Here is a 109,565-nt window from a genome sequence, read left to right as displayed (position 1 = left end):
CAGCAAGACGAAGGCAGGAACTGCATGTGCGTTGATTATGTATTATGTAAAGTCAAAGGCAGATATCCCAGAAAGCCTGCAAGGGTGAATATGGGCTTGCTTGTTACGCAAACTGGAGTAGGTCACAAATGCTCTGTGTCACTACCAGTGAGCTCCTCCTCCCTGTATGTATCAATCCTTTCATAGCTAATGAGGTAACGCCTCACCTTCATTGGTGATGGAACCTCAGGAACTTTATTCTGTGAGAAAGAGGGCTGGAAAATAAATGTGAAAATGCTGTGTAAGAGCAAAGCACAGTTTTCAAGCAGTCAGGCCCACATCTTTTCCTCACATTTGTCTGTTCAAGAGTTCAAGATCACTAAAGTCATGGAAATCAAATCTCAAGTGAAACCGGTTTAACTCCATTCCCACCATGGATTTGATTTCCTTCCAGGTGGAGCGAGGGTTTATCCTCCACCTTCTTTTTAAACTGCATTTTAGCCAGTTTTATTTCATTTTTCAACTTGTGAATATCTCTTCATTGGTGAATGTCACTCTGGTGGAAAACTAGCTGTTTCTGATTGAGGATATTACTAACCCAGAACTTATTATTTGGTTACAATGTAATTTTTTTGTGGGAATAATCCATTTGCTCTGAGAAAGCAATGTAACTCCTCACAGTGAAAGTCAGTTAATCTAAGTCAGTAGAGTCTTAAGAGTCTTTAGAGGTTTCTTAAGACTGCAAGTGTTAAAAAAAAATAAAGTGCTGTATTTCTGATGGACAATAAAGATTCACCTGTGTGAAGTCTGGGATTGGTGTATCGTCAAAGGGAGGGGTGTTTTGTAACTAGCACGCACTTCTGGCTTTTAAACCTTCCTTGTGTGTTATTGTTATTACAGTTTTGTTATTTTTATTGTTCGTTATTTAAAATGTATTGTAAATTGTTTTGGACTATCTGTTCATGAATTGCTTTTATTTTATTTTTTTTATGTACATTCAGGAGACTTCTATCTCAATGGGATAAGATGCACCTGAATAAATAAGAAGGTAAATAAATGAACAAAATTCATGAATTTTTCCTTTCTTAAGGTGATGTGGCTCCATCAGGTTAAACCACTGTAATACAACCAAGTACGAATGTATTGAAATTATAGAGTTAAATTTTGGCAAAATTGAGTAGGGACTGCTTTTCTGATTTACATGAATTCATAATACAATTTGAATGTGTTATGCTGGAGTGGAAATGTAGCACGAACAGAAAGAAAACACACCCTGAACTCCCATTTCAATCACAATTCCTTCGGCAATTTTAATGAAAATAAACTCTTTTTGTACAATACAAAACAAATAAATATCCATGTAGCCAACAGCTCGCAGACAGACCTCCGGCCCTGTGGGGCATCATACTGTTGTTAGTTGGAATGTGCAGTAAAACACAAGCATCTGATTAGGGCTTGTGTTGTGTTCAGGGTAAGTGGGAAGTGTGAGCTTTTCTGACCTGTGGTTAGGCCAGTGTAGAGGAAGAGGCTGGACTGATTTGTCCTTTCACCTTCTTGTTTTCAAACCTCACAGCTCCCACTTGTCCTGAACACCAACAGTAAGACACGTCCCACTGGCTACGAGGTTTGCCTTTAAAAATCTATGATCCCTCTTTGGGGAAACTTTGACCCATCCAGGCAGCAATGAGGGGGTTTCACAAAGTCAGGCTGTTACTATGGCTTACTGATTACTTTCCACTGAGAGTTAAAGTTGGATTAAAAAAAATTGCATTTAAACATATAAAATCACATTTGTATCTTTTTTTTAGTGTCCAGTTTTGGTTTGAAGGGCATCAAAAACTGATGTTAAAACATGATGATCACACCTGAAAAGAAAAATATGTGGTTCCTCCAGAAATAACCTTATGTGGTTGATATGATCCCATGTTTTGAACCTCAGTGAAAAACCCATTAACAAATGTACATCTTTCTTTTTGTAAAGGATAAAAATTCAGTATAAACTACTTTCACCCAATTTTATGACAAAATATGAAATATTTTATTTGTCAACATTATAATTTACTGCTAACAAGAGTGAATCTGTAGAATCTTGTGCATGTTATTGCTGAAACTAATAGTCAATTAATCAATTAGTTGGTTGACAGAGAATTAATCTGCTGATTTTGATAATTCGGGTGATTTTTCAAGCAAAAATAGGAAAACATTTGCTTTCCTGAAGTGAGGATTTACTGCTTCTCTTTTTATGACAGTAAACTGAATATCTTTGCCCCAGACTGTTGTATGGTGCTTAGTGACCCTGAGAAATGATAATGGCCAGATTTCACTATTTTGTGAAATGTTACTGAATAATTGTTAGTAAATACATTTTTTAATAATTGGCAGTTTGCGAGAATATGAAAATATTTAATTTGCAGCCCTAGTAAATTTACCATGTACAGAATTTCCTGCATCTACCGCCCTCTAGTGGATGCTTCCAGTAAGAAACTTCCAGGCAGAAACAAGGTACAAGCCTTTATGAAACCCCCTAAATCACACCATTAGTAAACAGACAGGTTATGGTTTTTACATGTTTTATCACAAACTCTGTTACACGTATGGGGAGAACAACACGTGAGTTTTTCTCTACATTCTTTCCACACAAGCAGCATTTTCAATTGCCAGAGAAAAATATGGCAAATGCAAAAAAAACGACTTTTTTTTGGTCTCGCAGACTTACCTTCATTATCCCCTGTGCCACAGCTACAGTGCCTATTATAATTCATTTGTCTTATTAAATTTACATGATTTCAATTAGCAATCTGCTATACCTTTAGAGATGTGTGACCCTCCAAAACAGACAGGGTATTTATGATTTAGGGTGGACTACAAAAAAAAAGTTCCCTAATTCACTTCATCGCTGCTGCTAGCAAAAAGACATTTTCCAAAACATTCACATCGGGCATTTACATATTAACATGTAGCTTTCTGTTCGTTTTAATGTGGTAAAGTCAGAACATGAAGAGAAATACCCTCCATCTCCCTGGAGCTAGACATAAACAAGAGCATTCTCCATCACTGTTCTCAATATAAATTATTGTCTCCTAAAGCAGGCCCAAAATGAACACAACTGTACAGTGAGGGGAACTACAACATAAAATGATGATTTAATACAGTTCACTGAAGGTCAGTAAATCTGTCTGAAGCTCTAGCAGTGCTCCTGCCTGCCTCTAAGTAAGAACCATAGTCAGGTTTTGGCCTGGACAGGACCCAGGATCTGTTTCTGACCCTCACTCTGGGACTCTGTTATTAACCCACCACTTATTAAATCCCACAGACTCCTACTATACAAAATCATTACAGCAATATGCCAAAATACACTGCTTTATCAAATGACTTTATGAGTCAGTTTTCCTTCCCAGATCGTAGAACAGAGCGCAGAGCGAGTCTGCTGTACAGACAGGAGACAGTGTGACGTTCAGACTCCTGCACTACCTTTTTCTAAGAAGAGGACAGTTGTAGAAGCGGCAGGACAAGCGGAGGTGCTACTGCGGACAGCCACACTATGTCGTCTGGGTTCAACTTGGATATGTATATAAAGATTTGCAGTACATTATGTTGCTCCTTATTAGCTGTGTGTGTGTCAGAGATGGAACTGTACAAGAGAAGATTACTCATCACTCATCTTGAGAACTTTAGGATTATAACCTTCATTTCCTCAAATAAGAATTATTTGCTTAATCATTTACAGTCACTGTGGACTGGTTCTGTTCTAACATGTCATTTCCATGAGCTTATTTAATTGCTTGTCCAGACAATATTTTCTTTTGACTGGAGTAAATGTGAGTAAGATGCTTTTGTACTGCTTCCACTTGTGTTGTATATATGCTTATGCATGTACAGTATGTATGTTGTCCGCATGTTCATGTCACTGTTCCTTGTATGTCGTTATGTGTCCAGTTGTCCAGCGTGGATGCGAGACACCTGAAAGAGACACCAGAGCAGAAAACACTGTGTTAGCCTCCAACACAGAACCAGCTCTGATAATCCAGCAATTACACTACATGTCATTTATCAGGCAATGCACCAAACTCATCCCTCACACTGAACTCTCACGTGTGACTGAGATTTTTGTTGAGATACTTAGGAGCTGTAGCCTTTTTATTTGCTGACTTAACGCCTGGTCACAACAGAAAATGCAACCTGCGGGGCTTGTTGGTGAGCCACTACTGTATGTACAGTATTGTGAGCTATCTGCTCACTTATACCATGCTTGCCCGTCAAGCTAGTTTGTAGACTGCCAGTTAGCTAGCTTTTTAAATGGTTTCAGTTATATAGACATATAAAAAAAAAGCTAGCAAGCACACTATCTATTTTCATATTCTCAAAGATGTGGATGCTACACAGCAGAATATTCCTCTTGTAACCACGGTGATAAGATGGCGTTCACAGTGAATCCTCGGGAGAAATTAATGCTTTCAAGAGGACAAAACTCTTAAATTTCCTCCTTGGTGAATATCAAGGAAGAGAGAGCTGTACAATTGACACAGTAAACGCCATGTTGGTGAAATTTTATGGATGATACTCTGATGTCCCGTTCCCATGAAGGCAGCATGGAGCTGACAGAAACACTGAAGTAAATAGTCGTTGCTCGGGAAACAATTAACCTAGTGACATTGGTATAAACTGGTTTTTATGTTGCAGACCACAGAGTTTCAACTCTTCAATCATGAATCTTTGGTGTAAAGTCACCTTAAGCCTTTTTTTAGCAGCCAGCAACAGTTTAGTATCAGCTTCTCCAGAAACCAGTAACCCCACTAAAATGAGTTTATATTATCAGGTACTGTATGTCCAAAGAAATACCTTAAACCCGGCAATGTTGCCATAGTAACAATCACACCCTATAGAAAATGTTTTGTACATCATTTCTCCTTCTACACACACAATAAAGATGCTGTATATTGTACCTTGTATCACTGCTGAAGTCCTGCTAGTTTTTCAGAAGTCTCCTCTTCCATTCTCTCCTCATCCGGCTCGACATCTTCCTCCATCCTCTTATCCCCTCCTGTGTCGTCCCTCTCCTCTTCCTCCGCTCTTCTCTCTCCCTCCCTGCCTGATGGAGTGCAGATCTGTCGCCCTCGCTGCCTCTGGCTGCGACGCACTTTGCGGGCGAGGCTTTTCCTCTTCGGGAAAGTCTGAGCCAGGGTCAAAACTGGACTGGAGGATGAGGACAAGGTGGGACATGAGGAGGATGGAGAGGAGGGTTTTGACCTTGACAGAGAGCCCTGGATTGGTGTTGAAGCTAGGGATTGAGAGGCTGCTAGGGACAGGGGGTGGTTGGCAGATGTAGATGTTACAGCTGCAGAGGCCTGTGTGTGTGAAAAGGTGCAGGGTGTCTGGAATGGGCGACAGTTCAGTGTGTCCTCCAGGTCTGGATGTAGGGCAAAGGTGGAGGATGCACAGACTGTGGACGAATCAGGAGCTGTAGAGCAGCCAGCTGCTTCATTGTCCACAGGATCTCTGGGAGGAGAGTCTAAGGAAACATGAGAAAGAACAAACACATGTTGTGTAGTTTGACTGTGACACATGAGCCTCAGTAATAATTATGGGACATTTTCTAGATCCTTGATGGGAAAATACGAGTCTCGCTTTTGCGTTTCCTCCTACCAGGGCCACTGCTGGTCTGGGACTCATCGGTCATTGGTGGCTCTGCCTCTTCCTGAATCGTTGGTACTGATGCCAGTAAACCTGACACACACACACACACACGCACACACACACATACACACACACGCACGCGCGTGCACACACACGCACACAAACACACACAAACACACATAAATTCACTGTGATATAATTCTACCTACCATGGTATCTATACAAAAGTGCTACATTGACTTCAAGTCCTAAAACCACAAATCTGTGAAAAAAAAAATTACAAAAAAATATCTCCCTCTCACCCCCACGGTGGTGGCGGTGTGTGTCTTCGTCAAGTTTAGGTCCTGGGAGTTTGAGGGTTCTGCGCAGTATCTTAGACTACATCCACACTACTACGTTTTCATTTTGAAAAGCATCTCTTTTGCTACGTTTTGGCCTCCCGTCCACACTGCTCCGACGTTTTTGAGAACAGAAAAGTGCGACTTATGGAAACGCTGCTGACCCTGTTTGAGTTTGAAAACTCCGGGGGTTGTTGTTGTTTGGACGGGCGAAAACAGAGACCTGTGGAAACAATGACACTGACACCTATGGTCTCTCCCTGATTGGGTCTGATTAGCCTCGACTACTGGTGGTGAATACAACATGGATAATGAAATACGAGTGTTACTGACCTTGTTGACTTTGCTAGCGGCTGTTGAGGAATTAAATTCTGCATTTTAACGCTACAACTGTCTTTGCTGTTGCTCTTTTGTTGTATTCTTTGCAAATTATCAACTGCAGAGGAGACAATCTGCTTCAACATTTAACATAACTGATCACAGGGAAAGTCAGAGATCACAGAGGACTGTCTTCTTAAGGCCAGGAACACAATGGTTGCATGGCGTGTCCGTGGCGGCTGCGTGGCACGATCTACAGATCCTGTGTTTCACCCAACATATCAGCAACATTACATAACACTGACACCTTCTGGCGTGAGCTGCAGCAGTTCAGCGATGCGTAACAACGCAGGCAGAGTGTTCATGCCGTAACTCCAAGCTGAAGCACCTTCCATGTTTTCAATGGATTACATCCGCCTGTGTTTTCTCCTGCTCAGACAAACTCATCAGCAGAGGATCACAGGCTTCAGACCTCACCACAATTCAGGAGAGAGAACAAAACTTGCCGCACATCAGTAAGATGAGTAGCTAATGTTTGTATAGTAAGGAGAATGGCTCACTGGTCCTTCTGTGGTTGTACTGTCTCTGTTTGACCATTAGAAAGATCAACTATTCTAGCTGATCCAAATCAAACTGTTCATGAAAGTTTGCTGTGTTGACTATGCCCCTTTAAAACAATGGTAGATTTGGTGATAACAGTAACAGAAATGTGTTGTCAGTTGACTTACTGAGTCCTCTGTAATGGGAGAGTTGTTGGTAAACTTGTTTCATCCTTTCAATGTTGAGCCTGCTGCCCTCTGCGTGGTTGATCATGGGTTTGGGATAATCCACTCCCACCACACAGTTGGCTGCCTTCTGGACCGGCTCTGGGGCGTTCCATGGCTCGTAGATGTACCGGTTCGGGTAGTCCTTTAAGATGGGGATGTAACGCCTGCAGGAAATTTCAAAAGAAAATCATTTGAACTTCCTTTCTGCTGACACTTCAAAGCAGATCCAGTTGTTTTATTGCTGAGCATACAGCTTAAAAACATGGAGGGAACAAAAAAAGAGTAATATTAAGTAACGTGGTGGGAGATACTGAAGGAGCACCAGTTTAAAGTCTACCTAATGTAGTCTCCTGATGGGTCAGTTCTCCTTCCAAAGCCGACAGGACAATAGCAGTGGAAGAACTGCTGGAAGAAGGCACTGCAGGACAGCCACATCCAGCTGCCAGCGTTTACACTCCAGTCTGCATCCAGCAGCAGCTCCTCAAACACCTGCAGGGACACACAGATAAAACAATCTACATCATGTAGATCATGTACATCACTGCTGACAGGTGTTCTCCATCGGTCAAGACACCAGGTCCATGTTTGAGACTAAACAAAAAAAACTGGTCCGTCATACCTTCATGCCGCTCTCCCAGCTGATCCACAGGTCTCCCCTAGTGAGGAAACAGGCCACAGCGTGTCGCGCTAAGTGGTGGATCCAGCCCTCCTGTCTCAGCTGGGTCATGATGGCGTCAATCCAGGGAAAACCGGTCCGACCCTCCGCCCACTTGGCCAGTGCTTCTGGATTCTGGTCCCATGGGATCTGGACACAAATACATGACATGGGAGAGTGATATCAACTATATACTCTTCTTTCTCTCCACAGGAGACACATTCTTTTTCTATCTCTACCTCTATCTCATTCTCTATCTCTATCTCTAACTCTCAACAATCAGCCCTTACATGTACATGATGTGGGCACTTGTGCTAGTTGATACACTGCACAGGTTTTCATTCAGCTGTCACCTGAACAATTTCAATAATCAGTGACTGAATTCCACACTTCTGTGAGTTTTCTTTTACCAATGCATGAGTAGCATCATCGTAATCACTAATCACTATTCTTTTCAATAGGTTTGAGGGGGCAGTATGTGTCCTGTTGTCTCAGCTGTCTTCTCAGAATTGAGAAAAGTGTTCATGTCTGCACAGTTTACTCAAAAGATCAACGGTCTGTGTCTGAATGGCACAAGTGTGAATTTAAAAGGGTAGACAAGAGGCCTCGATATTATCATGTAGCAAAGACTAACTGTAGAATAGTGTTGACAGACAGTAGACACACACTTTTGTATGTGTTGTATGTAGAGTATTTACACTTCAAACTCAGTTAACAGATGAACCACATATGTATAAGACAGTTGCTGGCCACAGCACTGACAATGTTATGAGCAGAAATAATGGTCGGTTCATAAGTTTCCTCTTTGTTGAGTGTGAACTTCTTCTTTTGGGCAGAGTAGTGTGAAGACCCACCTGGACACAGATGGGGTTCCCCTCCATGCGGTCAAAGTTTGGGTTGTTGGTGGCAGCTGTGTAGAAAAACTCCCTCCATAACAACTGGCCGAACAGGGACAGAGGAGGACTGCAGCGCTTACGGAGCTGATGGAGAGAGCGAGAGCGAGGACGGTCAAAGAGAGCAGTGAATTATCAAAGCTGTCAGAGAACAGAGGAAACAGCAGTGGGTGTTTGTATGGCTGATATGTCTGATTGTACCTTCATGTACAGCTCTCTGAGGTTGTAGTACAGAACCCTACAGGACAGACAGCCAAAGCGCAGGTAGGGGCTGAGGCCGGTAGGACTGGCATACAGAGAGCATGTGTTGACCCGAGGGTGCTCAAGGTTGGCCACCCACACCTATACACAAAGACACAGTGAGGATGTTCAAGTGATCATCTGAGATATCATGTCATTTTTCCCAATTAGAATGTTGTTGATTATATATCTTTACTCAGGAATATTAAATGACCTTAAATTCTCAAATAGTTGCCTTTGATTTGATTTTTGTTATTTGCACACATAAAATATAAAATATATTTCATATCTTTTTATAAAATGGATGTGCAGGTGAGGTAAGAAACTAGGGCTTATGTTAAACCTCACCTCAACGTAATTTTGATAATTCAAAATGAAAAAAAAGAAAGAAAACTAATTAAATTATAATGATAATATAGTAATAATGATAGTGATAAAAAAAAATTGAAAACAAACAAGTCAAAAGAAACATCAAAGACAACACAATATACACATTAAAAGAGATATAAATATTTAAATTAATCCATCAACCAGAAATACAAAGAAAATGAAATACAAAAACAAACACACAATTAGTTTAGGAATTTTCAGGTACAGAAATATTGTTGGAAAGATTCTGGTTGATTTCTGTTCCGTAAACTCACCCTGTGAATAAAAAATACATTATAGGGCGTTTATATTAAAAATGCAGAAGCAGATGGCTCCTTGGACTTTGAAAAGGTGGCTAACAAATTAATTTACCACAACTGCAGACTGGCCTTCAATTGAAATTTTTATTATAATTTCTTTATAAAATTTTTATTTTTATAATAGAGACAAGCTTTTTCCCCCATTCCCAATTTAAGACCATCTTATATTTTATTAAGAAGCCTCTCTGTTTTAATTTGCTGTTTATGTTGTTTGCTGTTAATGCAAAAGCAACAGTTTACCAATGTTGACCTGATGTCTTGATGAATTCCTGTTGATTTAACTTTTCAACAAGAACTTTGAGTCAGATTCAAATCTATCTTCAAAATAGAGGAGATGTATCATCCTGTGACAGCATGAATGACAACAAGCTTGTGTGCCAACAACTCAAACTGAAACAAAACCAGTGAATAAGGTTGTAACCATAGTAGTGGACCGACCGATTTAGTATTAAACAATGAAAGCAAATTTGAAATATTATGGATTGGACCAGTAACATCAGCTTCTGCTTTACCTTCTTATCCAGGTGTTTGTTGAGTCTGTCCAAGGCCTCTGATTCGCCTCCCCGCCACACAGCTTGAGGTAAACCCTCCGTCCTGAAACCTGGACACACATTTACACACAGAGACGAGGTTAAAAACAAAGCAGCTACAACTTAATGAATCAAAGCCAAGTGCCAACTGTTCTAAGTGAGTAAGTAAAGTTTATTCAAATTGCATTTTTGCTTCACAGAGCCAAAAACTCTTAAGATCAGTCGACATACATACAAACACACAACACAGAGATACAATAACGCATCCAATACAATACATAAGAAAGCTGAGCCATATACTGAGCCATAAACAACTCAAATAATGTGGTATTTTAATGTGACTATTAAAAACTGTATGTCTAATAAGATTTGACTAAGGACAGCTGTGTGCTTCAACAGATAAATACAGTAATTGAATGACTGAAATGTAATCATGAATTTGATCTTCATACAGAAGAGACACTAGAACTTCAGTTAATCTGGTGATATACACAGACAGTGTGTTAGGCCACTAGTACTCAGTTACACACAGTATCACAGAATTAACTGTCAAATCAAATCAAACCAAACCAAGCCTAATAAATCTAATCACATCCTCTCTCTTAACTGACCTCAGTACACCCAGAGAACAACACAATGTAAAGCTACAGTGCTCATCAGCATCAAGAGTGCTACAGCTGTCATGTTCATCCATAGAAATGTAACGGTGTGTACCTAGTTCTTCCAGTGAAGGTATACTGTAGAGCTGGTCGTGGTTGTCGGCTATTTTAGTGTGACATTTTTCCATCTGCTGCTGGGTGATAGGAAGCAGAGGCCTCCTAGGCAACTCCAGTCGGCTCACAATGGTCTGAAACCGCTTAAAGGTCAGCGGAGGACTGTTATTGTTCATCTCTATTATCCTGTGATCAATACACAAAAGACAGAAAGGTTAAGGTTAGAATTACTGTATATACAGCAGAACTTATGTAACAGGTCCTGTCAGTGACGAAGCTCTGTTGAAATATCCTAAGCACATGTACAAAATTTATAAAATATAATTATATAAAAGGTAAAAGTTGGACTTAATTAAGTCTTTTCTAGATTTCTGTCTACATCAGCTTTAAATATAATGAATTTTTGCCCAGCTGTGAGTGCTTCTGACCTGATAGTGGTGCTAAGTTCAGGGTTTATTAGGGGTTAACAGATCATTAGAACCTATACTCTGAGAACTGTGAATATTTACAGCAAAATTCATGATAAACTGGCCGGTAGGTGTTGTGATATTCCTCGACTAACAGGGTGGAATGAAAGGAAAACAGACAGACCGAGAGCCCACATCCAGCTGTACCCTGCTGTGCTGGACTGTAGCACAGTTTAAACAGCTGAAATGCATTTAAGAGTAACCGAAAAACACTTTTACCCAAAACCATCACTGAACTATTCTGTCATCAGTCTTTAGTAAAATAGGCCTCTTTTGTATTTCAGCCTCAATGATTGCTTCTCAGGTTGTTTTGTCTGTGCAGCTGAGAGTGAAGCTTTGTATTTATAGTTTCTGTCTTATACAACTTGTCTATATCTGTGAAGTCGCTGTGGATCTGTGGTTGGTGGATTTGCAGCCGGGGCTGCTTCCTATTGGTTGGTTTACTGTGACTACTAGCACAGTAAGCTGAGCACATGTTTACAACTACACCCTGCAGCTGAGCGTGCACACGCCCAAAGCTTAACTCCCTCCTGCCACTCGACACAGTATTCTTACGCACACGGGCCATTAATGCTCTGTTTCATTACATAATACAGTGCTGTAACACTGTGTTGGTCTGAATGCTCTCCATGTAGAAGGCAAAACCCAACAAGGCTTGAATATGGAGAGACTCCCTCCACTCTGACTCATTCTGCCACCTGGTCCCAGCACAGGCACAGGGGTGTGACATGCAGTAATATGAGAAGACCCCCGGAGGTCTCTGCTGCATGTGATGCAAATAAAATAAAAACACTCTTTAGTGCTTTATTAAATCATTTTGCTTAAAACCTAATTTCAACAGTTCTCGATCTTAAGGGCTTGTGTCATTGTTTTTGCAGGTTTTAGACCATTCACTCCAAATCAGATTATTCATAACTGATTTCAGATGATAGAAATACAATTTGATTAAAAAATACTCACATACTGAGACAGCTAGAACAGCTGAGTAACAGCAGAAGTAAGGGTGTGGCAAAATACCGGTACTGACGATAACCATATTTAAAAAGTGAAATATTGATATTGTGTTAATAACACATGGCAATATTGTGTTGGCATCTTGTTGCCTTTTCACTGTTCATTAAGTGTAATTGTTCTTTTTGTACATTTTTGTACAGTTGTGGTTACAGCCTCTCACCACCTCCCTACAATTGGCTTTGAGTCTAATTAATCTGTGAAAAAGAGACAAAATAGACAATAAACCACAATAAAGTTAAAGATAGAAGAAGATAAACTTGACTGATAGCATTATTATTTCTTTTTTTCCAGATTGTCTACAGATATCGCGATAATATCGTTATTGTGAATTCTTTTGGCCATGGTGAAAATCTGATATTGTGACAGCCCTGAGCAGAAGTTGGGGCTCAGCACCCCAATAAGGGCAACTGCAGGGGGTGGCAGGGAGATATCCCCAACTGCCCACTGCCCGCTCACTGGGAGATGTACTGGTAGGTGGCGAAACATCAGTTAATGGTGGTTCCAGCTGTATAGCACATGATTTCTAGTTAAGGAGCTAAAACCTCCAAACACACTGGTATGGGCCTATACAGTGTAAGATCTGTGTATATGCAGGTGTGACAGATGTCAGTGTCTATGTTGACCAAACACAATGAAAAATAAGAGTGTATGTGCTACTAACCTATCCAGGTTGTAGAGGGTGTGTGAGTTCCTGACAATCGTCTCCACTCCAAACTCTTGGGCCATCTTGATAATGGCCCCATCCCTCTCCTTCCCATAAGGCTCTGGGTCATACTCAAATGTTAACCTGGTCACTTTCCACTCCTGCAGCAAAGCAGAGAAAGAAAAACAGACACAGAGCAAATTAATATTAATGAGAGAAGACAAAGAATTTGACAAGAGCAAGACAAGAGCAGACTGTGCAGCAGGGCTGAGAGCTACAACTATGTTCAAACCAAACATGGAACAACACAGACTGTGTTGGGATTCAACATGGTTCTCAGCACGTGTTTTCTGTAATCCAGTTCATCAAGGTGCACCTTTGGACATTAAAACCAGGCTGCAGTTTGTACAATACATCCATTGAAGGAGCAGTTTTAAATACAGTAACTGTGGAAGGTTTGGGTTGTTTTCTCACCTGTAGTTTGGTTCAGTTGGTCCAAACCAAGTAAAATAAAAAGATATTTTGATGTCTTTTAGTTCTGCACTATGGTAAAATGAATTCAAATAATAGCACATCAGCTTAAAAACTCAATAAAAAGTGTAGCTTCAGTTTCCCCTTTTCTTCTTTTTTTGTTCACTGTTTCACATCTCAACTGTTCATAACCATTTTTACAATAAATGATCTCAACACATCTTAACAATAGAACAGCGTTAACAACTCCTTTTCTCTTTCTTTCCGTCTTATATCCCACTCATTTCTCCAACTGTTGCCTCTCGTGTATATAAAAAGCTCTGGCCTCGTCTCTCCCCTCTGTGTGTATCTCACGCACTGACTCGAGCTGCAGTGATTGGCTGAGTTACCGGTGCTTCTAAGGCTAGAGAGGCTGCGCCGGTTAAAATGGAAACGCTCCGTCAAAATGTAATAATTCTCAATAATTTATAGCTTTTAGGTCTGGTTCCAGTTGAGATGGCGTCTGGGTCCACCTATTAGTGACCTCTAGACTATGACTATGAACTTTGACTGGTCTGCCTCATTTTTTTCAAATCACAAAAAAAACTGCTTCCACTGGGAACAAGACCAAGATATTCCTTTTCAAGCTGCCTTGCCACACCAGCCCAAACAAACAAACCTAGCTGGGCACACACACCAAAGTTTGTTTGCATGAAAACAACCTAAGAGTAAGAACTTCGGTAAAAAGCATTTTCTAAAGGCTCATAATGAAGGCTGGGAGAAAGATGTTGTGACAGTATCCTCATCATCATTATCTGTTCTAATTCATTACCTGCCAAGACAGTATGACTGATATTGTTTTTTCCTGGTGTGTGTTTATGTCATCATGGCAAAATGAGGCCCTGGAGACAGCTACTGTAGTGGGAACTACAACAGAGGTGGTTTTGAGAACTTTGGCAGGTGTTTATATGTCTGTCTGTCTGTCTGTGGACAGATTTTGTCAATATAATAGCATCACAACTGTGCAAGATACAGTTATGAAACCTTATATATGTGTAGTTGATATCAAAGTGAAGACGGCGTTTGAAGATGGGTGTGGTGTAGTTTAGCATGAAAGGACCACAGGCAGTTGAAAGTCAAACACATCCCAAGAAAACACACACAAGATCAGGTCATTCATACTCTGCAGTAGCACAATTAACTGTCTGATATGATGTGTAAAATGGCAGAGCTGTTGTTGTTGACTGTCTGTTTGGTCGAAAGGAAAACCTGCAGGCTCTTGGGTTTCCATAGCATTTGATGTAAAATTAGCCGTGCATTATGTAACGGCTGCGGCTGTATAGAGGTGGAGAGCGCCTGATTTGCTCCTCCCACCCTGGAACTAAATCCTCCCGGGAATCTCCTCATAAATATTAACATAGTCTGCAGCTGCTTTAATATGAATCGGTGCTGTAAGATCATGTAAAGTACGACCATCTGTGGAGTGTTAACTGTATTTGGTGTAACTGGCCTGAAAATCAATGCAACTGATGCTGCTCAGTCATAAAACAAAAATAAAGATGTCTCTTGACTTGACTACAGTGATTATCACTCGCTAATGTCAATTAAAAAAAAAGGACAGTGTTCATTTCATCACTGTTACTGCATGTGTGGATACAGGTACAATAAAGTCCATTTCTGAACACATAAATAATTGTTCTGTGAACCACCTGAACAACAGAAAAAGACAAATCTCTTCTTCATGTACACCTCCACCAACCAGTGAAGTTGCAGGAAATATGATCACAATTTCCTGTTCCTGAGTTACAGCATTGAATAATGACCAGAGGTGTTTTGTAGAACATGTTGATGTCACAGTGAAGTTGACCATTGACTTATTGCATATAAAATGTCATCACTTCATTTTGTCTTTATAGATATGAGTTAAATTGTGTCATAATTAGTGAATGAATGTGTGAGTTATGGCCAAAAAGGTGTTTTGTGAGGTCACAGTGACCTTGAACTTTGACCTTGGACCACCAAATTCTAATCAGTTCATTCTTGAATCCAAATGAATGTTTGTGCCAAATTTGAAGAAGTTCCCTCAAAGCATTACCAAGATATCACATTCGCAACATAATGCCTCTGACCCTGCCTGTGTTACTATCACTATCTGGTCGTGGTCGGACGGACAGCTCTCTCTATGGTCATTTTTTGTGTTTAATAGTCAGGACTGGAGCATTAACTTCAGTTTACCGGTTCACTTATTTTCTTGAACTGTGGTCCATAGTAGATTTACATTGTTTCAGCCTCAAAACTAATGCCAACACAAACAGCTCCAACAACCTCAAACCGCTACATTAAAGATAATTACCTCAAATTACAGGCAACATGCTGCCTACAGGCAGATGTTACATTGCTTCAACATGATTCAAAACAAACACACGAGTGACAAGTTTATATTGTTTCTACTGCCACAAGTCGTGAGGTGAGGGTGAGGTGGAAAGACATAACTTTTCATTTTACTGTTTAGTCGTCATGCATATGGCTGGTCTGAATACTGTGACTGCAAACACCTACCCCACAACATCAAAAGCCCCCCACTGAGTGAGCAGTAGCCTGGGCAGGGGAGACTATTCAAGCAATGCAACAGGCGGTTAGTGAGTTACCCAACATGCAGGGTTACAGACTAACTTTTCAACTGGTGTCATTGGTGCTGCCAACTTTCTCAGCTGGTCGCAGCCTATTTTTGTGACTCTTTCACTATGTTATAAGCAGTGCTGAACTTGAACACCATTTCATTTTCCTCCATTGAGCGATTACTCTCATCTAACCACTAATTTGTTAGAACTAAGTGTTTCGGGTGATGCATTGGTCCCTGCAGGTTTTGTGCTTCTTACTGCTGTTTTGCAACTTCAAAGTTTCAAACTTAAACTGTGTTGACCTAGTAACAAGTTTAGAGTTTCCTGCAATGGATGAACCACATTGCCTACAATGCAAGCACAGCATAGCATTCACTTCATACAGCAACAAGAGGTACTAGACTCAGTCGGTCTCTTGCTGCCTCCACCTCAACTGAGCCTGTGAAGAAGAAAAACTACTACTTTCAACCACAATGGCTAACGCAGCACCAGAACAGCCTATTGATCATCATGCATTTGTACAAAATGTGACCACATGAGATTTTAACTCACTCTCTCAAAGAATTGTCGCAGTCTGGAGCCATGGTAAAAATATGTCCCACTAACTTTACTAACTGCATCATCTTCACACATGGCTAGTGGCTGGTAGGATTTAACGTAGCCATGTAACAAAAGGTAACAAGTGGCCATCTTTCAATACAGGGCTGGCAAATTAATGAAAGCAATTTGGATGCATCTGGTCATCAGGTCACTATTAGCAGTACTGTATCATTGTGATACAATCCCAGATGTGCTACACTAAGAGATGGTTTATGTAACTTAATGTTCCCAATGCTTCCGCTACATAAAACTGAGTCTGATGTTGGTTTACTTTGTAGCAACAGTAAAAGCTTTATATGAGTCACTGAAAACCACAAGTCCACAAGTCATTTTACTGTATATTTCCTTTGCTACAGTGTATTGCACAATTGACTTTCATAAATTTGTGGTATGTTGTTCTATATGAAGTATTTATCATTGTGTTTTGTTTTGTGTTTGACACGGCTACCCTTAGTTTTGAATCAGTTTTATATGTGAAAAAGCAGGCTAGTATTTTTCTGCAGGGTTCATCTCCTTCCAAGCTTTAGCTCCACTGTTACTCATCTGTATCAACTGTCTCCATTTTATGTATTTTGTTGTCAAAGGAACTGAGCCTGATCCCCCACCCCCGACACACACAGCTGATGGTTTTTGTGCTTTATGAAATTCTTAACCAGGTATGGAGACATTTTAACAGTAGTCTATATTGTTAAGTGTGTTTAAAGGTTCATCAGTGAGGTCATAGTTATATTACAGAAAGCCTAATCAGTGTGACAGTTTTGTGATCATATCATATCATATTGTGGTAGTTCAGATAAATTGAACCTGAATCTTATATTGAGACTGTAAATTGCTGTTATGATAAGTGTGGGTCAACTTGCGACCAGGTGCAGTTTATATACTTTGTGATTAGAATTTCAGATTAGAGCAGATAACCTCAGGGAGCAACGCCTGATACCACACACACACACATCTTATGATTTTTGTGATGAAGGACGATAAAGCCTCCTGATTTTTTATTTGCCACACAACAAGGACATCTACTGTGGGAGTGTTACACATCAATTCACCATGGAGGTGGGCGATCTGATGATCTCATATCATGGCCAATCTTACTTTGGCACATCATCTACTTCTCAGATGAATCGTACAGATCGTGTCATTAAAAGTTTCTATATTTAGATATTTAATTGTAAAAGTTCAATCATTGCTAATCAGCCTTTTGTTAACAGTTTAACAGCTAGCTCGCTAACTGTAGCTGGCGATGGCCGTTTTTGTTCTGCTCTGTAGATTCAGTGAGCTTGGTGTAGCGCCAAATGTACCAATTCTTCACCTGAGCAGAACAAGAACCACCTCAACAAAACTCAACTTTCTAATTAAAACACTTAATCTACCTATAGCACCTCATAAATAAATAACAGCGCTGACCAAACAAATACTCCACAAGAACTAAGCAAAAACTGTGATTGGTTGAGACACGGTTTGTAAACAGAAGACAAGCGAGCAGACATACATCCGAAAGAAGCGTCAAAATGGCAGAACGATCCGAATCACAACTTCCAGTCAGGATTGTCACAACAAACGGAAACAGAATGCAGATCATGATAAACCCAATTGATTACAATTCCATCCAAAAAGATCGTCATATAATCTTTTGGCAAGATCGCACCCCCCTATTACACAGTCACCCTCCTAGCACCAAACAGCAGACCTACACAGTTAGCAACGAACTGGTGTAGTGGAGCATTTAGCAGCTAAAGAGCCAGATAATCAAGGGTCAATATTGAACTTTCACAAGATTGCCAAAAACACAATGCAAGTAAACAAAGTAAACAACCAAATCAACTTATTAGATGATGATATGTCACTGTTTGTTCACAACTTTTTTCCGCTGGCCCCAAGTAGCAGGAAAAAAAAGTAGTTACTCCAGATTTTAATAAACCTGTATCAATTTTATTCCAACTCCTAAATTCCCCATAAAGTCCCGCAGAGTTCACCCAATTAAATGTATACATTTCAATACCACATAGAATTCAATGTAATACATGTTTCACTATCATACCAGCTATGGTGAAAACCATGCAGTTATAACTGAGCTGAAAGTGGAAAATAGGAATTTTAGCCAGTTTTTATTCTCTTAACATGATTAATATTCCAGACTGGCTTAACATCAATAATAAAAGCAGGGTAAGATTCCTTAAACTACTCACACATTAGATGCTACTGGCAGGCAGGAGTCTATTTCACACACAGCTGTTTTTTTGAGTGAACACAGTAGTCAATAGTTTTCAGGCTTTGTTTCCAAAAGTCATACATCTGTATTATGTGGATCCTTCGGTCAGGAACCTTTGGTGTTTGTGTGGTTTAAGTTTCGAACTGTGACAGAGAGAAATTAGTACAGACCTTAAAGAGCCTTGGGAAAACATCAGTGGGCTGCCCTCTGATAACAAACAATCTTGAGTTGAGCTTCTTCAGACTGCTGTCCAGGTCCTCCAGAGCCTCCAGCAGAAACCTACACACACACACACACACACACACAAATATAGAAATGTAATTAGTAAGAAAGATTACTTTCCCACAAGGCAGGAGGGCACTCAACAGCAATAACATACAAAACCAATTCAGTACAGGACTAAAATGGTGTGGTGTTTTTATTGAAACTGAGCGACAGTAAAGGAATCCATGTTTTATTTTCCTATTTTAGCAAACAAATACTCTGATGTTCTTAACTACTGAACAGATTAAACTAATATTACTCAGCCATTATCTATGATTTTATGTTTAATTTCATGCAAACCAGTAGTAAGTGGTCTACTGTAAGGATAGGGAGTCGTGTTCATAAGTGTATTTAATAAAGGTCATATTTTTTTAATCGTCACCAAAGTAAACATGACAAGAAATCGTGATATCAATTTTAAGTGATACTGACCAGCCCTTGTATGAGCTAAAATCTTCTTATAACAGTTTATTTAACTTTATTACATCACTATATTAATGGCCTATGGTCTACGGACCTCTAAAGTGGGTTTCCTAAAGATAGATTTTTCATTAGCATGGCTTTAGGGCAGACCCAAGGGGTTTTACAGCAAAGATGCTGCTGAAATAAAACTCAGAAAGACTGACTGACAATTGTTTTTGTAAATATGACTAATGATATACATAGTTTAAATAAAAGACAATTTAAATAATTATAAAGTGTATGATTCAAGTTTTACCCATGGACATATGTTTAAAAACAAGTCAACAAGAATAAATCAAAAATAAATCTTTAAAATAAATAAAGAAGAATAAATCAAAAATATCAAATCACAATACATCTCAATCCAGTCTCAATACATATTGAATCAGCATCCAAGTATCATGATAATATTGAATATCAATATAAGTATACCTTCGGGCCCTAATAAGCAGGGTCCAAACACATTGTTTTGACATGTATGGATTAAACAGCAGTTCACAACAGACAGTGGAGAGAAGCAGGAGAATGAAAACACTGCCTATCTCAAGCCAGATTCAATCCAGTGACCCTACAGTCACAGGGTGTATGTTTTAAAGGACAATCTACATGGAAAGTGTTTAAGGTGTGTTTTTGACATCTATCACTTGGAACAGATGACTTCCTTTCTGTCAAATGTATCAATTCACACTGACTGAAATATGCTTTCTCCCTGTAGACATTGTTGCTGTGTGGTGCTCTTTCTTTTTTTTTTTTTTTTTTTTTTTTTTAAATCTGCTATGATATTTTTTTTTTTTGCAGTAAGAGAACACATCTATTAACATTAGGTCAGCACAATAGACTGTACTGAGCTAACACTGATGCTAGCTTACATCAGATTTTACTGTAGCTGACAGTCTAATGTCGAGTGCTGTGGGTTTTTAAGAGACAGTATCTCCCGTGTAGAGAAAACAAATAAGGATGCTTCACAGTGTTAAATATTAATCAAACAACACAGAGAGCAGTCTGAAAAAGTTCTGGGACTTCTAAGGGCTGTGACTGGGATCAGATGAGAATTGTTAGCTACTTCCTAAACACACAGTGCCTGAAAGGGTGTGCTTTATTTATTGTTCCCGTCCTTACTTAATTTATGGACTGACTCATTATTCAAGATGGTGTTTGCATCAGGCAAGGACGGACAATAACAACAACAACAACAACATTGATGATGGCAGTGCTTCCCCTACCTAATGTCTTACACTGTAAGTGAATGATTGAAATATCTTTTTTTACCGTACATGTTGCAATATAAGGCCCCTATAATTATTGAATTATGGAAAAAAAAAAAAAAGGTTGTCAAAATAATGTGTTAATTTCAAATCATTATTGATAGAAAAATAACATGTAAAAAAAAATTAAAGCTGATTAATCACACTCTATGTTTCCCCTTGACACCATCTGGACAATTCTGTGAGGGATGTCATCTACCACTGTCCGGTCTGTCCGGCTCTCTGGGGATGATGAAATTAACTATTGATTGACTACTGCAATTTCAGTTCAGATGATCGTTTTTGCATTTCATTTTCAAAAAATGTTAAAATGGTAATGATGTAACCTCCCCACAGCGTAACAGACACACTAGAGCTCCTCACTCTTGTCATCGTAATAAAAAAGTCAGAGTCAGCTGGACCTGCTCAGCCTCCTCATACCTGCCACAGAGCATAACCAGATGTTATCTGCAGTGCACCTGTGTGGCGGCATCTGCATTCGTTGTGTTTCTCCACTCATTTATTCAACTTTTTCCTTTAATATGACACCTGTCTGTTTATTATCCGTATTGGTGGATTCATTGTTTTTTTGCACAGTGTACGTTATCTTTACTACATGCACATAAGCTAGCACAGTAACGCGTTTGTTATAAAATTGACTAAGTCAACAATCCGTGTTTACCAATTACAACAATTAACATTGACCCTAATATTGCTACTATATGGACATTTTAAGGTTATGTAGTTTACCTACTGTGACCTACATGCATCAGATTTAACTTGGTCTTTTCAGCTTTGCATGCTACTGTTTAAATGTTTCTGGAGATATGCACCACATCTGACCACAGCGTCGCTTAGCTTGTCGGCGACAAAGGTGAACGAAACACAGCAAAACACTCCACATACTTCATGAATCCCAAATCATATACTACAACTTTACATTTACATAATTCATGTTGTTATTACCATGACCTTCTTTCAGTCTTTTCCACCAAACTGCAGCAGGGTAAGCTGAGCAGTAGTGACCAGAGTGGACCTCTTCTTTCTGTACTTTATGTAGCCTTGCCAGAAACGTTAACGTTAGCTTTACAGTTTGTGTGTAACAAACCAGTGGACAGTACCGACTCCATGAAATAAGCTCCTCTTCTAAGTGAGAACACTTTACAAACGACGATAACATTAAACCTTTTGTGCCATCCATGGCTGTTGGTATGTCATCCTCTCCATTTTAAGCTAGTGCTAGCTAACTGACGTGGAGAGGAGGCCCGGGCCTGAACTCACAGCGCAGCACAAGCGCTTTATGAGGTAATGAATCATACAAATGGCGACGTGATAAACTGTGTTCACATAACACGTAATGTTCAACCAACGTTTAGTGTAACTTAAACGTGCTACAAATGGAGTTAGCGTTAACTTACCTCCATCGGTTGATTCCCACGTTAGCGGCGCCAGCAAACCACGGGTCTAGGATATAAACACAGCGCACTGTATCTGCTCCATTGAGGGCCTCCTGCAACGCCGGATTATCGTGCAACCGCAGACATTTACGAAACCAGTGCACTGAATTCACCACCATTGTTACTTCTTATTCCATCGTTAGACAAAATTACAGGAGGACCAGTTGAAATGAAGCCAAAAATGCTGTAACAGTCCCGGGGACGGAGATTCCCAAGAAACTTTACTAGCTGTCAAAGGAAAGCCAACACCAAGGGGGCGTGGCCAATACAGAGTGGGAGTGGCTCAACTGGTCAGCTGTGGGATGGACCAAGATTGTTAGAAACTCAGTTATTGCACCGCCATGATCATAATACCTACAGGATGGAAAATATTCATAGTCATAGAAAGGTTCGCTACCAGAAGTGCATAAATGACTTTTTTAATTATATTTCCTTAAGTGGAAATTTAGAGTTATGAATTACAATCCTGAGTCAATGATTGCTGCATCCTGCATTATGTAGGTCAACACTGCACTCTTGAACAAAAGTCTCATGTATGTAAACTTTGTTGAAAATCTATGAATGAGCAGCCCATACTGCTACTACTTCAGACCAGCCCTTTAGTCTTCCAGTTCTGTAACTACACTTTTCCAAAAAGATACTAGAACTGTAAGTTGTTCAACTACACACGCCTGTTCAATGTTAATGCAACATAATTGCAATGTATCATTGTTGACATCCCCAAGATATTTTACCAAGGTCGAGAAAATACAAATTGTTATGGTGGAAAACTGGCTGTTTAACCAGAAAAAAATATTGCAAAACGTTTTTCACCTTGAACACACCCCAGGTTTCATTGTTATCAGCTGTGCCCACTTAGCCATCAATTAACACAGCTTTGAGAATCCTTTAAAAGAAGCTCAGGAGGCTCATGAAGACATTGTGCTTGTGGAAGACTGTTGTGCCAGTAGTAGGTAAGCCACAGTTTTTGGCTGGGTTGCTTATTTTTTTTAATTGTTCATGTTACTTCAATGTTAAGAGGACCAATGTTGTCTGTGCTTTACCTCTATAGTTTCTTGGGGAAAAATTGCTGGACAGACATCCTGAGTTTATCCACCTACTGAACCAAAATGATGTAAGTAGATGACTGATGTTTCTTAAAATTAGTGTAATTAAACTTTATCCTAAAGCAAATGTGTCTGCAGGATGTTCTGGATTTCATGTCTACTGATTGGAAGCATCAGCTGTAGTCCCTTACCAAAAGGTAAGATGATTCCTACCCAACTCAAGACTATTGGTGTTGCTATTAAATTACTCATTTCTAATGTTCTTCCAGAGTATGGATCAGAAGCTGCTCCTGCAGCAGCCTCAGAACCTTTAGAGGTGCCACTCCCTTACCGCCCTGGTAGCTGGAACAGATGGGTGAGTTCTATCGGCAGCAGCTCCCCTAAACCAAGTCTACCCAACCCAACCTCTGAAACTGGTGCTTCTGCCAGTGCTGTCCCTGGAAGTTCCAGCAGCCGCTACACTGGGGGCAGTGACTTCAACAGTGGGTACCTTAGTGTCAGGGATGAGGCCTATAAAATCCCTGAGGTCAGTTACTATGGGGCTTATGCAGCCTCTGACCCTAGTGGATATGGCACTGCAAGTGGCATTTATACTGGTGGTTATGCTAGCTCAGCTAGTGGATATGGTGGCAGTGCTCCAAGTGGCAGTTATGCTAGCCCACCTAGTGGATATGATGGCAGTGCAGCAAGTGGCACTTATACTGGTGGCTATGCTAGCTCAGCTAGTGGATATGATGGCAGTGCCCCAAGTGGAAGTTATACTGGTGGCTATGCTAGCCCACCTAGTGGATATGATGGCAGTGCTCCAAGTGGAAGTTATACTGGTGGCTATGCTAGCCCACCTAGTGGATATTATGGCAGTGCTCCAAGTGGCAGTTATACTGGTGGCTATGCTAGCCCACCTAGTGGATATGATGGCAGTGCTCCAAGTGGAAGTTATACTGGTGGCTATGCTAGCTCAGACAGTGGATATGCAGGGAGCAGCTCTTATGGGTATGTTGGCCCTCAAGATGAGGCCAGCTCTGGATCTGCCACCAACACTGGTGCTGGTCTTGAGACCCCTGAGCCAGTCTTCAGTGACGTGTCTGACCTGGAGCCAGTCTACTCCTTCAGCTCTCGTTCAGGCTACCAGCGAGGAAGAGAGGTGTTTTCTCAAACCCGATACACCCCAGGAGAGCCTGCTCCCCGTGTCATGCCAGTATCCAGACGCATCAGCAAAACACCCACTCAAAGCGACTCTGCTGGAGCTCCAGCTAAAGGTGGCTTCTAGAGACTTTCTGGTAAGGCACAGTTCACTGCATATCTGTTATAATTGCAGCACTTGCTTTCTCTTGACTGACTCATGCCTTTTGTCTTTCAGGTCTCCATGATGTCTCGCTGCTTAGTTATAACCTGATACCAATAAACTGGTTTTCATCAAATTGTCTTGTGCATGGTGTTGACTTTACTGTCTTAAACTTGGCTGTAGTTCGGTTAAAGGGCTGAAGTTTAACTGACTTGATGTAGAAGCTGATGGGATGACACAGTATATTAAGGCATGCAACAAAGTTTGTTGCCTTAAATCCAAGGCTGGTTAATATGGCTAGGTACTAATGGGATGAAGGCAACACAGGCTCTCAAACTGGCTTGTGGCATATTTCCATGGGTTATTCTGTCTTCTCTCCAGGTCCCAGTGCTATAATTGCAGGGTATTCGATTGCAAACGGCTGTAATATTAGGATTATAAAATACATGACCCTGCTCCATGTCACTTAAACACAGCTGTAAATTACTGGATGGCATTTTGCCCCATGTAATGTCAAGACTCTGGTTCAGGAACCTGGGAAGGTGAAAACACCCTGGAACCTGTTATCATGCAGCAGTTTGTCTAAACCTTCTGCATGGAAAGAACTTCCATTAGGGGCTTTTCCACTCCATGCAGTGCTTTTAAAAACAAGTATCTAAACGGGTAACCAATGAGAGGCCAGTACAGGGGAGATGAGGTCTCGCTGCAATTGAGATGGGGCTGAATGATGCCTACACAGAAAATTGCAGTAGTCAAGGCAAGAATAACCTGTCTTACTTGGTCTGAGGTAGATGGGCTACAATAGAGGCTGCTTGGAGCCCCCAGGGTAAAAGTACATAAAGAGGGAATGCTTTTGTGCTGCCAGAGTGGTGGCCCTAAACCCATGAGCCTGCATGGTGTTCAGGGTCACCAGCACAAACAGTTTCTTTAAAATGTTGCAGTTTTGTTTCTCCATCTGAAATGGAATTGTCAGTGTCTGAATATTTTACTCTATCTGACTTAACTTTTTTTTTTTTTTTGCTTATTGTGGTTTGCATTCATTAAATGAGGCATATACAGTAACCTTTAAAGTTTACTTGCCATTATATTCACCAGTTTTATTTTCTTAATGGCTTTTAATTCATATTTATGTATTTTAATTTGTCTCATGTTTTATCTTTACACTATCCATAGTTTTTGTGGTTGCAACTTCTGTGATAACATTAACAGACTGGAGAAGTGGGTAGGAATCAGGTATGGCTTTAAACTGGTTCAAGTCCCATCTATTTAATAGATGTTTTTCTGTGTCGCTGGCTGTCTCAGTCTCATCCTCCAATAACTCACCCTACGGTATCCCCCAAGGCTCTATTGTGGGTCCGATTTTATTTTCCATTTATATGCTCCCGCTCGGCGACATCCGTAAATTCAATGTTAATTTTCACTGCTACGCCCATGACACACAACTTTACCTACCAGTCAGAATCAGTAATAAGTCCAACATAGCAACCCTCCACAATTGTCTCACAGAAATGAAATACTGGATGTCAGACAACTTCTTACAATTAAATCAGACAAAATCGGAGGTCATCGTACTTGGTCCACCTGCAAAAAGAATCCAAATCAGAGAAAACTTAGGTCAATTAACAAACCACACTAAACCTTCAGCCAAAAATCTTGGAGCCATTTTTGATCAGTATCTGTGTTTTACACCCCAGGTGAAAAAAGTTGTTCAATCATGTTTTTATCATTTGAGTAACATAGCCAAGGTCAAGTCTCTAGTTTCTGGCACAGACTTATACATGCTTTTATTTCCTCCCACTTTGACTACTGCAGCTCTCTCTACATCTGTCTCAATCAAAAATCAATCCAGCACCTACAGTTAGTTCAGAACGCTCTAGCTCATCTACTAACCCAGTCCACCAAATGTGCCTATATCACTCCAGCCCTTGCATCCCTTCACTGGCTGCCTGTTTATTTTAGGATTGATTTTAAAGTTCTTTTAATTACAGACTTGGGATGGCTGCTCCTTATATTTCTTTTTTTTGTCATTAAAGTTTTTTATTTATTCATACACACATCACAGTCTGAGATCCTCTGGTAGCTCGCTGCTGGCCATTCCAAAGTCTAGGTTAAAAACCAGAGGAGACAGGGCCTTTGCCGTCAGGGCCCCTAAACTTCAGCTACCAGAAGAGATTAGACTTGCAGTGTCAGTTCCCCGTTTTATCTCACTTCTTAAGACACACTTTTATAAAAATGCTTTTATTTTGTGATGTCTTTTAATTTCATTTGCATTTCACTTTGATTTTTTTATGTTTGTATTTGATTCATGTGAAGAACTGTTATTTGTATTGAAAATTGCATTACAAATAAACTATTATTATTATTATTATTATTATTATCATCATTATTATTATTATTATTATTAAAACTCATGCTTTGTGCAGCACATTGTGCTTCCACCTAGAATGAAATGTACTATATAAATAAAACTTTGCTTGCCAGCTTCTCCTCAGTGAGTGGCCAGGTCAGGTCCACTGAAGGCTCACGCTGATGGCTCTAGGTTCAAAAATGTTCTTCACAATACATTAACTTTACACATGGTTCCACTGTGTTCCTGCTATGTTTGGTTGTCATGTTCACATTACTATTGATTCTCTCCAATCAGACACGACCTGACCCACCCCTGGTTTAAATACAGTATTAAAGCACCAATAATCTGAGTCATATTATTCATTATATCTCTGAAATCTACATGAAGGTTTAGAGTCACTACTATGAGATCATGTAAGTATGGCCCAGATAAACACCTACTGGCTGTGTAGTCACTCTGCTCAGTCTGTCATCAGTGGTTCTGACCAGTCTTGATTATTCTTTATTGTTTTTTGGCAACAGTGTGTTGTGGCTTTCATGCAAAATAAACACACTGAAGTGATCTGGATTGATATTATTATGGTTCCCAGCTGTTTCAGAGCCACTGTGAGGATCTGATAGCCAACTTATGAAATTTACTTGTTTGTCTGACTCGAGATCAGAAAGCAGAGCAAATAAAAATTTAGATTAAATCATCAGTGTATCATTAATACACTTCATTGTGTAAATAGTTCAATTCATGACAATCAACTACACACACCTGTTCAATGTTAATGTAGTAATTATCGTAAATGTATGTAAGATATTTTACCAAGCAGGAGAAAACATGTTAAGTGTTGTTGGTGGAAAACTGGCTGTTTTACCAGAAAAAAATATTCTCAAAACGTTTTTCACCTTGAACACACCTCAGGTTTCATTGTTATCAGCTGTGCCCACTTAGCCATCAATTAACACAGCTTTGAGAATCCTTTAAAAGAAGCTCAGGAGGCTCATAAAGACATTGTGCTTGTGGAAGACTGTTGTGCCAGTAGTAGGTAAGCCACAGTTTTTGGCTGGGTTGCTTATTTTTTTGTTGTTCATGTTACTTCAATGTTAAGAGGACCAATGTTGTCTGTGCTTTACCTCTATAGTTTCTTGGGAAAAATTGCAGGGCAGACATCCTGAGTTTATCCACCTACTGAGACAAAATGATGTAAGTAGATGAATGATGTTTCTTAAAATTAGTGTACTTAAACTTTATCCTAAAGCAAATGTGTCTGCAGGATGTTTTGGATTTCATGTCTACTGATTGGAAGCATCAGCTGTAGTCCCTTACCAAAAGGTAAGATGATTCCTACCCAACTCAAGACTATTGGTGTTGCTATTAAATTACTCATTTCTAATGTTCTTCCAGAGTATGGATCAGAAGCTGCTCCTGCAGCAGCCTCAGAACCTTTAGAGGTGCCACTCCCTTACCGCCCTGGTAGCTGGAACAGATGGGTGAGTTCTATCGGCAGCAGCTCCCCTAAACCAAGTCTACCCAACCCAACCTCTGAAACTGGTGCTTCTGCCAGTGCTGTCCCTGGAAGTTCCAGCAGCCGCTACACTGGGGGCAGTGACTTCAACAGTGGGTACCTTAGTGTCAGGGATGAGGCCTATAAAATCCCTGAGGTCAGTTACTATGGGGCTTATGCAGCCTCTGACCCTAGTGGATATGGCACTGCAAGTGGCATTTATACTGGTGGTTATGGTAGTTCAGCTAGTGGATATGGTGGCAGTGCTCCAAGTGGCAGTTATGCTAGCCCATCTAGTGGATATGACAGCAGTGCTGCAAGTGGCACTTATACTGGTGGCTATGCTAGCTCAGCTAGTGGGTATGGTGGCAGTGCCCCAAGTGGAAGTTATACTGGTGGCTATGCTAGCCCACCTAGTGGATATTATGGCAGTGCTCCAAGTGGCAGTTATACTGGTGGCTATGCTAGCCCACCTAGTGGATATGATGGCAGTGCTCCAAGTGGCAGTTATACTGGTGGCTATGCTAGCCCACCTAGTGGATATGATGGCAGTGCTCCAAGTGGAAGTTATACTGGTGGCTATGCTAGCTCAGACAGTGGCTATGCAGGGAGCAGCTCTTATGGGTATGTTAGCCCTCAAGATGAGGCCAGCTCTGGATCTGCCACCAACACTGGTGCTGGTCTTGAGACCCCTGAGCCAGTCTTCAGTGACGTGTCTGACCTGGAGCCAGTCTACTCCTTCAGTTCTCGTTCAAGCTACCAGCGAGGAAGAGAGCTGTTTGCTCAAACCCGATACACCCCAGGAGAGCCTGCTCCCCATGTCATGCCAGTATCCAGACGCATCAGCAAAACACCCACTCAAAGCGACTCTGCTGGAGCTCCAGCTAAAGGTGGCTTCTAGAGACTTTCTGGTAAGGCACAGTTCACTGCATATCTGCTATAATTGCAGCATTTGCTCTCTTGACTGACTAATGCCTTTGTCTTTCAGGTCTCCATGATGTCTCACTGCTGCTTGGTTATGATCTGATACCAATAAACTGGTTTTCATCAAATCTTGTCTATGATCTCAATGTCTTACACGTGACTACTGGGTTTAAGGGTGAACATTTAATGCTTCTGACTTGAAGTAGAAACTGCTGACACATGAGTCTGGTAGCTTTTGGCATGCAACACCAAAGTTTATAATCTGTCCACTTTAACATTTGTTCTTCTGTTAGTTTGCTAATGGCAGGTTGACTTTCATTTTAAGAGACATGTCTGCATGAAAGAGGGTTATCTGATTCTGCTGAGTTATAGAGCATTACATGAGTTGTGCATTTACTGTGCAGGCAGTCTAACAAAAGGTGCTACTGTTAATGGAGGAACCAGTGTCAAGAGCTTGACTTGTATAAGGACTAATGGTTCATTATGTAAACCTCTTCTGCCTGATGGGTGAAGGCAACTGACATGATGTCCAGCAGAGGGTGCTCCACTACAACCAGAAAATGGTCCTCCAATAAACTCTCGGGAGGTGCTGTAGGCCATGGCTCAGTCTACATGTTCTGTGTGCTCATGTGTAAATCAAATGTCAGGTTTGTTTTCCAAAATATCTTGGTGCAGACCTATCTTCTCTCCATGGCAATTTAATACAACTTCCACTACCCTCCTACAGCACATACCAAGACATGGTCACATGCATTTGGTTTTGTTCAGAGGACTTGGAGTTTTCTGACTGTTATAGCTTTGACAGACTGGATGTGATTGAGACCTAGCTACTGGCAGCACAATCTGCAGATGTGTAGTTTGTAGGGTGGGTTCAGCTGAAGATGGCCACTTTGGTAAATGCCCTGGGGAACCACTGACATTTTCTGATTTAGTCAGTTTTTTTTTTTTTTTTTAAGTGAGCTATTGTATTGTAAACTAAAGCAGAGACAGCACTTTAAGAATTCAGTAACTACTAAATGTTTTTACCATGACAATTTTGTTTTATTTCTTTTTTTTCCCCCCCTCTTCCTGGCAGAAATGGGCTCTCAGTTTCAGCACTTTACTACAAAGCACTCTGTTCTTTTGTTGATCATGTAAGTCTCATAGAACTGAGAAATCATGTGATTGTTTTGTCAGTATTAGTCATTCATACATACAAAGCATTAGAGCCATGGGGAACTATCTAAATATAGAAATTAAAGAACCCAAATCCACGTTTTTTTGCAGCTTTCTCATCTTATGACTTATAATTTTAATGTACTGTTTGGTTTCTTTTCCAAATACTATAAAAGGTTTAGACTCGCTAAATTACTATTATGTTTGCAAGTGAAGGCTGTGTGCATTCTACTGCAGTGCTGTGGATGTAGCGTTAGCCAATCCCACAATCCCAGTATGATGCGTGATGACGTATAATTTCAGCGCCATTTTGAGTTTTAGCCGACGGCGTAACGTGGGCATAACAACACAACATATTCACGGCTTGGCTAAGCTAATGTAGTTCGTATGAAAAACAAGTGCTGTAAATCATATGCAGTAAAGTCGGTTGTTTGTGTGATGGCGACATGACTGCAGCTATTCTCTCAGCGATAAATACCCTCACGAAACCTCTTGGCGGTAAGTGGATAATATAAATATAACTAACTCAGATAAAAGGTAAGAGTAAATTTCCCGTTAGGTATGGCATGGTATAGGTGGTGATTGTAAAATTTAATCCTGGCTGCTGTAAACCAACCTTTAATGATAAAAAAAAAAAAAGTTAAAGTAAGCACTTCATATTCACCCTTTTTTCCAGGTGCATACGTGTGTTTTCTGTATCAGTCACTGTGTTTAGACAGAGATACCAATTCCTCACAAATTCTGAAGTGTTTTGTCAGAACAATGACAGGTAGCAACCTAGTAAACCTCTGCTGATCTCTTCTCATTCCTAGACACATTCATGTTCTTTATTATTTTCATCTGCCGAGGTTAACTAGGTTATCCATCTAATTGCTTGATAAGTTATTAAAGGTCCCATATATTATAAAGGTAGATTTCCATGTGTTGTTTGATTATAAAGCAGGTCTAGGTTCTATAATAATACTGTAAAAGTATCAAAGCCTCAGTCCACAGAGAAATGCACACAGCCTGTATTCAGAAACTGAGCCTTGAAACGAGCTGTCAGGACTTCTGTAACTTTGTGATGTCACGACGAAGCAGTCACTGACTGCTCTCAGCCATGCCTCAAACCCTGCCCACCTTGAGCCACCATCTAACCTTGCACCATCTAACCTTGCAAGATTCTCTGTGTTTACCGGAAATCTGCTATATTTTTATTCAATCACAACAACAGTTAGCCAATCAGAAGACAGGCTCAGAGCCTCCTCTCTTCTGATTGGCTCACTGTCCTGTTGTTACTAGAGCTCCAGAGAGAAGCATGAGAGAGGAGATGTAAAACTATATTATAACTATATTATACAACTTCACTTCAAATAAAACACTGGAAAAGTGTAAAATGTTGATCTTTAAGTCACATTTACAATCTACAAACAATTTCTCAGCAGAAATAAAAGATAGGCTACATACAATCAAAAATCCTGTGCAGAATTACTTGTACACAACCCTCTATGTTATATTCTTTGTGTCGTTGTCTGCAGAGGCGTCTGTGCGTGATGATCAGTCCTCACAACAAGAGGCTCTGTTGGCCGTGCTGCGGACCAACAGGGCCCTCCTCCTCCAGCAGCTTCAGAGTGAGAGCAGCTTTGAGGAGGTGAGGAGGCTGAGGGAGGAGGTGGTGGTGGAGGCAGAATGGTTCTCCAGCGATACAGAAGATGCCACATGGGGCTTTGTGCAGGAGTGTCTCCTCCTGCTTCTCACCTTAGCACGACGCCTTTCTAATGACCTCGAACTTTTCAAGCAGACCTACGCTCCCTCTGCAGCTAAACAACACACCCCTGAGATGGCTCCACCATTACCTCCTGATGTTCTCAGTGTCACCCAGCTGAAGACGCTCGGAGCAGCTCTTCAGTTTGTGGTCTCTCTGGGGCTCTGTCCCTACTTGGCCCCTGGAGTGGGTGTGCCACTGGGTTGCAGGTCAGCTTTTGGAGCCATGGTGGAAAAACTTGTCCGTGGTGGAGAAGTGTCAGCAGAGGGACGCCGCCTTCTTGTCACCACAAATGTCCTGTTGAAGTTGGCAGAGCTGTCGTCTCTCGCCACGTTGGTGTTCACACAGCATCTGGGGGACGTGATGGCAGCACTGTGCCAGCTCGGCTACCAGCCACACCGGACAGAGAGAGGAGGCTCAGAGGAGGAGAAGGTAACTCATCTGGATATGGATTTTTTGTTCCTTTTTTGCAAGGATAAGTCAAGAGAAATAAAACACATCTGTTTTCTTTTTTCTTGAAAACCTTTTAGATGCAGAAACTCAGTGCTGAGGAATGTCGAACTTGCAAGGAGGCCCTCAGAAGTCTTCTAGGAAAAGTCTACCAGCCAATCGTCATCAAGGAGCTGCTGATCCTCCAAGGTGCACCCAGACAGGTATGCATGTCCCTTTCTGGGCAGGGGGTTATACCAGGGACAGCTGGAATAAGGGGTGATAAGAGTGCATTGTTTTATTTGATATGTATTTGAAATTATAATATCATGTTGTTGTTGCCCCTTAGTTAGATGTGATTTCAGATTAACTGATCTCACCTAAATACCAACTGCAACATAAGGAGTTTTATTTATTTATTTTCTTAAGTTCCATCTGGCTGTTGAAATGAAATTATTTTTTTGGCAGCTCTGGGACATTGCAAAAAGCTGTGAGCACATTACTGACCTTATTATCACCTTTGTAAAGTTGATCTGGAGAACATGTTAGCAGCACAGATATGTTATAGCAATATTTATAGCATTCATTTAGACAGGAGTTTCTGACCATCACATATATGCAGTCTTATATTTACTCTCATTTTAGCTCTGTTTTAGTTTCCATCATTCAGAGAAAATATATCTTAGCCGTCTCTTTAGCTGCTAAATGCTGAATTATGCCAACTTTGCTACCTGCTGTGTGGTGCTTGACAGGTTGTGTACACTTAGATTATCAGAGCTTTTTTGGTGACAGCAGCTGCTGGAAACAACATTAATGATGAGAGCAATGAGACTGAACCAAAACAATAAAGTTACAGGTCGGAAAAATCTAAACGAGCTGAAAGATGCTGAAACACAGAGTAGAGAGGAACTGCATAATTCTTTTTTATCTTCTTTGTTTGTGACTGAATATAAACCTATTGATTTGAAGAGATTTCAAGAATGGCAGCGTTCTCTGTTATTAAAGGTGCGTTTTCTTGTAAACTGGATTTCCCAGTTTAGTTTATTTGTACTGTCCGTCCTTCCAGTCTGGTGGCTCGAGCAGCAGGGCAGCTCTGGGATCAGCTCCGGCCTGGCTGAGGCGTCTGTGTGGTCAGCTGCTGTCTGAGCGCCTGATGCAGCCAAACGGTGTCCGGGCTGTAGTCAGAGCCATCCTGGAGGGTGGAACAGGTGAGTAGGAGGGGAGGTAGAGACGGCACAGTGGAGGAAGTAGTGAATAGCAGAGTCTGACTGAAACAAGTAGAGATTCAAATATTGACTCACACTTAATGCATTCAATCATAACAGCACAAAGCAACCAAATAATACTTGATAAGTTGTACTGATTTATTTGTGTCCTCCACACTGTGTTTGCCTCTATTGTATCATTTGCTTAATATCTTGTATTTTACATTTTGAATCTTTTTATATAATAGAACTTTTGTGTGACGTGTGCACTGAGACACTGTCTCTGTCCTGTAGGGGGCGAGTCAGACTGGAGGAAATGTGATGTTGTGGCCAGGATCCTGGTTGCCTGCCCTAAACAGTCTGCCTCAGCAAACAGCTACTATAGACAAATCTGTCCTCAGGTCAGCTCAACACACACACACACACACACACACACACACACACACACTGGAATATGTACTAACCTCAGTCATTTTACATGCCTTTAAGAACATCCTGTCATTTTGAGAGATCATGTTACACAGGTGCAGTTAATTCGTCAGATTACTGTAAATCTATATATAAATGCAGCCGGTCAGTTATCATATTTCTCCTCTACCTCCGACCTTATTCTGTCTTAACTTACCTTAACTGTATTAATGGGGGAATATGCTGCTTCTTTCTTTTGATTGGTGTGTGTGTGTGTGTGTGTGTGTGTGTGTGTGTGTGTGTGTGTATCCTCTCACTGTCTGCGATAACACCCACACACACACACACAAATGAAAAGGAAACAGCTTTTCCTCACAGTGTGAATGTGCCCTAAATACAAATAGTAATAAATAGAACTATTCTGAATACAAGGATCATTACTGTGTGCAGAGATCCTTCCTTTCATCCACTGGCTGTGCTGTCACAGCAGCAGTTCCCCTGTCTTTGCACGACTCACGCGCAGTAAATGCATATAAAAGCAGATTAGATATGGTATTTATAACCAAACACACAACACATCTCCAGGAGAAATCTAGCTGGTGAAATGAAGTTTCTTTTATCCTCCACCCAAGTTTATCGTTTGATGTTTAAGAAGTCAGCTAAGTGAATAAATTCACCTGTAACCTGGTAACTTAATTGTGTGTGAACAGCCTTTTTCTCAGTCACTCCTTTAATGGTGTAGTTTGTGTGGATCAAACTACACTACACCAAACAACAACACTACTGTGTGTAATTCTGGTTTATTACAACCTGGATGTTATTGTTTCCATTCCACTAAAAGGAAGAGGTCAGAAATGGCAGTCAGGTGATCGGACAGTTTGTAAAACAAAAACCTACATCCATCACAGTTTACAGACCCTCCTTCTGATTCAGCTTCAACCTATTGTACTTAAGTAGTTGTGTGCACAGTTTTCCTGTGCAGTGACTCTACATTTTAGATGTGCTCACTTTCAGTTTGACCTCTAGATGAATTGGTTTAGGTCATTCGGATAAACTGTTGGCATGTGTGATTTGTCTAATCAGCTGACTGCTCATGTTTGTCGCTGTGTTCCCAAATCTCAGCAGTTAGTTTGCTCAGTATGACGTTACTACAGAGAAAGTGAAAAAATGAAAGTGAAAATGATCTCTCCAAATAAAATTGTGACTCAAACGCAATATCTGCCACAATGATCGATTTTGTTTTTTGCGTATCGTTCAGCTGTAATTTTTACGCGTTTGTTATTCTTTGTTGTATTTGTTGTTATTCTGTAGATCCTCGACCTCCTGCACTTCAAAGACAAGCTGACAGCCCAGCAGTTCCAGCGTGTGGCCACCAGGACGGCGCTCTCCATGGCGCAGGAGAAGCCCAGCTTTGCTCATCAGTACCTGCTCATTCCCCTGCTCGCACCTCTGCAACGCTGCACCACTGCCTCCAGTCAGTAAAGTGGCATCATATCCACATGTGTTGTGTCCTGTGGATCCTGAGATGTGCTGTGGGATGATCATAATTTAATTAAATCTTTAATGTACTTTAATATACACAGGGAAATGCCCCAATTTGCTGTAATCAGCATATTTTGAGATGCATTTTACTCAGGTGTATCGTCTAAACTCCATGCTGGTTTTCATTTGTTTAAATCACTCTGCAGAAATGTATTATATATGCAATTATTTATTTATTACAAAAAATAATGCACATATTCATATATTTCCATCAGAAAGGCTGTTGAGCTTCCACGTTATGTACAAGGTGTGTTCATATAAATTTCTGTCCAGAGAACAGGCGGTAACGGTTGTGCTGTTTGTTCTGCCAGCGATCATCACCTCGTCACAGAAACAGCAGATAGTTGATAAGTCAGATCTCAGCAGGGATGAACACTGTGGCGCTTGTGTGTGTTTTCCAGACGACGGCCATTCCCAAGCTGCAGTGGAGGAGTGGGAGCTGACACGCTGTGTGGAGGATGTGTACAAGGTGAGGACACGCCCAGGCATCCACTAAACACTGCAGTGATGCGCATCAGATACGCAGTAATGATCACAGCTCATGTCCTCGGTTAGGTCTCAAGGTGGGTTGGTGCACACCTTGAAGAGAATAGGAGAGAATGAAGCCACAATGACAGGACCATATGTCTGGTTGAAGACGGTAATAACCATGAAAATCTAAAGACACTGTTTTTGTAGTGATATAGGACTTGGGCTAATATTTAATATTATCACAATATTTCCCACCATATGCAAAATTTTGCATAATATCTGGACTTATTTATTTTTTGCAGTTTTGCACTCTGCTCTGCTGCCAAGTCTGACCCTCAATCCACTGCTTTGCCTACAGTACATTGAACCTTGGCATGTGACAAATAAAACATGAACTGCTGTTTAGTGGCAGCATCACTTATACTTGAAACAGAAAATACAATAATATGATTATATATCATAAAAAACCTCTCCCCGCCTGCAAAAAACAAAAACAACACAACCCCCGTTATGAAATTCTGGATATTGCTCTGCATGGGACCAAAACAATAATAAAACTTTAGCTTAATGATATACATTGGATTTTAAATAAATGCTGTATTGATGCAGATGTTAGTGGTTATTAGGTTTTGGTGTAATATCTGCAGTAACGCTGATGTTCCCTGCTGACACTGTATTTGTCTTATTATCTCTCATCCATATCATTCCTCTCCTCTCAGTGTCTTTTATCTTGTGTCTCTTGTTGCTGTCAGATCTGGGTGGTTGGAAACAGTCCATCAGCTGCTCTACTCAAAGCTCTAGAAGAAGTTCTCCCTGTTATTTTCACACTCTTCTGTTTCACCAAGCAGAATGTCTCCCACCTACGGTAACGTCTTCTCTGTTATTAACTGGGGCTCTCAGACATAATCACCGCAGTACCCTCACTTCCACAAAGTAAATGTAGTGCACCAGTGCTTTAGTCCATTAACTGCAAACCATGTCTTTAATGGTTATTTTTAACTAATCTGTTCACAGTGATTTTCCACATATCAGACAGTCACAAGTGTTCCAGCAGTGTGACACTTCAAACCTGGTTGAGATGTAACTCATCAGTGTGAAGGTTTCCCTGATCTTTATTTATTTGGACAAAGTGAAACAAAGTTTTCAGACAGTAAATTGGTGGTTATTAAAAAACCTGGTTCTCTTACGCTGATGGTGTTATGTTGGTGGATAGTGTGCGTACAACACCTATCTACACCTATAGATATTATACATCACAATGCTCTAGGCCCATTTTCATGAGAATGATGCAAGAATATAATTAGAAAATAATAGTTCATATCTATTAATATCTATTTCCAAAAAAGTTACAACCAGTAAATGAGCACTTCAGCTCAGTTTTTTACTGATTCACGCAAATTCCAAATGTAACATTGGGGGAAGAAAAAAATAATTTTGAAAGTATTGTGTTGTGAAAATGATTGATAACTGATAATGCAGATGTATGGAGGGACTTGGTTGCTGAGAATCATCATAGCCACAGGCAATACTCTGAGAAAATAAAGCCAGAAGGCAAAGATGAGCAAACACTGACATTAAGAAAAATTATATGAGGACTAAGTTACATTTCTTGTATTTTAAGGATAAATCTGTTGATATTCTATATTTTTTTTTACTGTCCCTAAATCCCATAAAAACACAAAAACCAACACTGACATTGATTCTGTGAACAAGAATCGTGTTTATCCAAAGCCTGATACATCTTACTCCTCTGTCTCATAGAGCTCCACTGTTATCAAAAACTATTAAAGGAGCTATTTGTAAGTTTTGTTATTGCTCGTAGCCAACGTTAGCATTAACAACTTACCAGTCCTGTCAAGAGCTTGAGCTGTCATTGCATTTACAGGACAAGAGGTTATGATGCTTCCTCTGAGCAGCGCTACTTCTTCAGGGACGGGACACTACATTGACATGGTCAACAGTCCTAGCTTGAAACTGCATTATCATATGTCACGATACTGATGGAAAATTGAGTGACAATATATAAATAGATAAGAAAACGGTCACAATTTCTACCATGGTTGAAGTCTCTACCTGTTGATTTTTGTTGTGGAGTAAAAACTGAAATTGAAACCAAAGGCAGGAAATCATTTTAAAAATGTGTAGTCACCAGAAATGTGAATTATACATGATTCATGGTTAATTCGATTTTAAGTAGGATACTGAAGATGAGCCTTGTTTGTGTGTGTGTGTGTCCTGTGTGTCCCGCAGCGCTCCCTGCCAGGACATTTTACTGTGGTACCTGAGCCACACTGAGACACCTACAGCCCTGTCAGCGCTGAGGCGACTCTCAGGCCTGCGGGGGCAGAGGGACGAGGCGGCAGAGTTCCACTTCACCCCAGGCGGTGATGGAGGAGCCAGGTTCAGCTCCAGAGAGAGCCTGAGGTGACAGACAAAGAAAAAAACATATTCTCACTAGCGATCTTTTCGTTGTGAAGGATGCTCACAACAGAAACATAACGAATAATGCAGAATTAGGGCAGCTCCTCTGAGATGTCTCGGGCCAATCAGCAACAGTAAAATAACTTAATGTGTCTCATTTCACCTCCATCCCTTTTTATGTTTTGAGCAACGATGACTGTCAGTGTAATTTATCATTTCTTCTTTGCTCTTGTCTCTCAGTGATGAGAGCGATGCTCTGTATGAGAAGCTGTCAGGGGAGCAGTGGAGGCTCCAGTGTCTGATGCAGTTACTGGCTGAACTCAAAGACTCCGACTTGCCAGGAGACTTCTTCCTGGACCTGCTGCAGGTAAGCAGTACATACACACGCACACACCCACACACGCACACACACACCTGTAAAACATCATTAAAGCCAGTGCATTTAATTTTCCCAGTCTGTTCAGTTTTTCTGAGGCTGTTGCAGCGACATTTGTTTAACTCTGTGATAACTTTGAGGTTGTATTGTGTGTGTGGATTCTTTTGTTCAGTGTGTCTGTTTGTTCTGACCCACCCAGTGGAGACAGTAACTTCAGTCGACGCTCCATCATGTTCCTTGTTTCTCCTGCAGGAGCTGACCAGCTGGACAGCTGCGGCAGATGAGGTGAAGGATGATGAAGAGGAGCTGGACGTGTCAGCCATGACACTCCTGGAGGTGGAGCAGCGAGTGCTGGGTCGAGCTGCGAGGCAAAGCCAGAGACTGGTTTTACTTCAGCTGCTGGCTGTGATGGTGGAGTCTCTGCAGCATACGGTGCTGCTGAGGAAGACCACACAGGTGAGCAGGGAGATAAGCTCCCCACAGAAGGAGCAGAAATGCTGAAGTGCAAAACGCATAGTCATGATGCCACAATCAAAATAATAAAAAAAACAAACAGACAGACAGACAAAGCAGCCATCTTTATGTCTGCTTTGTCTGTCTGTCTGTTTGTTTTTTTTTTCACAACTCTTAACTGGCCACAGTTGGTCTTTGGTATTTGAGCAGCTCACAGTTTCGAAGGATGTTAAGAGTTTGCCACGTTTAAATCACAAAATCAACAATTGTTGAGGCAATGTAGCTCATCTCATGTGTCAGGCTATCCACATTATCTTTACAGCCAGTTGCTCTTTTCTTATCTACAAACATAAACAGATCTTTTGTTGCACCTTGGTTTTGCTGAACGAGACAAACATCGATCAGGAAAAAGTGCTGCTGACTTCAGTTTGCAGGTTAATGAGCTGCTTAGCTGTAGCACAGTGCTAACAAAGCACTGTCCTTTGCTAGTAAATTACAGTTACCTGTTTATGGCACAGTTCCCCTCAGCTGACCAGCAGTCAGTCACATAGCTACACCAACCCACTTAGAGGTTGGGAGGTAAAATTTCTGATGTATTTCAAAATCATTTGATTTAATAGTAAAAAACGTACAATTTGGCGAGTGTGATTGATATTGTACTTAAAGATCATACTCTATCTTAGCGTAGTGATTGTTCAGTTCAGGCCTGGTATTAACATGCGTCTTCAGTGATCAGATCACAAGTGGACGGCTCTAAGTACCTCAGAATACACCGGGATTTAACATCGAGCGACCACTTGTGATCAGATCTCACCTCCCTGCTAAACAGGTATGTGTTGTTGTTTTTAGCCAAGAGAGGCAAGGAGGGACTGAGCCAATCAATGCGCTGCTCTGAGCTCTACAATAAAATAAGGTTTTAGCCAGCCAGAGTAGCTGGTCCTTCAATGTGGCTTTGCATTCACACTGCTAAAAGAATGTGTCCACATGTGGCCCAGAGTCCAGACCCCCTGCGAGTGTGGTCTGAGTGATCGGATATCTAACCCTGTCCTCAATGAGTCTCGGGTGGTTCACACCTGAACTTAGAGCTGACCACTAGTGATTAGATCACCTGAGACAGATGTTAATACCAGGTCTGAACAGGGCCTTACTGGACAGACTGGCTGCTGTGGGGATCAAACTCATTAGTAACAGATACTGTGAACAACAAATTCAACATTTATAGATACAGCAGATTTAACTGCAAATGACTTAATGCTTTGTGTCAGTGGTCAAAAACCACTGGTAACCGCTTGTACTGGCAGTAAAACGTCAGCAAGCCCGCACAGGTGACACAAAACCTAAGCACATATCATAGAGCACTCTGCTTGCTTGTGTAGAACTGTATCACGTGCACTATATCTGTTCTCGTTGTGACTGTCTGTGTCCCAAATTCATGTATTTTTAAGGATTACATTTATCTGGGCAGATGCTGCAGGGTAAACTGCACTTTGTTGCACTTTTATGTTGTGAACTTACTCAGAGGAAAATCCCCGAAGTGCCACCTCCACCCTGTGTGAGGTGTTCGCTTATCCTCCTGAGACTGCAACTATCTTTCTCTGGCATATTTTTAAATTAGTCCGTGTTCCTGTGGGAGCTCTTGTAATGAAAACAAGCCACACTGACTCATGCTGCCACACTAAAATAGCCTATTATTTTTTTTGGGAGGGGTGTTGGCTGACTGGCTAGCTGGCATTTTAGGGCCAACAAACATTCCCTCACGGATTAAGAAACATCTCTGATAAAGTGGATAATGTCTTATTTTTAGATGTGTTACCACTGGATTTCTTTATAAGGACTGAAAAGCTTAGAAAAAGTGTCTGGGTTCCTTTTTCCTGTTACATTTTATTTGGTCAATCCTAGTCCTTGTACCATTTCCATCATGTTTTTTTTTTTTTTCATAGTGAACACATCAGAAAACTCTGTCAGGGTTTTTAATTTGTGTCCGTGATGCTGTTTGTCCTTTCTCCAGGTGGTGGACTTCATAGTGACACTGATTCGGAGAGCCTGCGTGGGTCTGGATCAGGTCACTGACCCAAGTCTTGAGAACCCAGTGGAGAGCCAGACGCTGAGCATGGGGATGGGCCTGGTGGCCACTCTGCTGTCTGGACCTCAGGTACTCGCAGCTGAAAACTCCACACACCAACATGTTGCTCAGTAAACTGCGACCACATTTATACTTTTAGTTTCTGTGGAACGGGAAACTGTTTGAATATTTATGATCGTGAGTGAACTTCATGGAGCCTCATGAATATGTTTTTGAGGTGAATCTAAGTTAAATTCATGCTCACTGGACAACCGTCTCATTATTACACCTATACGCTCAGTTGGCAGTTTATTAGGTACACCTGGCTAAAACTACTTTAGTCCAATACAGGAGTCTTTTTCATGACAGTTATATTCAGTTTGTAATGAAAATCAATGAGGAAAGGCTAAATAACAGAAACACCTGTCTGAATGATGCAGTAAGAGTCCAACAAAATCACAAACTGCATCATCCAAGATTCAACAGTTCTCTGAAACAAACACTGAACATTATATCCCCGATGAAGGAGGATATTAGACTGCATTAGTTTTAGCTAGGTGTTTCTAATAAACTGCTAACTGAGTGTACTCCACTGCAGCAAAGTGAGGAGCTCAACTACTGTCAGGTCAGAACGAGATTTCTGTTTGCTGTTTAAGGCACCATGAGCAGCAAACAGATAAACTGATATTCACCGCAACCCACTGTCTGTGTCTGCGTGTGTGTGTGAGTCCTAATAAACGTGTTCACTGCATTTCCTTCCCAATGAAACATTTGCAGAGTGACTTTTGGAAGCATTTGAACTTAATCCTTGCTTACATCTGTGTTTGTTTGCTAGTGGCGTTTTCTTCTTCCCTGCCTTAGTCGGCTTGTCGCTGCGTTTCTTGGCACCAAATGTTGGACCATTAGCCAAATGTAGACCTAATCCTAGACTACACCTGCTCAAAACTCCACAGGGCTCCTTTTCAAAATACAGTTTCAATCTTGGAGGAATCTGCCTCTACCTTTTAACTCTTTCCAGCCACGTGGATACCTCTTGCTCTTTAATTGTTCTCTCTTGAGTTCACCAACACAACCAGACTATAGAGAACAGTCAGACTGAACTCAAAGATAATATGAGACAAATCGAAAATTAAGAAATTAAGATTACATTATGAAGATAAGATAATCCTGTGATTAGTCTATTAGACGTTACTTCCAAAACACACCCATGAATAATTAAGAGACCAAGTGCATCCCTTTTGAACTATGCGCCTGGTGCAGCGACCATTTTTCCCGCTGTTAGAATAGAAAAAATGATATAGACACGCCCTAAATGCACTTACGACACGCACTTCAGACCATTAAAATATAGCTCATTATGTTTTGCACAGTGTCAATAGTCACATGTAAAGCAATTAGCGATTTTTTTTTTTCTTAAATCTGTGAAAGCTGTTATATCAATACTTACTACTATGATATTTAAATGGACCATGAGGAGTCTCAGAAATCAGTTCAGTGAGAAATGAAGAACTTATCCATAAATGTCAGACAGTAGTTACCACTGCAGTCTGAACTGTGACTGGTGGAACCAAGTTCCACAGAGAAAGGTTACAGGAGCTTTTATTACTGGTATCTGAGCTCCCTGGATTATACACCTCCACCAGCTCCGCTGCTGCCCGTTGCTGCTGAACACACATGTCAAAGGTGGCAGGTGCAGTGGTAACTGTTGGCTATCTGAAAGCATCTGAAGTGTAAACCATGTAAGGTGATCAGCACACCCTGCTCTCTCCAACTGTCCTCTCCTCTTTTTAATCTTGCAGCTTAGCGCAGAGGACTACACTTCTATGTCGCGGTTGCTCCCTCCTCTGGAGACTCTGTCTCAGAAGCACAGTGACGTGGTCGTCCAGGAGCTGGCATCCAACCTCAGAACTGTCATCGCCACTCATGGTGCCTACTCGCCCGAAAATCTCACTGCTGCCCCTCAAGCCTCCAGAAAGCCTGAAACAACAGCGAGGAACAACAGCGAGTCCTCTAGGAAAAAGCAAATGATGCAAACTGAGGCAGATGCTGCACAGACTTGTCCACATCCATCTCCCACGGACACTAAGACACCCAGCAACACCCACAGCAGACAGCCAGTGTCCTCTGGAGGGTCTGCAGCAGGAAGAACTCCACAGGCCGGAGGGAGGACCTCTGGCACAAGTGTCCCTCGCCCCTCTACTGAGTCCTTTTCTGAGTGGCTGCTGCAGGCATGTGACCCGGACGTGCCAACCAGAGCGTGCGCCCTGAGAGTCCTGACACAGATGGTTCAAAATGAAAACCCAGAGGCTGTCCAGGCCCAGGAGAAAGTGCTCACGGTGGGTGGCTTAGTTATTTACTTGTGTAACTTTTTTTGTTCTTGTTTCAGCATTTAGTCAATTATGATTCCCTGAAAAATACTGATGCAGAAGTATAGAAACCATTCCTCCACAGTATGTAAAAAAAAATATGACATTCAGATACGCTGGGTTTTTTTCTTCACATTTCAGCTCTAACTGGATCGTAAATCCTAGGAAACATGTTAGTTAAAACCAGGGCTGGACTGGGACAAAAAATCAGCCAAGGCATTTTTGGCCCAGACTGTCCCCCTCTCAATCGGTTAAACACCATCCACCACACCTCCTTTGCAGTCCCCTTAAATATGCGTACTAGACTACAGCTGTGTTTTTTGTGCCATGGACAAGTGTACCAGTATACTCACTTGCTGTTGACTGCCTACTTGCTGATCATGTGGCTGTGTTAATGTTATGATATGATATATGCTCTAACAATGCCAAGTAGCTTATGTTACACTATGTGGCATTGATTGACTGAGCATCAGCAGTAACGTTAGCTGATGGTGGTCTCGCTTTATGATACCGTCATCTTAATATTATCATCCACTTTAATGGAATTAACGTTACTCAGTCACAATCATGCCTCTCTTCCTGCTCCTCTGTCTGCTCTCCTCCTTCCACCTGTTGCTGCACGATGGCACGTAAAGACGCCGTAGAAGTTGAGGCTGTTGCGGCCCCTGAAGCAAACATATGATATGTGGGATTTTGGCACACTTGGCGGCCTCCGTATGCAAATTCTTTATTTTGTGGGTTCGCAACTTCTCCGCACCTCCCTTCCATTTTTGCTGTTGCTGTCTGTCCAGAGGTGTGTCGCTCTGAGCGGCGTTTGACACAGGACACAGAGAGGACAGAGAGGGAGGGGTGGGGCCAGCACAGGAGGACATGTGAATAGGCCAGTCTGGCGTCATAAGGCCGCTACCCCAGTAAAATGGGCCGGTCGTTGATGTTTGTGTACGTGTGTGTTTGTGTTGAGGGGTGTTTTCTTTTTTTTAAATAAATTATAAAAATTAAAATCATATCGGCCCACTGGGTAAAAAACCCCGGTATGAGAGATTAGCAGTCCCGCCCTGGTTAAAACACATATTGGCGCCATTAGCAGGGTAAGATAGCTGCTGCGGGGGCTGCAGCGCCGCCTGCTGGCCAGAGAGAAACACAGTTTACCTATTTTAATAATTTTTTTAAAAAGTAACTACGTTTCTGTTCAAATTTGTGTGGATGTATTAATCCATTGTTAGTTAAATATAAAACAATATGGTAAATTTGAAGGATAAACATACACTCACTGAGCTTTTTACTGGGAACACCTGTACACTTGCTTATTCATGCAATTATCCAATCAGTGCGATGCAAAACATCCTGCAGATACAGGTGAGGAGCTTCAGTTCATGTTCACATCAAACATCTAGATGAGGAAAAATGTGACTCAGTGACTTTTGACTGCGACATGATTGTTGGTGTCAGATGCTGGTTTGAGTTTTTCTGGAGCTGCTGATCTCCACGACAGTCTCTAGAGTTTTTACTTTGAATGGAGCCAAAAACAAAAAGCTTCCAGTGAGCAGCAGCTCTGTGGAGGAAACACCTTGTTGGTGAGAGAGGTCAGAGGTCAGAGGAGAATGGACAGACCGGTTGGAGCTGACAGAAAGACTACGGTCACTCAGATAACCACTCTTTACAACTGTGGTGAACAGAAAAGCTTCAGAAGGAACAACACCTCCAACCTACAACAGCAGAAGGTTCCACTTCCTGCCACCAAGAACAGAAACCTGAGGCTGCAGTGGACACACACGCACCAACGCTGGACATAATGGAGAAATGTAGTCTGCTCTGATGGATCTGGATCACAATTTGTCAACGGCATGACTCCATGGACCCAACCTGCCTTGTGTCAACAGTCCAGGCTGCTGGTGGTGTGATGGCTTTGGGAATGTTCTTATCACACTTGGGGCCTTTAATACAAATCAGTCTTGGTCTGAGTGTCACAGTCTCTCTGAGTATTGTTGCTGACCATGTTCATCCCTTCATGGCCACAGTACCATCTGCTAATGTCTACTTCCAGCAGGATAATGCTCCATGTCACAAAGCTGAAGTCTCAAACATGGAGCAGAGTCTGAGGAAAGTTTCAACATCTTGAGGAATCTATGACATGAAGACCTGAGGCTGTTTGAGAGCAAAGAGAGGGACTACCCAGTGTTAGTGTGGTGTTCCTAATAAAGTGCTCAATGAGTGAACATCTGTTTCTGTGCCATCACCACAGCTAAAAGTTTAGTGGAGCTGCTAAGCTGAACTAAAAAATGAGTCCAAAACCAACAAAGAAATAGGCTTAATGGGAAAAAGGGACACAGCGTCCAGTAGTGGCACTGAGGCTACATGTGTTATCTGTTATCACCAGAGGTGCTGGCCTTTACTGTACTCCCTCATTACCATTGTGGTGGGTTATTCATCTTCAGTAGGTATTGCCAGCCGCTGCCGGCCAGATGGACGCTCCCTCTGTGAGAATCCTTTTATCTCTTCTGTGCACCGGCACACTGAAGGACCGTGCCAGCAGAACTCTGGGTCTTTTACACAGGCTGTACAGGCTGTAGTCTTTGTTTCACTCTCAGGATCATGTACCACAGCTACATGTATTACAAGATGCGATGAGCTGTAACAAGCCAAAGAAATGTAGGGAAGGTAGATTCAAGAATCTGATTTTAGAGAGTTTTTACAAACACTGTACAGACATGAATTTAGGAGAAAGCATTTTCAGCCATTGCTAGTGTGTCTTCTTTTGATCAATGTAGCCATCAGTGCTATACAGACATCTTGAACATTAATTAGAAATACACATTTTAAAATAAAGGTCCCATACATGACACTTTTCTGGTGATTAATTTGTGGGTTTTAAGATACAAAAACTCTCTCAATGTAGTTTTACATCTCCTCTCTCAGGCTTCTCTCTGGAGCTCTAGTAACAATAGGTCAGTGAGCCAATCAGAAGAGAGGAGGCTCTGAGTCTTTTTTTTTTTCTGAGTGATCCAATAAAAATATAGCAGATTTCAAGTAAACACTCAGAGAAACCAAAACCTGCAAGGTTGGATGGTGGGTCCATGTGGGCGGGGCTTGGGGCATGGCTGAGAGCAGTGATTGTTTTGTTGTGACATCACAAAGTTACAGAAGTTTTTAAGAATTTTTTAAGGCTCAGTGTCTGAATACAGGCTGTGTGCATTTCTCTGTGGACTGAGGCTTTGATACTTTCACATTATTAATATAGAACCTAGTAGGGTTGCACGGTATACCGGTACCAGTATAGTACCGCGATACTAGAGTTTTGAAAACGGTACTATACCGGCATTTAAAAACAAACGGTACTTTTATTTCATTTTATTGAATGCAAATGAATTGGTAAATTGGAGCCTGTCTCTTTAAGCACAGCGAGGTCAGCGAGTGTGACGTAGTTGCCCGAGAGGATGTAAGCCGCGTCACACGCGCACTCGCATGCTTAGACTGAGGAGGAGAGAGAAACGACAAGTTGCGTCTTAGACAGACGGAGCGGGTTGAAGAAAATACCGTAGATAGAGATGGCAGCTGCAGAAAAGCCCGTACTTGTGGTCAAAATGGGGGCCCGAAGTTCGGTGTGGAAATATTTCGGGTTCAAACCGAACGATAAAGGCGAGCCACTGAACCCAGAGGCACCGCAGTGCAAGCGGTGCTACAAAGTGTGTCTCGCAGAAGGAGCCAACACTTCAAACCTGTCGAAACATTTAAAGGACAACCATGCGGACTTGTTCCGAGACTTCAGTCAAGAACGACAGGTGATAATGTTGTTCACCTGTTCACTGCACTGTAATGTCAATGAAAGAAATACAAAGCCCCTCCCAGCCCGGTAGTAAACCTACAGTAGCCTGCAAACAGAGAGCTAAAACATGTCCATGGTTAATAAATACATTAAAAAATATATTTTTAAAAATTAAATTACATTCTTTAAATATTTAAATAACCCATTAAGGCAATACATAATATAATGAAATATTTTTTACAAAAAGTATCGAAAAGTATCGAAATACATATTGGTATCGGTATCGAAACAGAAATTTGGTATCGTGACAACCCTAGAACCTAGACCTGCTTTATAATCAAACAACAACATGGACATCTACCTTTAGACTATATGGACCTTTAATAATGAATTTGAAGGCTGTTAATTGCAAGTAACAAACACTACATAGACATCAAGGTAAATTCCATGATATATCCATGGTGAATTTTGCTGGGTTGAATTAGGAGCTGAGTTGCCGTAGTGACCTATCAGGCATTGTGCTGGTGTTGCATGTCCTGTATGTGTCCGTCAGGACAGTGGAGGTGGTGGTTTTCTCTGGGCCTCCTGGGGCACTCTGAGCAAGCATGTATAATAAATAAGGCGATTGAACCCTCTTCCCCAGGGGAGTCAGGGGGAACAATGGTGTGCTCTGGGGGCTTGTTAAGGTGGAATGGGAGAGAAAGAATAACAACTCATCTGGTATTCTCTGTAATCAGAAGCCCCCCACTGTGCACACCTCAGATAACCTTCAACCCACTTCGGTTACAGCAGCACCCTCATTGATTTTTCTCACTTTTGTTTTTTCACGGTTGGTTTGACATCTCCAATATTGTACAGGCCACCTTTCATATGTTCAATCTTCCCGTCTCATACTTCTCCCAAAATTCCAGCCCAACCCCTTGTTTTTACATTCCCCCCATTTTCCCCTCACCCACTCAAACCTATATCTTCAAGGGCCCTTAAAGCACATGGGGGTAATGTTTGGATTATTCCCTTTGATCTTATCACTTTGGTCTTATTGTTTTTAATATATTCTATGTGCCAGTATTGATCCTTTTTTCTTGTATTGGCAAGATCCATATTTTTATTTGATGTTTTTCTCACAGAACTGGCAGAATATTCCCAGTGAGTAGAGACAGAGACTAATGTTGCTGCATATCTGTTCTCTCCAGCTCTTTTTAGAAAACCTGGAGCATGAAGACTCGTTCATCTACCTGTCAGCCATTCAAGGTAATGTAACGGTACCGTTTGGCCCAATAAGATAGATTTTTGCTATCCTCAATCTCCAGAGGTAGTCTGTTTCATACACTGATCATATTACCTGCCCAGCTGAAACAGTCGAGTACTCTTGAAGGCAGATAGACTGAGTGTAAACTGTCTGCAGGTCTCGCTGCATTGGCTGATTCCTACCCTGAGAGGATCTTGGAAAGGCTCCTGAAAGACTTTCAGCACGGTCCCTCCCTGCCCAAATCCGACAAGGAGCACTCCCTGGAAACCCGCCTCAAACTGGGAGAGGTCCTGATGAGGGCGAGCAGAGCAATGGGTGAGCATCATTTTCTGTTTGTTGACATTCACGTTCGTAAGACCAGACTGGTGAGGACATTGACTTGACTTGACACCCATTTCCTGACCTCTGATCAGGAGAGCTACTGCAGTTGTAGGTAAAACATAAAGGAGGTGGTTTCTTAAGCAAAGTAACTTAATGTTATTCTCTGTAAAGTCACCTGAGAAGACTTCTATCGACGTGTACATCCGGTCCACCTCACGCACTTTTTCCATCATTTCTCCTGCAAGTCAATCTTCCTCGACATATCAGGGATGTCCAACCAAAGTCATTAGCTTGTCACTCAGTCGACTGGCCAATACAAGCACATTATGGCACACCCACACACCTGATTGTGATTGAACCACAAAGTTTATGAACAACCAAGGACTTGAGCTCTGGCAAATAAAAAAAAATAAAATAAAAAATGTGCACCAAGATTAAAGCTTGTGGGAGTGTGACCAAAAATTGACAAACTGCAAGCAAAGAGAAATGTGATGTTGGCAATATAACTCTCAACTATATTATAAAAATAGCTGCTGAAGAACAGATGCAGCTGAAAGTGGTGCTGCCTGGTGCTGTTTACATTTGGCATAAAAACTTCAAATAGTGATTTCAGAGGGATTTTATGTGCTGGCATTATTTCTTGGTAAACATCAGCCAGGTACAAGGATGTAGTTGGATTTGGTGCCATCGTGACTGTACTGAGAACAAAACAAACACAGACTATCTGGCAACCTGCACTGTAGCTGTAGATGCTGCACACAAGCGCTGGGTGAATGGATGAATTGTTAAAGCACGTAAATCCAACCATATCCATGAGAATTATCACCAACTCTGCAGTCACACTGTACACAGCTTTTAGTGTCTTTCAGCTCTTTGTTGTGGGTTTCCAGCCTCCAGTTTTACTGTTTTGGTTCAGTCTCACTGAACATCGACTTTATTTACTTTAAAAGCAGGCAGCTGTTTTTAGTAAAAAATCTCTGTACACTACCTGTCCTGTACCAAACATGAGACAGACAAACATGGCGACAAGCTGGTGAACATGTTGGAGCAATTAGCAACCAGATATACAGAGCTGTGCAAAGGTTTTAGGCACTTCATAATTTTAGATTCTTGTCCGTGGTACAACACCATCAGTCATCCTGCAGCATGACAACCACAAGAGTTCCTGCAATAGATGATCTGACCTTCACAGAACCCTGATCTCAACATCAAGTTGTTATGAGATTACATGAAGAGACAGAAGACAATGACACAACCTAAATCCACAGAAGAACTCTGGCAAATTCTCCCAAGATGCTTGAAACAACTCCCCTGCCAAGTCCCATGAAAGACTGTGCGAGTGTAGGAAATTGGTTCTGCTTTAAAGGAGCTATTTGTGCGTTTTCTCTACCACCCAACGTGGTTTCTTCCCGGGAGCAGGCTTTAGTGATTTTTGCTTCACAAGAGCTTCAGCCATCGATGTGTTTACAAGACAAGAGGTTATAATACTCCCTCTGAGCAACACTACGTCTTCAGGGTAGATTGAAGGCTACAGTGAGCCGCTATTGAAAGTGAGGAAATGGGCCGAGGCTAGCTGGTTAGTGTGCTAACTTCAGTAGAAGAAAAATACGTGACAGAGACAAGCGCTAACATTGGTTTTTCTCTCCACCTCTGGAGACAGCTGTTGGTGAGTAAAGGATTGAAGTTTGATGCTAAACTCACAACATTTCTTCTATACTGGTAATTAAACAGCTGTTAATGCTAACCATAGCTATGTAACAATAGTAAAACATACAAATAGCTCCTCTTATAAGCAAAGGGATGTCCCACCAAATATTGATTAGATTCAGGTTTAATCTGTTTGCTGCACTTTGTATGAAGTCGGTTGATCAATGAAATGGCACTATTTTTGAAAGCATGTCTAAAACGTGCACAGTGCATGTAGTACGTTCATGCCAGGAACACACTGCCTGCGTTGTGTGAGCGTGGCGGCTGACGTCTGCTGCAGAGAATCACGTGTGATCTGTGTCTCTGCTGCTGTCTACATAGAGTTTGCAGGTTATTGGAATGTTGGACTTTTTTTCCTTATAAATGAATTTTTTATTTATTTTTGATAGAAATGTCACTAAAATGTGACACTCTCCACATGCAGCTGCTGAAATGGTAAAAAACTATATTTATATTTTTTCCATGTCTGTCTTATTCATATTCAAACTATAGTGGAAGGAGTCAGTTTTATGTAATGTTGCTGTATGATCAATCTGACATCAACAGGTCTTTTCTCAGTCTATTATTACTGGGACACACGCGGCACGTGTAAAAAAAAAAATAGGCGAGAGGCAGAATCTCTAGATCACGCCACGCAGCTGCGACGCGTCATGCAGCCAGTGTGTCCGCTCTAATCCGTTAACATGTGCACCGAAATGAAAATCAACACGTTCTGCAGCCGCCACGCGCCCTGTGTGTTCCTGGCCTCAAATAAACAAGAACTCAATAAGGTGACAAATCAATTACTGCATGCACTTAAAACATACACCATGTTCAACCCAGCATGCAGTTATTTAATGATGTTTGTGAGAGCAACGAAATCTTGTAGGACGTCTAGAGAGAAATATTAATCTCATTAAGCAGCTCCAAATTTGTAATAACTCTAAAAGGACCTGTAGCTATTTATCCATATAATAATATATATCTTATATAACATATGCCTGGGTTGGAGGATTCAGCAGTGTGATCCTGAAACTATCTGTGGCTAAACCTGACCTTTCACCTGTTGATGCAGTGTGGCCTTATTTGGCCAAAAGAACATAATAACAGTTTCTGTGAGTGGTATACGTTATAAGAATGATAATATATGCTTGTTTATTTATGTGGCCATACTTGCTGACATATATCTGTCTGTGGAGCACAGTTATCAGCATGCAGCAACCACACACACAAAGGCCACAGTGCAGGCTTGTTTTCCATGCAGAGCTCTGTTCAGAAGGGACCCTGTGTATTAGAACTTATCCCTGATAGAAAACCCTATTTTGGTTTTTTTTCCCCCAGTCTCGTTTTATCTGCCAGATTGCCATCGTACCACTTCCCCGGAACAATCGAGGGGTTTATATCCTTGCTGAGAGATTGGATAGAACTTCAGTTTGCTGCGCAGACATCCAGAGAGCCTCTGTGTTTGTGTTGAGCCCCCCGAGTGGCAAAGATTTGCCTTTTGCCAGGCTGTCATTTGTAAATAAGAGGGTTTTCTTAATTGACTCGCCTGGTCGAGTAAATGTTGAATAAATTAATGTTTGTCTCGGCTTTGCTTTGCTCCCAGTTGCCTTATTGCACTTGCAGAGAAGCACTTACAGACTCCCTTACTGTGCAACAATGGGCAGAAGATTTACTTAAAGAGAAGAATTGTGCACTGAATGACATTTCCCAGACATAAAGTTTATTTTCATATACAGGAAGGGGCTGTATAGACTAAACACATTAAATTTGGACATCTGTGGAAGTGTTGCATCAGTTTTCCCATGTGTATTTTGTGTGTGTGTGTGTGTGTGTGTGTGTGTGTGTATGCAGGCTGGTATTCCTGCTGACTCACACTCACTCACAGTGATTCTCTTTCATTAGGTCTATTAGAGCCATGACATGTCTATTGAGACATGAAAATGAATGTTAAGTGTGTATATGTGTGCGTCTTGAGTGTCTGGCTCTATGCGTTTTGTGGGTTTGAATCTTGTGATTGTGAGGAAGTGTTTGGCACTCTAAAAGGTAATCTAGAAAGTGATTTACAGACACACACGGGGGTCACGCAGGTCTTACTACTACTAGTCAGTCAGCTGGTTGTCTCCTCTCCATGGAGGCGTCTGGCTCTCCTCCCTGCTGCTTGGCAGGAGCAGCTGTAGTTAGCAGTTGGCTCTGTTCTTTGTGTGACTGCCTATGTAACAGTGTCGCCCACAAACACAGCTTGTTAAACTGAATATGACTACACTGTAAACAACAATATCAGTCTTGTGTCAAGATGTGGATTTAAATGGCTGGATTTAACTGAAAGCTTGTTCTTCTGGTATCTGTGCTACTTTCAGAAAAATCTCTTCTTGGCAAATCTCAGAGTGCTACACTGCCCACCTGCCTTCTGCAGGAATCACCTTGTGTGTCTTGTTTTTTGTCTTTGAGTATTTTGTCTCTGGGCTGATCTGAGCTGTGGTCTCCCTTTTGAATTTGTCTGTAAAGGATTATTTCTCTTTCTGCAGTTAAAAAGGGTTGAACAGGGTTCAACATCTGAAGATGATGGCATCAACGATTGATTGATCATATTGTTTGTCTCAGTGTCAGGACAAAAATAAAACCCTTACAGGCGCGAACAGCCCAGTCAGTGACATACAGATGTGTGAGACACCAGATTATTAAAGTCTATAGACACTGTAGGGCTGTACTTAGGCACAGCAGTGTGTGAGCTAAATGTAATTGTTAACATGCTGATGTCAAGCGGGTAGAGGCTACATCTACACTAATGTGTTTTAGTTTTAAAACGTTTTTGCTATTTTCCCTTCTTGCTCCGAAGGTTTCGAGCCCCTAAAAGAGAAACTTTTGGAAACGCTGTTGGCCCTGTTTTAGTTTTGACAAGTCTGGATGGACAGAAACTTTGACATTTGGAAACAATGACACAGGCAGCCATGTCCACTTTCTGATTGGGTCTTATCGGTCACAATATATCTTTCCCTGATTCGTCATTCGTCTTGTAACCGTTTTCTGGAAGAAAAGAAACGGCAGCAGCCTCAGTGGTGAAAGCAAGATGGAAAACAAATTACAAGTGTTGCTAACCTTGTTGTCTTTGCTAGCAGCTGTTGTGCTGTCAAATTCTGCATTTTATAAAGTTACAACTGTCATTGCTGTTCCTTGTTTGTAGTATTTTCTGCAACTAAACAACCAACCACAGAGTATCTACTTCCTGTTTACAGCGGCATGTGCATGCCCAGTATACGTGATTTTGTGATTTGATATCTGTTTTCAGGTGTTAGTGCTGATGGAGATTATTTCTGATATGGAGCTAAAACACCCATCTGGTATGAGATTGCTTTTGTTCTAAAACGCTGTTTTAAAATGAACATGGTTGTGGACATAGCCATAATGGTTACCATGCTCACCATATTTGGTTTAGTGTGTTAGCATTCACTACACACAAAGTAAGGTAGAAATGATAGAAATAAAACCAGAATTAGTTTTGCAGGTATTTAGTCATAAACCAGTTCATCCTGGGGGGAACATGAATGTGTCTACAACAGATTTCGTTGCAGTCCATCCAATAGTTGTTGAGACATTTCACTCAGTACTACAAATGTCAACCTGCTGCTGGTTCCGAGAGAAAAAGTCAGGGGTATCACCAAAGTCATCAGGATTCATCATCTGGGAACCATGAATGTCTGAACCAAACTGCATAACAATCCATTCAGAAGTTGTTAAGACATTTCATTAAAAACCAAACCTGAACTTGTGTTAGAGGAAAAGTTAGGTGTTCATCAAAGTCAGAATTCATCCTCTGAGGACCATGAACATTTTTACAAATATGTGTTGGATTATTGTTGGATTAAATTTGCTTCAGAAGTCATTCAATGAACATTGATCATTGATTAGTATTTGATGTTAACGCCTGACAACACACACTATTACATCTGATAATAATGGCATATTTTTAAAGACATTCTTGCATTTTTGTATCTTCTGTAACATGGTACAACCTTATTTTGCTGATGATACTCTGTTTTACATAGATGACGGCTGCTGTCAGCCATATTACCCGTATTTAACCTGATAAATAATTAGCTCTGTGCGCATCTTAGTTGCAGAACCTGAGAACTCACCAGGTCTCCCTCCCCTCTCTTCCTCTTCCAGGGGAACTAGCGCCCCACCTCGGCTGTCCTTTGGTGGGCGTCTTCCTGCAAGCAACCAGGGATCCAGACCAAAGCGTCAGGGCCAGCAGTCTGTCCAACCTGGGCGAGCTCTGTCAGAGACTGGACTATGCCCTCGGACCTCTGGCTCAAGAGGTGAGAAGCTGCACACTCAATGAAACATGTATGACCTTCCTGCAGCAGCACATAGAAAAACGGCACATATTGGCTAAAGAAACTTGTCCATCATAATCATTTACCAGGACACCTCAAGTATAGTTCCAGTCAGTTGTTGTTCCGAATACGTGCTAATGGAAGCTCATCTTTTTAATTTCCTCTTTGGGGGATCAATAAAGGTACATTTTATCTTATCTGGTTTAATCTGCAAGTAACCATAAGCCCATAAACATCTGTGTGGTGTATATGAAAAATCCAGAGCTTTCAGACTTTTATTGTTGACTGTGCAATTGTCATAATGCTGCCAGTGGTGTTTTCTGAAGTAGCTCCTCTGATAAGGACGTTCCACTGTGCCTTTTTTTGCTAATATTTTTGAGTTCACTGAAGGTGACTCTCTCTCTGCTCCGGCAGACACAACCTCTCAGCTGAGCACACACACACACACACACACACACACACACATACATACACACATTCATATAGAGCATGTTGAGGCAAGATTTCTCTGTCATGATGCTTGTATTGTTTCAAAGTGGAAGCTGGTGGTTGTAAAATGTACACACACACAGCGAATAGCAACTTCTTAATCAAAACTATTTCATTAGAATCAAAAATGAAGTAGCTGCTGGACTTCAGTGAGTAGTCCACTGCTGGTGTAAAATACAGCACAGCTCCAGATCCTCATGCGTGTCTTACACTGAGATGATTTCTTCACCTGTGTGTGCGTGTGTGTGTGTGTGTGTGTGTGCAGCTGAGCTCCTGTCTCATCGCTCTGATAAAGACAGAGAAGCAGGCAGAGGTGAGGAGAGCTGCTGTCCATGTAATTGCCCTGCTGCTTCGAGGCCTCAGCACCAAAACCACCCAGGTATATACACACCCACACACTCACACTGAGTATGCATTAACCCCCACCTATCCCTTTGACCTTCAGGTTAAACTGAATCCATCACTAAGTTTTCTCAGAGTGTTTGTTTTCCCTGTCAGATCTACAAAGCACCTGCTCCCCCCTCTGTGGTGTCTCACAGCTGGTCCTCCATCAGGACACATCAGGAGGTCTCAGAGACTCAGGGGTGGAGCATGAAACACAAAGTACAGCTGAGGATGTTGGGAATGTCATTAACCAAAGTAGAGTACAAAATAAAATTGGTATAGAAGCCACATATACTGTTAACTCATATAACTCATATATTCAAACAGGTGATCTACTAAGGCCTCTGCTAATTGCTTAGTGAACCTCCAGTGTATTTAGGTCAGTGATCACAGTGTGTCTGATGGAGAGGTCAGAGCAGTGTGTGGATACATGTTGGTCAGCTTTATACCTGATCATGTTTGTGTTCACTGTCGGTGTATCAACAAAGAGACGGGGCCAAAAGGTCAGAGTGGTTAGTGAGGCCCTTCTCTGTCCCTGTGGTTTAAGAGCATTTCCTCTGTCAGAGCGAATAACTGAATGCAGCTGATTATAACTTAGAGGAGATTTCTGGTACAAACTTCCGGAGGCAGTAGGACTCTGTTCTGTCCTGTTCTTCTTCAGGCTCTAAGCTTCCTGAATAATGTGACCTGCTCAGGTCCTGTAATCTAGTCCCAGTTCACCTGTGGTCATCACTGCGATTATAGATTCATTGTTAGCTTCTCTCCAAGAACAGGAAGGACACTCAGTCACACTGAGGATCATGAAACAGAGAGAGAACTGAGTCGTTACTGCTGACTTCTTTGCTGTAGTGTTGTTGGGGTCCAGACTGATCACACCACACTTCTTTGGCCTCCTAAAATGGACTGCCCCCATTCCTTAATTCACTGATGTGGTTTTGTGTACGTTTGAGGGCTAGTTCATGTATTCCTAACATTGTTAGACACTACTAATGAAGGAATGATGTGCATTGTACTTGAATTATGAGACTTGTTTGTGAAGGTCCTCAGGGAATTTGATAAATGAATCCTACGAAATCTGCTCTGCACTCATGAGGTCTAACGGTTTGAGCCAGAATAAGTCTTGTTTTCTGTCAGGGCTGCACAGTTAGTCGAAATATTATCAAAATCGCAGTATGGCCAAGTGCAATATCCAAATCGCAGGAGCTGCATTTATTTGATAAAGGTAAAATGTGTCACAACACGCCATAAATGAAGCATGGTGGTGCTACAGAGACGCCCCAGGAATAATCATATTCTCCAGATCTAAGGGAACATGTTTGGTTGGTACAAGCCCAACAAAAAATCACATCATCATAGATTTTATATATTTTTTCAGTGAAAGTGACAGCTCCGACTAAAATCATGACTCATATCACAATCGCAGTATCTGCCAAAATAATATCCTCGTTCTTTCTTTTTTTTCTTTTTTATATTGCTCAGCCCTATTTTCTGTGGTGCATTTTGAAAAATAACAATAGTTTTTTATGATCTGGAGGTGGATGCATGTGGGAGATTTTGCTCTGGTTCAGTTGACCCATGTCCATCTCTACATGTTCATAATGATGTTTAAAAAAAAAAAAGTGTTTAAGAGCAAGGATGTAATTTTAACTAGTTAAGCCAAATAAAACTGAATAATTCAAAGCTTTGCTCACTGTCAGGTAGCTCTCAGCAGGAACAGCCCCTCACTTGGACACATTTCAGTCCTCTCACAGTGGCACTAAATTCATTCAAATCTAAGATGCAGACAGGGAGTACTTAGAGTCTTCTCAGTGAATGTAATGATGAGAAAAGATGAATTAACAGCCTAGCGACAGGTTAAATAAAACTAATGAATACAGTCTCTCATCTTTAGATCTGGTCTCATATAAAACCAGTAGCAGTGAAAACATTAAATACATTCACTGTTGCTCCTGTGGTAGCCCAGATGAAACACACCTACATGTGAGCTGCTGGCTCCAGTGTGATGTGGCACTTGACCCACTGCCACGACTGCAGTCAGCTGTCCAGCTGCTGGTCCCAGGCCAGGTCCTGTCATTACTGTAACAGCTGGAGCAGGGCAGAACCAGCTGTACAGGGCTAATGACACCCAGAGTGAATGAGAGCAGATGAGAGGGACCGAGCCAGGCAGACCGGAGCACAATGCTGAGGTCAAAGACAAGAGGAGCGGTGTGATGGTGAAGGTGGTGGAGGAAGTGGAGGAGGTAAATAGATGCAGGAGTCAGGGAGTTCATCGATTTCTTTTTTTGTGGTTCGATGCAGAACTTTTCCTATTGTGGTTATAAGAAGAATTGAATTGGCAACACCTGTGGTTACTGTGGTAACAGCAAGTGTGGTTTAATACCACAGCAAACACTCATTGAGCTGCTTTGTCAGAAATTCAACAAAACAGCAGCTGATGTGTCTGTTGACAGCACAGCCAAACAAACTCCTCACAGTGTTCTGTTACAGAAGGCAGTCAGTGATCACAAAGATAATCTGGTTTCATGAGTGGTTCTTCACACAACAGCAGGACACAGTGACAGGAGCTGTTACCTGGCTGAGGTGTTGGAGGTGTTGGAGGTGTTGGAGGTGTTGGAGGTGTGCAGCCTGTCACCTGCTGCTCTTTATCTAACAGCTTCCTCCATGACTCCTTGTGATATTTCAAACTGATCCTCTGTCAGAAAATGAGCAGAACAACATTATGTTGTTTTGTAGATGTATTTTTTATGAAGAGTTACACTCAGCGCTAACTTCCGTGTTAAATACATTGTATTTCCTGTCACTGCTTTACAATAAAAGCCCCTCTGGGGTTTTATACGTCATCAAAATCTGAAGGATTATAACTTTTAAAATAATTGATAGGAATTGAAATGTTCACTTGTTAAGCGGTTAGTTTTTTGCCAAATTCTATTGTGAAGTGCCCATCACATTTTCCAGAGCTTGAACCTGGGTTAAATCTTTGAGTGGCAGTTCAGGACCCATTGAGCATCGTGACGTAGGCAGGCGGCATGTTTTCCCTGACTGATTAAAAGAATGAAACAAATTAACAGTAGTATAGTATATATATATATATATATTATAGCATAGATAGTATCAGATGTTTTTTAACTAACTGATGTACCAACAGCCTTATCTGTCATGGGGGCCCTGTAAGAGTCACCAGATTTCTTTACAAAAACACAATTAAATAAATAATTTATTTCCTTTTTGTTTCCTTCCCCATCTGTACAGAACCAATCTTTGAACCAAACTCAAGTTACATACAGCTTGGCTCTCTTATATTAGAAGTTTTGCCCATCACTTCTATCAGTAATTACCAAGTTAGTTGAGTTGGATGAGAAAACATTGTAAGCATCATCACCTCTGCAGGCCAGTCTGAAGCATTGTAACCTCTGTCCCTCCTGTGACGTTTCCAGGTTCTCAGTGATGTTCTGTTGGACCTGTACCGGGCTCTGAAATGGGTGGTGCGCTCAGACCCGGATGACGTTGCAGTGCTGCATGCCCAGCTGGCTCTGGAGGAGCTCGATGATGTAATGAGGAGGTTCATCTTCCCGGAGCAGAAGCTGGAGAAGAAGATTGTCGTGTTGCCGTAGAACTCGAACTTTATGTCTGCGGCGCTTTGAACTTACAGAAGACTTTATTTTTATATGATCTGCACATACAGTCCTGGCTCTGCCTCCATGTGATGTGGGCTTTGTGGTCAGACAGTCACCAAACAGCAGCGGTTCAGTCGTGCGTGCTGCAGACAGACAGACCAAGTCTTTCCTTAATGAAATATGTCTCATACTGTAACAGTCAACTTCCAAAATAAAAGTTTTAAACATATGTTCTTCTTTTTATACATCATATATAATGAATGTGAATTACTGTTGTGAAATTCCTGCAACTGTCTTACCCAGGATGCACTGCCCAATTCAAACAGCTTATTACTGATCACATATCAGCCAAGCAAGAAAACAGTTAAAGCTCCATATTTGACACTTCTTCTGTGTTTTATTTGACATGTTGATCCATAAGAAGAAAATCCAAGTCCTGCAAGGTTGGATGGTGGGTCCAGGTGGGCGGGGCTTGGGCTACAGGTGAGAGCGGTGACTGCTTTTTTAGTGACATCACAAAGTTCCAGAAGTCCTGACGGCTGGTTTTAAGGCTCAGTTTCTGAATACAGGCTGTGTGCATTTCTCTGTGGACTGAGGCTTTGATACTTTCACAGTACTTTCACTTTCACAGTATTAATATAGAACCTAGACCTGATCTATAATCACACAGCACATGGACATCTACCTTTAGACTATATGGGACCTTTAAGACAACAGTGTTGTCTTAACTATATAAAAGTGGCTCAATTCCAGTTCCAAAGAAACATCTTATTTTGGTGTATTTCAGGCTTAAAGGAGCACTCCACAGATTTGAAATTTTAAAGTCACCTTGCTAGTCACTGCAAGTGCTATTTAGCCTGGAGACACAGTTGTACCAAGTCCTCTGTCACTCTGGAGGAGCTTTGCCAAGTGTAAGAAAAAAAACCTGCCTTATGGGCACGTTACAGAAATGTTATCCAAGAGACTGTGGAGGTTGACGTCCTGCTGTGAGAAATCAGACAATAAAAACACATATTCAGCAGTGTCTGTGTTTGTGTGAGGGGACATGAGAAAACGCTTCAGCTGAGCAGTGCTGCAATGTGACGGAAACAAAGAGAAGGTAGTTTGATGTGAAGCTGGATGACAAAAAATGTCTTTCTAATGACTGAGAGGAGACAGGCGAGAGGTAATAACAGTTACTGAGATCCACCTTCCACTGTAGGTCAAGTTACACTGTGTGTCAGGACCAGCTGAGGACGCTCCCCTGGACAGTGTCCTGCATTAAGACTCAAACTGCTCCCGGATTGATAGAATTTTCCAAACTGCGACCGAACTGTAGAAGTTATGTCGAAATACTGCCTTTTAAAAAATAAGTAAAATTTTTCAGTCCCAAGCCGTATGATGATTCATGAATTTTTATAATAATATTTAATAATTAACCTTATTAATTATTATAATTATAATTATAATTAACCTAGCACTTTTCTAGATCCACGTTACAAAGTGCTTTACACAAAGCAGCAAAATTACACATGCAGGTCGTATAAGGCAACAAGCAAATCAGAAATACAGTTAAAATGTATTAGTATTATATTAGAGTCCATTGTAGGAATTGATAAATGTGACAAATTCTCTTAACTTACTGTTGTGCATGTTTAAGAATAACTTTACATATGTAAAATGTAAGTCACTGCAAGAGTTAAATGTTAATGCAGAATTTCTTGAACCCCTTGAGTCAACCCATACACAAATTAAATATCTGTGTAATGAGAAAAACTGTTTTCCCCCATTTTGTGTAATGTTTTCTTTTAATCGGACTGGATGTTCTGAGTAACAAATCGTATGAACTAATCTCCGCAAATAAATATACACTTAATGATTAAGCAAGATAAACATACTTTGTACCCTGGATGAAATTTGAACTGTGTGCTTAAACATGTGTATTTGATAGTCACTGTATAAAAGAGCTAAGTTAGAGATTGAAGGGTGTCCAGACTCTTGATACCTATTTGGCCAAATAGTAATGTGTTGATCTTTGCCTCTGTTTATGATCATTGTGTTGATTGCTGGTTGTTCATTTTAATTTGACATATTGTTCAGTAATAAATCCTTGATTCTCGACAGACTCATTGTTGTCTGCTTTCCTCACCTTAGAGCAAAATTGCCTCTACAAACTTGGCGACGAGGATGGGATCAGACACGTGATCTGGACTCCGCCGGACGGACAGCCAAAGACTGGACCATCCACTGAGACCTCCATCCCGCGGAGCCTGGATCGCCGATCTGATCCAACGGACAACCACGTGCGGTGAGGATATTCAGTGATCTAACTTAGCTAAAAGTAGTTTAGGAATCATCTCACAACTAAGAGAAAGTTGTTGGCAGACGTGCCATGGTTATAGCTGTAGTATTTCCTGGGTTTGTATGCGTCTGGTGACTTAGATTCATTGATGCACACCTTTGGTTATACAAAGAAGACAGATAACTAGAGATTGGCAGCGGTCAGAGTAAAGGCGAGACAGGTGCAGCCATGGAGAACCTACCATCACTGTGTAAATTCATGAATGAACGGTATCCTGGTAGTTTAACCCAGTTCCAGAAGTGGTCTGAGCTAGGATTTCCCTCTAAAGGCAGTTTTAGTGAAAATCAATTGGAACAGTTAAAGACACAATTGCGAAAGTTGGAGTTTATGAGTCCAGCCCAGCACTCCGCCTTGATTGGAAGGCTTTTGGAATGTGGAAAGATGAGGCGAAGAGAAGGGAAAGACAGAGAACTGAAAGGTTCAATGCGCTAAAATCTGGAAAGCTTATGGAAATCCCTGATATTAACAATACTCTCTATCCTCCTCTTTCTGAGACTCTGAGGAACCCAACGTGCCTGGATCTGGACTCCGCTCCACCAATTCCTCCTCCCTATTTACAACCGGCACCAGCGTATTCGCCTGTCAGTACCCGCCGCCGAGCCCAGCTGAGACTCAAAGCAAAGGATACATCTTCCCTTCCAGTCACCCCCATATCCCCTGCCATCACTATGCCAATGGTCGAGGTGTCTGGAGTGAAGGGTCCGATCCTGGTGTTCAGACCCTGGTCAGATGCAGAAGTGGCAGAGGCCATGTCATACATCTGCAGCCACGAAGATAATCTCACTAAGTGGGAGACTGACTTTGTACAGTTTATCAAAGAATACAGGCCCACCATGTTGGAATTACGACGCCTGATGAGCAAATCTCTAGGTAATGATTACAACAAGGTTCAAAGTGTGTTTACACCAGCGAGAATGGCCTGCCGTCTGATGAATCCAGACTTTGAAGGGAAAGAAAATGCTGACTTTATCGACTCTGTGAAGAAGCTCATTGAAATGGTCCAAGAGAAATTCCTTCAGAGACTGAATCTGTCTGCTATCACCTCCATGACGCAAGGGCCGCAAGAGACATGCAGTTCGTTCTTAGCACGTCTAACGTCAGCCTTTGATGGTCACAGTGGCCTTACCAGACCTGACTTCATGGGTATTGAACCGCCCGACCCCCTATGAAGTTCATTTGAAAGAACACTTTTTGAGTCGAATGAGACCAGAGATAGTGCAGATGGTGAGGAAGTCTTGTGTCACCTGGAAAACCTGTCCACTTCCGTCCATCCTGCAGCATGCAGAGCATGCGGAGGAACAGCTTCAGCGAAATCAAATGAAACAAAGCAGACAGAAGAAACTGGAATATGTGCAACTGGCCATGTTCAATGCGTGTAAACCACCCGCCCAGAACCTTTCCAACACCGACCGAGGGGAATCAGAGGCAGGGGGAGAGGGAGAGGGAGAAGACGGGAGGGAGAGCGCATGTCGCTGCTGCGGGAGTCGCGGGCACTGGCAGGCGGAATGTCCTGAGAGGCCGAGACCGACCTTTTCCAGGGTCTCATTGAGGAGAAGTGGGGGCTCTGGAGGGGCGGACTCCGGAGACAGGGCACCATTCTTCAGAACCGCAAGTAAACCACCCTACACCCGCTCAGTTAAAATTCACTATGTATTTTAATAGTAAAGATTATGAGAAATTTCCAGAGCTAACCCTTACGGTTTCAAATTACCCGGTAAAATTCTTGGTAGACTCAGGCGCTACGTACTCAGTGTCACGAACAGATGCCAAAAAAGAGTGGAAGGTCATGTGTAACCGTAGGGTCTAGTGGTGTCCCTATTTTCGGGAGATGGCTCTGTCCCGTTGCGATGTGAATTGGATGATCAGATGATTGTGTTGATTGCCGGTTGTTCATTTTAATTTGACATATTGTTCAGTAATAAATCTTTGACTCATTGTTGTCTGCTTTCCTCACCTTAGAGCAAAATTGGCTCTACAATGTGCAGATGTTGAATTTCCTTATGTGAAATATATTTACCTATAAAATAAAAACATGTAAAATTATACATAAAACCTGTTAGAAATAGGAACAGTTTCATGCATTGACATACATGTCTAGCCCATATGAATATGTATGTTTATGTTTGTATTTACATATGTTACATGAATATATATCCATCAAAATATATTGATACATTGATATTATGTACAGCAGGGTCCAAAAGTGGAGACCACTTTCCCAGAATAGGAAGATAGACATTAAAATGAATAAGAAATCAGTAAGAAAAGCGTAGAGAATTTTTGTTATTTTAATAAACTTGCAAATATAAATTAAATATATATTGTTAACAGATATGCTTGCAATATGTTATACCATATAAAAAGTCATATATATTAAAATACAGTATGTTACAAACTTTTATAGAGAGGATGCATATATGTGATAATAATATATCCCCCTATAGTTAACATATATGGCAACATCACTCTTGTATCACTCATATATATATGTTACATTTCTGTATGGGTAAGTGCAGGTTTCTACTTTAGATCTCACAGGTTCACCTGAGTTATTTTGGTTTTCTACACAAACCTTTTTCAGAGCTGCAGTTGCATTTTCACGTCTTTGAAAACACTGTGGCAGCAGTGGATTTATCTTTGGCATATATGAACTCTAACATGCAGCAGAAAGTGGGCAATAGCTGGGCTGCTCTGTGTAAACAAGGCCAAATGGTTTCCAGCAAAAGGTTTGAACAGAGTCAGGCTTAAGGCTGGCAGACATTCCTTCCTTTGTCTCATCCATTGGGCAATCGGCGAACAGTGTATGAAGCATGACCTTCTCCGGCTCTGCCTCTGTGTGAACGTACAGCGGGCAAACACATGGAGCTTCAGCCTTCGCAGTCCATGGATATTTTCTCCCACAGGGAGTCACGGTATCACCATGGCGGGCGGGGCCCAGATGCAGGCTCTTTCATCACGGTGGCAGATTTAGGCCTCTGCTCATGCAGCACCGTTGGCTCTCGAGTCACACCTGTGTTTACACTGAAGGTTGTGTTGTGTGTCAGTAAAGCTCCGGCCTGCTGATTTCTAAAGAATAGATTTATTATTTTTCAAGTCATAAAGTTCCTTCTTTGTGTTTCCCCCAAACAGTGTTTCTTATTGAGCTGCAGTGGAGGGGCAGTAATAAAAAAAAGGGGGGGGGATTTTATATTAAAAAGACTATAACTCTCAAACAACTGAAGCCTCATATGAGCTTCAGGGAAACTTAAGAACACACTTTGAACAGAATGACGGCTACAGACAACTGTGAACCTGTCCTTTACAGATTTGTAACATAAGTGGTTGCAGTTTATTTCCACAGAAAGTGTGTTTCTTGTTACTGGATTGAACCTGTTTTCAGGTGAGTAAAATCTAAATCACAAAGGCCTGAACTGGAGTGAAGTAAAAGAGAGCTGGGAGTTGACTGCAGCACTTAAAGCGCATACCTTCAGGGGATGCTTACAGTTTATGGTGGAAAGCTTTTAAATTGACTGGACTGTATTTGAGATTGAGGCTTTGTGCAGTTACTTTGGATACAGCGAATGACAGTGATGCTCTGGTGAACCTGTACTGTTGTTACGATATATGAAGATACTACAAATGGAGAACTAAATCAGTTTTACACAAACACTTTGCAGCTTTGTGGTTGTAGTTTTTTGAATGAGAAGAAACACCAGAACGAGAGGCTTTAAACACAGAGTCACTGATTTTGGTTTAGTGTTTTTAGTGCCACAGATTCTCCAGATCTTCCTTAAATGAAGCTCAGTGTAAGCTCAATCAGGAAGAGTTTCACATTCACACTTCTCTCTCGCTCTCTCCCTTCCTCACCCCAATTCTTGTAATCAGCTGACTTAGTTGTTTTCCGTAACCAAGCCGATCTGGCCACGATCTCTACCAGCCAATCGCGTTGTCGCTTTGTCAAACTCTCTTCTCCAACATTACCATAGTGATGGTCCATCGTGATCTGTGAAGCCTTTTAGCATCGTTTATCTCATTGTTTCAGTTTTATCATTTAGTTCAGTCTCATCAGTGTCTCTTACATCAGCTGTCATTAAACCACTGCGCACCACCTCCCCAACACCGAGCAGCAACTAGCAGGTGAACACGTGGAAGCAGGTGGTTATACACCTGAATAAGGTGATAGTTTGTCAGTGTTGTGTTCAGCTTGTTGCGACCGAATGGCCAAAATCATTGAAGTTACAGCAATTAAATGAAGGGTTTTGTAGCCAAAAACACCACCTACTACTACACACCTGAGCTCACTTTGGATGCACAGTACAGATGTGTTTTTTTTATACAATTATTTTCTGTGAAAAGAGGCAGTAGAAGACTGCAGCTCAACTTGACACTACTCCTGCCTGCACAGCTCTCATTATAGTGAAGGTGAAGAGAGCGACTGTGCCTCTGACATTGTCTGTTAAGAGGATATTGAAGCGTTCTCTGTGTCATACAGGGTTTTACCATCAGCTTTGTCATCTACAATAGTAACAATAAAGAGTTAAAAAACGCTAAATGAAATGCTAATACATACAGTGGATCAGAGATTTTAATGAACTCAGCATTTTGACCAAGGTCATCCCTGCTTTGACACAGCTGGGCGTACTGACATCCACAGCGAGAGTGAACTCTGCAGTAAATTATGATGAAGAAAGACAAATTCTTTTACATTCCTACGTTTTGAATGAAATCAAACATGAGATAAATTGTGTTACTGTTGGATTTCAGCAACAAACCACTTGAGTAATGTAGCAAACATCAACCATCTGCAATCTCAGGACCCAAAAGCTTTGTGCACATTCACATCCTCAGCCTTAGTCTCAAAATATATTTTAACAGCGCAGATTTGAAAGGACTTTTATTGGTTCATAACGGGAAAAAAAAACACATTTCTCACATAACTCTTGTGACATTGAACCGTGCAGGGGAAGTCGTTGTTAGGATATCCATCACAGATTTCTGCCTCCACCCCAACAGGATGGAGGTGAATGAGTTTTGTTTCCATACATTGACAAAATGAGAAAAATCAGGTTATGATATAGGTTGGTACAGAGTCTGAGGAGTCTTTGTATAGAATGATGCTGAATGATTTAACTCTGGAAGTCGTCAACAAACCAGATTTTACACATTAAGCTCATTTTAAATGTCATGAGAACTACTAACCTGTGAAAACAAAAAAACACCCTCATAATTCAGTTTAGGGTTGAAGACTACAGACTTTTAACAGAAAGCAGTGACGTCCGTGTTTCCCGTTGTCGACCCGTTGACTGGAAATAAATTGACCTCAAAAGAGAAACACACGAGCACATGAGGCGATTCTTTTGTTTTTGGTCTCTGGAGTGGACAGAAAGTGTCAGTGTCACAAACTAAGGCTGACAGTTTCAGAGAATTTGGAAATTACCATCAGAGAGGGTCTAAACGTAGAACTACACCTCTCTGGGCTGCATGCAGGTAAACATACACAGGTGTCATTCAAGACGTGTTTGGTTTCTTTTACAGTGCGACTGGGGGCACGGTGTGTGTGTGTGTGTCCACCGGGAAGCATGCAGTGTCAAGAAAATCCAGTGACAATGTAAACAAGCCACTACATCCGTGGATTAATCAGTGCAAATGTAAGTGCAGTTTTCAAATGTAACATTCCCCACTGGCGAACACTTCCTGTTTTACTCCTTTAAGATACCAGTTTTCCCGTGTTTCAGCCATGGTTAGCTTTCAGTGAGTGTTTGAGAAAATCCTCCTGCAGTTAACTCTGGTGGTCTGTCTCAAAGCCTTTAATATGGTCAGTTTACCCTTTGTGAGGGGGTGGGGGTGGGGGGGAGTGAGCTGAAGCCATGAGAGGTTAGTTACAGTAATTACTATATCTCACCATGTGTCACAGTCAGGGAGCCCGAGGGGCAGCTGTTAGGCGTCTGTGAGTCACTTCAATGTTATTTTCTTACGGGAGTTTGTTTTAAATCCAATGCTTTCTATTACCTGACTTGAATGAAATGTGTTTGAGTGGTTTTGGCAGCTGTATATCGATTCTCAGGCACACTGCAATTTGTCTCCGGCTGCCAGCCCAGCGTGGTCATGGAACCTGCAGGATGTCAGCAGCTCAGCCGTGGAGCAGGAGAGGAGAGGGAGGGAGGGTAGGTAAATAAGCCCATAAAGGATGCTTTGAGTCAGGCGGAGAGAGAGGAGGAGAGGGGGCTCCGGTCAAACAGTCCCCAGGCTTGTTGGAGACTGCTGGCTGCATTGCAGAGAGATAGGGAGCTAGCCGGGGTGTTCAGGGAGGGGAGGGAGGAGGGGGGGCAGGCAAGGAGAAGGAAGGGGGGGTTAAAGGAGACAGACAGAGGAGCTGTGGAGGAGAAGCTCAGCAGTGTTGGTCTGCCAGCCAGCCAGCCAAGCAGGACAGCGTGACAGAGGAGAGAGGGAGAGGAGGATTCGGGCTCTGCTGCAAACGGGATGCAGAGAGGAGCTGATACTGCAGAACGGGACAGAGGGAGAGGTGGTGACGAAACCTGGGGATGATTCACTGCAAAGGACAAAGGAGAAATTAAATTTTAAGGACGAGGCCAAGATCAAGCTTTGGCCCTCAATCTTCTCCTGCGCCGTCGCTTTGGCCCCAGGCTCATGGTGGAAATCAAGAGCCGGGATGGAGAGCACCAGAGGCAGAGAGAAGACAAGCCGCAGCCCCCAACCTGTAATCTACAGATGTAAGACTGCCCCAGCATCAGCTGCTGGCTGAGCACCTCTGATCACATCACAAGTGGAGGGGGGGGGGGCTGGGGGGGGGCTTCATGCCCTGGGAGAGTCCTGGTAGACCAAGGGAGGAGGTAGAGGAGGAGGAGGAGGAGGAGGAGGAGGAGCAGGCAGCAGGGAGGCTGGCTCAGAGAAGTGGTGGAGGGTGGTGGTTTAAGCTGCCTGCTGTATTTTTGTATGTGGGATCTCCTGAATTAAGCAAGCAAGCGGGAATAAAGATGTAGTGTGAGCTGGTGGAAGGAGGGGGACGGAACAAGAAGTGTGCTGTGCTGAGGAGAGGGCTGGACGTCCTGGCTCGACGGACGGACCCGCCGGACGGAGATCTGAGGGGAAGACGAAGACAGAGGGTCCACTGGGTCAGGAAGGTAAAGGTTTTAATACTATGCTTTGCTAAGAGACAATGTCCTTATGGTTTAAACTCCCCCCACAGGGACAGAAAAATAAGACTTTTGCTTCTTTTGCTGCTCCTCACTTCAGATTAACCTTTAAACTTGTGTTCAGGATTAAACTGAAATTGAATGTAATGCTTCAGGTTTGGCAGGAGGGTGTAAAGGTTTGGGAGAAGAGAATGAATGAAAGTATTCACATGAGAGAGGGACAGAGACTGGATGGAAAGTTTGAGTAAAAATTTGGAATAAGCAAACCTTAAAGCTTAGTTAGAAATTGCAGAACAAAGAGTTGAGTGTGTTCAGGCTTGTGTGGTAAATGTGTTTGCAATGCGAGGTAGAGAAAATATTTTTTCTGCCTGACACTGTGAGTGTATATGTGAGTTTGTGAGTGAGTGAGTGAGTGAGTGAGTGAGTGAGTTAACTAATCACTTGAACAGGACTAAAGAAGTTCAGAACTGCTGCTCATTTCCACATTAATTGCTGGAGGAAGTTGTAAAATTGCTCAGTAAAAGTGAAGGAATAGGTGTGTATCTATGCTCCCTGCCTGTGTGTGTACATTACCACTGTGTTGCCTCTGGCGTCCGCCGCATGCGCTGCTTTTTTCCCCGTGTGGGGGCAGGCAGACAGTTAACCGTTAGGAAACAGTTGACAGGAACGCCTCAGTGCGGCTGTTTGAAGGTTTCTGGCGTCTCCAAAGAAAACGCTGCTCTGTTTGATTTTCCACGGCATCACCGCCGTGCTGGACGTGCCTGAGTCTGGCGACGTTTGACACTAAACCTGCTGCTGTTTGACAGGCTGCTGCTGCACAGTGAGACCTCAGGTGAAGTGTTGTAAGGTTAACATCCCACGACTTCTGGTCCAGTCACAAAGGATGAGTGATAACATCCAGCTGCTGGATTAAAGATACTATGTGTATCTTTTGAAAGAAGAAATGACATATTCTTCCTCTTACAAATGAAACATTTAATTCATAAGTAATAAAATGCACCTTTGCTCATTTCAACACAAAGCGCAGCAAAGTTTACCTTGAGCACCTTCTTTTAAAAGTATTTAAGTGTTCAAAAGTAGATTTTTTTTATGTGAATACAATGTTGTATTGTTCCACATTTACAGAAGCTAATGACTCTGAAACAACCTGCTGACTGACTGACTGACTGACTGACTGACTGACTGATTTTAGAACCTGTAGAATAAAAAGCTTGTAGGATGGACTTCAGTCAGTAATTAACTCTGCATTTTCATTAACTAACAATTAGCAGGCTATGCGTTAGCAATGGATTCACACAGGACAAATATGACAACTTGGCAAATCCATAAGAAATCCATGAAAAGTAATTTGACCAACCATAGAACAAAAACAGCAGCTACTACAAGTCGACTGTTTAAACGTTTATCTGGCATTAAACAAATGTCACACACCCTGACATGTTTTCTCAAGGTGGACAGCAATTTTTTTTAGGCAGCGATGGAGAAAAAGAAAAAAAAAATCAAGTAAAGTACAGATACTTGAAAAATCTTAAGTACAGTACTCAAGTAAATGTATTTGGTAACTGTCCACCCCTGGGTGTGACCAATGTTTTATGGTGGCTAATGTTCGATAATGTTTGTCTTCAGATAATCGTGTAATTATGTTTTTAATTAAATATGTTTTCCCCTCAGTTTCACTGAGCTTCATAGACGCTTTAGATTTTTGTTTAGGTTTTACTGATTGGTTCAGTCCAACATATAAATTAATCTTAATAAAACCACTGATAAACCCACTGTACAATACCTGCCCAACACCAAACACAATACACACTGCCAGTATAAATGTGCTGTTCTTAAAGCCGAGACAGTAGTGTCCTAAATGGGAAAGATTCATCCTCTGATGAGTTTGAATAACGCAGCAAGTTTCGTGTTTTTTTTAGATTTCTTTGTCTTGAATGAAAGACAGACTGAATAATATTGGGGTCACCATCATCAGGATATATGATTCATACTGAGATTTATGACAGGTCTTAAATCCCATGTTAAAATGATGGAAGGCCAGAAGCTGCACTGGGTCCACTTCAGTAGCAGGTAGTGTGAAATTACTCAGTATCAAACAGACCTGAAACATAATTCAGGCATGACTTTGTGTGTGTGTGTGTGTGTGTGTGTGTGTGTGTGTGTGTGTGTGTGTGTGCTGTGAGGACTTCATTAGATTTTCCCTATAGCTACATCACTTCCCTCATTATGTAATGAGGTCTGTGTGTAAAAGAGGATTGTGTGTTACACTCTGAGTGGAGACAGTGACTGAGCCCTCTAGTGGTAAATGACTCTGAAATCCCACACACACTTCTACAGGTTTTTGTCTTCCTCATCACCACGTCAGCACAAGGTTTATCCAGGTTTCACAACATATCTCTGTGATGTGAGTTCTTCTCTGCTCAGCTTTGACCTTGACTCATCTTATTGATGAAATCATGACTCACATCAGCAGGAAGTGAGGCTTCGGGGAGCTGACAGGTTTAATGGAATTAGAAAGCGCTGGTTTCAACAGTGAGAAAATGCAAGTCAATAAACAGTCTGCTCATCAGGCCGGACTGGATCACTTCTCTTTGTTTTTTAATAACTGGATGAGACGCAGATGAAAATAAAGATCTGATTCGATATAAAACAGAAACATATTGACAAAAACGTGAGTAATTCATATTCACACACATTCAAGTTTGTTCATACAGAGAAAATGAACATGTTAGATCCTGTTCTCCACCATATTCTCTTCTATGGTGTTCACCAACCACTGCTTTAATAGTCAGTTCCACTTGGTGTACCTCTATAGACAGGCAACAAACCTTCTAGATGAAAATTTCATTTTGAAGACAAAGAGAAGAAGTGATCAGTAAAATTATAAAAGGTTTTTACAGAAACAGGTTAGGTGTGAGCACAGCTAATAATTTCAGACAGCAGTTAGAAGACAGGGGATAACCTCCTCTAATGTGTCTTATTACAAACCATTGGCTTTTTCAATTGTAGTGTGGATCCCAAAGGTTTCCATACCAAACATATTTAATTTAATTTATTTGATTCTGAGTAAATGTTTGCAAAATGACACACCATACAGTATATTTTCACTCCAAAAACATACTGATAATATAAGATACATAATTTACTGTAAATGTGATATTATCATACAGAGTGGAAAATACTCAGCTGCCTCCAAGTGGCCCAAAACAAATTAATGTTAATTAATTGAAGTGTCACAACACAAAAGTAGAAAATTCTACAATCTCATTTCACTGTCATTTAATTACTTATAAAGACAAAGCACATTAACCCACATTTGTGTAAATGCAGCAGCGTTAGCCAGCTGGCTAATGTTCAACTGCAGTCCTTTGGTGAAATGATCCAATAGTGATACAAGCAACAAAAGAAAAGCAGATCCAGAGCAAAGAGTCCAGGCCTAAAAATATTTTTAGTCATGGACTGATTTTGAAATGTAGGACATCCATGTTGTCCCGACCGTCCTCAGGCTCAGTCATTTGTCCGACGGGCTCTGAGCCAGTGGCATCTCTAAAATGATTCCTACCCCCAGAGCAGGTCTGCCTCTTGACCTTTGACATATTTCATGCTTTATTGGGCAAATGCTTTATTGTAAAGTAGTGGCAACATATAAGGAAGTACTGAGTGCATGTTACTGTCCAGTATTTTATCTTTGTCTCCTTCATGTCCTGTTTCCTAACTACCTTCCCTTCCTAACTTCCTCCTGCTCTACCTAACACTCTTTTCCAAACCTACCCCCCTCCCCTCACTTCTTCTTCTCCCTCAGCTGGGTCAAAGTCCCTGTGCCGAGGCCAAACCATCATTCGGTAACACCCCCCCTCCTCAGCTGAACTCCCAGCACATTCAGTCAGAAACCTCTTCCCATGTGGCACTGTCTCTCCTGGGATACACCTGGGAATATTATTACTGATCTGGCTGATGTGTTTTTACCTGGGAATGTTGATTAGCTTTGAAATAACTTTTCTTTACCTTTCATATATTTGACCTGCTTCTTTACCTAATGCAGCTTGTTGGAAACGTCTTCATCCTGGATCATTTGTAATGATCTGGTTGTCCTGGACAACGTCTAGCTTCTAAACATGGATCCTACTCTGGCTTTGAACATAGACCTGGACCACATGTACACAGGATCGATAAATCAGGTTCCAGCATCACCACAAAATCACTCAGGATACAGTATGTGGGTAAAATGTCAAGCCACAGCCTCAGGTGTCAGGATACCTCTGGTTCTGTGAAGAACAGTTGTCAGTTGTCAGATGTCATTTTCACCACATTTACCTCAGACATTTAACTTTTCGCCAGAGTGACTGAGTTCATACGGAAGATTTTAAGATTTTTGATGGAGCTCAGTTTCTTTGGACTTCTGTTCAAGTAGAAACTAGTCTCTAGATGTTGGTGTTAATCCTACTTTAATAGAGGTAATAGAGAAAACATCCTTTACAGAGGCAGGGTGTGCAGTGATTAGTGCTCATGTGTGGAATTAGGACGTTCTCCTCGTGGCTGTGGTGGGTGGTCTCTGGGCACTCCGGCCTCCTCTCACAGTCCAGAGACACGCAGGTTAACTGGCAACGCTAACTGCATTGTGTGTGTCTCTGTATGTCTGCTCTGTGATAGACTGGTCCAGGGTGTTCCTCACCTCTCGCCCAGTGTCAGCTGGGATTAGCTCCAGATAAGCGGTGTAGCTAATGGATGGATGGACATCCTTTCTAAACTCAGAGACGGGCTGACTTGTGGCTGCAGACAGAATAATCTATTATTCACTGAATTCTGTTTCATTTTACTGTTCAGGGGAAAGAAATGCTGAAAACCTATAAAATGCAAAAATGTAAACTTTGCATTTAATGTTTTTCATTTTTCATCTTAGTCATTCCCTAAAATACCAAGTTGCCACTGTGTTACAGTCAGTGTAACACAGCAGATGTAACCTTGGGGCTAATTGCACATGTCCCCCCCCCCCCCCCCCGACAAGTCTCGGACTAATCCCAGCTCCCAACATGCCAACAGCCCCTTCTGGTGACTGTGGCCCTCTAATCAAACAGTCAACAGTTACTGTTCCGCTTGTTATCTGGCCTGTGGCCTCGGGGCATTCAGGCCACACTGCCTCCGCATGCTGCTATAATCAACCACAGATCACATACAGAGCAGAAGCTCCTTTGTCTGTGACCCTCAGCGGCAAATATGGGATCCATACTCATATCCCATAAGGACGTATACAGTGTGATATATGACCTTGTGTCACCCTTTCTATCAAAGAAATAGTCCCTACTGTTGACAGTGTGTTATATATTTCTTTTAAATGTTTCAAATACAAATGTTTAACAAAATCCCTGTCACCTCCCTTGTAGTAAAGTTTGAAGTTGTATTTTAAAACCTCAGTAAATAAAAACAGACAATTTGACTAAAATGTTAATACTCTATATGTGGGATTTTTCATTGTTTTAAGTGATGCTCTTATCCAGGAGGAACCTGAATGCAACTACAGGATAAACATAATACCAGTATGACCAGAATAGTCGAGCAGGAGTCAGTTCCAGGAAAATAAATACCAAGCAGAGAGGGGGGAACAGAGGTTTCGGTGAAAAGTTCTGGTTTTGAGATTATCCTAAAGAACCTGATGTGATGAAACATGAAAACAATGGTTGAGAAAAAAATGTTTTGTGTGTGTTCCAAAATTCTCTATTTACAAAAATGCCCTTGTCTGTCAGGACCTGAATATCACAGACAGTTTCTCCTGGAGAGTGATTCAGTGCCAGGATGTAAACTTGTTCATCCACCCAGAGAGGCAGATAACTCTGTCTGTGCCGGTGGGTCCCACAGAGCTGAGCTGAGCTGAGTGTAACAATATAAATATGAGTCTGTCTCTCCTGCGTGGGCCTGACCAGGTGAGGGCGGGGGGGGGGGGTAATTTCATGAATGAAAGGGCAGGATTGTTCCTCCGTTCAACAGGTCCTGAGCACTGGCCAAATCCTAGCTGGCCTTTATTTAGAGCTATTAACCCAGAGGGAAGAAGGGAATGCCAGAGGGGCTGAAGGGAGGAGGGGTGAGGGAGGAAGATGAAGGAGAGGGGAACAGATGTTCAGGAAGTGTTCGACTGTAAGTTCTTTCACTTAACGTGATTGGATATCCATAAAATGGGAGTCAAATACTCTTTGATAGTGTTTGACATCATGTTATTCTCTACACTGTGTTTGCATAGCTGTGGTGGTCTGAGGCAGCAGTGCTAATGGCTCTAGTTATGATATTAGATGCAGTGATATCATTTCTTCTTCCTAAAAGTAGCAGCAGCAGAAATAACAGCAATAATACAAGTAATATTACTATGAGAGGATTTATCACTAGTGCTTCTAATTGCAGAAGTAGTTGACTAGTACTAGTTATAGTAGTAGCAGCTGTAAACCAGCATCTTAGTATCTCCTCTGTTGCTTCTGGCGCCATTTCTCCATGACGACAGAGACTGATGTTGGTGTGTTGACAGCGGCTCACATTTCAAATATGGTAAAGGACTGCGACTGCATGTATGTAGCTGTTTTTTACCCAGAAAACAGAATTAAACTTCTGGCCCAACATACAGTATACCTGGGGCCTCGGCCCAAGTCTGGCCCTTATACCTCCACATCTCATCTGGGCAGATTTCGACTGTTATCCTTCACTGATTTCCTGTGTGTGCGCCAGAATTGGTCCAGATGTGGAAGCAGCATCTGGCAATCATGATGTATATGGGCCAGATTTGGGCCATGGAACCAGGCGCATTGTGAAGTCAAGTCCATTTTTATTTGTAAAGCGCCAATTCACAACAGAGGTTATCTCAAGGCACTTTTCAAACAGAGCAGGTCCAGACCTTCTCTTTATAATATATAATATAATTATAATTATAATTATAAGAGTACACTGGGCCAAAAGAAAACAAGCATGTGGCCTGAGTATGAGTATTCTGCTATCTGCAAAGTGTTACAGACCACTCAAAGAACTTTGGAAGAGTGGAAGTCACATTCACCCGTTCACACACACATTCATTTATAGCACTTTTCTAGCATACACTCCTATTCACACACTGATACATCAGGGTATTTCAGGGTTCAGTTTCTTGCCCCACACACTTGCAGACTAGAGGAGCAGGAAATTGAACCAATGACCTTCCAAATAGTGGACGACCAATTTCTACCTCCTGAACGACAGCCAACCCACATACTGCTGAAACTGCCCCTCCCCTGTTCTGACTAACATGCTCAGGCTCCTCCCATGTGTGGTACTGAAGTGGCAGCCAATATAAACACAGTTAACCCACTTGTAATGTATTTTTTCTCTTTTCTACCTTGTGTCTTCTCCCTCTCCCTGCACGTTCACCCTCTGTCACATAAACTCTTTGACCTCCTTCTATCCGTCCCCTGAACCCGACCCCTCTTACTTTCTGATTCTCACCTTGACATCTTGTCGGGGTCTCCGCTCCCTCACCTCCTCCTTCACCCTCAGATGCCCTCTCGCTGCAGGAATACGCTGAACATCGTGGTGACCACCCTCTTTGCTGCAGTGGTCCTCTTCACCATCCTGCTGGCCTATGTCACAGGTTAAACTTGTGAATTTCATACAGACATAAAGAAGCAAGTACATGTGTCAAAACAAGTGATGGTCATGTTGTTTTATACTTACTCCACTGTGTTTCTTCGTTATAAAGGCTACCAGTTCATCCACACCGAACAGCACCACCTGTCCTTCGGCCTCTATGGTGCCTTCCTCTCCCTCCACCTCCTCCTTCAGAGCCTTTTCGCCTTCCTGGAGCATCGGCGCATGAGGAGCCCGGCCCGGCCCCAGCACCTCCGTCGCTCCGTGGCCCTCTGCATCGCCGCCTACCAGGAGGACCCGGACTACCTGAGGAAGTGCTTGCGCAGCATCCGTCGAATCTCCTTCCCTGGCCTGAAGGTGGTGCTGGTGGTGGATGGGAACCGGCCGGAGGACCGTTACATGATGGACATTTTCCAGGAGGTGATGGGGGGCGCTGACCAGGCCGGCAGTCTGGTGTGGAAGGGAAACTACCACAGTGATGGGAGCGGAGGAGGTGGTGTTGGAGGCGGAGGCAGAAGCACAGTGCACATGGAGGAGGCGGCACGAGTTGCTCGGCTGGTCAGAGGCTGTCGCTACTCCTGCGTCATGCAGGAGTGGGGAGGGAAAAGAGAGGTGATGTACACTGCCTTTAAAGCACTGGGGGACAGTGTGGACTATGTGCAGGTAAGAGCCACAGACAGAAAAAGAGTTCGCATGAATGTCCTTGTGATAAAATGTCTGAGTTTAAAGTTTTACACATGAAGATCTGAGCTCCTCTCTCTGTGAAACCAGAAAATAACCCTGATGATGTCACTACAGTTAACTCTTCTGCTTGAGACTTTAAAGGAAAGCCGGTATCCCCATTAACTTGATTACTTTGTTGAACATCAACCTTCATTTAGACTCTGTCCTTACACCTTTTCATTGTTTCAAAACCTCACTACAGTCCTCATGATCAGATGCTTTGTCTTCCAAAAGTTCCAGTCTCTGATTTTATGCTTGTTGTGAGATCATAAGTGTTTCAAATTTCTGTTCTTATAAGTCGAATCGCTTGTCTCGCTTGGATTCTAATATCTTATTCCTCTGTTACTGGTGTATCCTGTTTGTTTTGCTTTGCTTGCTGTGTGTTAAGGCTTGACATATATAAGTATATGGTACCAACTGCTTAAATTCAACACTGCAAGCTTTGATAGCCAATTTCTGGGTTTTTTGGGTCAGAGCTCTGAGTAACCTGTTTACTCCATGTCCATCTCAGTTTATGACGCCAAAGTAAAGGAATAAGCAAAGTTGTGACAAATCATCCTGTGGGGAGCAATAATGTCTGAACCAAATTTCATGGCAATTCATCCAACAGTTGTCAGGACATTTCACTTACTATCAAACATGTCAACCTAATGGTGGCCCCTTGAGGAAAAGTCAGGGGATGTCAGTGGGATAAATCTTCACCATGTCGTGCACAGACAGGTGACAAATTTACAAAATAAATGAAAACCCAACATTAAGTGTCTCAGCCAGGTATTGGGCCACTACAAGCCGGCAGAGCTGCACTGCTCCTTGACATTGATGCTGGAGGATGAACACCATTCTTCCGAAACATATTGACCTCATTGGGTGTTTTGATGACGGTGGTGCAGCGTGCTGCCTAACGTGTCGATGCAAAGTTTCCCATAGGTGTCGGATTGTTTTTGAGATCAGGTGACTGTGAAGGCCACAGCATATGATTCACTTTTCATTTTCACAGTCATCAAACCATCAGTGACCCCTGGTGTCCTGTGGACGGAGCCATCGTCATCCTGCTTCTCCACTCATTTTGTCTGCATGTCTCCACCAGTTTGTGTCAATCCACCAACTAGACGTTGATATTTTTCACAGGAGAAGTGAAATCTTTGACTGGCCGTCAGTGCTAGATGAGAAGTCAGAGGGTCTTCTGGGGCCTATGAATGTTTGTATAAAATGTCATTATGATCCATCCACTTGTTATATTTATTAGATATTTCAGTTTGGACCAAAGTGGTGGACTGACTGACAGACACCAGACAGACCAGGATTACAATCCCCAGTCATTTGCATGGCTAACGGATGATATTGGCAGAACGCCCTTCACTACAACTGAGTGTGGGTTGGCTGAGTGTGTGTAGTTAGAGCCAAAAATAATCACATTACACAAAGTCCTCAGGGAGACAAATTTATATTCATCTGCATGCTGATTTGATATCTGCCTCGCCTCTGTGCTGGTGCATACAGACGTCCACATGCCTCTGAATTAAATAGATTTTAAAGAGGAGACTGTTTCTACGTAAAGCTTTAGTGTGTGGTAGAAATACCAGCAGCTTTGAATTTGGTTGCTTAAATTGTGCTATAAGCACAGTACCACACAATAACTGTGCCTCTATGGATGTTTGTGTTTGAGCAGACAAACCTTAAACCAAATTTTAAGACTAAATTTAAACCAAAAAGGAAATCTGAAAACTATATTTTAAATGAACACCCAACAGTCACCCAAGTCAACTGAAAATCAACATCGGACCCCTCATATAAAGAGTTAACTACTTGCATTCCAAAATGATGGACCACTCTTTATAGCCAGCGGTTGCACGTGCGCCCTCTGCACCCTTGCTTTGGGTCAAAGGTCATGTCCACAGCTGACCTGGTGCTGCACAGTCACAATCAACCAGCTGGGATCTCCGTCAGCAGACTCTCATTTCTCTCATGGATTTTAGCATTAATACCACTGAGTGCTCTGCAACACCTGCAACCTTCATTTGAGCAGTGCCTGTAAGTGGCAGTGTCTGTGTGTGTGACCCTCAGCATTATTACACCATGTGTGTGTGTGTGTGTGTGTGTGTGTGCGTGTGTGTGTGTGTGTGTGTGTGTGTGTGTGTGTGTGTGTGTGTGTTTTTCAGGTGTGTGACTCAGACACAGTTCTGGATCCAGCATGTACCATCGAAATGCTGAAGATCCTTGAGGAAGATCCGATGGTGGGAGGAGTCGGTGGAGACGTACAGGTGAAATATAATACCATCAGTCGTGGAAAGTGTAATGAAGGTTGACTGAAGCGTCTTGGGGAAGTTTCATTTTCTTCCTTTCTTGACTTTCTCCATCCTCCAGATCCTCAACAAGTACGACTCGTGGATCTCCTTCCTGAGCAGTGTGCGCTACTGGATGGCGTTCAACATTGAGCGAGCCTGCCAGTCCTACTTTGGCTGTGTCCAGTGTATCAGTGGCCCCCTGGGGATGTACAGGAACTCCTTGCTCCAGCGTTTCCTGGAGCCCTGGTACCACCAGACCTTCCTGGGCTCCAAGTGCAGCTTCGGCGATGACCGCCACCTCACCAATCGGGTGCTCAGCTTCGGCTACAAGACGAAATTCACGGCGCGATCGCAGTGCCAGACTGAGACGCCGACCGAGTATCTGCGTTGGCTCAACCAGCAGACTAGATGGAGCAAGTCCTACTTCCGTGAGTGGCTCTACAACGCCCTGTGGTTCCACAAGCACAGCCTCTGGATGACCTACGAGTCTGTGGTCACCGGCTTCTTCCCCTTCTTCTTGGTTGCCACCGTCATCCATCTCTTCTACCGTGGAAGGCTGTGGAACATCCTGCTCTTTCTACTGACCGTGCAGCTGGTCGGGATGGTGAAGGCAACCTACGCCTGTTTCCTGCGTGGCAGCTTGGTCATGATCTTCATGTCGCTCTACTCTCTGATCTACATGTCCAGCTTGCTCCCTGCCAAAATATTTGCCTTGCTCACCATCAACAAGGCTGGATGGGGAACTTCGGGCCGCAGGAAGATCGTCGTCAACCTGATTGGCGCCGTGCCCGTCACGGTGTGGGCGATGGTGCTGCTCGGAGGTGTGGTGTATACGGTCTACTGTGAAACACAGGAGCCGTTCAGTGAGACAGAGAAAGCCTTGTTGATAACAGGGACAATACTCTACGCCTGCTACTGGGTCATTCTGCTGGTGCTCTACCTTGCAATCATAGCCAAACGGTGTAACAAGAGGGAGGAGCAGTATCACCTGCCATATGCAGAGGCATAAACCTGTTACCAGGGAGACTGGTAGGACATTCGCGCCACATTTCACTGCAGTATGACTCTAGCACGGTCTCTGTTGACCCTGTGCACTGCTAGAGTGATGAGCTGTGAACCAGGAACACACTCACATCTTCATCACTGGTGCTAAAAAAAAAAAAAGGTGTGAATCTGCAATCTGAGCAGCAGGAAGTGAATCCAGTTGGGGAAGACTCAGAGATGACTGGATCCATACAGCTTCCCCATTTATATCATTCTCAATGGTGCTTCATATTGAAAAACCAAACCAAACCGAACTGACCCAGGTTATCAAGTGTTCATACACTGATGTGATAGTGACGTGCTCAGAAGAACATTAGGTAGTTTGTGGGTACAGGTTAGCGGTTAAACTGACCGGAGGGTGCGAGTAAGAGAGTTAAAGGTCTTAGTTACTGGTTGGTCAGTTTTTCGTGTTCTTCATTTTAATAAAGATGAGATGGGATCAAATGTAACGGAACTGAGCTTCTATTATAAAACAAAAAAAACAATCAACAAAATAGCAAGGTAGTTTTCTCAGATTAGTCAACGCACCCCTTTTTCAGACAGGAAGTGAACCTCAGACGGATTTAGACACTGGAGCGCATCTGGATGGTGTTCAGACAGAAACGTAAAGTAATTGTATGTAGTGAAGCTGCCGACAGAATCAAATTAAAGACCCGGCTGGGCGTAAACGAATAGATGTGAATTTGTCGGCACAAGTTGAAAACGTGTCGACCTGAGCGTAAAAATGTGCTGATTTTGGTGCTTTATGAATATGTTTTATAAAAGTACAGAGATGAGGGAAAAACTGACTGAAGGGAAAATAATAGAAAGACCTGGAGTACCTTCCATCAAACTCTCGGTAAGACAGCGAACAAGCTTACCCCCAAACTTCAAAGTAACAGAGCTTTACTGGGATTAATAACTCTGATATAGTTACTGATTGTCAAATTACAACCCTTTACATTACTTGCTAGTGAAAATACTAAGTAATGTGTTACAAATCACCACTGAATATGAGGCTTCAGCAGACTGAGAGTATTTCCCTGTAAAAAAAAAAAAAAAAATTCCCTCTTTGTGTTTCCACTTCGTGAGCCACAGCTAAAGGATACTGAAAAGTGCAGTCGCAGAGGGAAGGACGTTGCTACAGAGACAGAACGGACAGGAGCAATCATCACAGCAACGTACATACAGTATAGTCATGTGAGTAGTGTATTCAGATGGACCTTAGAACTCCAAAGCGATCCTTTAAGTGCACGTTCTGAGACGTACCAGTTTTAAGGAAGTACTCTAAAGAGAGCACGAGAAGTTCTCTTGAGCCCACGTCTCGCAGCTGGATGCAGCGGTGTGGAACCAGCTCTCTCATCAGCCATCAACAGCACAATCATCTGCTCCAGCTGTATTTTGTGAAGCAGCTGTGATCTACCAGACCAGACAATCTAACATATCTGAACATGTGACATGCAGTTGTATCTTTGGTGCTGTTGAGCAGTGTCAAATGAGTAAACTTATCGTTGTACATCGTGGTCCAATTCTCAGCTTACAGTGGTTTCATTCAGAGGTTTTTTACAAGGTGACTTTTACATATTGTGAAGGTGCCAAATTATGTTTGTGTAACAGTAAAGTTTTACTACTGGACTCTATTCTCTTAACTGGACATTTGTGTCGTTTTACATGAGGTGTAGACTTTGTTTATTCATCCCATCAACACCAGAGTAAAGACTGAAAACCAAAGAGATTTCTCTGAAGTGAGGGCTTTGCTTTCACTTGTTTCTTTATTGTTTTCAAATGTCATATGATCTCAGATCCGTCCACCTGTCAAGTATGACACCATCAGCAATATCTGTATCTACACTGACAGCGGTGGACATTTCCTCTTTGTGCCATTTAAGTTATGTTCATGTGGTTTTACTTTGAGCGGGCTGTATGAGTTTAAACTTGAAAGTTCAACAAGGACACATACATTAAAGAGACATTGTGTTTATAGGCTGTCTCTGTCTGATGGTCACGCAGCGATGCAGGAAATCTTCCTTCTTGATTTTCTGCTGTTTCTCTGGGCATCACAGGATGCTGGAACTTTCCTAAGTCATTAAAAATGCTTCCTGTTTTGGACACAATCTTCCCATTCATACCAAATAGAGAATGTCTCCATGATTTAAATGACAGCACTGACATTTTCCCCCATGCCCTTATAATATCCCGATTATATCTTTTGTTCACTGCGATGAACTATGTTCGCTGTTCGCTTTAAAAAAAAAAAAGAAGAGAAATACATTTTCAAGCATTAATTAGACCTTCTGTTATTATCTCCCTTGTGTCAGTGGAAGTAAACAGGTAACTGTGGAGAAGTAGCAGCTGCTCAACTCTGATCAGTTCACTTGGCTTTGGATCAGTCTCTGTTGCTAAGATGCTGAAGAGTCCAGCCTCAGATAAGTGAGAGGCTTGAATGAGAGGAGACACCAGGCCAACTACAGAGAAAGGCCCAGAGATTACAGACTGTCTGGGGGGTTTATTTTAGTGGACATATGATGCTGTTTTCTTTTTATACTGGAGGGTGTAGTAGACGCCAGTTTGTAAGGGATATATTTACCATGTTTGTTTTAAATCTGACTCAAGAAACTTACAGGAGAACGAGGCCTTTCAAGAGCAAAACCACACTTTAACATCAAACTGAAAATAATCCTTGTGTTTTCATGTTGGCAGAGGATTACCCAACTTTTGTTTCTTGTATTTTTCCTCCATTCAACAGTTACAATAGAGATGTAATGGAGAAAGAAAGAGGAATGACATGCAACAAATGTCCCCAGCTGGAATCAGACCAGGGTCATTGCAATTATATGATAGGCTGCATGTACAGTCATGACACGCCTGCACTTACCCCAGAATACAATTACAAATGCTTTGGTATTAAAGTGATTGTTCAGGTTATTTGATGTGAGGTTGTGTGGGGTACTTATCCATAAGCACTGTATTACCTGCAGTAGTTTCAGATCAGCACGCTGCCACTTTAGAGAAGCAACTGGAGCTGAGTGATGAGCTGCTTGTGGACGGCGTCATCCTCCTTATCTGTTTATCACCTGTTATCTGTCGTCAAAGAGCACTTTCCTTTGGAACCACAGTTTGTAAACCATTAAATTATCATAAAACTATGCACACTGTATTACTCCGCAGATCAGACCGATGAAGTCAGACGGAGCTAAGTGTAGCTGTGCTTGTGCGTAGTAATACGGTGAAGAAAAAAAAAAAAAGCAGCAGCACAAAAGGAAAGTGGCTATTTGGCAGCAGATAGAGATATATTCAAAATAAAGCGAATATTTAAAGTGATATCAGCTTTTTTCTGTGGGCTACAATATGTTTTTTGCTGTCCCCGTCCACAGCAGCTCATCTCTCAGCTTCTCCTGCTGCTTCTCTAAACTGAGAGCTGCTCCAAATCTATTGCAGGTAATTCACTGACTATAGATAAGTACCTCACACAACCCCACATCAAATAACCCGAACTATCACTTAAACATGTTTATCTTTTGTTTGCATCGGAGAAAAAAATCTGATATCACCCCAATCAGAGCTCCAGAAATGGACAGGACATTATTGACACCCTGAACTCAATATTTGGTAGCAAACCTTTGGAAACAATAACTGAAATCAATCGCTTCCTGTAACCATGGACAGCCTCTCCTAGAATGTTGGACCAGCTGCTGTTTTGAGATTTCCCCTTCTGTTCTATGGGGTTTAGATCTGGACTCTTTGCTGGCCACGTCAGAACTCTCCGCTTTGTCTTAAACCATTTCTGGGTGCTCTTGGAAGCATGCTTGGGGTCATTGTCCCGCTGGAGGACCCATGACCTCTGATGGACACACTGGGCCTTACATTGAGCTCCAAAATTCTCTGGTAACCCTCAGATTTCATGATGCCATGCACACAGTTGAGGCAATGGTGCCAGAAGCAGCAAAGCAACCCTAAAATATCTGTGAACCTCCCCCATGTTTGACCACAGGGACTGTGTTCTTTTCTTTGAAGGCCTCATTTCAGTTTCTGTAAATGGTGCTATGAGATGCTTGACCAAAAAGTACTATTTTGGTCTCATCTGCCCACAAGATGTTCTCACAGAAGGATTTTGGCTTCCTCAGGTAAGTTTTTGGCAAACTCCAGTCTGGCATTTTCATGCCTCTGGGTCAACAGTGGGGTCCTTCTGGGTCTCCTACCATAGTTTCCTGTTTGATTTAGATGGTGATGGATGATGCCATAATGCTTGAATATGTTTGGAAGTTGATTGAGGTGCTTTTCCCACCATTCAAACAATAATTTGTTGCATCAATTTTTCACTTCTGTCCACATCCAGAACTTCTTAAGGACGTTGCACACACTGGATCTCTGAAGATAGACTTGGAGCCTTGAGATCGTCCATGGTTTCCCACAATATTGGGTCTTAAATCCCTTCACAGTTCTTTGCTCTTCTTTCTTTTCTCCATACTCAGTGTGTTCCAATCCAATTATCACTTACAATTTTAAAAAGGTGCCAACAGTGTCCGGTCCCTTTCTGGAGTTCTTTGTAGAATGATTTCAGATATCACTTTTTCTCCTCTGCTCTTCTGGGTTGTTTCAATGCAAACAAAGAAATAAACATGAATATCGACGCATTTGTGATTGCAACAATTTTCTGAATGAAGTGCAGGTGTGCCAATATGTTTGGCTATAACTGTATGTGTCTTAACGACTAGGTCGCCAGATGCACCAGTTAATCCAACCTTACATCCTGCTGGCATCAAGGTCATTCTGTCCTACGCTTTGGTCTGGAGCAGGCGATCTCAGCTGCTAGTGACAGGGTTTCATGATATTTGGTGTGGATATACTCTTCTCTAGAGGAGGATTTCTCATGCTGACCTCCTTCAGGTTCTTTGAGCTCCACCATCCAGCTAAAGTTTCCACTTGCTCCTCACTTTTGGTCCATCACAAGGTATTTTATGTTGATTTTGGCCTGATTTTCATGAAACTTGCTGTAGATATTCATGGTCCTCTGAGGTTAAACATCCTATTGATTTTCAGGCCATGTAGTGCCATGCCTGAGTGGAAACACCACAGATTATATATATATATCAATATATATATAGCAAATTTGTTCTTATGGCTGGCTGAGATGGAAAAGTTGGTGTTTGAACATACAGAAAATGCAACAAATGACCGCAGCGACAGATTCTTTAAATATACGTTGATGCCAATGACAGCTGCTTGTTTGCTCTACTGTAGGCAACGCATTCATGTAATGCTGCCACAAATAACTCTATGGCATACCAGGTGTGTTATTTGTATTTGTAAACACATTTTTATTCCAATGTGTAATGAACATTGCACTTCTGGGAGCTGTTGGATTGGCTTTAAACTTCAATAGTTTATATGTCAACAGTGCCACTGAATCGCTGCCCACATCTGTGAACATGGTCTGATTTGATCTGAATGAAAAGCTACATTATTACACTGTATTTCACTCCACACCACTCTGCAGGATGAATACACACCAAGAGCTGTTTCACTATTGAAGTTATGTGAGAAATGTCAGTCACTAATTAAAATGACTGAGTTTTTCCTGTAACAACATGGTTCTTCTAGGTATGACTTTGTAAACATGTTGCCAGCATGCTTTAGTGTGTGTGTGTGTGGGAGGTGTCTGAATGCTGAGGAAAGGGGTAAGAAGCTTTAGAGCAGCTGAATGAATCGGTCCATTCAGTCATTATGCTCTAAGAGGACGGCTTTTTACTGCTGGGGTTACACCTCAACATGGGAACCGCCTCCACCAAACAAAAACACACACACAGTGAATACTCTGGAAACACATGAAGTCAGTATTCAACTTAAAATTCTTTTCTGCCACAACATTTGACATTTATTGAGTATGAATATGATGATATTGTTTAGTGGCAGGATGGGATTATTACAGGACTCCATTAATAGTCAAGTGTTGGTCCAAACCTCAGTAAGAGTCAGAGGGAGGGTGGTCCACACTGCAGCTTTCTTGATGTGTATCCCTGTTTGTCTCTTTACCATGCTGCAGTATATTAAGCACATTGACAGTGTTGTTGGGAGGCGGCAGAACCACCTTCATCCTGCCCACTGAAACGTTTACTCCTCCACCATCAAAGCATTGCAGATTGGTGTGAGCAGGTCCCTGTGAGGAGGGACTCACTCGGTGGTTGAGCAAATCAGTTCAATAGTGTCTCATTTGTGAGGGTGAACGTGGATTCCTGCAGGTTTGGCCATGTGCATTCATGGAGTGCAATTTCATTTAACATTCCACAACCATCTCCAAGCAATTTTTTTTCTAATCCTAAACTGTTGAGAAGAGCAAGTCCTGAAATACTGACTTACAGACTGGATCATGAAGCAAGCGTTTACCAGGCAGGGAGTCTGATGAAAGACACCATCGAGTTTCATTATGGGAGGTATGAGACAGACGAGGGCCTCAGGTTATCTCAGCCTCAGCTGCTTCAATCTTGAATTTTGTCTTCAATTGTATGAAACTGTGACAGTAAAGTGCAGGAGTCCCTTTTAATGGAGCTTAATACGAATTTGCTGAACTATCAGAGAATGTCTGGTGGAGTGAAAAACTCTCTTTTTGTTATAAATTTAAATAAATGGCCATATGATTAATTACCAAACTAATCTTAGCTGTTCACAGTCTTTCTGTAGTCGCCTTTTTATTCTTAATGCAACTGTGTGCTGTGTAAGTAAAGCCCTTCTTCACTTTATCATAACATCAAAAGGATTATGACCATATAGGCAACACTTAACATTTTAGTCAGGTGCCAATATTATGTTTTGCAACAGAAAAATGAGTGCTGTCACTGAGGCTGTACAGACTCCATTTGGTGATTAACTCTGAGAGAATATCAGTGGGACATCTCCAAAAATATAGACAAACGCGGAATATGAAATGAAAATTAACACATTTTACAAGCCTTTTCAACTCTAAACACCTGCAGTGTATTTCCACATACTATGAAACCTTTTCTCTAAACTTCAATTCTTGGTTCATATTAAGTTACAGAGACATGTGTCTAGATGCCAAGTGGAGATAATTTTACTCTACATATTAATTTTTTTCACAACACAACATTCATTAATACTTGAGGAGCCTCATTAAAGACTCTTGTTGGAATCACTACAGCTTAAATGTCGACAGAAACTGAAGTATATTGAGTCCATTACTGTAAAGCTGTAAAGGTGAGAAGGATCAGTCTGTTATTGTCAGACACAACCTCTGACCCTGTGAGGAAACATGTCCCACTACACCTTCTTAGGTACATTAGTAATGATGGGTTTGGGGCGAGTCTTAAAGATCAGCTTCCGTTTGATCAGGGCAGACACGTAGTAAGACTTGGAGGTGGCCCCATGCTGGTCCGTTTCCATGGGTACCTGTGTGGCATCATCACTGTTAGCATCATGATTGCTCAGGGTGTCCTGCAAATGGTCGGACTGCTTGGTGAGGACAGCAAATTGTTTCTCCAGTTTGACCTGCTTGCCATACAGAATGTGATGTCCTACAATCAGCACTGGCACCCCCTGGTGGAAGGAGGAAGAAAAGACTCAGGGAAGACATGTTGGAAAATATTGAAAAGTTGTCCATCAAAATTACATTTTTAAATTGCTTGTTTTGTCTGATGCACAGTCCAAAACCTTAAGATACTCAGTTTACTATCATGTAAGAAAGAGAAATGTGGCAAATCCTCACAACTGAGACGCCGGAAGCAAAAATGACAAATGAAAAAATGAACTGATTAATCTTCTGTTGTTCTACTAATCGATTGAAACCACAAGCTCTTTATGTTATGAGATAAGAAACAAAAAGGATTAAAAATGTAAATACACTCCATTTCATCAAAAACATTAATTAAAGTGCCATATGCTAAGTGCATAAGTGCAAAAGTGCATGTTTACTATAGAAATGGGGAGATTCCCAGGAACACATGATAATACAGACAAAGGAACTGATGAGAAATTAAATCTCCTCTAATTAACTACAGGTGAGAAAATGGTGCATTTAGATACAGATAAAGTACCTGTACTCTGTGAAGCCAGGACAGTGACTTTAGATTTTTTAGATGACTTGCATGATATATAATGATATTTATTTTTTATATTGTGAAAAATATCACATATGTTGGAGAATATAGCAATATTCTATATTACTGATATATGATTAGCCAAAGCCTAGTCCTACTCCTGACAGACACTAAACTACCTTTGCTATTGTTGCTTTGCATGCACATTAAAGAAACTTAAGAGTACAGCCTGGGTTCTGTCAAAAAGCTAAAAATAGCTGTTTTTGTTTTGGCCACAGCATCTTTTGCTTTGCAGTCTTTTGTTTACCTCTTTGGTGTAGAGCAGGTCTCCCATCACATTTCCTGCCAGACCAGAGTTGTGTCTGGACATCATCTCTCCCTGCAGCTCCACCAGCAGCCATTCTGGAGGACTGCTGCCATCCACACTGCCTCTGAAGGAACACACACACACACACACACACACACACACACACACACACACACACACACACACACACACACACACACACACACACACCAACTAAAATACCTACAAAGACTCAATTACAAAATCCCACAATGCTGCAATGTCAAAACTAGTTCGCCACAGTATCTTTCCAGTCATGTAATTGCTGAACTGTTGTCAGCAAATAACAGAAAAAGAGAAAAAGAAAACAGCGCAGAAAAAGCAAGAGAGAGTAAAGGTTAATAGCTAGATGACAGAGAAATACACAAAATTGAAAAAGACAGACATTAAATTAACATCAAACAGAAAATGGTATAAGCAATGGCAGTGGTTAAACGGACTATTTCTTCAGCGGACGCAATAAAATCATCCATTTCATTTCTTTAGTAAGTAAGCGTGTAATATGAGGAATAATCTACATCGAACAGGTCATTAAAGGGAAATTAATCCCTTGAGGGTGATGCAGGACCCCGACCTTACACCCATGACCCCGACTCGAAGCTGTTTATTATCCCTCAGTAACGTTTATTCTGGCCTGTTCTGTTACATGATGCTGGAGGCGTCCTCCGAAAAACTGACGTAGCTGGAAAAACAAATGTACCAGGTAACAGTGAGCTTAAGTGCAGTTACCGGTAGTTCACCATTCTTACCTTACGACTATTTGAACCATTGTGCCGTCAGTCAGCGAAGACCGTCGTGTAACATTAACAAAACAAAAAAGATAATTTATCAATCCATTTACTTAAAGTCAGTCCCAACACAGCAGCTTTAACAACAACAACCACCACAACTTAGTCAGTGTTCACGTTTCAATACTATTTCCCGCCAGCTGTGTCAGAGTGATGACGCATTTCCGCAGCGTGCTGCGTGAATCGGTACCGGTTCAAAGGTCCTCAACGTGGCTCCTGATGTTTTCTACCCTGTGAATTTGCTAACGAAGAAAGTTTAGCGACTGTGGAGAAAACAAAGGGTAACTATGTTTTATAATGATAATGAATACTGTTTAACTTAATGAGTTGTAAAACAAACACCCTGCAGTCCGTGTGTTTAAGGTGTTTAAGAGGTTTAGATTGAGCTAACGGACAGCATGTTTACAGGCTGTCCACGCTGTCGTCAGTCCCACCTTTGCTAACCTGCCTGTTTGTGTTTTCTTCCTAGTGAAAATGGGTGAGTTTAAGGTTCACCGTGTTCGGTTCTTCGACTACATGCCCAGTGCTATCCGAGCCATGGCGTTTAACAGCCGGTCCGAGCGGCTGGCCGTGGCCCGGGCTGATGGAGCTGTGGAGATCTTCAACTTCGCTGACAATTACTTTCAAGAAAAGGTAACAACTCAGAGGAAGTCCAGATAACCTCCTCACATGGTCCTCCTACGTGTCTACAGTCTTCTGCTCTAGTCGGTGCTTTGTAGTAAAAACTAACTGCCAGCACTTTGATCAATAAAGTTATAAGACCGGTGAACGTTAAAACTAACAACATTTTAACCGTCTTACATGTACGCCGTTTTAAAGACTGCTCTATATTTCTACTTTTAAAAACTCTAGTGTCATTCTCCTTTCCACACACTTCTATAAGCGAAGAAACACTAAACTGCTTTATTTGTCAGTGGAGGTTTTGCATAGCAATGTCCTCCTATAAGAGCTGGGTTTGTGGCTTGAAGGCAGAGACTTGCAGCAGGAGGTAAGATGTGCAGGAATAACCTCCAGACTTGTTTTGATTTTGATGCCCAGGTGATACCAGGACAGGACAGCAGGGCTGTTGAGGCTCTGTGTTGGGTGAACCAGCGGCTCTTCAGTGCTGGTTTGAATGGAGAGATCACAGAATATGACTTGGAGAACCTGAGGCCCAAGTACACTGTGGAGGCCTATGGAGGACCAACCTGGACCATTAGTTGCAACAACCAGGGAACAATGCTAGCGGTCAGTCAAGACATTCCTGATATTATATTCACTCTGCGCCCCGTGCGCAAATTTATCCGGGAAGGTGATGTTTCCTACGTTAGAATTGAAGTATTGAGCCTCATCTAGCCCCGATTGTTAATTGAGTGAATGTTTTGTGTGTCAGGTCGGTTGTGAAGATGGGACAGTGAAGATGTTTGAAATACTGGAGGAGAGGATTCAGTTTCAAAGAAACCTTGACAGGCAGAAAGGTAAGAGAACAAGCTCATTCAGTGGTATTTTTGCTTTTCAGCTGACAGTAATATTCATAAATCTACACCTGTGCTTGCAGTTACTTACCACAACTATGAGCATATTACATTTAATTGCAATTATGTGTCCTGCAACGCACTTATTATTTGACTTGACCAGTGTCCAATATCTGATCCTCAAGGTCGTATTATATCTCTGTCCTGGCATCCCTCTGGCACACTGATTGCTGCTGGTATGATGGACATGATCAGAATCTTTGATGCTGAGACAGGTAAGCAGACAGAACGGTAAAAATATTCAAATTAAACCTCAGAAGGTGAATGTGGTGTCTGTTAACCATAAACTCCATGTATTCTTTAAATATCCCCCAACGATATAATTGTGACGTTTCAGTTTCTGCTTTTGCTTTTGCTGATTTCAGGCCACGCCACACACAGACTACTGGTGGAGAGAGGTGTTGGATCATCCAAGAGTAAAGAGGTGGTGGTTTGGAGCGTTGCCTTCCTGTCTGACCACACCATCATCAGCGGTGATTCTGCAGGAAAGGTCCAGATCTGGGACGGATTCACAGGAACTCTGATCAGAACTCACCTAGTTACAAAGTGGGATGTTCTGGCTCTTTCTGTTTCACCGGTAAACACATTACACAACTTCTAAGCAGCTTAAGGTACACAACCCTATTAGTGATGTTAAACTTTCTAAATATTCAACAGGATGAGAGCAGTCTCGTAGCTGGGACATCAGAAGGCACCGTCATCCAATTCCAGTTCCTCTCCTCCACTGTGGGCCAGCAGGATAAGGAGTGGGTCCGGACTAGGACTTTTAAAAACCATTCACATGATGTGAGGGCACTTGCCCACACTGAGACTGCTGTGGTTTCTGGAGGTCAGTGTTAAATCTGCTGTTGGTTTTTTCAGTCTGTTGTTCCAGAATGAAATATCGCTACCCATACATTGGATGGGTTGCTGTAAAAATTGGTACAGATGTTCATGTTCCCCTCAGGATGAATTGTAATAACTGTGACATGATACTCTGATAACTGATCCCATAACTCTATTGCTGAATCATCTGGGCAAATTTTTTTTTTGTCCAATATTATTATTATTAATATTATTATGAATGAATACTTGCAAAACTAAAGACATTCCCATCACCTCAGATGTACTTTGTGTTGAGTGCTAATTAGCAATCATTAGCATACCACCATATTAAACTGAGATGGTGAACTTGATAAATGTTACACCTGCTAAACATCAGCATGTTGGTATTATGGTTAACGTATTAACATGCTAGCGTTAGCATTGAGTACAGCTTCACAGAATGCTTGTTTACACTATTGTCAGCAGCAACTGCTTTATGTACATGTCGGAGCTGTCCGGGTTTGTTCTTCATCGAGCCATGACTATAGATTCTAAAGCTGCGTTCTGACCAACAAAAGCACTGTGTGCAAAATCAGGTCCTTCTGATTCATTTCAATAAGACCTCAATAGGGTTTCAGCAGAAAAGTTGAACCTGGCTCAACTTTTGCAATGATGTAATCCAATGTCATGCAACAATACATCAGTTAATCAAATATGTAGAAGCACTTATTTCACTTATTAATTCAGACACCCTGTATGTTATAATAGATGCCTGCTTTTAGTCCAAAATGTTGAAACATGTAGTGTAATATATTATACACTCATCTTAAATGTAATCTTGTTATATGACAAGTTGAAGGTGAAGATGCTGTTTGGATGTTTGTGCTCAGGTATGGACACTCAGCTGGTAGTGCGACCCCTGTTGGACAAAGTGGAGAAGAACACCCAAGAGTCATCACTACGCAAAATAGCTTTCCCACATGTGAGTACATGTCAACATATCAACAAATTATTATTAGAGTTCAAAAGGAATATTTGAAAAAGGCTTAATCTTATTCTTTGTTTCATGTTTTGTACTAACCGCAAATAAATGTAAGACGTAATGTAATTTTTTGTTTCTTAAATAGTTTAAAATTATTTAATATGTACATGAGAACAAATGTAAGTAGATCATGACTCATGGTAACATGTTTACTACTTGTCTGTCTTCCATATAGAGAAGTCTGGTGTGTTGTGCAAAGAAAGCAGGACTGCTGCTCTTCCAGTTCCCTGAACATTTAGAGCTGTGGAGATTAGGGGAGAGCGAAGGACATGGTGAGGAAAACACAAACACACACACACACACACACACACACACACACATATACACACACACACACACACACACGCCCACAGAGATGCAGTATAATTCAGAACATTCCAGGTAGTAAAAGTGATGGTGAAAACTATATAAACAGGAAAAGCATGTGTTAAAAGGGAACTCTTTCTGACTGAACAGTTGTTACAGTGAAATAATTGTGCTAGTTCATACTGTGTGTCAACAGGGAAGCCTGGTGAAAGTCTACCTGTGAAGAGGAAACCAGAGAAGCTGATCCATCTGAAGCGGAAGGTGTGCACTCAATGTGTTGTGTCTGTCTTTGTTTTACATTATAGAAACCTGATGTCAGTGGAAGCTTAACTCTGCTGTAACCATCCATGTTAGAAAATAACTGGCTGTTATTTTCAGTGATATCAAGGCTTTTATTCTGAAAAGGTGGTGTGTATTTGTGTAATGTTTACTGTGATAGCCATAGTGGAAGTCAACATAACTTGTCTTAACGTTGTTGTCGGAGCCTTCAAAGCCACACTCGTGCTGCATGCTACCTGCCCCGCACCAAACAGCAGACAGACAAAGTTAGTGACTAGCTTGTCTTAGCATGTCATTACCCACCTCTCTCTGCCTCTCATTTGGTCATCTGTCAACTGTCAGCTATGTAATTAATGCATAAAAGCAGCAAACCAGCGCTAAAAAGAAAGTAAATGTCGACACAAACACGACCTCAACTGAATGGTAATATTACTGTGTCAGCTGTTTGCTAACACATTCATCATAACACCTTTGTACTTTGATAACATGTCAACATTATGTTCTCAGCTTGTTCTGCTGCCCCCAAGTGGCTATAATCAGTTACTGCAGCTTTTACCAAACCTTAACCATGTAGTATTTGTTTTTGTACACATAATCTTTCTTTAACCTTAACAGCATAGGTTATTTTTTCACGTAATTTAAGGCTTTGGTCTCTTTCATTATTGTGACATTTGACATTATTTCTCCAGTCCTCAAGAAGGTCCATATTAATGTCACATGACATTGTTGCCTTTAGCTGTTTTGTGCCTGTTTATTTTATCTTTGACTTTAGAGAATATTGAAACAAAAAGCTGACTGTGTGCTGATTTCTGCAGGGAGAGGATCATATCTGCTGCAGTGCTTTGTCTCCATGCGGAGGCTGGATAGCGTACACAACTGTCTCCAGTGTCCGTCTCTACAGAGTGCAGTACAACAACAACAACATCAGCATCACCAAGGTGGGCTCCTCAACACTGATCCTGCTGCTCCCTACATACAGACTGTCTATAGGTAATGAATGAGGATCATGAAGCTCACCCCTCTGTCTCCTTTCTCTTCCTTCCAGGTTTCCAAACTCCCCAAGGACCTTCGTTCGGCCCAGCAGCTCTGCTTCTCCTCTGACTCCTCCAAACTCTTTGCTTCCTCCAGCCAGTCTTCAGTCATCGTGGTTGCCCTCAGCCAGACGGAGTGCAAATACCTTCATACCCTCAAACCCAAGCCAGGTAAACCAGGTTCCTCAGTGCTCATGGTTACAACAAACACACACACACACACATAATATGTGTACAGTGTATAACCAGTGTGTCTGTGTTTGACGTCCAGGCTCCAGACAGCCAGTCCACCTGCTGTTTGCCAGTGAGGATGGCAAGTGGCTCGCTACAGCAAACACAGACTGTGAGATCCATGTCTACAACCTTGTCAAGCACAAGGTTTGTTTGAACGCTGATTTTCTTCCTTTAGTCTTTGTCATTTCTTGTGGTTTAGGCTACAGTTCAAATGTAACCCATTAACAGTAAACCTCTAATGTCTCTGTTTGCAGCTTCATTGTACAGTTCCAGTGTACAGCTCCTGTCCCACTGCCATCGCCATCCACCCAGTGACCAGCAACCTCGTTGTGGTACACGCCGACCAGCAGGTAAACCACCGCATCAGGTTTTGTCCAACTTCATGTTATCTTATAATGATTATTATGGCCTCCCTATAACCAGAACTACAGGCTCAAACTGGAGATCGGAACATATAAAAGTACACCAGACAAAGATGCCAAATCAAGAATGCATTTATTTTAAACATAGCAAAAATGTAATCTCCTCTACAAAACTAGAGGAATCCGAGAAAGGGTGGAGATCCCGGCCAAAAAGACCAAAGGATGGGGAGGCTGCTGATCCAGCCTCGCCATGTGCTGTAGCACTCGGTGACTCCCCCTCAAAACTAACCTAAACCAATAACCGAACTACTGGTGATCTCCAACCCGATACCTAAAATAAGAAACAAAAAACGACAAAAACCAGCACTCTGGCACATGCTGGAGAACAAGGACCAGGTTGGGAGGAGATTGCACTCCCAAGCCCTTGGTGGATAGGTCACAAATGTGACAGCAGGCTCCCTCGCCACTCCTCAGGTCTCTCCTTTTTATTGTCAAGCATAATTGACAGGAGGTGTTAACTGGTGCTGGGCTCCTATTGGAGAGAGAGAGAGAAAGAGAGTTAGGGAGAGAACAAAACCCCCATAAACAGTGCGCAACAGCGATCTGGAACCGCGTGTAACAATGATGATGAGACAGCTGAGAAAGGAGACGGCACACTTAGAATCATTTCCTGTATCTGTGTCATGTGGGTTTCTTCACCTCCCTCCCTTTAGGAGAGCAGCAGCAGGTCTGAGTCTGTTCACTCCAATGAGAGAAGTGAACCTGATCACACATTATGATTCTTTAGCCCATAGTCACTGAAATAAATACTGGATCCATTTCTCACAAGCCAAAGCTCTTCAGAAAATTCTGACATAAAAATGTCATTTTTCAGACGGATCAGGAGGAAATGAACTTTATTAGAGACCTGTCTCTGTCTCAGTAACAAACTCTCATGAGATCTCTCAGCACAGATCTCTTCTCTCTGTTGGTTCTGGTTTCACTGCTGCAGTAGAGCTGCCGACGCTTTCCAACCATAGAAGTTTAGAGGAATCTATATGTGCAACCATGAGTTAGAGTTAAAACTTGTAGTTCTTTGCATAATAATACTATTATTGTTATTATTATTATTATTAAACTGTGTTTGGCAGGAAAACACAGTATTAGACTGATATGATCTTGTACTACAAACAATCACGACCATGCCCACTTAAGAGACAGGAAGTTTTTACCATTGCTGCTTGTAATGCTTCATCTTATATTATAGAGGATCTTTAATAATAGTGATTGTTATGATGATGATGATGATAATAATAATGAACTGTTAATAACCTGTCTGCTCTGCTGCAACAGTAAAAGACATACACAACATAAAGTTTCTCAAAGATAATGAGACAGACGCATTCTACAGATGTCATTACTGTGTGTGTGTGTGTGTGTGTGTGTGTGTGTGTGTGTGTGTGTGTGTGTGTGTGTGTGTGTGTGTGTGTGTGTGTTTGTGTGTGTGTGTGTGTGTGTGTGTGTCTGTGTGTCTGTGTGTCTGTGTGTCTGTGTGTGTGTGTTGCAGATCTTTGAATACTCTCTGGTGCAGAAGGAGTACACAGAGTGGAGTCGGAAGCTGCAGAAACGAGGCCTGCATTCCCTGTGGTTGGAGAGGGACACACCCGTCACCCACATCACCTTCAATCCCAGAGACCCCGCTCACATCATTCTGCATGACATGTTCATGTTCTGCATCATCGACCAGAGTCTGGTATGTGAGAATTCACACTCACTGAGCACTTCATTAGGAACACCACACTAACACTGGGTAGTTCCTGTCTTTGCTCTCAAACAGCCTCAGTTCTTCATGTCATGGATTAAACAAGATGTTGAAACTTTCCTCTGACAGGCTGCCAATCTCCTGTTGTACCACATCACAAAGGTGTTCTACTGCTGATGGGGGCTTAAATAACACTGTAGCTGTATTTGTGTCTCTGTGTTTCCACATGCAGCCCCTCCCTGAAGCAAAGACTCTGCTCTACAATCAGATGACACTGAAGAGTGTTCCCGAGCCAGAGAGAATTAGACACAGCCACGCGTTTAAGATCTGCAAGAATTTCCAGGTACAATCATCACATTGAGCACAGTGGAGCTTTACTTCAATTGGTGCACTGCTTCTAAGCCGGTATCAACTGAAAACAGCATTAACGGTGCAGGAGGCTGTTAAGTCTATATTTAAGTCTATAATTTCCCTTCATCTCACTGATGTTTTCTGTTCTCTTGATCTGTGCCACAGCACCTCATGTGTGTGAGTTTATTGGAGGACCACTCTCTGGTTGTGGTGGAGCGCCCCCTGCTGGACATCATGTCTCAGCTGCCTGCACCAGTCAGGCAGAAGAAGTTTGCCACATAAATGAACTGAAGCAGGTTGTTCTGAGGGTGTCTCAGCCCCGATGTTCATACCAGAGGAAAGGATCATTACCTCCACGTGTCAACTCATTTTAACACTGACTTCCAAAATGTGTGGCCACTTTGTAAAAAACTTTTGATAAAGTAATAAATAGAATTTACTGTCATTCTCGTTTGACTGAGAAGTGTTTGCTCTGTTTTCTGCTCTCACACCAGTGAATAGAACTTCATTACACTGCATTAATGGACATGCTCCTGTTTTTCCTATGTGGGAGTGAGTTTTGCAAATCACCTTTTTTTAGGGTGAACATGTATGAAGTCATTTTCAGATACAAATGACTCCTTTTTTTAGTTGGGACTGGTCTCACTGGTCAGGACTGGTCTCACTGGTCAGGACTAGTCTCATTGGTGAGGACTGGTCTCACTGGTCAGGACTGGTCTCACTGGTCAGGACTAGTCTCATTGGTGAGGACTGGTCTCACTGGTCAGGACTGGTCTCACTGGTTAGTCACAATATATAATGAACTGACTGCAAATTGAATCTAACTGAAACACTGTGCCGTTATAATAGCGATACACCAAGGGGCAGCGCGCCTGGCTTTCTTTGGGAGATGCACTGTGATTGGTTTATTAGATGCTACGCCCCAAAACACTCCTATGAATAATTAAGAGACTAATTACCTTTTGAACCATGCTCCTAGAGAAGTGACTTTTTTTTTCTGTTAAAATAGCAAAAGTGACATGGACTCAGCCTAAATGCACTTATGCTGTAGACCATGCGCTTTGGGTCATTAAAATAGAGCCCTTGGACTTTACCATGTTATCCGTGTCATTTTCTTTATCGTGTGTGATTCGATGTCCTTCTCATAATGTCAAAAAAACGAACACCTTTTAGGGAGAAAATCTATCTCGTCGATGGTTGAGACTTTCAGAGAAGGAAGACCACTGGAGCCCTGGATGTCTTATGCTGAAGATGTTTATTGAGCTCAGCCAAGGAGAACGGAGGAATCATCAATACAAGCAAATGTGCATGATGTCACCTCAATTCCATTCTATCCAAAAAAGATAGTCTGTTCTCCATATTTGGTATAATATCTCAAAAGAATGGGGAGAGAGGGATGTGTGATCATTCTATTGGTTCATTAACCATAAACAACACAACTGATTCACGCACGCCCAGGTGCAAGTCATAGAGCTCCAACCACTTGTTGCTGGACATCCAAGGCCGTGCTCTAGCTGTCTTAACTCCCTGAGTATCTGCAGTGACTCACGTCTCCTCCGGAAAACAGAGCTCAGTATCAGTGTCAGACTGACCCTTTCCGAACCTCAATCAATCAGGAATACTGAGCTTAGAATCAGAATTTCCCTCACAACACCCATCGACATGAAAACCTGCAGGTCTGTACAACTAGACCAGGAACCTACAAATCCTGAATACCCCACAGTCACACTTCCCAGAACAGCTGCCAACCTAAACACACTTTACATAATCAAATTACCAAAAACCCAGTGCCGTTGTGATACTGAGGCTCCTGGACCTTTCTTGCACGTTCCAATAAAAGCTTTGAGAATAAAAACACACAGAAGACATGTTTTCTTTAACTTCCATTTCTTTATTTGGCTTCAAAGAAGCTTAACTCTGAAGTCTTATTAGACTAATAAAGTCCCACTGGGACGAAACCTAAAAGATACATAAATAAATAGTCTTCATCCACTCATGAGCATTTAAACCCTTCACTCATTCAAACATTTCATAGGCAAAACAAACCAAATAAATAGATAATTATTCAAATATTAGCGCTTAAATATTACTCTACAGAACTATACAATAGCCATTTTCCTCGATGACAAAGCCATCAGTATGAAAACAAGTACATTGTAAAATACCCAGTTTATATTAGCTGCATTATGCATAGGTGTAAACAAGTCAATAAAGAGCGAACAGGGTCTACACAGACCTACATAACACAAATGATAGATGCATCAATTATGATGCTGTCATTATGACAATAAATAGGCCCATAAACACAGGCTGCTGAATGATCCCTTAAACTCCCATCAGAGAGCATGTTGCACCACGGTCTCTGACCCAACAGTCCACTGACGACGTGTGCTCACTGATCACACACTGGAGGACACCCCAGAGTTACACTTCCCAGAGAACTTATTCAATTTAAAAACAAACACAAAGGAGCTGTAGAGTGCCACCGTGCCAGCAGGTCTCGCCGGGTCCCCTCTATGAGCTCTTGACTCTGACGCAGGTGCAGCCCACAGTAACCTCCACTCTGACTGGCCTCAGGTAGTATTTGTCTTCGTCACAGCAGCGCTCCTTCTTGAGAAACACCCTGCTCTGCTTTATGGGGACTGAGTTGTAGTTGTTGCTCATCTGTGGCGGAGCCTTGTCCTGGATCAGGATGCATCCTGAGCACAGGCACTGAGCCTCGGCGTAGGTGGAGGGAAAGTGATCCTTCATAGTTACGAGTCTGGAGAGGAACAGGAAGACCCACAGTTGTGACATCATAATAAACTAAAATCAATGCACAATGTAATCTTCCTTTTTAACTTTTGCTTTTTTGTTTAAACCTTTGAAAGCAGTTACTTAAATGGAACCGGGGCTTTAGAGGAACTTCTAACATCGACATAGACGATCTGAAATGTGACCCCAACAAACCAAAGAAGATTAGACTCAATGGTTTAATATTTAACCATGTGTTCATAGTTTATAAACATAATCATCTCATTTTGATTAATAATCTATAAGGGTGATAGAATAAAAAGTACAGTATTCTCCTCTGAAGTGTAGTGGAACATATGTTTAAAGCAACAAGTACTTTTAGTTATATTCCATCACTGCTGCTGCTCTGTACATGACAATGTGTCTGTGTTTAATTAACCCACTACAAACTGACACACAGCAAACCTGCAGTCTGGCAGCACACGATCATTCTGGTTGGTGTTTATAGTGTGCTGCTGCTGTGTCATGTCACACACAATGCACAACATGTTTGTTTTTTTCAGTGACCCCAAAAAAAAGGTTAAACCAGCCACTGATCTTGCTTATGATCAGTGGCAAGAATCCAGTCAAAAAAATTGAATCACAAACTTTTAGATTTTCTTACAATTAAATACAATTACATTCCAAATTGAGTTGCTAAAGATGAGAACTATGAAAGACCAAGGAAAAGTAATTAAGCATTTCCTTAATTTCATGTTTTAATAGGCATTAAAAATAGGAATTGTAAAAAGAATTTATAAGCAAGACTATACAATCCTAAATGGCCACGGGATGTAAGGAGCTCACTGATTGGTTGGAGAGCTAACCAGTGGGTTTTACCAATACTGACGGCCCAGAGTGTCACAGACAGGCTGAAAGGAGAAGCTAAATGACTAAGCTAATCGATTAGTACGTTATTTATTCCCATTTTTTATTTATTATATCATGAATGAATAAATTTATTCCTAAATGGTTTACGTAATCAGAGTTTTATGCAGTTTTTTTAATCTGAAGTATTTATTGATGGTATAAAAATTCATTCATAAATTCTTTTTACAATTCCTTTAATGCCTATTAAAATGCTTTATTACTTTTCCTGTGGCACTCCCGGTCCTCCACAGCGAGCGGGAGGTCGGAGGAGGAGTTTGGCGCGTCACTGGGACTTCAGAGAGGCCGACAGCAAGTAAACAGGAAACACGTTCTCCAACCACACATTAGAGGTATTGGCACTTTGGTGAAGCAATCCGCGTCTTTCCCGACGGGTATGTGCCAACACTGATGCGGTCACTGGATGCAAACGGGACTTTCCCTTTCCTGGAGCAGGCGTGGCGCCCACGAGCGCGGATGTTGTTAAGTTGACGCATGTTATGAACACAATGCAGCGTGATGATTATGAGACCGGAGGTGCGCATAATCATCCGCCGGCATTTAATCACTGCGCCTGAGCCATGGCGCTGAGTGATGTGTGGTTTTCTTTGGCTGCACCTCTGCTCCGAATGCCAACATTCAGGATGGATTGGTTTTCACTTTATAACAGGGTTTCCATTATTTCAACCTGATATATTTTATCATTTGAAAACTTTATAATAGAATTTAAATTACATGTTAATTTATGCTGCGACCACTGCTGCTGCTCTTAACCATTCAAATAGTTTTTCAGATTCTATCATTTATTCACGAATTAATACATTTACGTTTTATGCAGTTCTTTTTTTTTGAATCCATTTTAAAATCTTAAGTATTTATTGATGGATTAAAAGTTAATTTATAAATTATTTTTAAATTTCCTATTTTTAATACCTATCAAAATACAAAATTATTATTATTATCATTCTAAAAACCAGACTGACAGTGCTTGAATACAACAGTATATATAGTTGTTAACGGTCTCTCTCCCGAACTAGTCCACTTAGTTCTCTCTCTCTCTCTCTCTCTTTCTCTCTCTCTCTCTCTCTCTCTCTCTCTCTCGTGCCACTCCACCATTGACTGAAAGGACAGCTCCAACACTTCCCACTTATTGTTCACATCTGGTAAGTAACAAACACGTATCACCATGTCTGGCCATTTTGGTATTTTCAGATGTTTGGCAGTTAAATCCATTCAATCGTGTATTAGATTTAATTAACGACCCAATTAAGCGGGTTAGCATTTTAAAGTCACTGATTCCATCCTTGTATCTTAAAAGTTTTAAATTAGTGTTTACTTTTTTTTCCTTGTTATTCCCAGTGTGGTACTTACACGTATCTCCATGGGGACACGGATCTGTCGCTGATGTGCTGAGGCAGCTGCTGCTCGTAAAGCGCCAGAGGACAAGAGGAAGGCGTGTCGGCTGCCGCGGTACTCAAGGGCTCCGGAGGCTGCGGGTAGTGGCTCATCAGCTTCCTGTTCGCCGCATCGCTCAGCTCGTGGTCCTCGTAGCACTTGTGCGTCTTGCAGGCCCACAAGGGCACGAGGAAAAGTAAGAAGGTGACAACCTGTGGAGGCACACAAGACGCAGCTGAAGTGATGGGGGAGCAAAGACGGCGCGAGCAGCTGTCCTCTTCCTGACTGTGTCTCACTCACCTGCTTCATGTCCATCCGGTCTCTGTTTCTCTGTGTCCTCTGACTGACTGACTGACTGACTGTCAACAAGGGGATCCGCTTTGCTTTGATCATGCTCACCGTGCAGCCTATTTATTGTCAGCTGGTGCAGCCTACCTGGGAAAACATGAGGAAATGGAAAGGGCAATTAGTTTCCTGGACTTCCTCTTTCGTGAGGAGAAAGTGGTTTGCCAGAGGTAGGTGTGAGGGGTATTCATGTGATGTCATAGGTATGCTGAATGCATCAGATAGCTCAGCCCAGGACTTTTCTACACACACACACACACACACACACACACACACACACTGAAACTTGTAACTGCTAAAGAGAGCTCACCCTTTATATTGACTGTGTAAGTGACTGTAGGCTACTGTCACGTCTATTGATCGCCTATTTACATCAGTTTAGTCTTCTAGTTCAGTTTAGTCTTACACCTCCATTTTTCCAGGTTTTATTGATATCAGCTCAAGTCCAGTGAAGAACCTTCAATGGTACAAAGTAAGTGATAAACCGCCCAAGGTAAAAAAGAAAGTAGTCGTAAATGAAGGTAGTTCATGCAAAAAATATCCTACAGGTTGATGATGCTGTTGCTGATTAGGACGATACTGTACTGCAGGTATAGTAAGAATGGAGAGAAACACGGACTGGTTGGTCAGGGCTTTGAAGATAATGACACAAAACATCAGAAGAACAGAAGCAGAGGCTGGTATGAGCTGGTGTGGGGTGAACTGGACTGAAGGCGAGAGCAAAGAAACCTGCAAGTGCAAAAAAAAAATCTGTGGGAACTTCTGCAACAGTGTTGGGACCAACCCCCTGAATAATGTTTCATTTTAATAGTAGAAAGAAGCCACAAGTGAATTTAGCTGCTGGATGAGTGAAAACTGAACATGATTCAATGTTTCCTTGTTTTTAAAATCTGTTTTTTTTTTCATTTGTTCTGTGATTTAATTTCAGAAACACAGAGACATTGAATTATGTCAATTTAAATAACAGATGGAAAAATGGACGTGTTCTGAAACTGACTGAAACTATTATTGCTATTTATGACGAGGCTGTATGTTGTTTTTTTTTTAAGTTAAGGTTAAGAGTTAGGCATGTAATGGTTTAAGTAAAGTAAATCTCCCTGGAATCAATCATGTAATCATATTTTTTAAATTATATTGGTACATACAGTAGCAGTATTTTAATACACTTATTTGACTGAGACAAATATTGTAATTTATGTGTTTGTACATTCATGTCTTCACTTCACTCACCCGTTACCTGTTTATTTCAAACTTTACGTGTACTATTCATTCGTGTATTTATTTCAGAACAAAATTAATCTTTATTTGCTTATAGTTCATGTTTCAGAACTCTCAGAAATAATAATAATAATAATAATGATAAGTGTAAAAAAAGAATACAAAGTGTCTTTTATATGTACGGTGTGTTTTACATAGCCCTTTTTTAGATAAATTAAATCTATAAATATGTAAAAACTTTTCGTCTCACTTCCCAGAAAGTTGCGTAAAATTGAGAAACTTGAGGATCAGAAATTCCAGGTCAGTGGAGCCGTGTCTGGTAACACAACTTGCCTGAATACAGGACTGTGGATCCCAGGGGCCGAGATCCCAATAGCCTATATCAGGATTCATTATTGTCTTTCATCTCCCTCGGTGTCCAGCAGAAGTTTGTATAGAATTAACACCAAGGCTTCAGAAAAAACTCTTTTGTTTGTCTGTGTCTAAATCCTGCTGTTTTGTAATGACACGGTTTCTGTGGTTTCAGTGATTGTTCTTTCACTGACTGTCATGTCTTGACAACAGCTCCACCCTTAAAGGATTAATCACAAAGCTGGCACATGTTTAACCTTGGATAGCGCCATGGTAACCTGTGCCTCAGAGCAGGTGAACTTCAGAGGATCATCAGATCAAAAGAGACAAATAATAAAGACCAATAAATGTTTTTATAGAACCATTGAATCATTTTGCCAAATCAGTCTGTCCATGTGTCACCATGGTTTTAAAACAGAGTTTGTCACACTAAATACACATAATGACATAATGACATTATCGCTTCACAAAAACTCTTTAATCCGCAGCAGGATTTAAGGAATAACACAAGGAGACTTGGTGATTGCAATTGCAAATAAAAGGCAGCTACCTACATAGGCTTCATATCTAGTCCCAAAAATGTAGCTACACCTTTAGGCTACAGCAGCTGTGAAGATGTGTGATTGGTCAGCTTCAGCTGCGTAGTGTTTTCTTCTTCGAGTTTCTGATGTTGAGATGGAAGACAATGTTAAACAGATTGAAAAAAACAGTCAAACACAGTCATTCACTCCCAATATTTTCACTTTTCATGCAGGCCAACTACATTAATAAATAAATAAATATCAAATAAATAAATAAATAATTTACAGTACTTAAGAAAATAGGAAGTAAATGAGAGTCCAAACTTAACTTACTGCAGTGCACTGCTTGTGCACTGTTGGAAATGGAACAGGCAGCAGAGTTTGTAAACTAATATTTGTAACTTTTCTCTGCGGCCGGACGTGGTTTCTCGCCGGGAGCGGGTGGTGGTGATTGTTGCTTGACAAGAGCTTCGGCCGTTGTTCCATTCACAAGACAAGAGGTTATGATACGTCCTCTCAGCAGCGCTGCGTCTTCACGGCAGATCGGAGGCTACAGTGAGTCGCTATCGGAAAGTGACGGGATGGGCCGGGGCTAGCTGGTTAGCATGCTAACTTGAGTAGAAGAAAAGATGTGATAGAGACGAGTCGACACCGGCGTTGCTTTCCACCTCTGCAGGCAGCTGTTGGTGAGTAACGCACGTTTTCTTCCACACTGGTAAGTAAACAGCTGTTAATGCTAACGCTAGCTATGTAGCAATAGCAAGCTTAAAAATAGCTCCCTTAAAATTGATTTGAAAATGTGGATTCACTGAAGCCATCAGTCGCAGTGGTGCAATGTACTGTGGGTAATCACAGCTGCTGGAAACAAGGCTGGTGAGCATGTGAGAGAATGTGTGGATCATAAAACCAAAAACATGAGCTGCAAGATGCTAAAACAGAGTAGATAAATCCCTGTGGGTTCATCACTGTGACCTGTCATATTACACTTTTCTTCTAGTTTTTTCTTAAATTAAAGAAAACAGACAAACATTTAAAGTCCAAAGTGATGAAGTTTAACGAAGTAGCAGACACTTCTCTTTCAATAACACTGGCCTCTTGCACTCGTTTGTATGAGTGTGAGGCGACTTTAGCTGGTGAGAAATGAACGGAGCTCACGGTCACAGAACCATGACAGAAAATAAAGATACAGCAGCTCCTGTGTGTCACGGTTGTAATAAATGTAGTTAATTTGCTACAAGAAAGAAAACTGCCTGTGTGTGTGTGTGTGTGTGTGTGTGTGTGTGTGTGCGTGCAGTGGGACATTTTTGTCTGTTAAGAGAGGGGAATGTCCTGTTATCAGTGTGTAAGGGGCATTCACTGTTAACTTTCCACTGGCCAGTCCCCTTGCAGTGCATTCAGCCTCCGCACATGTAAACACCAGTTTCTGTGTGTTTATACACAGAGCAAGGACTTCTGGGAAACTGTATCTGGCAGCAAAAGACAGCTGAGCCAACGGGATATTACTAGTCAGAAGAATAAAGAAAGCTCTGATGTGACTGTCTCGCTCCACAAAACATGAAACCTACACTCACCAAGCACTTTATTAGGAACACCTGAGTATTCAAGCTGTTATCCAATCAGCCAATCAAGTGGCAGCAGTGTAATGGATAGAATCCAGCAGATACAGGTCAGCCTGGTGTGATGAAATTTGGCATCAACAGCATAAATTCATGGACCCAACCTGCCTTGTGTCAACAGACCAGGCTGCTGGTGGTGTAATGTGTGGGGAATGTTTTCTTTTCTCACCAATCAATAATGGTCTGAGTATCACAGTCTCTCTGAGTAGTGTTGCTGACCATGTTCATCCCTTCATGGCCACAGTAACATCTGCTAATGTTTACTTCCAGCAGGATAATGCTCCATGTCACAAACTGGTTTCATGAACATGACATTGAGTTTAGGGAACTTCAGTGACTGAGGCTGTTTGAGAGCAAAGAGGAACTAGACAGTGTTAGTGCGATGTTCCTGAAAGTCTCTAAGACGGAGACTGTTGTTTAGAAACAAACAATGAAGACTTATTGCCTGATAATCCCTTCTTGTATATGTTTATCAGAATTTGAAAACCACATTTAAGGATCATGTCAATGTCAGTTTCATTCTAGTCTTCTGTGTATTGTAGTTCAGCTGCCAGATTTTCCCCATTCAGAGTGTCTGTCTGGAGAAATGTCAGAAAAGTAAGAGCACATTTTCTAATATTTAATGCCATTGTACACTGTACTGCAGGAAGCAGTCCACTGTTTCCTGGCTGAGAACCATGGCGTCAGGCTGGCTGAGATACTGACTCTTGTCCCGGCCACTGGAGGTCACGTTCTGAGTCATTACAGCTAATTTAGTATCACACTGATCTAATTTGGGAAACCTTCAGGTCCAGTATGAATTATCAGCTTATTTGAAAGCTTTACTTTCAGTTTTGTGGCACGTGCTTGGAGTGATGTCACACCATCCCTGGCTTATGCAACTCTTTGGAATGTGGGCGAGTGTGTGTGAGTTTAAACACTTCAGTCTGAGGCAGGAAATGCAACAGATGCTGACAAAGCTGTTACCGTAGTCCTGTGTATGAGTTATCAAGGGGTTGTTGTGAAAGTCTGGAAGTTAATAACACAAAACAATTTGATACTTGTCACTGACGTAACTTGTACATTTGTCATGTCACCACTTCACTCTGATTAAGGCCCAGTGCTGGAACATGTTGGTGAAATAGGAGAGAGGATTCTTCCACTTAGGTCAGTTTATGTTGTTGTTGTTTCACTTAAACTATTTAACAGATTTAAGTCAGTTAGCAGGATGTTAAGTTGCTTTAACTTATCAAAACTAACCAAAATCCTACATCACAAATTCAACATCTGGAATGAGGTTTGTTACATAAAATATGGCTGGTGGTCCCTCACATTAAACACAAAAACAGAGAAAAGTCTGAAAAGGAATGAAAATAAGTGGCATAACCCCTAAAAGAAATCATTCCACAACCGCTCTGATTGGCTCTTTAGAGGGGGCCGGACCCCTAGACTAGGAACCACTGGATTACGCTAAGTACTTTTGCCAATAATACTAAAGTATTTGTACTTAAGTGATATTGAATGAATGACTCTTACCTGAAATTGAGTATTTTTACATTATTGTACTGATACTGAAAACTAAAACACATTATTTACAATTATCAGTTTTCATGAAATATAATGTACTTTTACTCCAGCAGAGCAGGGTTTTTATAAAATGACAGCTTCCTGCACTGTGGACACTCCGGTTCTCCATTACCTCAAATGTCAGGACAGTTTGGTTAAAGTTGAACTTTACACAAAAGCACTGCATGAATTTACATCCCTGAGTGAATCCACTGTTTGGGCAGATCCAGTTGAAATTAATATCATAAATCTAATAAAGAGACACCTTTAGCTGTCAAACATCAGTGACTTTTAATTTGTTTTGTTTAGTTTTGCATCTCTGGGTTACTGTAAATGTGTTCAACTCGTATTACCACCATATCATCATATGTTACTGAGTATTTATTACCTGAGTAGGCATGTTCATTCTTAATCTTCACTTGAACTGGCTGAAACTTTGCATGTTAGTGCTGTGGTTCCCTCTTCCACCACGCAGTTATGTTACTGTCCATGTTGTGAAAAACTAAGCAAATTTCTGTTTCTGATAAAGGTCACACAGTTTAGATGGAACTCTGAGAATTCCTAAATGCAAAACTCAATGCCTCCAGAGAATACCTCATGTACATATTCATTTGTTCCTCCACTCCAGATGACTGAGCCTTGACCGCTCACTCACCTGTTCCCTTTATCTCATACTCAAGAGACACCTTTATACTAACTCTGGTCTGCTCAGTAAACTAGGTAACTTGTCTTTCCTTAGGTTACAAGATGCTGGTACTCCCAGCACAAGTTTACTTCTTGATTTAATGGCCCAAACAAAAATAACTTTCTCCAGAAACACACGTCTAAATGAAGGTTCCACATGTCAGACTGCCAAGAAACCGAACACTTCAAATGAATCCACGACTGTACTGAGAGAAGGAAACTGGATCTGACCAGGACAAGAAAAGAAGTTTAAGGCTCACACACATAAGTGCACGAAAAGCCACTGTTTGAGAAACAGATGCTTTACAGGTGTCAGCTGCAACAGTGAGAACACTTAAGTACGGAAGCTGAGAAAGGCCATACTCGCAAATATTCTTTTAACGCGTTATCAAAAGATAACAAAGCTCATTATAGCGAGACAACGAGATATCATCAGGACTGAACCTCACACACGAAGTCGCAGTATCGCTCCTCCTTTAGCAGCAGTCCTTAGTAACTCGTTAGCTGACGAGGACTGATTTGAAAATGATCTTGTATGC

General features: G+C 41.7%; 8 protein-coding genes across 10 annotated transcripts; 5 read left to right on the top strand and 3 right to left on the bottom strand.

Annotated features, from left to right (window-relative positions):
• Nucleotides 1–1,269: 1,269 nt before the first annotated feature.
• On the bottom strand, nucleotides 1,270–22,444 carry cry2 (cryptochrome circadian regulator 2). The gene is made up of 13 exons (XM_056387267.1): nucleotides 22,152–22,444; nucleotides 18,934–19,042; nucleotides 12,899–13,041; nucleotides 10,758–10,942; nucleotides 10,026–10,114; nucleotides 8,786–8,926; nucleotides 8,546–8,671; nucleotides 7,656–7,841; nucleotides 7,374–7,525; nucleotides 6,998–7,200; nucleotides 5,623–5,703; nucleotides 4,923–5,488; nucleotides 1,270–3,939 (listed from the first exon to the last, which is right to left on the bottom strand). Exons 1-12 carry the CDS (start codon nucleotides 22,307–22,309, stop codon nucleotides 4,929–4,931), a joined length of 2,133 nt encoding a protein of 710 aa, XP_056243242.1. The 5' UTR covers nucleotides 22,310–22,444; the 3' UTR covers nucleotides 1,270–3,939; nucleotides 4,923–4,928.
• Nucleotides 22,445–22,571: 127 nt separating this feature from the next.
• LOC130176277 (prisilkin-39-like) lies at nucleotides 22,572–24,657 on the top strand. The gene is made up of 5 exons (XM_056387268.1): nucleotides 22,572–23,143; nucleotides 23,242–23,304; nucleotides 23,375–23,433; nucleotides 23,506–24,516; nucleotides 24,597–24,657. The coding sequence occupies exons 2-4, from the start codon at nucleotides 23,300–23,302 to the stop codon at nucleotides 24,504–24,506; spliced, it is 1,065 nt and encodes a 354-aa protein (XP_056243243.1). The 5' UTR covers nucleotides 22,572–23,143; nucleotides 23,242–23,299; the 3' UTR covers nucleotides 24,507–24,516; nucleotides 24,597–24,657.
• Nucleotides 24,658–27,885: 3,228 nt separating this feature from the next.
• On the top strand, nucleotides 27,886–29,415 carry LOC130176589 (peroxisomal membrane protein PEX13-like). The gene is made up of 5 exons (XM_056387758.1): nucleotides 27,886–27,904; nucleotides 28,001–28,062; nucleotides 28,133–28,191; nucleotides 28,264–29,274; nucleotides 29,352–29,415. Exons 2-4 carry the CDS (start codon nucleotides 28,058–28,060, stop codon nucleotides 29,262–29,264), a joined length of 1,065 nt encoding a protein of 354 aa, XP_056243733.1. The 5' UTR covers nucleotides 27,886–27,904; nucleotides 28,001–28,057; the 3' UTR covers nucleotides 29,265–29,274; nucleotides 29,352–29,415.
• A 1,355-nt stretch (nucleotides 29,416–30,770) lies between these two features.
• On the top strand, nucleotides 30,771–59,991 carry tango6 (transport and golgi organization 6 homolog (Drosophila)). The gene is made up of 18 exons (XM_056386315.1): nucleotides 30,771–30,940; nucleotides 31,960–32,618; nucleotides 32,717–32,839; nucleotides 33,682–33,823; nucleotides 34,115–34,221; nucleotides 35,540–35,702; nucleotides 36,172–36,239; nucleotides 36,994–37,106; nucleotides 38,492–38,665; nucleotides 38,903–39,029; nucleotides 39,291–39,494; nucleotides 41,500–41,643; nucleotides 43,353–43,889; nucleotides 48,876–48,933; nucleotides 49,088–49,246; nucleotides 55,106–55,257; nucleotides 56,030–56,143; nucleotides 59,583–59,991. The coding sequence occupies exons 1-18, from the start codon at nucleotides 30,889–30,891 to the stop codon at nucleotides 59,757–59,759; spliced, it is 3,273 nt and encodes a 1,090-aa protein (XP_056242290.1). The 5' UTR covers nucleotides 30,771–30,888; the 3' UTR covers nucleotides 59,760–59,991.
• A 1,917-nt stretch (nucleotides 59,992–61,908) lies between these two features.
• Nucleotides 61,909–82,844, top strand: has3 (hyaluronan synthase 3). Of its 3 annotated transcripts, none has more exons than XM_056386317.1 (5): nucleotides 61,909–62,049; nucleotides 76,743–76,836; nucleotides 76,945–77,495; nucleotides 79,715–79,816; nucleotides 79,920–82,844. In XM_056386317.1, the coding sequence occupies exons 2-5, from the start codon at nucleotides 76,743–76,745 to the stop codon at nucleotides 80,847–80,849; spliced, it is 1,677 nt and encodes a 558-aa protein (XP_056242292.1). In that variant the 5' UTR covers nucleotides 61,909–62,049; the 3' UTR covers nucleotides 80,850–82,844. The 3 variants fall into 3 exon arrangements, with proteins under 3 accessions (XP_056242292.1, XP_056242294.1, XP_056242293.1); XM_056386319.1 differs by lacking the exon at nucleotides 61,909–62,049 and adding an exon at nucleotides 63,576–63,715; XM_056386318.1 differs by lacking the exon at nucleotides 61,909–62,049 and adding an exon at nucleotides 68,925–69,224.
• Nucleotides 82,845–87,916: 5,072 nt separating this feature from the next.
• On the bottom strand, nucleotides 87,917–90,179 carry chtf8 (CTF8, chromosome transmission fidelity factor 8 homolog (S. cerevisiae)). Its single transcript, XM_056386320.1, has 3 exons — nucleotides 90,010–90,179; nucleotides 89,222–89,345; nucleotides 87,917–88,414 (listed from the first exon to the last, which is right to left on the bottom strand). The coding sequence occupies exons 1-3, from the start codon at nucleotides 90,027–90,029 to the stop codon at nucleotides 88,139–88,141; spliced, it is 420 nt and encodes a 139-aa protein (XP_056242295.1). The 5' UTR covers nucleotides 90,030–90,179; the 3' UTR covers nucleotides 87,917–88,138.
• Nucleotides 90,180–90,239: 60 nt separating this feature from the next.
• utp4 (UTP4 small subunit processome component) lies at nucleotides 90,240–98,168 on the top strand. Its single transcript, XM_056386316.1, has 17 exons — nucleotides 90,240–90,329; nucleotides 90,518–90,681; nucleotides 91,087–91,275; nucleotides 91,421–91,505; nucleotides 91,688–91,777; nucleotides 91,928–92,139; nucleotides 92,220–92,391; nucleotides 93,257–93,348; nucleotides 93,584–93,680; nucleotides 93,911–93,975; nucleotides 94,809–94,931; nucleotides 95,039–95,195; nucleotides 95,296–95,402; nucleotides 95,513–95,608; nucleotides 97,167–97,352; nucleotides 97,594–97,704; nucleotides 97,878–98,168. Exons 2-17 carry the CDS (start codon nucleotides 90,523–90,525, stop codon nucleotides 97,992–97,994), a joined length of 2,058 nt encoding a protein of 685 aa, XP_056242291.1. The 5' UTR covers nucleotides 90,240–90,329; nucleotides 90,518–90,522; the 3' UTR covers nucleotides 97,995–98,168.
• A 1,420-nt stretch (nucleotides 98,169–99,588) lies between these two features.
• il17c (interleukin 17c) lies at nucleotides 99,589–105,006 on the bottom strand. The gene is made up of 3 exons (XM_056386412.1): nucleotides 103,047–105,006; nucleotides 102,723–102,958; nucleotides 99,589–100,473 (listed from the first exon to the last, which is right to left on the bottom strand). Exons 1-3 carry the CDS (start codon nucleotides 103,137–103,139, stop codon nucleotides 100,227–100,229), a joined length of 576 nt encoding a protein of 191 aa, XP_056242387.1. The 5' UTR covers nucleotides 103,140–105,006; the 3' UTR covers nucleotides 99,589–100,226.
• Nucleotides 105,007–109,565: the final 4,559 nt, after the last annotated feature.

Source organism: Seriola aureovittata, chromosome 10 (assembly GCF_021018895.1).
Source record: "Seriola aureovittata isolate HTS-2021-v1 ecotype China chromosome 10, ASM2101889v1, whole genome shotgun sequence".
Lineage (NCBI taxonomy): Eukaryota > Metazoa > Chordata > Actinopteri > Carangiformes > Carangidae > Seriola > Seriola aureovittata.
The sequence above is the reverse complement of the archived record's forward strand: the minus strand, read 5'-3'. Positions and strand labels throughout refer to the sequence as shown.

Bases quoted from the DNA above. Each gene is read 5' to 3' on its own strand.
- LOC130176277 (XM_056387268.1), top strand. The intron at 23,434-23,505 runs GTAAGATGATTC...ATGTTCTTCCAG, and splicing joins CTGTAGTCCCTTACCAAAAG to AGTATGGATCAGAAGCTGCT.
- utp4 (XM_056386316.1), top strand. From the start codon at position 90,523: ATGGGTGAGTTTAAGGTTCACCGTGTTCGGTTCTTCGACTACATGCCC. The intron at 93,976-94,808 runs GTGTGCACTCAA...TGATTTCTGCAG, and splicing joins TGATCCATCTGAAGCGGAAG to GGAGAGGATCATATCTGCTG. The intron at 94,932-95,038 runs GTGGGCTCCTCA...TCTTCCTTCCAG, and splicing joins ACAACATCAGCATCACCAAG to GTTTCCAAACTCCCCAAGGA.
- has3 (XM_056386317.1), top strand. From the start codon at position 76,743: ATGCCCTCTCGCTGCAGGAATACGCTGAACATCGTGGTGACCACCCTC. The intron at 77,496-79,714 runs GTAAGAGCCACA...TGTGTTTTTCAG, and splicing joins ACAGTGTGGACTATGTGCAG to GTGTGTGACTCAGACACAGT. The intron at 79,817-79,919 runs GTGAAATATAAT...TCCATCCTCCAG, and splicing joins GAGTCGGTGGAGACGTACAG to ATCCTCAACAAGTACGACTC.
- LOC130176589 (XM_056387758.1), top strand. The intron at 28,192-28,263 runs GTAAGATGATTC...ATGTTCTTCCAG, and splicing joins CTGTAGTCCCTTACCAAAAG to AGTATGGATCAGAAGCTGCT.
- il17c (XM_056386412.1), bottom strand. From the start codon at position 103,139: ATGATCAAAGCAAAGCGGATCCCCTTGTTGACAGTCAGTCAGTCAGTC. The intron at 102,959-103,046 runs GTGAGTGAGACA...GTGCCTCCACAG, and splicing joins ACCGGATGGACATGAAGCAG to GTTGTCACCTTCTTACTTTT. The intron at 100,474-102,722 runs GTAAGTACCACA...GTTCCTCTCCAG, and splicing joins GTGTCCCCATGGAGATACGT to ACTCGTAACTATGAAGGATC.
- tango6 (XM_056386315.1), top strand. From the start codon at position 30,889: ATGACTGCAGCTATTCTCTCAGCGATAAATACCCTCACGAAACCTCTT. The intron at 34,222-35,539 runs GTCAGCTCAACA...GTTATTCTGTAG, and splicing joins ATAGACAAATCTGTCCTCAG to ATCCTCGACCTCCTGCACTT. The intron at 39,030-39,290 runs GTAAGCAGTACA...TTTCTCCTGCAG, and splicing joins TCTTCCTGGACCTGCTGCAG to GAGCTGACCAGCTGGACAGC.
- cry2 (XM_056387267.1), bottom strand. From the start codon at position 22,309: ATGGTGGTGAATTCAGTGCACTGGTTTCGTAAATGTCTGCGGTTGCAC. The intron at 19,043-22,151 runs GTAAGTTAACGC...GTGTGTGTGTAG, and splicing joins GTGGGAATCAACCGATGGAG to GTTTCTGCTGGAGGCTCTGG. The intron at 7,526-7,655 runs GTATGACGGACC...GTGTCCCTGCAG, and splicing joins GCTGGGAGAGCGGCATGAAG to GTGTTTGAGGAGCTGCTGCT.
- chtf8 (XM_056386320.1), bottom strand. From the start codon at position 90,029: ATGGTTCAAATAGTCGTAAG. The intron at 89,346-90,009 runs GTAAGAATGGTG...GTGTTCCTTCAG, and splicing joins ATGGTTCAAATAGTCGTAAG to AGGCAGTGTGGATGGCAGCA. The intron at 88,415-89,221 runs GTAAACAAAAGA...TCCTTCCACCAG, and splicing joins ACCTGCTCTACACCAAAGAG to GGGGTGCCAGTGCTGATTGT.